This window comes from Macaca nemestrina, chromosome 11, assembly GCF_043159975.1.
Source record: "Macaca nemestrina isolate mMacNem1 chromosome 11, mMacNem.hap1, whole genome shotgun sequence".
NCBI classification, from domain to species: Eukaryota; Metazoa; Chordata; class Mammalia; order Primates; family Cercopithecidae; genus Macaca; species Macaca nemestrina.
The window spans coordinates 121,839,814-121,983,992 of NC_092135.1; the positions used below are offsets into that span (position 1 = coordinate 121,839,814).

The 144,179-nt window shown below is 42.9% G+C and overlaps 1 protein-coding gene, 1 long non-coding RNA gene and 1 pseudogene across 2 annotated transcripts; 2 read left to right on the forward strand and 1 right to left on the reverse strand.

Annotated features, from left to right (window-relative positions):
• Positions 1-1,791: 1,791 nt before the first annotated feature.
• Positions 1,792-5,005, forward strand: LOC105481314 (uncharacterized). The gene is made up of 3 exons (XR_986895.3): positions 1,792-1,841; positions 2,042-2,210; positions 3,070-5,005. It is a non-coding gene; the product is annotated as an uncharacterized lncRNA (long non-coding RNA).
• Positions 5,006-32,090: 27,085 nt separating this feature from the next.
• On the reverse strand, positions 32,091-113,098 carry LOC105481315 (adaptor related protein complex 1 subunit sigma 3). The gene is made up of 5 exons (XM_011740820.2): positions 112,947-113,098; positions 53,413-53,591; positions 51,666-51,774; positions 41,664-41,801; positions 32,091-35,225 (listed from the first exon to the last, which is right to left on the reverse strand). Exons 1-5 carry the CDS (start codon positions 112,947-112,949, stop codon positions 35,190-35,192), a joined length of 465 nt encoding a protein of 154 aa, XP_011739122.1. The 5' UTR covers positions 112,950-113,098; the 3' UTR covers positions 32,091-35,189.
• A 27,021-nt stretch (positions 113,099-140,119) lies between these two features.
• LOC105481340 (chromobox protein homolog 1 pseudogene) lies at positions 140,120-140,683 on the forward strand (annotated as a pseudogene).
• The last annotated feature ends 3,496 nt before the right edge of the window (positions 140,684-144,179 follow it).

Sequence of the window (144,179 nt, forward strand, 5' to 3'; positions counted from 1 at the left end):
ACACACATGAGGAGTTTAGGAGCAGAGGTTTAATAGGCAGAAGACAGAGAAAGGAGAACAGTTCTCTCTCTAGTGAGAGAGAAGTGCTGCCGAGAGGAAAGACTGGTTGGCAGCAGAGTTCACCGGATTTTATAGCAGGCTTGAGAAGGCAGTGTCTGATTTACATAGCGCTCACAGATTGGTTCAACCTGGTGTGACGTTTACACGGCATGTGGAGAAGTCTTGTCACCCCCCACCATCCTGCCTGTCTTATTATGCAAATGGGCTTTCAACTTGGCTGTGCTATCTTGCCATCTCCTTTGGCTGGCAAAGGGAAGGGAAGATGGAGCTGCCATTTTGAACATGCCTAGTCCCAGAGAGTTCTTTCCTACTGGGATTCACCCCTGCAAGCTTTCAGTTTGCTTGTCTGTGTCTGCAGCTTGATTTTACAGGCTGTTAGTTGTTAGAAAATGATTTGGGGCTGCTTTTCATTAAAAAGAAAAATCCTACCGAGGACGCCAGTACCCTCACTATCTGTCTAAGTAACTTCTTCTTAACTCCTGCATCAATAGGAGTCAAGAGTAAAATAAGAGAGACTAGACTGCTATCCACCCAGTGAGAAAGGAGCATGGTTTATTCTAAGGTATTGGCAGTGGAAATAGAAAGAAGGAAACAGAGAAAGAATTTGTCTTAATACCAAATTGCATCTCACGGGGGATGAAAAGAACAGAGGATTCAAGGATAACTCCTAGACTTTTTGGCTTAGATAACTGTAAACGGTAGTCCCTCCTAAGGGAGACAAGGGAGGAGCATGTTTGAGGTGAAAGTCATGAGTTTCAGTTCGAATGTGAAGTTTGAAATACCTATCGGACCTTCACATTAAAGCATAAAGCACAAAGTTACATATGTGAAGAAGGACTAGAGATAGAAATCTAAGAGTCATGGACGTCGATGGTATATAAAGCTGTGGAGATCACCTAAGAGAGAAAAAAGAGAAGGGGACTCAGGCTGCAGTTGCTAGACTTCTCTGGCTAATTCTCCATGCCTCTATGCATCTCAGATTCCCTGTCAGTTCACTGCAGGCAAAGCAATAAGGATACATCCTGTCTCAGGCTGGAAGGATGTAGGACTCATACTCTTCCTTTTGCTTCATTCTTGTTTCCCTGCATTTCTGGCAGGTAAGGAGATATTTTTATTCTTTTCCCTAATAGATTCTCAAAAGAGATCAAATGATTGCTGAGGGCTTCCTGGAGAAAGAGAAACAATCATTCTTAGCTCACAGTTCAACTTTCCTTCCATTGAATCCCACATGTCCCCCTACAGATAAACCTTATTCATTTTCCTTTCACAATGTTCATGATAGTAGGGCCAGCAATGTTACTAACCTCTTTATGTAAACCCAATAAATTTGATTTGACATTTGAGCAGAGAAGTAAACAGGCACAAAACCGTATCTACCAGCCACATAATCGTATCTGAAAATCCAGTTTCGACACCAAGATTTAAGAGAACCCAGCAGGTCTTTTTGTCAATGAATCCACAAGTATTTGCCGGGTGCCCTTGAGGTGCCTGGTACTGGATGCAGCTGCTTTTGTGAGCAAGCCAGCAGGTTCTCTGCCATGAAAATAGAAATTTAATCACTTGTCCATCCAAGCATTTCCCTTCAGCTTTCCCAGGATGCTTTTTGTGAATGACTAACAGAATAGCTTCTGCAAAGACAGCCTGCAAATCCCAGCCGGAGGCCCTGGGAGGAAAGATGACTCAGCCACGCCTGACGTCAAAGCCTCCTTTTCTTTCAGAGGAGTAGGAAGAGAATGGCAATGGCCTGGGTAGAATGACCTAAATGCCCTCCTGAGTCCTGTGTGGGTCCTGCTTCCTCTTCCCCCACCTGGCAATGATGATTTCAACCCAAAGAAAGTTTAAACTGTCAAACTTGAACTTCACTGTCAAGTTAACTAAAAAACTAGAAACAGAAGCCTTCCTTCCTGTCAAACAATGTCAAATCCTTATTATGAGTTCTTTTTCACCAGAAAATATTGAAAGCATTTCTTTTTTTCCACAGGGTGTTTTATATTGCTTTGCATCTTAGTCTGTTTGAGCTGCTATAATGAATACCATAAACTGGGTGGCTTCAACAACAAACATCTATTTCTCATCATTCTGCAGCCTGACAAGTCCGAGATCAAGTTGCTGACAGCTTTCGTGCCTGGTGAAAGCCCTCTTTCTGGTTGGTAAGTGGCTGTCTTTTTGTTGTACCCTCACTTGACAGAGGATGGGTTGGGAGGCAGGAGAGCACACTAATCTCTTTTTGTAAAAAACACGAATTCCATCCTGGGGGCTCCACCCTCATGATCTCATCTAAACTCAACTACCCGCCAGTGGCCCCACCTCCAAGTACCATCACAGTGGAGGTTAGGGTTTCAATATATGAATTTGGGGTTGCATTCCATAACAATATGCTTATAACATCTCAACAGCAGCTGAGCGTGGTGGCTCGTGCCTGCAGTCCCAGCACTTTGGGAGGCCAAGGCGGGAGGATTACTTGAGCCCAGGAGTTTGAGACTGGCTTGGGCAACATAGTGACACTCTGCCTCAAAAAAGAAAAGTACGAAGAAAGAGAGAGAGAGGGTGGAGAGAGAAAGAAAGAGAGAGAAGGAGGAGGAGGGAAGGGGAAGGGAGGGCAGGGAAGGAGAAGAGAGGGGAAGGCAGGGGAGGGAAGGGGAAGGGAGGAGAAGAGAGGGGAGGGAAGGGGAGGGAAAATCTCAAAAATGACCTTTTCCAGTCTGCCTTTCACATCAGGATTTCCAAGGACTTTCCGAGATTATGCATAGGGCCATTTCACTGTTCACTGTGTTCGTTTTTCAAACAGAGCTTCGGGTATGTCAGGGCATTCACAGGGTACCATCCAACAAAACTCTGACATCCCTGTGCAAATAGTCAAATTTCAAATTTGTCCTTGGGAACTTTTTGGTTATCACACAATTCAGCCCCCAGGTATTTGTCCTGGGGTCTCCCACGTAAGCTATTCTCTAATTTAGTAACTCCCTGAGCGGTGTCATTGAATTCATTCTAAATCTTTCTCTTTTCAAGGAGCCTGCACAGCTAACTCACCAGTGAAACCCAAATTGTTTATGAACATCACGAATGGGCTATTTACCTCTGACGTCCTGATGGAAGTCATATGTCTGGCTATTCCAGCACCTACTAATCACTCAGTTCTTTGAAATTTTTATGGCATAAGAGTCCTTATGCCTCCTTTGGGCATTTTTGGATATATTAACTTTTCATTGCATCTTACAATTGTTTTGCAGCTATTGAGGGTGATAGATAAACTTACCTAATAGTCATCTTAATTTTTCCTTTTGTTTTTTAACTCCAAGTACCCATCGCAATGCCCTAAACTAAAGGTTCAACCAGTAAGAGTTTATTAGGTTGAATTGAACTTACCTTTTTGTAACTCTTGGAACTATAGTCTAATGGGATAAATTTAATGGTAGCATTTCAGATATTACAGCAGACGAGCAGCAAAGGTAATTTGGGATTAGAAGGGCTTTTGGAACGCCCGAACCTAGCCACATATATGCTATTGATGTGGAATGCTGGCCCTAATTACTCTGATGCTGGTCCTGCCCCAGTTCAGGTCTCCGTGTAATATTATCACCCAAACTCACTCAGGACTGTTCAGTAACAGGAAACCAATTACAAGGTACCAAATTAGAATGCGAGAAGGACTTGGCCTATGAACTCTTACACCAGCAGAGGGCACTTCCTTCTAGCATGCAAGTCTGCTAAGGAAAGCAAATTAGAATGAGAAGACGCCTGAAGACTGCTGGACACAATTACACAGAGATGTTTTCCAATCAGCTATGGAAAGCAAAAGAATGGCCCTTTCTGTCTCCAGATGGATAAAACTTTGCTCACTTGGAATTGGAATCCCAGTCCTTTGGGAAATGCTTAGAGTGAGCTGATAAACTCTTATTCTCTGACTCCCTTTCTAAAGTTTACGTAAACCTACATCTTCTGAATTCCATATTTTCATCTTATTTTAGATCTCCCTGTCTTTCCCCGTTGTCCTTAGGGGGATATCCCTGTACTGTTAGTATTATTAGTCTTACTGAGACTCTGCCTGTTTTTATCCTGGGGAAAATTTCAATCACATGTCTGATAACCTTTTAACTCTTTCTGATATTCAATCTGGAGTCTCCCAAATTTGGGTGTACACCAAGAAAGTGAGGGATTTCTAGGAGTTCATGCTAAACAGATTCAAACTCCAGGCATCTATTGGGGGAAAAAAAGGCGGTGTTATAAATAAGTGTTGTGGATCAGAAATAGGCAGATTGTTCTTGGTTATGATAATATAGAGGATTATAATTTAGGTGCAGAGAATCCCCAAATGAAGCATGGGGTAAGTGTTGGAGGCATGATGGCACTTCAGTTTTAGTTGTGTGGAACTCAACGTGTGATGGTAGCAATAATTATCCCAATTACAAAAAACCTGAGGTACAGAGGTTAAATAACTTGAGTAATATCACAGCTTATGATAAAGCTGAGATTTGGACTAAGTTCAGTCTGGCTGAGAAGTTTCTCTGCACTTCCTGCTGTTATCTTGGGCCCAAGTGTTGCTGCCTCTCAACTCCAGGAATCAGCAAATGTATTTCCACGGACTAGCTGTTTGTTTTCAGTAAGTTTTTCATCGGTCAACAGTGGTTTCAAAGTAGAACAAGAAAAGTGAGAGTTATCTGCATGAAATATATCTTCAATTTTCTTGAATGTCTTCGTCTCTTGTATATTTACTTCCTTATCCCATTCCTGAAATAAATCAAGTCAAATAAACTTTGCAACATGGTGTGTATAAACTGATCTTTCTACCACCTTGAATGAATTTTCATTTTTGGCCCCACCATGTGTCCAGCATACTTCCCACTGTGCTTTATCTCATTCTTCTTTTCTCAGAGGTCTGAACGGCAACTCTTTAGGGCCCTTCTCTTAGTCCTGAAACTCCTCAGAGGCTCAGACCACCCCTGGAAGGTTCCTGCTCCAAGTTTCTAGTTTCCAATAATCCCAACATCTTGCCTTTGTGTCCTAAAAGTGACAACTGCTTTATGCTGTCAATACCTCTGTGATACATCAGGATTCCCTTTTAGCTATTTAAGTTCTCTATCCTGGGCCAGCCATGGTGGCTCATGCCTGTAGTTCCAGCAATTTGGAAGGTGAGGCAAGAGGATTGCTTGAGGCTAGGAGTTCAAGACCAGCCTGGTCAATATCGTAAGACCTCATCTTTGCAAAAACAAAAAAAAAAATTTTTTTTTTGGTCTTTTTGAGACAGAGTCTCCAGCTCAGGCTTGAGCACAGTGGCACCATCTTGGCTCACTGCAACCTCAGTCTCCCGGGTTCAAGCAATTCTCCTGCCTCAGCCTCCTGAGTAGCTGGGATTATAGGCGCCCACCACCACGCCTGGTTGATTTTTGTATTTTTGGTAGAGACAGGGTTTCACCATGTTGGCCAGGTTGGTCTCGAACTCCTCTGACCTCAGGTGATCCGCCCACCTCTGCCAAAAAAATTTTTAAATCTTCTATTCTGTTTAACCAATTGTTTATATTAAATTCTGTCTGTTTAAGTAACTAACATCTGTTTTTATGACAGGATCCTAACTGATACAGTAATGGTTATTAGGAATTGGAATTATCTGCCCTCCTATGGCTCACATATGTCTTCCTAAGGCATCTGAAGTATGCGATTTTCCCTGTTCATCTAAATCCAATCAGCACAATGACATCAATGCTGTGGACTAGTGTGCTATTCTTTGGAATGTCAAAATAATCAAAATCTCTGCAGACACAATATGGCAGATGGTAAGGGAGTTGACATGGCCCTGCGCATTCACTAAGAAAGTATACTCTGCCCTGCCAGGAAAAAGCAAACTCCTTCTGGCAGTCTTTGCAAGTTGGTGTGGAAGAAATAGCATTTGCTGGGTCAATCACTTCATACCCAATATCCAGGGACTGCAAGGTTTATATTAGCAAAGGTACTATATTTGGAACAGATGCTACAACTGGATTCACTGTCTTAGTAAGTTTATGAAAATCCGCAGGCATTTTCTAACATCTTGCTTTCTTTTGCACAAGCCAAATAGGCAAAATAAATGTGAATATGACAAATGTCACCACCCCTGCATCTTACAAGTCTTCTAAAAGGACCTTGAGGTCCTTTTGGAAAAAGGCTTAGAGGAAGACTTAGAGCATATACTTGTAACTGTGTGATGTGTGTGTGTGTTTAAATCAAACACTAATTCTATCTTATGAGCATCTACAATATATGGGGCATTGAGTAAAAAATGAAAAGATCATGAGACAAGGAAGTTGCCCTCAAGGAGTGATTTTTTGCTGGGAGTGACTGACAAGTAGAAGTAAATATATACGGATAAATTGCAACACAATCATTAAGTGGCATAATAGAGTACAAAATTAAGTAACAAGGAGTATTTTATATAGGCGTGGCACAGGCCAGGCATGGTGGCTTAGGCCTGTAATCCCAGCACTATGGGAGGCCGAGGCGGGCGGATCACCTGAGGTCAGGAGTTCAAGACTAGCTGGACCAACATGGAGAAACCCCCGTCTCTACTAAAAAACAAAAAATTAGCTGAGCGTGGTGGCGCACACCTGTAATCCCAGCTACTCGGGAGGCTGAGGCTGGAGAATCACTTGAACCCGGGAGGTGGAGGTTGTGGTGAGCTGAGATCGTACCATTGCACTCCCGCCTGGGGCACAAGAGCGAAACTCTGTCTCAAAAAAATTAAAAAAAAAAAATGTTTTAAAAAAGAGTGGCACAGATTGCATCTTAACACCATGAGTTTGGGCCTTTTGCCAGAACTGGATAAACACTTTAAACTCCTCAAAGGCAGCCCAGTCTTGGTTTTACTACTTTGCCCTTTGGAATAGGGACTGACTTCAGCACCAACCTCAGACAAGAAGCTCACTGTCTGGTGATCTCATTACTGTCACAGATGCTGTTTCCACTCTTCTAATGAGGCTTCAGTCTCCCATTTAAACAAGAAGAAAGAGAAGGAAGAGAGGAAGAGGAAAGAAAAGAAAAAGAAAGAAAATAAAGAGAAGGCTGAAAACAACAACAAAAAAACCTGCTTTAAATGTGCTCTGCACTGGAAGTCGCAAGTGAGGGTGTTTTTTAACCTTAGGTAAAGATATCTTTAATAGCAGGTTCCTTGTTCCTGGTTCACCCAGATAAAAGCAGATCAAAAAAGCCAGTACATGAGGGACAGGCTGAAATGAAAGCTTGATAGAAAATACGACATAAATTTTTGGCCACATCTTCTATAAATTGCCTGGGGCTCTCGACACTATATTTAGCCTCCTGAATTCAAGTCTATGCCCCAAATATAGTAACTAAGAGGAGAAGCCTGATGTAACTGACATACAGGCGGCTGAGTATCTCTGAAGGGTGTAATTCACACACATCAATACCAGTCATTCCCATTTTTCTGCGTCACTCACTCTCCAGGGACAATTTTAAATCATCTGTGGGTAGATAGTTCAGCCAACGAAAATTTAAAATGCTCATAAAATAACTCCTGTACAAATAAAACCAATGCCCATAAGGACATCTTATTATCCTTTTTGTACCTCTTTCTCTCTATTTGCTTCCTCCTTTAGCACATAGTAATAGTCATTCATCCCAAAATGGGCTCACCAGATCCTGATTAGGTACTCATACCTTCAGAAAATGTTTAGTGACCATTGCCATGCACCAGGGCTTTTTGCTAAGCTCTAGGGATACAATGATGATCAACATAGAGCTCCTGATCTCAAGAAAATCATAGTCTAGAGGAGAATACAGATAAATAAACAGTCAATATTAAAGAGCTGAGATAGGAAAGCACTAGAATAGTAGGGAAGCACCTAACCATTAAGTGCTGGTAGGAGGTGTATTAGTCTGTTCTCATGCTGCTAATTAAGGCATATCAAAGACTGGATAATTTATAAGGGAAAGAGGTTTAAGGGACTCACAGTTCCCCATGGCTGGGGAGGCCTCACAATCATGGCAGAAGGCAAATGAGGAGCAAAATCACATCCTCAATCACGTCACGGCGGCAGAACAAGAGAGCCTGTGCAGGGGAACTGCCCTTTATAAAATCATCAGATCTCATGAGACTTATTCACTATCATGAGAACAGCACAGGAAAGACCCGCCCCCATGATTCAATTACCTCCCACCGGGTCCCTCCCATGACATGTGGAGATCAGGGGAGCTACAATTCAAGATGAGACTTGGATGGGGACACAGTCAAGCCATATCAGCAGGAATCAGGGAAGGCCTCCTGAAGCTGAAAAGAATTTAATGTCAGGCTTTTATTCAACAAATATTTCCTGAGTACCTACTCTGCGTAAGCACTGTGACAGACCTTAAGGAGACAGTAATAAATAACACAAAATCCCCGACCTAGGAGAGCTTATTGAAAGAGATTGACAAAAAAGGAACAATAATTATATGATATAGCTTTAGGTAGTAATAACTGCTAAAAGCAACTAAAGCAAAGCAAAGAAAGTAAAAAAAGATAAAGAACATAAAATAAAATACAGTGCATTTTATTTAAAAGTTTAAAACTAAAGAAATAGAAAATGATGAAACAGGAACAGTCACTTTCAGTGGGAGGCATTCAAGCATCAAATGGAGTCAGATAAGGAAGTCAACCATTGGCTCTTTTTATTTTAATTTTTAGAAATAGGATCTTGCTATGTTGCCCAGCCTGGTCTCAAACTCCTGGGCTCAAGCAATCTGTCCATCTCAGCCTCCCAAAGTGCTAGGATTATAGGCGCGAACCACTGTGCCTGGCCAATTATTAGCTCTTTATTGCCAAATGGTGTTTGTAACAAACCATCGGGAAGCCTCTGTGAGGTACAACACTGAGCTTGTACTGCCCACACGTTTAGGGATCTTGGCTGGGTAGCTTTGCTGATCTTGGCTGGGCTCACTCACAAATTAGTGATGGAAACCAATGCAACCAGAGCAAAACAGACACAGGGGAGAACAACTTGAGGCTAGAGATGTTGGCAGGAGCTAGATTAACATAGGGAATGGTAAAGAATTGGAATGTGAGTTAAGGTATGATGGGAAGCCTTTGGAGATTTTTGAGAAAGGAAGAGGCATGATGTGATTATTGTTTGAAAAAGATCACTTTTTAACTAGAGGATAGGTCACAGTGAGTCAAGAGTGGAAGTGATGAGCTAATTTTATTTATTGTTATAAAGGCAATATCTTGGCAATAAATGTTGGTGGCTTAGATTAGAGTAGTGAAGGCAGAGGTGATGGACATAGTCAGATTTTCTTTTTTTTTCTTTTTCTTTTTTTTGAGATGCAGTCTTGCTCTGTCACTCAGGCAAGAGTGCAATGCATGATCTTGGCTCACTGCAACCTCTGCCTCCCGGGTTCAAGCAACTCTCCTGTCTCAGCATCCCGAGTAGCTGGGACTACAGGTGCCCACCACTATGTCTGGCTAATTTTTATATTTTTACTAGAGGAAGAGTTTTGCCAAATCGGTCAGGCTGGTCTCGAACTCCTGACCTCAGATGATCCACCTGCTTCAGTTTCCCAAAGTGCTGGGATTATAGGCTTGAGCCACTGGGCCCTGCCAGAAATAGTCAGATTTTTAAAAAACATTTTGAAGATACATCCAGCAGATCTTAGAGGTGGACTGCAGGTGGGTCAGTAAGGGAGAGGATAATCCAGCCCTAGAAGTGGATTCTGTAGGCTGGACTTGTCAGGCACCCCTGCAACAACATACAGTAGATTTCCTTGGTTGCCCCAGAGAGTTGCCCAGAGAAGTGACATTGCCCTGTTCTGCCACACTGACAGCTGTCACCAGCAGATTCAATATAAGAGGCCTATTCTTCACCCCTGGCTGCCAGTGGGACCCAAAAAAGACGTGAGCAGGCTCAAGGGTTGGCAGTCTCGGACTTGAATCCAGTCCCTGCAAGCTACCAGCAGTGTGGGCTTTGCAAAGCTTCGCCTCACTGAGTCCCAACCTCCTCTTAAAGTAGGGGTAATACAATCTACAATACAGTAAAGTAGGGGTAATACAATCTACTTTTCAGGTCCATTGTGAGGACCAAGTTGGAAAACTCTATAGACAAGCACCTACCAGGATGCCTATACTCTCCCACATTGGATACCACCATTAAGCGAATGAAGGCAGCCATCTCCAGGAATCAGTGGTTCTGTGAGTTGTTTAATAAGTACTTGCTGGAAAATTATTTCTGGCACTCAAATACAATTATGAAATACCAAGTTCAAAGGTCTCTTTACAATAGGAGTTTCCAGAACCTGCAATGGGCTAAAGATGTGATGTGATTCTCCATGAGAAAGAAGAGAGTATGCAAATATTCTAAATGCTTCTCAACTATTTTCATAGGACCCTTATTTTCTTAAATATCTCCTGAGATGACTTGGACATTTCACATCTGGGGAAATAGTGGTATAAAAGCTTTGTGGGCTTTTTTTTTTTTTTTTTTTTTTTTTTTTTTTTTTTTTTGAGACAGGGTCTCACTTTGTCACCCAGGCTGGAGTGCGGTAGCATGATCCCGGCTCACTGCAATCTCCACCTCCTGGGTTCAAGTGATTCTCCTGCCTCAGCCTCCCAAATAGGTGTGATTACAGGCACCCATCACCACGTTCAGCTAATTTTTTGTAATTTTAGTAGAGGCCGGGTTTCACCATGTTGGCCAAGCTAGTCTTGAACTCTTGACCTCAAGTGATGCGCCTGCCTCAGCCTCCCACAGTGCTAGGATTATAGGTGTCAGCCACCATGCCCAGCCAGTACAAAAGCTGTGTATTTCAAGCCCCAAGTGTTTAGCAGAAATAGCCAGTAGCCCACTTGCCCTCTCTGAAGAGAAGTGAATGTAACAGGATCTAGTCCCAGGCTTCAGAGCTGCCAGGAGTGGCAGTTCAGAAAAGTGGAATCTAAGGCCAAGTCTAAGAGGTCCAATTTCAGGCAAAAATGCTTGAGCAACATGGAACTGAGAAAAGAAGGCAAGCAGGGAATCTGGCATTAGAGGTCCGAGAGCAGAGGTGAAAAACCAGAATCCCAAAGGTAGAAACAGGACAACAAAAGAGAAGAGGGAGAATGGAGAGGATAGTTGAATAGAGGCCAATAAAAAAGGAAAGAAGTTCAATCTTAGTTCAAAGCAAATATTGTGACTGTGGGAACGTGGCCCTCTTCTTCCTATCCTTGGCGTGTTCTATCTGGGCTATGGGCAGGACCTAAAGAGGCAAGTTGTGATTAGATAATTGGGATGTTCGCATGGACTTGCTAACTGGACAGAAATGGGTTGGTGCCAGGGGTATCTCTTTTGGAGCACCAAACATGTAGAGGCCCCAAGGAGAGGTTAGGGGAGGTGGGATCCAAGCAGGAATGCTCAGAGGAGGCCATTGAAGGACCCCAAAGATTAATAACTTGTTTCTCACTGTTGCGTGAGGTTAGCCCCATTTGGCCCAAAGCTCTAACCTTTTACTGTAGCTCACGTGTTCATAAAGGAGCCCTGTGCGGGACCCTCCATACCTCTAAGGACACCCAGGACTTTGAAGTTCCCAAAAGACACACCCACATCTCTGTCTTGACCTCCTCCTCATGTTCAAACTTCCATTCCTCCATTTTGAGCATATTCTTGGCCAATCTAAGAATATACAAAAATCAATTTTTAAAAACATCATGAGCCAGGAATTTGGCCTTTACTCAGCTGTTTCTTTGGCAAAGTTCCTCAACGCATCTGTCATCAACCAACTCACCACTCTCCCGAACCAGTTTTTTCTCTGACTGCAGTGTGTATGCTTCAGAAGACTGTCTGCTATCACTGCATCAGCTCAATTCCACTCAGTCAAGTCCTCATCACTGGATTTGGCTGACATGTGTTGAGCAGGCCTTGTCAGGCATTGAACTAAGCTCTGACATGCTTTACTTAATTTATTTAATTCCCACATCCCCACAACAAACTTAAAAGGGAAGGAGATAATTTTCTTTTCCAGTTTCACTGATGAGAAAACTGTGAAGTTGGGCAAAACCCAAGTTCCCACAGAAAGTAAGTGCCTGAGCTGGGATTCTAACCCAGATCCGAGTGCACAACCTTACACAGGATGTTAAATAAGAAATCGTAGTCCAATTCCAATGCTGAACTGGGAATCTGGAGGTGTGGGTTCCAGTTCCAACTCTACAATTTGCTTTCCAGTTGCAAAGTCACTCACTGGGCCCCTTTCTCCCTTAAAACAGAGGCATGTGATTATGACATACATACTGAAAGCCCTTTCAGTGACAGACTAGTCTGTATCTGTAGATCATAACAGTCGTTGGTCCCTGTGCTTATTTTTCTAAATTTAATGCACCCACCCCAATCTCATCTTGAATTGTAGCTCCCATAATTCCCATGTGTTGTGGGAGTGACCCGGTGGGAGGTGATTGAATCATGGGGGCAGTTTCTCCCATACTGTTCTCATAGTAGTGAGTAAGTCTCATGAGATTTGATGGTTTTATAAGAGGTTTCCCCTTTCACTTGGCTCTCATTCTGTCTTGTCTGCCACCAGGTGAGATGTGCCCTTCACCTTCTACCATGATTGTGAGGACTCCCAGCCACATGGAACTGTGAGTCCATTAAACCTCTTTTTCTGTGTAAATTACCCAGTCTTGGGTACATCTTTATCAGCAGCATGAAAATGGACTAATGCATAAAGGTTTAGGATTTTTTCCTTCTATTCAGTTTTTTGAAGCAGTCTGGGGCATTTCCCTGGATTCTCTTCATTCTGTGTTTTCATTCCCAGGATCCATCTCCCTTCCCCAAAACACTTTCATTTCTTTGAGGGTGACTCCTACTCTGCCCTCTGAGGTGTGGGGCAGGCTCTTGGCAGTGGGGTACTTCTGGGCGCCTGCCTCCTTCCACAGACATGGAAGGGTGCCTTCATCTACCCTGAACAGCCAGGACTGGGCATGACACCATTCCAGAGTCATTCCGATTTAAGCTCACTGACCTCAGGACACTAGACACCACGGATGATCTCAGATCAAATCTTGTGATGCTTTGGGAGCTACAGTTCAGGGGTAGCAGAAGCTACGTTACGTGGTATGGCATCTGTGCTGGCTGCAGCTTCCTAGCCATACTGCTTCTGTAGAGTGACTTTGGCTGCTGTCCTGCAGCTGAGCTCCTTAGAGCTGCCCTGGGCCCTGCGCTTTTCCCAGTCTGGTTTTCTTGACTCCTCATCAATGTGATGTGCTTGCTAGTGTCTTTTCAGTTCTTCTTCCCTCCCTTTCTCTTTCTCCCTTCTTTTCTCTCTTTCTTTCCTGTTTATATTAGAGCCATTGCTTGCTATCAAGAACCCTGGGTAATACTACTATTTAGGTTTGAGTTTACATGCCAAGTATATTCTGGTGTTTGAGATACTTTTTCCACCGATTCTTCTGAAACTAATCTTTTAAAATTGCCTTCAGGCCGGGCGCCGTGGCTCACACTTGTAATCCCAGCACTTTGGGAGCCCGAGGTGGGCGGATCATGAGGTCAGGAGATCGAGACCATCCAGGCTAACACGGTGAAACCCCGTCTCTACTAAAAATACAAAAAATTAGCCGGCTGTGGTGGCGGGCGCCTGTAGTACCAGCTACTTGGGAGGCTGAGGCAGGAGAATGGCGTGAACTCGGGAGGCGGAGCTTGCAGTGAGCCGAGATCACGCCACTGCACTCCAGCCGGAGCAACAGAGCAAGACTCCATCTCAAAAAAAAAAAAAAAAAAAATTACCTTCAAATTCACTTTATAAATCATACACACAAAGCTGGTCTCATTAAACTGACATGCCTTATTTTTACCTAAAAGGTTTTCACCTAAGCCAATCATCCACCATATTCTCCAGGTGTCACTTTAAGAGATTTCCAAATACCAAGGTGCCGACCAGTGATTTGGCTGCTTCAGCAGCTGGCAGGCAAGTGAGAAAACACTGCTGTGGTGCTCGTTTCCTAGGGCCAGTTTTGGCTTGAAATTGAGACCCCTGCGGACCTCTCCCATCCCAAGGTTGCTGCTCTGTTACAAACTCATTCATTTCTGCCATTAGCATAATTCACCCAAGTCCTTTTTGTACTTAAGGTATTACTAAATAAGGGATGTATGAACAGAAAAATGGATGAAGGAGTGAATAAAAGAACAATTTTTCCAGCTTTCCTGGATCTTAAATTCAAATATTTGAACAATGTCAACCATGATCCAGCCTTGGTTTAATTAACTCTTATTTCTTCGTGTATGAGGTGTCTGGCCTAAATACAATGTCATCCACTGGAATTGTGAAAGGGATCCTTGGAAGCTGTTTCAAGAACTCCATTTTGCTGTGGCCCTGTAAATATCTCTAACATGAGGGAAAGAAGTGGACACAGTGGTATAATGGCTAGAAGTATGAGGCCCCCACATGATTTCTAGATTTTTTAATTTTTTTATATTTTTTCCAAGACAGAGTCTTGCTCTGTTGCCCAGGCTGGAGTGCAGTGGCATGATCTCAGCTCATTGCAACCTCTACCTCCTGGGTTCAAGCAATTCTCCTGCCTCAGCCTCCTAGTAGCTCGGATTACAGGTGCATGCCACCAGGTCTGGCTAATTTTTGTATTTTTAGTAGAGACGGGGTTCCACCCTGTTGACTAGGCTGGTCTTGAACTCCTGACCTTGTGATCCACCCATCTCGGCCTCCCAAAGTGCTGAGATTACAGGCGTGAGCCACCACGCCCAGCCAATTTCTAAATATTTTTGTCTACCAAATTGAGAAAAAGAGAGAAAGGGGAGAAAAAGAAAAACCAAATATAAACCAAGCTAGCCTTCTCCATAAAGTGACATATTTTTTAACTTCAGAAAAAAATTATATTAGGATAATAGATATAGCTATAGAAATATACTTAATAGGTTTTTTTTGTTTTTGAGAAAAAAGAATCTAGAAATTGTAGAGTCAATTCAACTCAACATATTAATACAACAAGTATTAATTGGAAAACTACTATGGATTTATTCATTTGTTCTTTCATGCAATAAAAATCTGCCCCTAGGACATACCCTACTGTGAGCTGTGGGTACCGAGAGACCAGTTCCTGCCTTCTGGGGTGCCTCAGAGTTTAGTGGGGGATTTGATACATATGCTGACACAACAGCTACTTAAGAACTAAGTTAGCAGAACAAAAAAGAAGAAGCACCCTGCTTTACCTGGGAAGGTTGAGAAAGTGATGCTGGGTACTAAAGATGAGAAGATATCCTCAGGCAGGTAGAAAAGGGGCCTGTATTAGTCCATTTTCATGCTACTGATAAAGACATGCCTAAGAGTGGAAAGAAAAAAAGGTTTAATTGGACTTATAGTTCCACATGGCTGGAGAGGCCTCAGAATCATGGCGGGAGGTGAAAGGCACTTCTTACATGGTGGCGGCAAGAGAAAAATGAGGAAGAAGCAAAAGCAGAAACCTCTGATAAACCCATCAGATCTCATGAGACTTATTCACTATCATGAGAATAGCACAGGAAAGACCAGCCCCGTGATTCAATTACCTCCCCCTGGACCCTCCCACAACATGTGGGAATTCTGGGAGATACAATTTAAGTTGAAATTTGGGTGGGGACACAGCCAAACCATATCAGGACCTTTTGGGACCCTACTGCATGGCAGGCTCTTTACTAAGCAGCATTCTAGCTACTGCAAATATGGAATTTCTGCCCTCAAAAAGTACACATTATAGTGAGGGAGAAGACGGAGAAGACAGATGCAATAAATGCATGAATACATGAACAAATAGGTAAGCAACCAAACCAACCAATAGAATAATTTCAAATAAAGTAAGTGTTATAAAGAAAATAAAACAGGGTTATGGGCAAGACAGTGACAGTGGGGAGACAGTTTGCTACTGAACTGGGGTGATCAAGGAACAGCTCTCTGAGGAGGTGATGTACAAGCTCAAACGTACAAAAATGCAGAAGGAAGAAAACACATCATATGTTAGGAACACAGCTGGATGTGGGGTACTGGGATCAGGAAGGAAGGAGAAAACATGAAAAGAACTGGTTCTTAATGAGAACACATGGACACAGGCAGGAGAACAACACCCACTGGGGCCTGTGGGTGGCGACGGGGGTGGGGAGGGAGAACATCAGGATAGATAGCTAATGATGTGGGGCTTAATACCTAGGTGATGGGTTGACAGGTGCAGTAAACCACCGTGGCACATGTTTACCTATGTAACAAACCTGTGTGTCTTGCACATGTATTCTGGGATATATATATATATATATATATATAAAACCAGATATATATACCTGGTTCCACAGCAAGGAATGTGGACATTTTCCCATGGGTAACAGGACCATTGTGGGGTTTACAGCAATAGAGGGGATAGATCTGATTTGTATATTAGCTGTACTGTGCTTCATCCCAAAGAAATCGCTAGGCCTTGGGCCTGGGTTTGGAAATTCCTCTCAAGTTCTTCTACATTGGAAACACTAAAACAATAAGCAGTGGGCAAACAATGAAAGCTATGTCTGATGCTTTTCAATGCAACATAATATATCCCTGATTATATTCCTGCCCAAGACTCTGAAGCCAGACTTATACAGAAATAACCACAAAAGTCGCATGCGATGAGATCTATGGAACATCCTGAAACGAGAGTTCCCCTTATCACCCTCAGAGGATGTTTGACAGGGGTGTAGCTCGCTCCTTTAGCCACCCTGCTGCTAAAACCCTTAGAGGGAGCATGCAGATGGGCAGGTACAGAGGCCATGGGGAGCACTTTTGGGCTCTGGCTCCACAGCAGTGTCTAGGAGTGGGTGTCTTGAACTCCCAAAGCCCAAGTAGGTGTGTGTTACAGTGTGCTCTTTCAGCTTTGCTGTCTGCAAACAGCTTGTGTTAATCAGCTCAATTAGACATTATCAAGAGGGCAGACGGCCAGTGTGACAGCTTTCTGTATCCCAAGTTCTTGCCCAGTGTACTGGAAAAATCAGATCACATGTGGGCTTGAAGGATGAGTGCAAGGTTTTATTCAGTGGTGGAGGTGGCTCTCAGTGAGATGGGTGGGGAGTGGGAAGTGGAGATGGAGTGGGAAGGTGGTCTTCCTCTGAAGTCAGGCCGCCCAGCAGCTGTACTTCCCGCTGACTGCCCTGGCCCACTCCCCTTCTCTGTTTCTCTGCCACGTGTTCCTACATTGCTGGTCTGCTGGTGTCTGCTGGTGTGTTCCTCTGCTCCTCTGAACATTCAACCACTTGTGTATGTGCCCACTAAGTTTGCAAGTTTATATGGACACAGGAATGGGGCATGGCAGGCCAGCGTGGTCTTGGAAAATGCAACATTTGGGCACAAACACGGGAGTGCCTGTTCTCACTTAGGTCCACGGTCACAGGCCTGAGGGTGGAGCCCTCGCCAGGAACCCCGCCCTTTTCTACCCAGCACTTCCCTGACCCCCCCTCCCACCGTATCAATACCTTATAGTATTTGGTTTCAGAAAGACATACAAATAAATTAAAGAGCATAATAATGCCTCCTATCCACACCACACTCTGCAGAATGTGGAAGAAGGGGTGCTGCAGGCTTCCAGGAAGTGGAGAAGCTTCCTCAAGAGGGGAGAAAATAGTGCCCTGGGCTAGACAGTGTGACCCTGGTGTCACTTCCCTGCTATAAGTGTCCTAAAAGCAAGAGCACAGGTATCAGGAGATTTAAGGGCCTGTTCCTTTAAGAGATGTTCTTTCCATTTAAGGCAGAATATCAACAAGTTTCAAATGTGCAGTTGATTCAACATCTGCATTGAGCACACAGGAGTTTCTCTTACTCTTCTCCCTCCCTCCTCCTCTTCCTTCTCCTCTCTTTCCTCTTTTAATAACCTTCTGAAAATGTAAAGAACATTCCTACCTTCCTGGCTGACCACACAAAAATAGTCCACAGGTTGGATTTGGCCCAAGGACCATAATTTGCAGATCCCTGAGTTACGGTCTCATAATTCCTGGTGGAACAGATATGATCATTATAACACTTTTCACACACATAAATTCTTCCACGATATATGCTGTTTACCTGTGTCATCCCATATTGGATATTATGTTTACTTTTCATTTTTTCTGAATACCATTTGAATTTTTGTAAAAAACAAAGAAATTTTACTAGGGATTTTTATTTATTTCTTTAAACATTCCAATACTGCTCAATCTTTTAAGAGTTTGAAAATGGAGTCCATGGCCCCAGAGAAGTAAAATATCATATTATGCCTTATTTACTGTCTTGTGGAGGGACAGGCTGGCTGTATCATATAAGGTAGCCAGGTCAGATCAGACTCTCAGAACACTCGGACTCCTGTGTTTCAGGGATCACAGTTGGTCTATGGCCTTCTGAACCTGGGCAAAAATGAGGCTTATTTTGGGGTTATTCTGAATATGTCAAAAGAAGAGATTGTCTTAAGCCTAAGAATTTGTCTATGATTAAGTTCCCATTTTGTGAGATTTGTCCATTTGGCATCAGGGATGATATTAGCCTTATACTTGCTTTGTTTGGTGAAGCAAGAATTTGTCCTTCCCAGTTGTAAGCAGTGGAAAGAAGTCAAGAGAGAGCCTACGGGGAAGTGGGGGAGGAAGACCACCGGGGGGACACACCTCAACTTATTCACAGAAAGAAACCCTCTCTTTTGAATATACTATGTAATAAATGGTATTGACATGCAATTTCTTTATTTTTTTATTTTTATTTTTTGTGAGACAGTCTCACTCTGTCTCCCAGGCTGGAGTGCAGTGGTGAGATCTGTGCTCACTGCAACCTCTGCCTCCTGGTTTCAAGCGATTCTCATGCCTCAGCCTCCTGAGCAACTGGGATTACAGACACGCACCAACCTCTCTATCCCCCTATCCTCCCCACGGTCTCCATTATCCCCATCCCCCACCCCGGCTAAATACGTATTTTTAGTAGAGACAGGGTTTCACCACGTTGACCAGGCTGGCCTTGAACTCCTGGCCTCAAATGATCAGTCTGTCATGGCCTCTCAAAGTGCTGAGATTACAGGCATGAACCACCGTGGCTGGCCTTGAAGTGCAATTTCTATAACCAGCTTACAAAATGCTGCCCCAGTTCTGGGCCTTTTTCTTCAATGAAGCTATTTTAGGCAACATAAAACTTCTTCCCTACAATAGGGTTAGGATAGCGCTTTTGCTGCTTATCAGAGAGCTGCAGAAGAGAAACCAAGAACAGCAGCTAGCATTTCTGGAGCACTTACCAGGTGCCAGACCCTGTCCTGAGCACTGATGAGGAAACCGAGGCAGGGAGTAGTTACCTGCCAGAAGCCACACAGCTGGCAGGGGACAGAGTCAAGTCATGAACCCCAGCACTTCAGGTCCAAAACCCACCTTATCGATTAACTCAGGAATTCTAGGTGCTAATTTTGAGATGTTGTTAAATGGCTTCTGTAAAGCAATTCCCGCGGCCTCGAAAGGCTAAGCAGCCAACAAGGCTGGGCAAGCCTGCCTCTCACCAGTCCCATGCAGGTCTACGGTCCCTGCTCCCTGCAGGGCAGTCCTAGCAAGGCTGATGGGCAAGCTGCCTTTAGAACCTTCGAATCGGCAAAATTGCCAGTCATACATACTTACCCTTTGCTTACTGTCCCCTTCCCCTGAGAACATGGAGATACGTTTTGAGTCAGAAGAAACAAAGCCTGAAGTGTACTAATTTCAAATATTGGCTGAGAGCTTTTACTCAGCCGTGTCAATTCTGGCTCTCACCACATAATCCCAGGAAATTGAGAAGCCCTGACCTTCTCACAGACCCCACTGCATTCTGCCCCCAAAACACCTTCCCAGACTTTCCCTCCAACTGTCCCCTTCCTGGTGCCCACAATTGTTTTCTTTTCTTTTTTTCTTTTTCTTTCCTTTTTTTTTTTTTTTAATTGATCAAGATGGAGTTTCGCTCTTGTCGCCCAGGCTGGAGTGCAATGACACAATCTCCGCTCACTGCAACCTCCGCCTCCCAGGTTCAAGCAATTCTCCTGCCTCAGCCTCCCGAGTTAGCTGGGATTACAGGTGTGCACCACCACACCTGGTTAATTTTTTGTATTTTTAGTGGAGACGGGGTTTCACCATGTTGGCCAGACTGGTCTCCAACTCCTGACCTCAGGTGATCTGCCCACCTCGGCCTCCCAAAGTGCTGAGATAACAGGCGTGAGCCACCGCAGCCAGCCTCTATGACTGTTTTCGCATACCAAACTACTGAACAATAGCATCTGAACTGTGTTGTGTCGGGGGTCCCCAGTACCACCTGAGGCTCGATGATTCCCTAGAAGGACTTACAGGATTCTGAAGCTGTTTTAATCACAGTTACAGTTTATTGCAGTGAAAGCATATAAATTAGAATGAGGAAAAGGGAAAAGGCACATGGGGGGGAAGTCCAGGAGAAGCCAGGCATAAGCTTCTAGCTTCCCTTCAGTGGTGTCACAGGAGGATGCATTTAATTCTCCCAGCAACACGTGGCAACCTATGCAAAGTTCTGCCAACCAGGGAAGCTCACCAAGCCTCCGTGTCTTTTGGTTTTACCTAGACACCAGTTACCTAGGCATGCAGCACCCATGTGACTGACCTCAGCCACCCAGACTCCAGCCCCCTCACCCGGAGCAAAAACAGTGTTTGGTATAAATCACAAAACTAAGATCAACCTATCTGGTCACACTGATACAGCATGGCCCAAGGCTGGGGTATGCAGAACATTCTTATCAGGCAAAACATTCCAGGGGCTCAGACGTTATATCTCAAGAGCCAGCCAGTTCTGGAGGCAGGTTTTTAAATGTGCAGAGCTTGAGCAACCTAGACACGCAGAGTTAACCGTTTCCAGTACAGGTTGTCAGCAAAGAAAAGCAAATCTCCTCAAATGGCTCCATCAACAATATCAAGGAAGGCTGGGCATAGTGGCTCACACCTGTAATCCCAGCACTTTGGGAGGCCTAGGCGAGCAGATCACTTGAGGTCAGGAGTTTGAGACCAGCCTGGTCAACACGGTGAAACCCTGTCTCTACTAAAAATATAAAAAATTAGCTGGAAGTGGTGGTGCATCCCTGTAATCCCAGCTACTCAGGAAGCTAAGGCAGGAGAATCGCTTGAACCCGGGAGGCGGAGGTTGCAGTGAGCTGAGATGGCGCCACTGCGCTCTAGCCTGGGCTACAGAGCAAGACTCCATCTCAAAAAAAAAAAAAAAAAAAAAAAAAAAAAAAAAAAAAAAAAAAAAAAAAAACAATATCAAGGACCAAAAAGAAACAGCAGGACCCTGACCCCTGACTCTACAGCTAAGTGTGTCCAGGAGGATGTGGGGATGTGGTGGGTAGGAAACCCATGGCTATGGTTTGAATGCACTTCCTTCCATGTGAATTTGAAAGTGTGCCATAGGCATTGATGTAATAAACATTAAGTAATCCATCTGGATAGCAATATAAGCTCACAGCCCGTGCCTTGCAGAAGCTCAGTTTTGAGGGAGAAATGGCCTGTTGTCCATGTAGGTTTACATCTATAGGAGTCACAGTGTTCTCTGCTCCTGTGGTACCCAATAAAATCCATTCATGCTGGGGAAGGGAGTCATGGGGATAGTTTCACTGGAGCTGACAATGACCTGAGCCCTGGATGGTGACCAAAAGTTACCAGGTCAACAGTGAGTGGGGCATTCCCAAGGCAGGAGACCAAAAGGTAGGATATTCCAGGTGGAGGGCTCAGCCCATGCACAATAGCTTAGTGCATTTCGACTGTCATATTAATCCGATTACCTCTCTAAATCTTCTCTATAGGGTCAAATTTGTAAGGCTAGTTGTTATAAAGTAGTTTGTGGCACAGCATCCCAACCTTTTTGTGTCATGCTACTCATAGAAAATAATCCTCTTTTTGGTATATTTCCTTTGGTAAAGAAAAAAGGCTCCTCTGGGGCCAAAGGATCAATACTTTCAGGTCACCTGTACGGCATTTATGTCACCCCCACAGAGCATAGCAAATGGGTTGGGAAGCCCTGGTATACGGCAGACTGCCCACAGGTAGCAGTCCTGATTTGAATATTCTGTTTTCTCTAAGGATGAGGAGGAGAGAGAAAGAGAAAGTAAGAGAGAGAGAGAGAGAGACACCAGTATCATTTCCCAATCAATTTTCTGTTGAGTTTTGTTTTTCTAAATATTAATATTTGCAATTTTTACTAAATATACAATCAATTTTCTGTTTAGTGTGATTTCTCAATCAATTTTCTGTTGAGTTTTATTTTTCTACGTGTTAGTTTTTGCAGTGTGATTTTTATTGGGAGCAAGTGAAGGAGCCACTCCCATTGTATACACTTCCAAAGGAAACACTTGGTTATAACATGGACCCTTTATCACTAAGCCTAATTTTCTACAGCCTATAATTTGCCTTTGTCACTAAAAGGCAATTATTAAGAACAACTGATGGCTGGGTGCAGTGGCTCACACCTGTAATCCCAGCACTTTGGGAGGCCGAGGCAGGCAGATCACTTGAGGTCAGGAGTGTGAGACCAGCCTGGCCCACAGGGTGAAACCTCGTCTCTACTAACTAAAAATACAAAAATTAGTCGGGTGTGGTTGTGCATGCCTATAGTCTCAGCGACTCAATAGGCTGAGGCAAGAGAATCACTTGAACCCCGGAGGCAGAGGGTGCAGTGAGCCGAGATCATGCCACTGTACTCCACACTCCAATCTGAGCAACAGAGCAAGACTCCATCTCAAAAGAAAAATAAAGAAGAGTTGAGAGAAGTCAATACTGTATAAAGGGCCTTAACTTGGCTCTTAGCCCTTTTTTACAATTGTTCACTCTAAATTCTTGTTTCATTACATCTCCATATATAAACAAGAGCGCACAATGTGTGAATCAAACATATGGGGAATCTTTACATTTATCAACATGAAATACAACTGTCTTTTACTATTATCTGTTCTTCCTCACTTGCTCATCTGTTCTAAATAGGAAGGAAGGAAGGAAGGAAGGAAGGAAGGAAGGAAGGAAGGAAGGAAGGAAGGAAGGAAGGAAGGAAGGAAGGGAGGGAGGGAGGGAGGGAGGGAGGGAGGGAGGGAGGGAGGGAGGGAGAGAAAGAAGGAAGGAAGGGAAAAAGGAAGGAGGGATGGAAGGAAGGGAGGAAGGGAGGAAGGGAGAGAGGGAAGAAGGAAGGGAGAGAGGGAAGAAGGAAGGAAGGGAGGGAAGAAGGAAGGAAGGGAGGGAAGAAGGAAGGGAGGAAGGAAGGAAGGAAGGAAGGAAGGAAGGAAATAAGGAAAAGGGAGGAAGGAAGGAAGGAAAAGGAAGGGAGGGAGGAAAGGAGGGAAACTGCTTTTCCTGTCCCTTATGAATAATGTATTAGCTGGGTCTAGTATACAATGTGCTTGGTAGTCAGTCATTCTCCTGGTAACTATCACTTTCAGCTACAGCTAAGCTTCTTCAAAGGTGTTTTTCCATTTTTCTTTACAGATATGCCTTCCTAGGCCTTATCTTCACATCACTTGCATTTGCATAGATCTCACATGGTGAGATTTCACATAAAGAGAAAGTCAATACATTCTGTAGTAAAGGGCAAAAGGAAGACTAAAGAGACAGAGAGCAATCAGCGTGCCACTGCTTTCTACTTCATGACTTGGAAATAATAATAATCCAAAAGTTGATCATCTTAAAAAGGGATCCCCTATCATCATCTTGCACTAAAATCATAATCCACATGACACATTTAAAAATACAAAAAGTGCACATATTTGGGTATACTTGAGTCATATTTTTGAAAAGTCGATTCCTCCTTGTACAATCACATCAACAAGCTATCGGGTTCTTTTTCATCGTGCTGGCAAGACTTGGCAATGGGCTCCCCACCCAGATGAATAGCTTCAACATAAAAGCTTGGTGTGTCACGCACGTAAACGGTATTGAATGAAGGCTGGCTTGGAAATGTGGCAGTTTAACTTAGTTTAACTTCTGCTTCCAAACCTCTTATTTTTATTTCACAAGGAAGAAAACATATCCTCATGGTGCCACTGCTAAGTGCTCAGTTTTAATTTTGATCATTTTATCACAAGAACAGCAGCAACCAAGTAATCACCATGTTCATCAACTTTCAGCAGTCACTGATATCTTACTGCGTGCCAGGCACTGGTATGGGTGGTAGGGACCCAGTAGTAGACAGAACAGAAAAGGTCTTGGACAGTAGAGTGTCACCTGTCACCTAAAGTTTTGGAATCCTATCATGCTTCGGAAGTACAATATTTTAATGTCATTTCTGGATTCAAGACAACATAAAAGACAGTACAAACTCTCTTGATCAAAAACAAACTATTTGATGATATACTGTAGAAATGATCATACAACTTGCTGGATTCAAGAACTTCTTGTGATTATTCAAAAATCTTTGGCAGTATTAAGAGAAATATACCTTTTGGCTGGGCATGGTGACTCATGCCTGTAATCCCAGCACTTTGGGAGGCTGACGTGGGAGGACGACTTGAGTTCAGGAGTTCGAGACCAGTCTTGGCAACATGAAAAAATAAACCTTTTTTTTTTTTTTTTTTTTTGAGATAGAGTTTTGCTCTTTTTGCCCAGGCTGTGCAATGGTGAGATCTCCGATCACTCCAACCTCCAACTCCTGGGTTCGAGCGATTCTCCTGCCTCAGCCTCCCAAGTAGCTAGGATTACAGGCCTCTGCCACTATGCCTAACTTTTTTGTATTTTTAGTAAAGACCACGCACCACATTGGCGAGGCTGCTCTCAAACTCCTGACCTCAGGTGATCCACCCACCTCGGCCTCCCAAAGTGCTGGGATTATAGGCGTGAACCACTGCGCCCAGCTGGAAAACAAACAAACAAAAAAAAAACAAACCCTTCCTTACAAAAAATACAAAAATTAGCTGGGCCTGGTGGCATGCACTTGTAGTCCCAGCTCCAGAGGCAAAGGTGGGAGGATCACTTGAGCCTGGGAGGCAGAGGTTGCAGTGAGCCAAGATCATACCACTGCCCCCTTGATGACAGAGTGAGACCCTGTCTCAAAAAGGATAAAAAAGAAAAATACAGCTTTTTAAAGGAGAGGTTTTAGATTCTAATCTAGTAGCTATGAGAAATTGTGTCAATGTATGTAAGATATCAATAGACCATTAGGAGACTCAGAAAAAGTTATTTCTCCCTCTCTCTAACACACACATACACACACACACACACACAGACACACACACACACAGCCCTCCCACTCATCCTGGACTTTTTATGTCCAGGTAATTTATATTTAAATATCTGCAATATAACATTAAAAGTGATAAATTAAGTACCTTGTGAGGCATAGATTTAATTCAAAGGGATTTCAGAGAAGGGAGAAAGAATGGAATGAGAGAGGATTCAGGAAGACAGCAGTACTTGAGTTGGGTGTTAAAGAATCTGGATATAGGGAGATGGAGTGAACAACATTTAGGTAAAAGGAATGAACAGAACAAGCAACAACCAAGAAGAAATCCCATCTCTACTAAAAATACAAAAAGTAGCCGAGAGCGGTGGCACGTACCTGTAATCCCAGCTACTTGGGAGGCTGAGACACAAGAAACATTTGAACCTGGGAGGCAGAGATTGCAGTGAGCCAAGATGACGCCACTGCACTCCAGCCTGGGCAACAGAGTAAGATTCGGTCAAAAACAGAAGGAAGGAAGGAAGGAAGGAAGGAAGGAAGGAAGGAAGGAAGGAAGGAAGGAAGGAAGGAAGGAAGGAAGGAAGGAAGGAAGGAAGGAGAGAGAGAGAGAGAGACAGAGAGAGAGACAGAGAGAGAGAGACAGAGACAGAGAGAGAGAAAAAGAAAAGAAAAGAAAAAATGCCCAGAACTAAGCTAGTATAGAAATCAGAGAAGTGGGTAGGTGCAGTGGTGGGGGCTGTGGGAAACAGCAGTGCAAGCCTCCAGCTCCAGCTGATTCTTGCCACAAAGAAGTGCAGGCTAAATATGGCTAGCTCTTACAATTTTCCAAGAAAAACAAAAGACTATTTGTGTGTGAAATAACATGATTGATTCAATTTTTTATACAGTGACAGGCAAACGAAATTTGTATGCAGGTGCAGGGTAACCTGTGGGACCCAATTTGTGCCTCTACAAAACTGACACGATGTGTGAATGGCAGCATCACAATCTTTCTACTTCTACATTTTGGTGTCTATTTTTTAGAAGCCTGCTTTCCCAATCATGCTTATTATCTACCTTTTTCCAGGTAGTCGCTTGTGTTGGCTCTAAAGGGTGCTTTATTTGTGTACTTCCTGTAAATAAACCTGATTTCACATATCCTGATCCTGCTGATGGTAGCGCACAGTTTTTTTGTGCATTGGGGCAGGCTCAATGCTGTAACACCCCCAGTGCAGGGGATAACATAATAAAGGTTGACTTCTGTGCATATATTAGTTCAGTTTGGCTGTCCTAGTTGGTTGTCTTTCCTGACAGCCTTTTGACAGATTCCTCCCATCTCATGGCTCTGCCTTCTCTGGGTCCTGGAGTCTTTTTGTTTAGCTGTAAACAAAGAATGGAGGTCTCATAGGGGAGATTTTTATAAGCCAGACCTGCAGTGGGTATGGGTTACTTCAACCCACATTCCACTGGCCATAATTCCAGCATGAATAAACCAATCTTCAAGAGAGGCTGCAAATTCAATGCCAGTAAAAAATGTATTCTTCCTCTGTTCTCTCCTTTCCTTCTGAAACATATGAGAAATCCCTCCTCCAAAATTTGACAATGCAAACTTTTTATTTATTTACTTTTATTTATTTATTTATTTATTTTTGAGATGGAGTCTCACTCTGTCACCCAGGCTGGTGTGCAGTGGCACCATCTTGGCTCACTGCAACCTCCACCTCTCCAGTTCAAGCAATTCTCCTGCCTCAGCCTCCCAAGTGGCTGGGACTACAGGTGTGAGCCACCACACTTGGCTAGTAGAGATGGGGTTTTGGCCAGGCTGGTCTCAAACTCCTGACCTTTGTGATTTCCGCCCACCTCAGCCTCCCAAAGTGCTGGGATTACAGGCATGAACCACCACTCCCAACCAATACAAACTTGCAATTCCCCTTTTATTCCAGGAGTGGTTCTTTCTACTCTTACAATGACATCTTTCATTTAGAGAGCACTCAATATTCTTCACTTGTATCATTTAAAAGGCTGAAAAGCATGATTGAATGTCATTAGGACTGTATTTCGTACCAGACTCATCAAATATTCTCATGGGGTAACACCTTTGACGAAGACAAAGTTTAATGAAACGAATGACTAGCACTGGGACTTGATCAAAACATAAATGTTCACAGCAATGATTATTCTTCCCTCTTCTATCTATTGAGTGAATTAGACCACTCTATGATCTCATCTGATTGTAACATTCCATCCATTCCAAAGAGCAAGTCCAAGAGCCTCGCCAGTGGCACAGCCAGGACCGGCATGAAGGTCCTCAGTTCCTGCTCCACTTTCACTCTCTAAACACAAATACGATACTCGGTCAGATGGTTCAGAACATCACAACCGGTGCACTATGGCCCACTTGTTTGCTCTGAGAGACTGATAGTTGAAAATTATGTACAGAGATAAAAAAATCAAATCATTATTTTTATTGATCCAAAAGTTCACCGGAGTTGAAATAATATTTAAATAGTATTTGGATGGCTGTCTCAGAAAAATTCCTAAATTCAGTAATTATGTATTTTGGCTCAAAATATTTTGAATATAAAAGGCTTTAATAGCTGGGCAAGGTGGCTCATGCCTGTAATCCCAGAACTTTTTGGGAGGCTGAGACAGGAGGCTCACTTAAGCCCAGAAGTTTGAGACCAGCCTGGGCAACATAGTGAGACCCTTTCTCTGCAATCGTTTTTTGTAAATTAGCTGAGTGTGGTGGCACACGCCTGCAGCCCCAGCTACTCAGGAAGCTGAGGTGAGAGGATTGCCTGAGCCCAGGAGGTCCAGGTTGCACTGCACTGCTATCGTGCTGCTGCACTCCAGCCTGAGTAACACAGTGAGACCCCATTTCAAAAAAATTTTTTTTAAAAAGCAAGCACTGGCAGAGAGCAGAGAGGACTTGAATAAAATTCTCTGCACGTGAAGCACTTTCTAAAATTATCAGCTGGTTTAATTTTATTAATACATGATTTATTATTCTTGAGGGTATTTGTATGTAAAAGATTTAAATTTTCTTCCAAATTAATTTGCTCTGTGCTCTTATATTTTTAATAAATGTTCAACTAATAAAGTATGTACAAATTGTTTTATTATTGCTATTATCATGAGATTAGGTGTTTCAAGTGGAACCCGTAATTGATTTTATTCATTTTTTTTCTATTAATGTGCCTTGTTTTATTCATTTATTTACCCACCGTTTTGGTTTTGGCTTTGAATATTATAATTAGTCATAGTCTAATGCTTAATAAAATCTCATTAAAAAGTTGTTTCCAGAAATAAAAAGATGCTCATTTCTAAAAACAGAAAAACATAATTAAATCAATTCATTATAGAGGACAGATTATCTGAAATATATTTAATCCTACATAAGTGAAGATACTTATATTTTCATACTTTTTTTGAAGTTTATTTTATTAAATGATAATAAATATTTCAATGTTTTCAATTTTAACTGCCTTCATTTTCGAAATTATATTTTTATTGCACTTTAATTTTTCCATTTATTTTGCATACTAAAAAATGCAAATGACCTAAATTATTTTTTGAACTTAATTTCTGACTACAAACGTGTGTAACTCCCTTAGTTCTTTATTCTTAGCATTTCTATAGTCCTAAGTTATACAGATATGTTTGGCCGGGTGCGGTGGCTCAAGCCTGTAATCCCAGCACTTTGGGAGGCCGAGACAGGCGGATCACAAGGTCAGGAGATCGAGACTATCCTGGCGAACACAGTGAAACCCTGTCTCTACTAAAAAAATACAAAAAACTAGCCGGGCAAGGTGGCAGGTGCCTGTAGTCCCGGCTAGTTGGGAGGCTGAGGCAGGAGAATGGCGTAAACCCGGGAGGCGAAGCTTGCAGTGAGCTGAGATCCAGCCACAGCACTCCAGCCTGGGCGACAGAGCAAGACTCCGTCTCAACAAAAAAATAAATAAATAATAAATAAATAAATAAATAAATTTTATTAAAACCGGAGGCTTCCCAAATTCAACAAATCTCCCCACTAAAAAAATAATAGTTTAAAAAAGTTTAAGTCACTACTGATGCAGTATGAGGACTATCTCACATGTGGAACCAAGTTCTTCGTAATTCTCCTTTTTATTTATTTATTTATTTATTTATTTATTTATTTATTTATTTATTGAGATGGAGTTTTGCTCTTGTTGCCCCAGGCTGGAGTACAATGGCGTGATCTTGGCTCACTGCAACCTCTGCCTCCAGGCTCAAGCGATTCTCCTGCCTCCGCCTCCCAAGTAGCTGGGATTACAGGTGCCCACCACCACATCTGGCTAATTTTTGTGGTTGGTTTTTTTTTTTATAGTAGAGACAGGGTTTCACCACGTTGGCCAGGCTGGTCTCGAACTCCTGACCTTGTGATCCACCTGCCTCAGCCTCCCAAAGTGTTGGGATTACAGGCGTGAGCCACCACGCCCGGCCCATAATTATTCCTTTTCTTCAGCCTAAATGTCTTCTTCTCTTCAAAATGTTATCAAGTAAAGTAATAGTATCAAGTAAATTATACTGGCATCTTTCTACTAAGCAATCATTTTACACACAAGATTAAATAAAAGTTTAAACAAGGGCAAGTATAATATAAGAAACAAAGTTTCCTAGAAGTCATAGCAGGCTGGGTATGGTGACTGACACCTGTATCCCAGCACTTTGGGAGGCTCAGGTAGGAGGATTACTTGAGCCCAGGAGTTCAAGACCAGCCTGGGCAACATAATAATAACTCATCTCTATTTTTTAATCTTTTAAAAAATGTTATAACAATATCAAGTATACCTCATAAAAATGGTTATGAAGTCAGCTAACCATAGCAAAAGCCCATGTAACTCACACAATTGCAGAACTGCTCATTTTACCAATCTGTGTGGAAGTTCTCAACATTTTCCAAAGGAAAGAGAAAAAGTGCCACTTTTGAATAATATTATCACTGGATAGAGAACATGCCAAAGACATTAAAATAATTCTACTCCAGAATGGCTAAGTTGTAAATAAATCATCTCAGGTTAATCGACCCTTTTTAGTTAATAACTGTGAAACCCTGAAGAGAAATGCTTAAAACATTATTTATTCTGTAAAGCTGCAAAACAAACTAGTAAGCAAAATAGTAAATGAACACTTTAAATAGGTTAAATGTAATGGAAACACTGCATAAATTATGTGATAGCACAGATGCAAGGAAAAGATGCTGAGATTCAGTTAATGTGTGAGCTTATTAATGAAGAACTTATCGAAAGTTCTTGTGTAGGACTGAATTCCACATTAAATGGTTCTATCAGAAGGTGAGTCTAATAAAGCCTGAGAAGGTCAGGTATGGTGGCTCATGCCTGTAATCCCAATACTTTGGCAGGCCAAGGCAGGAGGATCGCTTGAGCCCAGGAGTTCGAGATCAGCCTGGGAACTCAGAGAGAACATCCCCCACCCCCAGCTTCTCTAAAAAAAGTTTAAAAATTAGCCAGGCATGGCAGCGCATGCCTTTAGTCCCAGCTGTTTGGGAGACTGTGGTGAGAGGATCTCATAAACCCAGGAGTTCAAGGATGCAGTGAGCCATGATCATGCCACTGCTCGCCAGCCTGGTCAACAGAGCCAGACCCTGACTGAAAAAAAAAAAAAAAAAAAAAAAAAAGGCAGCCCTAGATGTTACAGACCTTTCTGTTTTTAGCAATATGTGACAAAATAGATTATTGCTGCTTAATACCAAAGTACACAGTCTACCGGTAAACTTTTGTCAAGAGTTAAAGTAAGAATTGAAAAAAAAATTGTCTTCCTTTGCAGATTATTGGAGAACATTTATTGGCTTGCTTTACTCATATTCCCCACCATCTGAATGAACTTAATCAAAAATTTTCAGGGACCATTGTGAATAAGTACATTATCAGGTAAAATTTACCAGTAAAATGTATTGACTATAACTTAGAAAGGTGAAATTAAACACAGTTCACCAATGATGAACTGTGTTTATCATTATAATATGAATTATAAATGTTATATGTAAATGTAAATATATTATAATATGTATTAAATATGAATTCTAAAGAAGACACTGGCTGGGTACAGTGGCTCATGCTTGTAATCCCAGCATTTTGGGAGGCTGATGTGGGCAGATCATTTGAGGCCAGGAGTTCAAGACCAGTATGGCCAACATGGTGAAACCCCATCTCTACTAAAAATACAAAAATTAGCCAGGCATGTGGCACACACCTGTAATCCCAGCTACTCGGCAGGCTGAGACACAAGAATCACTTGAACCCAGGGGTGGAGGTTGCAGTGAGCCGAGATCACGCCACTGTACCTCAGCCTGGGCAACAGAGTGAGGCTCTGTCTCAAAAAAGATTAGAACAATACATTTGACCAAAGCTTTATCATTATTTTAGGAGGTTTGATATGGAAAAAACAGTTTGAATCAAAAATCCATTTGCTTTATCACAAGAACTGTCAACTTTACATTTGTTAAGAAAAGGAGCTGTCACTAGATTTAAAAAATGATCCCATCAATTAATTACCTGTAAAGAAATTAGATTACCAAAGTGTAGGTGAATGATGAGAAAAGTCAGTAGGAGCAAAAGCAGGAAACACTCTTCTCCCATTTGTTACCACTTACTTTTGAAGTTGCTTCTTGTTGGTAGGTACCAAGAAAATAAAGGTCACATTAAAGAGACACCACCAGGAATTATGAGTAGCAATGTCAAACATAAATCTGACTTTAAAAAAGTATATTCATGAAAACACACCAAGTTCCTCAGTAAAAAATGTTAAAACATTTTATTTTGAAAGTTTTATAGAAATTTAACATTTATCGGCTTTCCTTTCCCTTGGGAGTTTCATGGTAATTATATAATATAGAGAAAACACAATGACTATTTTAGCCTTGGCCCATGTAAGATGTCCCTAAAATCCCTCAAATTTACCCCACTGCGCCATAGAAATATGTTTACTTTCTTTCGTTCTTTTTTCTTTTCTTTTTTTTTTTTTTTTTTTTTTGAGACAGTCTCACTCTGTCACCTGGGCTGGAGTACAGTGGCGCGATCTCAGCTCACTGCAACCTCTGCCTCCCGGGTTCAAGCAATTCTCCTGCCTCAGCCTCCTGAGTAGCTGGCACTACAAGCGTGCGTCACCACACTTGGCTAATTTTTGAATTTTTAGTAGAGACAGGATTTCACCTTGTTGGCCAGGCTGGTCACGAACTCCTGACCTCAGGTGATCTGCTGCCTTGACCTCCCAAAGTGCTGGGATTACAGGCATGAGCCACCTCGCCCGGACGAGACACATTTACTTTCTATGTGTGACACTGATATGAAGTCTGAGAAGCCCTGTCCATAGCTAGAGTGTCTAATATGGAATTATCTAGAACATGTGTGGTATATTTGAGTGAGGTTCAAGATATACCTTTATCCAAATATGGTGACAAATCTCAAAAGAACTGGAAAAACTGTGATAGATTTACATGAGGTCCATCTTTACAAAATTGTATTGAAAAATAAAGAATTCGGCCAGGGGCAGTGGCTCATGCCTGTAATCCCAGCACCTTGGAAGGCCAAGGCGGAGCGAATCACCTAAGGTCACGATTCAAGACCAGCCTGACCAGCATGGAGAAATCCCAACTCTACTAAAAATACAAAATTAGCTGGGCGTGGTGGTGCATGCCTATAATACCAGGTACTCGGGAGGCTGAGGCAGGAGAATCGTTTGAACCCAGGAGACGGAGGCTGCAGTGACCTGAGATCACACCATTGCACTCCGGCCTGGGCAACAAGAAGCGAAACTCTGTCTGAAAAAAAAGAAAAGAAAAGAAAGAATTCTACCACATTAAAAAGTTAAACCACAAAACTGAAGGTAAGCTAAAGTAAACAGAGTGATCAATCATGCATGATAAACTTCAAGCTGATGCCATAATTGTAATTACATGGTAACTTGAAGAAATATCGGATAGTAAAAGCCTAATGATTATATAACATGCTAATCTGAGTTATTCGCTTTGAATAATGGTTATATTGAGGAATTGGTGAATTTTTCCCTTTGTTCTCCTGCTTGCTTTGCTGTTTTCCCTAAATATGTCTGCTGAGATGAACTAAAGAGAATATTTTTCCATCAGGTTCTCTAAAAATCTACCAGATGGGATCTCCCAAAGAATCCAATAGGAAACATACTCTTCTAGGAAATCACTGGAGGTCCCAAACCACTCTAATATGAATGATACCAGACCTCAAAGCTAACATTGAAAATGTATAGGTAAAACATCAAATAGCAGGCAGCAAGACAGAATACTACAAGCTTTTACTTTTTCTTTTTTTTTCCTTTTTCCAGTCTTGCTCTGTTGCCCGCCCTGGAGTGCATTGGTGTGATCTTGGCTCACTGCAACCTCTGCCTCCTGGGTTCAAGCCATTCTCCTGCCTCAGCACCCCGAGTATCTGGGATTACAGGCACCTGCCACCACACCCAGCTAATTATTTTGTTTGTTTGTTTGAGACAAAGTCTTGCTCTGTCGCCTAGGCTAGAGTGCAGTGGCGCAATCTCAGCTCATTGCAACCTTTGCCTCCCAGGTTCAAGTGATTCTCCTGCCTCAGCCTCCCGAGTAGCTGGGACTACAGGCATGCACCATCACACCCGGCTAATTTTTATATTTTTACTAGAGATGGGGTTTCACCCTGTTGGCCAGGATGGTCTCGATCTCTTGATCTCGTGATCCTCCTACCTCTGCCTCCCAAAGTGCTGGGATTACAGGCGTGAGCCACCACGCCCGGCCTAATTCTTGTATTTTTAGTAGAGATGGGGTTTCATCATATTGGCCAGGCTGCTCTCGAACTCCTGACCTCAAGTGATCCACCTGTCTCGGCCTCCCAAAGTGCTGGGATTACAGGTGTGAGCCACTACACCCAGCATACAAGCTATTTCCCTATAATATGTTGGATCACTGTTAGTACCTGGTTATACAGAATTTTCATTCCAGGAAGCACAAATGTGATATATTTACAGTAATAATGGTCAGCAGCAAATCTTTTCCTTGGGGAGGAAAGGGTGAGAAAAGAAAAAAGGAGGAAAAGAATCTACCATATAGGCCATGATAATCTTAAATGCTCTAAGCAAGCCATGTAATAGGCCTTCAAATGCATTAGAGATACATTAAAACATATTTGAAATGACATTTCCAGCATCTAAGAGTGCTTGGAACATGAATTTTAAAAAATAGTAGCAATAATTATTATTGCTGTTGTTATTAATTCTTATACTATTTTAGAATAATAAAGGAAGTCAAAGACACTGTATCTCTAGGTCTCTATAAACCTTAATAAATATATAGTTTGTAGAAAACCTTATTGGAATGTCCCTTATATTCAGTTAAAAGATAAATTAAAACCTCAGTCAAGATAGCAGCTTCTAAGGCATCGAAAACACTTATTAAGTTCTATACTCTTTGGTTATTTTCTTAATCCCAATTCTGAAACAAAAAATGAATTCAGCACATTAAAGTCAGACACTTTGTATGTGAATTGCAGTTACAGTACTATTAAGTATATGAAAAATGTCTAGCATTACATATAAACTCTGTACTATTAACATAATTTTGATTATACAAGTTAAAAAACTAAACATTTAGAAAATGTATTAATGACATCATATATACTTCACATTCAAAATCATGGATTATTCCAATATCGTTGTTAACCTGTCAGTAGAAGATCAAATGCAAAACAAAAAATTGCATCTAATTTATCTAAACTAGCTTAAAAATATAACATGGAGTTAAAACATTACAAATATTGTCTGTTGGGTTAGGTGGTAGTTACTTGAAACATTTAGAGCTACAAGTACCCTATACAGTATAATACAGACACATACTTTTTTTTCTTTGTTTTTTTTTTAATAATACAGACACACAGTAATTATAAATATGTTAAACAACTTTAACTTTGTTAGTTAACAAAGAATCCCTTTAAATTATTTTTGGCATGGTGCCTGAGGCTCCATCAAAAAACCGGATGCGAGGCGTTGCTTATTTACAGCTTCATAACACGTAGTGCTGGAGTCTTCAAGTAGATTTCCAGTTAAAATGTAGGCTTATTCATGTATTCTTCCATTGTCTGAAAGCGAACAATAAATTAGAAAAATTTTCCCTTTAAGTCACATCCTTCCTTAGACTGTGAAATCTTCTGCATTCTTTTATTTATTTGCCATTGTCGAAAACAAGTTGTCAAAAGGATACATGGACATAAAATCTTTGCATTCTAATCAAAGTTTGAGTATAATTTGTATACACATCCATATGGAGCTGGAATTAAGTAACTTTCAACTGAGAAAAAGTTAAGCTTGATCATAAAGGGAATGTCTGATAAGAGAAATACTTGGCCAGTGCAGTGTTCATGCCTGTAATACCAGCACTTTGGGAGGCTGATGTGGGCAGATCACCTGAGGTCAGCCTGGCCAACATGACAAAACCCCATCTCTATGAAAAATATAAAAATTAGCCGAGTGTGGTGGCATGCACCTATATTCCCAGCTACTCGGGAAGCCAAGGCAGGCGAATTGCTTGAACCAGGAGGTGTAGGTTGAAGTGAGCCAAGATTGCTGGCCGCTGCACTCCAGCCTGGGTGACAATGAGACTCTGTCTCAAAAACAGAACAAAAAAAGAGAGAGAGAGAAATGCCAAAGCAAAGTTGCCAAGATATCACTGTTGACTTAAGATAAACATGCTTGCTAAAATTATCAGGAGGACCACATCCAGGTACCTGTATTAGAGAATTCTGAATTATATCTGTATAACATATGTATCATTACCAATATTGTGCAGAGCATCTTTATTATGCATATTGTCAAGACAAAAAAGATAAACAGACCAAAATTCATTTCTTTACTTCTCTACCAAGTTCACAGGAAAAAAATATATAATTTCTGCCATACGTTTTCAAAGGCTTCCTCCCAAAGTATACCAATTATGTTTCTTTTTAACTTTTAAGTTTAGAGGTACATGTGCAGGTTTGTTATACAGGTAAATGTGTGTCATGGGGATTTGCTATACAGATGATTTCGTCATCCAGGTATTAAGCGTAGTACCCATTAGTTATTTTTCTGATCCTCTCCTTCCTCCCAGCCTCCACCCTCTGAAAGGCTCCAGTGTGTGTTGTTCCCTTCTATGTGTCCATGTGTTCTCATCATTTAGCTCCCACTTTTAAGTGAGAACATGAAGCATTTGTTTTTCTGTCCCTGCACTAGTTTGCTCAGAATAATGGCCTTCAGCTCCCTCCACGTCCCTGCAAAGGATGTGATCTCATTCTTTTCATACTGCCCATCAGTTACTAAGTTTGCTAACATACCCCAAAGCCATAATTTTTTTTTCAGCATTTAAAAAAAAATGTTTGAACAGACTCACAATTACAGGTAGAGTTCAAAGTTAACAGTGGTGTTGCCGGTCCTATACCATGCCAGACAGATGGGCTTTCTCTTGCACGCTCTCCTACTTCAAACATATATATTTGTGTCACACCAGGGCCCCAGGTGGAATCAATAGGAAAGCTCAAGAGGACAAAAAGTCAATCTGCCTCTTTCGTTTGAGTCACCATCTGCTCATTTAGCAATCCAAGTTCAAATCACTCTTAAGTTTAAACCCCAGGGTATATGAATCATATGAACCTGCCGGGAAATACGCGGACTGACATGGGCTGAAGAGACCAAGGCTACTGGCTGAGCAATATTGCTCAGGAGATACCAGGGCTAGAAATCTGCCCTTACCTTCAAAGGAGGTTTTCTAACTGGTTTTCACCAGCTCTATCTAGAATCCCAGAGTTCCTCTGCCGAAAAATACTTGTGTTCAGTCATCCACATTTGCTCAACAAAGCTCTCACCTCCTAAGTGGGCATTGGCCGAGACAGTCCCGTACCCCTCTACAGCTGCTGCCCATGGGATCTTTTAACTTAGCAGAGGGATCGTACGGGCCATTGGGCCATGCTGGTTTTGTGGAATCCAGAGTTTACACCATTTACATGGGAATATAAAGTTACAAGTACAAAATGAGGTACAAAGTGTACTTAGAATGAGAAAAGAAATGAGCACAGATTATGAATTTTGAAGATGACAAATACCACCAAATAAAAAACAGTTGCATGCTATTTTCATTAATTAATTGTTTGACACTCCTTTATCATATATTATATTGTATGGCTATGTACTTTTTGCAGTTAAAATATCTTACTTTTGCAAAGTTGACAAAAACCCATGACCAGATGGGGGCATTGCTAGGCCCTGCCTGCAGCCTTGAGAGGGGCCTGGAGAGGACACTTTCCTGTCTTTGTGGTTCAGTGGCCTCTAGTCATTGGCACTACTCACATCACCAGATGACTCAGTCTGCTAAACACCACGCTGGCTGCCCTGTCTGAGCCAAGCCAGGCTGTTACTCAAGCTATGTAAACGAATAAGGTAAAAGTTGGTATTTTCTTGAGCTTGCCACTTTAAAGGTTTGGGGCAGACTTTTAGAGCTGGGAGAACCTTAGTTGCCCTTACCTTTGCAAGACAGGAGCTGGAGTCTGTATCTTGGGGCCTCTTCTGGATACATCTAGCTCTGTGGTGTTTCTTATGCGTATAGTACACTGCATGTTACAACTTCCTACTGCACTGTGGTTTGGCTTAGCTGTTAACATGGTTTACGCTTTTAAGGGTGACAGTGTTGGGGTGCACCTACCAGTTTCGCGTGCATCCACACGAGGGCACACGGTATCCTATTGCTCATGAGATACAATCTGGCCCTTCCCTTCTTTTTTCCAAGACTCACCCAGGCTGGAGTGCAGTGGTGTGATTACTGCTCACTGCAGCCTCGACCTTTCAGGCTCAAATGATCCTTTCACCTTAGCCTTCCAAGTAGCTGGAATTACAGATGCACACCACTACACCTGGCTAATTTTATTACTTTTTGTAGAGACAAGGTTCTCACTATGTTGCCTGGGCTGGTCTCAAAACTCCTGGGCTCAAGCGGTCCTTCTACGTCAGCCTTCTGAGTAGCTGGAATTACAGGTGCACACCACCATACCTGGCTAATTTTATCATTTTTTTTGTAGAAACAAGGTTCTCACTATGTTGCCTAGGCTGATCTCAAACTCTTGATTTAAGCAATCTTCCTGCCTGGGACTCCCAAGGTGCTGGGAATACAGGCATGAGCCATTGCACCTGGCCTTGAGCCCCTCTTCTTGACAGGCTGTTAGTCGGGGTAAAACATCTACTGTTTGTTGCTCCCACATATTGCAAGTCCTGTGGTTAATGACCACTATCACCTTTGAGAGTTTCATTTTCTTTTTTTTTCTTTTTTTTTAAGACAGAGTCTCACTCTGTTGCCCAGTCTGGAGTGCAGTAGCATGATCTCGGCTCACTGCAACCTCTGCCCCCCGGGTTCAAGCGATTCTCCTGCCTCAGCCTCCTGAGTAGATGGGATTACAGGCGCCCAGCACCATGTCCTGCTAATTTTTGTATTTTTAGTATTTTTAGTAGAGACAGGGTTTCACCATCTTGGCCAGGTTGGTCTTGAACGCCTGATCTCGTGATCCCCCCGCCTCGGCCCAAAGTGCTGCGATTACAGGCATGAGCCACTGTGCCCAGCATTTTTTCTTTTTCTTTTTTTTTTTTTTTTGAAATGGAGTCTTGCTCTGTCACCCACGCTGGAGTGCAGTGGCAGAATCTTGGCTCACTGCAACCTCTGCCTTCTGGGTTCAAGTGATTCTCCTGCCTCAGCCTCCCAAGTAGCTGGAGTTACAGATGTGCAGCATCACGACCGGCTAATTTTTGTATTTTTAGTAGGGACAGGGTTTTGCCATGTTCACTAAGCTGGTCTCGAACCCCTGACCTCAAGTGATCTGCCCACCTAGGCCTCCCAAAGTGCTGGGCTTACAGACATGAGCCACCACACCCGGCCAGAGGGTTTAATTTTCCTTCTAATAACTTTGTGCCATTATCCACATTGTTGTTACCCCCAAATAAGTATTCACAACCAAGTAAACAGTTCCTCTCTTTTCCTCTTATCAACATCTAGCCACCACACACTCAGAATAAGCTTTGAGCATTTGGAGATTTGAGACTATGTGTCGTCTTACTAAATATGCAGGCAGGTGTAGCTTTTTAAAAGTTATTATTATTCTAAGAAACTGTTATTAAGTAGGAGTTAGAAAAAAGTCTTAGGGGCTACTGAAGATAGACAGCTGTTCTCACAGCTAAAGCAATGTCACAAAGGTCTCCCTTAACCTTCAGTTACTACAAATATATGATTGGGTCCAAAACACAGGGGAAAAAAAAAAAAAAGCAGTAATTGTTTTCCTTTATGCAAGTATATTACTGGCTCCTATCCAGTTTAAACTTCTTAAGCAGGCAAGATATACAAAGTCAATTTTTCAACAAGTTCCCCAAAATATTCATTGACTTCACTGAATACCAGAGCCCAAGAGAAGGCTAATAACACGCTCTGTATTTGGCAAGTTTTGTTAATGCAACAGAAGAGACTGAGAGGGCGGCCATGACATTGCCTGCTCACAATAGGGACACCAGGGCTAAATGCAAGGTCCCCTGAGACCTACGCATCAAGCCCCTCCACTCAATCACCAGGAACATGAACTACCAATTAGCATTTAATTGTAAATGAGCTCGTTCTTGGAATACCTAACTCCTAGACTTAAATGGAACTAGCAACACCGAATTTATGACAACCTGTTTCCTAATTTGAGAGGATTTCCAATTAACCCAGGTGTGCCTTGGCCCCCAATTCAGTTTTAATTACTGAAGTGCCACAGACCCCGTTAAAAAGTCTGTTTCTCCTGTGAGGAGATTCCACAGTCAGGACCCTGAGGTCCTGAAGTTAAAAAACCTCCGCCCCCTCCACCTGCCACCAACTCCCAGTATATTTTATGAAACACGGTTTTGTGAAATTTCCAAACCACCGATTTCTCAAATACCTTGTAAAGTTTTCCTCCCTGTGGCATTTGGAGACGGCCAAATCAACATCAGAGTTTAAATGCATTTTTTGAGGTGAGACACCTCTGGTAATGAATGCATTGGCCTTCTAATAGGCACACGCAGCTGCTTACGGCACCCACTCAAATAGATGTTTCCCTCCACATCCATTCACCAGAGGACTGATCCTCTGGCTGGGCGGGAGCAAGTAATCAGCCTAAAGATGCACCAAAACAGTTGCTGGGAGTTCACACCTAATGGTGTTTTGTTAATTTAATCACCCTATTCCAAATAGCAGAAAAAAAGTAGCTTTAATGCCAGTTTTGCTTACTTATTTATTTATTTAGATGGAGTCTCGCTCTGTCACCCAGGTGGTGCAGTGGCGCTATCTCAGCTCACTGCAACCTCTGCCTCCCGGGTTCAAGTGGTTCTACGGCCTCGGCCTCCCGAGTAGCTGGGATTACAGGCGCCCATCACCATGCCCGGCTAATTTTTGTGTTGTTAGTAGAGATGGGGTTTCACCATGTTGACCAGGCTGGTCTCGAACTCCTAGCTTCAAGTGATCTGCCTGCCTCGGCCTCCCAAAGTGCTGGGATTACAGGAGTGAGCCACTGCGTCCAGCCAAATGCCAATTTTAAAAAGGTACTTTACAATGCTGTGGATCCTCTTGACCTACTTATTTGAAAATAGGAAGATGAGAAGACCCACTGAGGCTGTGGGAAGAAGAATCTAGAGGTGGCCGGGCTGGGATGGAAACCAGGCCCTCAGAGCATCTCATCTGGGACGGCAGAGGTCAGTGAAGTGCTCTTTCTCACAGTGTCCTGGGAGGAATGAAGGGGCTAATGTAGGTAAGTTCCTTGAGGAATTATGATGTAAATCTGTGCTGCTTCTAAAAGAACATTCCCACTTTATTTTATATAGAAATCCCAGAGTCCAGGGCAGTACCAAATGGATGCTTCTGGGCCCATTTACACCTTGGCAAGCAAGCCTTGGTGTTCCCAATTTCTTTATGCAAACAGGAGCACACACACAGCCTTCCCAAAAGGTGTAAGAAATTTTAATTAAAATGATAAATGCCATGTTCAATAATAAAGCTTTAATATCCCTGGCAAACAAAATAACAACGTACTGCTATTCTCCTTTCCCAGGGCAGCACAGGTATTTTAATGAAAGTCTTTTTATACATCTCATAAAATTATTCTTGAAAAGAATAGCACTAAGTATTTGATACCTTTTTGGCAGTGAAGGACTCTTGCACTCCAAAGCTCAGCCAAATGTGAAGAGCAAAGACTCTAAAGCCCAATTACCTGGGTTCAAATCTCTATTCCACACTTCCTAGCTGTGTGAAATTGAGCAGGTCATTCAACCTCTTGGGGTCTCGGTTTACTCATCTGTAAAGTGGGAGTAATACCACCACCTACCTTTTCGAGTTGTTGTGAGAATTAAATAAGCTAATACATATAAATAGTTCAGAAACTGTACCCAGCACAGAGTAAGTACTCAATAAGTCTTGGTTAATATTATAATTATTAACACCATCATCATCATCATCATCATCATCATCATCTTTCTCTCATGGTTTGGGAAACTGTACTGACCTCCTGTAACATATCAGAGTCTTCAATGGCTTTGACAGCAATTTTCTTGGATGTTTCCTGAATTTCTCCACCTATTATAAACTCGTCCAGGATGAAATAAGCCTTTTCAAAATTAAAGATAATATCCAGCTCGCAGACCTGGTAGAACAAAAACAAATGTTTTGATAAACTTGCAGTTGTATCAGGGGAAACATCTGCCCGAATCTCGAGCTGTTTCGGTTTGTACTCATGTGGCATACCAAAAATTAAAATATCAGATGGCATTTTAAGGACAGAAAAAAAGAACAGGGAATGCCAGGCCTTTAATAAATGGAATGCCACATTCTATTAAAGCAAAGCATGTCCTTAGATAATTATGTTTTGTGTTGCAACAGGAAATTTGAGGCTCAGTAAGGGAATGAGGCCACTCGGCTCCTCTTTCTATCTGCACCAAGAAAACTGAGCCACAGCTGCATTCCAGGCAGGAGGGCACAGCTTCATTGCTCCTGCTCTCTGCTCTATAAATCTTGGCTTCTAGCTTTAGAACTCTCTCAGAAACTAACTCTTCAGAGGAAAATTAACTCAACTGTGCTAATTTTTCTCAAAATTATGTCACAGCGCCAGTGGTTCTCAAACTTATTCCAAAGGCTCATTGAAACACACGGTGCTGCGGCCCACCCTCAGAGTTTATGACTCAGGAGGTCTAGATAAGAACTGAGAATCTGCACTTTTAACAGGTTCCCAGGTGATGCTGAGGCCGCTGGACTGTGGGATTTCACAGCAAGAACCCCTGACACACAGCAAAGCAGAGTCTGATAGATTTTGGTGTTTATTTCAGTGTAGCAAGTATGGCAAGATCGCTCCCATCATCCAAATAAGGGTCATTTCCCGTGTTCACACACTATCCTTGCTGTCTTACTCCCTACTTATTCCTCTACTCACTGACACCTTCTCTTTCCATACCATACCCCACCCACCCAACTGAAGCTGTTCTCTTGAAACTCTGCTCAGTGAGTTTCCAGACTGCATAAATGTCTTCTTTTGAGAAGTGTCTGTTCATATCCTTCACCCACTTTTTGATGGGGTTGTTCTTTTTTCTGTATGTTTGTTTAAGTTCTTTGTAGATTCTGGATATTAGCCCTTTGTCAGATGGACAGATTGCAAGTTTTCTCCCATTCTATAGGTTGCCTGTTCACTCTGATGATAGTTTCTTTTGCTGTGCAGAAGCTCTTTAGTTTAATTAGATCCCAATTGTCTATTCTAGCTGTTGTCACTAGTCATTAGAAAAATACAAATCAAAACTACAATGAGATACCATCTCACGCCAGTTAGAATGGCGATCATTAAAAAGTTAGGAAACAACAGGTGCTGGAGAGGATGTGGAGAAATAGGAACAATTTTATACTGTTGGTGGGAGTGTAAATTAGTCCAGCCATTGTGGAAGACAGTGTAGCGATTCCTCAAGGATCTAGAACCAGAAATACCATTTGACCCAGCAATCCCATTACTGGGTATATACCCAAAGGATTATAAATCATTCTGCTATAAAGACACATGCACATGTATGTTTATTGCAGCACTATTCACAGTAGCAAAGACTTGAAACCAACCCAAATGCCCATCAATGACAGACTGGATTAAAAAAATGTGGCACATATACACCATAGAATATTATGCAGCCATAACAAAGGATGAGTTTCTGTCCTTTGCAGGGACATGAAGCTGGAAACCATCATTCTCAGCAAACTAACACAAGAACAGAAAACCAAACACTGCATGTTCTCACTCATAAGTGGGAGGTGAACGATGAGAACACAGGGACACAGGGAGGGGAACATCACACACCAGAGCCTGTCATGGGGTGGGAGGCCAGGGGAGAGATAGCATTAGGAGAAATACCTAATGTAGATGACAGGCTGATGGGTACAGCAAACCACCATGGCACATATATACCTATGTAACAAACCTGCATGTTCTGCACATGTATCCCAGAACTTAAAGTATAATTTTTAAAAAAGGGGAGGAGAAAAAAAAAAAGAAGAAAGTCTCCAGACCTCCGCAACGTTTACCTCTCACCTGCATGTGGTCCTCTTCACCAATCTCTGTTCCTTGAAAATCTCTTCTCCTTTGCTCTCCTAATTTTAGCAATACTGCTTAATGCCTGTTTTTCTCGTCTATCTCTGATAATTCCTTCTCAGATTCCTTGGATAATTTATCTCCCTCCTACCCTGCATTTGCTTAAGAAGTATTTAAGGTGTGCCTAGCACATATCAATCAACAGAATAGACAAACATCTCTGCTTCATGTTACGTATATTCTAGCCACCCATCTTCTCCTTGAATATTCATGTTCCTCAAGGGAGCCTCTTCTCTTTGCAAAATGCATTCTCCTGGATCATCTTGCTGGCTCTCTACAGCTATGTCTAGCATGCGGGGAGCTCAACAAACCTAGATGACTAGCCCTGATCTCCCTCTGGGCCACTAGTCCAATATTTTCACCCACTAACTAGACATATTTACTTGCCTATTCCTCAATCCATGTCCCCATGTTCCAAACTGACATCAAGATTATTCTTTTTCCTTTAATCCCTATTTTGCTTAGGAGTTGCAACCTCTTTCTAACTGCGCCATCTAATTCATTCTAGAGTTCAACCAACATACTTCCCCTTCCCCACTCACTCCTCTCCCTCCCTTGATCTCATCCCTCTGGATTTGGTCATCAGTTCCTACTGATTCTATTGTCTAAATAAGTCCCTACCCTTCCTCCCTTCTCTGCTTTCACAGCTGCTGCTCAGGCCTGCAACACTTCTCAATCAGGCCACTGCAATGACCTTCCAGGTGGCGGCTGTGCCTGCTCAAGACCACTGACCACTAATGCTTTGCTAAAATGCTGATCTTGTGCCTCTCTTGTGTAAGGTCTTCAGGACAAAGGCATATAGGAATCTTTACCAGCCTAGGCCCTGCTGTCTGGTTTCCTGTGCCAGTGCTCATCCGTGCATCTGACACACATGCCACAAACTCAAAATGTCACGGTGCTTTTTTGTGCCTTTGCCCTCTGCACATTCCAAGAATTCTTGGATCGTGTCCTCAAATGTCCTTTTCTTTATTCTCCTGCTGGCAAAACAAGCTCATTTTTTCAAGGCCAAATTCAAAAGTCAGGCACATGGCGATTCCCCAAATCCCCTTTTCCCCATTCAAATTTCATATCACTTCCTGTGGGTTCTCACCTACATCTTCTGTGCACTAGTTTATGCTTATTGATTACTAATCACTCCCCTCATACTGTGAGTTCAGGACAGAAACTTTGTCTTCATCATCTTTATATCCCTGGTTTCTGGCACATTGTAAGACACAAAAAAATGCTTGTAAGATAAATGAAGGAGCAAGTTTAAATAGAGGTCTTGTCCAGGCACGGTGGCTCATGCCTGTAATCCCAGCACTTTGGGAGGCTGAGGCAGGTGGATCACTTGAGGTCAAGAGTTCAAGACCAGCCTGGCCAACAAGGTAAAACCCCGTCTCTACTAAAAATATAAAAATTAGCCAGGCATGGTGGTGCACGACTGTAATTCCAGCTACTCAGGAGGCTGAGGCAGAAGAATCACTTGAACCCGGGAGGCAGAGGTTGTAGTGAGCCAAGATCATGCCACTGCACTCCAGCCTGGGTGACAGAGCAAGACTCCTTCTCAAAAAATTAAAATAAATAGATATAGGCCTTGTTTCTAATATGCTAGAGATTAATGGCATCCCAGATACAATTCTATGGTTGTACTGAATGCTATAACTTTGCATGAAATAGATGTCAATATTTTAGCAAATTCCTCCATAATTTACAAGTTAGGTCAATAAACTAGCAAACTCCACAAGGAACATGGTTTAAGTTGACAGATCCAAATGAATCCAACTTCTGCACAGAATTACCATGGCATACTGGGGGTATACCATTGTTCATTTAAGCAGTTCCTTTATGGATATGGGCAGACTTTGGGCTGTTTCCACTTTTTATTCTAAATGATGCTGCCATAATTTTTGTTGTGTATTGTACACTAATTTGAGTATAGCGTAGGAATAAATTCCTCGGGGAATTGTTGGGTCAAAGGATTTATATCTTTAAAACTGATAAATACTAAAATGTGGTCCTCCAAAGTAGTCTATAAAACTTAAAAGTTTCACTAACAGTAGGAGTGATTACCTGTTTACGCCATCTCCAGCAGTGGATAGTCTCTAAATTTTCAGATGAACATTAATTCAATTCGTACTTCCCTGCTTATTAGTGAGACTGTACATCTTATTAGATGTGCACTGGCCTTTTCCATTTCTTGCCTTGTCTACAAATTGCTTCTTAAAGACTTTGTTTTTTTCTATTGTAATATTTATCTTAGAAATTTGAATGATTCTTTCGGTATCACAGATACTGTCTCCTTTCCCTGCTGTTGTATATGTTGCAAGCATTTTCTATGTAGAAGCTGAAAAGAATGAGGTAGATTTACATGCACAAATATGGCAAGAGCTCTAAGATAGACTAGTAAGGGGGAAAAAAAGAAAGTTGCAGAATAATATGCAGAATGAAATCCCATTTTTAAAAACTATGTGTTTAGAGGGGTATGTAAAAATATGCATCATTTTTGCAGTTTTAAACAATAGAAAGAAACAAAGAGAAATCACAATAGATCAGACATCCATGTACATGAAAGAAGGTACGAGAAGTAAGCAGTTACCAGAGGTCAGAAAAGGCAGAAGTCAGGAGTTACAGTAGCAAGCTGAGGAACCTCAGAGTTCATGGCAGGCGTAGACCAGGAATCCAAGACAGACAGGAGCCTCATTAGGAGAAACAAACAATTAAAATCCTGCAAAGTGAACCTGACAGATACTAATGAAAATTCTCTAGGAACTTCTTATACCCCACTTTGACGTATCTCCAGGTCTGGGTCCTCCAGCAGCCATGGGGCAATTAATTTACTGTACTAGTTTCAAGGGATAAGGGTAAGGTAAGGTGGTATGCAGAGTTAGAGACACGATACACACACACACACACACACACACACACACACACACACACACCCCTTGATATACAGTTACTATCTTTAGATCTGAAGAGAAATGAATATGCAAGTTCCATAGGCATTATAAAGAATGTTACAACTGAGCAACTATTTCACATACAGCAACTGGAAAGTGCTACCCTATGGTTATTCTTTGAGTCTGCTGCCATCTGAGAATGAGAGAAAACATCCAGGAAGACCCTTAGACCAGTTCATATTCAATTTTTTTTCTTTTTCTTTTTTTTTTTTTTCTTTTTTTTTTTTGAGACAGTCTTACTCCATCACCCAGGCTGGAGTACAGTGGAGTCATCTCGGCTCACTGCAACCTCCACCTCTTGGGTTCAAACAATTCTTCTGCCTCGGCCTCCTGAGTAGCTGGGATTACAGGCATATGCCGCCAGGCCTGGCTAATTTTTTTATTTTTATTTTTAGTAGAGACAGGGTTTCACCATGTCGGCCAGGCTGGTCTTGAACTCCTGACCTTAAGTGATCCCCCCCACCTTGGCCTCCCAAAGTCCTGGGATTACAGGCATGAGCCTCCGTTCCCAGTCCCAATTCACGTTTCTGAAGTACTGCTTAATTACTCACACCTGTAATCCCAGCACTTTTCAGGGACGGAGGCAGGCTGATCACTTGAGGTCAAAAGCTCAAGACCAGACTGGGCAACATGGGCAAAGATAGAAACTATCATTTAACTTTATCTTCAATGTCCTAGCCTTGTGCTCTACTGTACTTTGGCTTCAGGTTCTTTTCTTACAGCAGAATTCATGATGCAGTGAGATTATTTCTGGCATTTCACCAACTGAATCCTTTTGGACAGAATCTAAGAAGCACATGTCCTTATTAAATTATGCTCTAAAGTAAATACAAAATGTTTCAAGTTACATGCAGCAAATGCTTCAAATAACAGTAAACTATGTAAGTACCATAAAGCTATATATAAAATAAGAACAGGCCAGGCACAGTGGCTCACACCTGTAATCCCAACACTTTGGGAGGCCGAGGTGGGTGTATCACCTGAGGCCAGGAGTTCCAGACCAGCCTGGCCAACCTAACGAAACCCCATCTCTACTAAAAATACAAAAGTTAGCCAGGCGTGGTAGTGCACGCCTGTAATCCCAGTTACTAGGGAGGCTGAGGCAGGAGAATTGCTTGAACCCAGGCGGCAGAAGTTGCAGTGAGCCGAGATCGCGCCATTGCACTCCAGCCTGGGCGACAACAGCGAGACTCCATCTCAAAAAAAAATAAAATAAAATAAAACAAGAATAATTATAATGCAATGTACAACTATATAGCAATGAAGAGTTTGTTGAGTATTGCTATCACGCCATCTCTTTGCCCCTCCCAGCAGCCCTACAAGGTTAGCAAAGTAAACACTTCTCTTAACCTTTTTGAGGGCCATTTTTCTCATCTGTAAAACAGAGATACATGATAGGCCCCAAATCCTTGAACTGGTGAGTCAGTGAGCCTACACCGGCATCTGGGGTACTCATAGCACTCTTCCCCAACAGCAAAAAACAAACACACAAAAAACTCCCTACATCAAGTTCAAAAGCTCTCTGGGACATCAACACCCTCACACATGGAGGCACCAGTAAAAATGCACACTATAGTCTGTAATGCAGAAATATGGCAGGTATCTAAATCCTCAGACTCTTATCTGGCATGAGACTTTGAGGCATTTCCCCTGAGCCTCTATAATTTGGGGTTAATGCTACTTACTGAAGATTGGAAGATTAACTAGTTAATCCTTGTAAATCTCCTTGGAATTGAAAAGTGCTAAAAAAAATTATATATTTTAAATTAGTAGCCAGAGATTTTCATCCATCTGTCTTCAGCAGATAATATTTTCCAGTGTTATAAGAGAAGCTCAGTACCAAGTTTTCCCCTAGATAACATTATATAAGGGCAGAATTCAAGGAAAGCTTTAGTATTAATATGGGAGGAAAAGAAAACCAAAGAGAAATATTTTATTGCTGAGATTATGTCAATGAGAATCAGTACTGGAAGTCTTTGCTCATTACTGTTAATTAATAAGAACTGAACTTCTACTGGGCACACAGCCTTGAATTGCTCTTAGCTGCTCTTAGCTTAATGAAAGATTCATTGAATTTTTTAATAAATTAAATTTTGGTACATGACAAAGACAGAGCTTCCAAAGGTATACCAAAATAGAATGGAAAATTAATGTTAGAGAAATGGGAATTCATTCTGACTCTCTTTGTACTTTAACTGGGTTTAGCATGGGCGAAGGTCACTCAAGTTCTCTTGAGAAGCAGAATGCCCTGAGATGTCTGGTTGAAATTTGATCAGATAGATTGAGATCAAAATTCAGCCACAATTCACATTATCACAGTTGGTTTAATCTATGAAAATGCGACAGGTCAGGCCAAAGTTCAGAAAGGAGAAAGAGAAGGCAGGTTATGGGAATGCTCAGACCTCAGGGAAACTTCTTCAGGCTCTTGCAAAAGGCAAAGTCTGTAGTTTATTTCAAAGAAAAGTACAAAAATGTGAGAATTCATTTGAATAGTAGAAAGTATTAAATTAAATAATATGTTTGAAAACGTGCTATTATACATTTGCAAATTTTTCCTTTAAAAAAATGAAAATAAACTTAGTACACCAAGAGGAGAAAGAAAAGATGGTCTAGTTGTCTTATTGCTGTTATATACTGACCAACAACCTGAAATCCCTGAAGCAACATTTTAGGTCTTACAATATCATTTGCAAGGGGGAAGAAAAGGGAGGGAGGAAAAATTGTTTTAGAAATCTATCCAGTGTTCATCCTTATGAAAAGTGTTGCAACAAATTTGATAAAATTTGTTCAATATTGCAAATACTGCTCATTCTGTTAACGAGAATAACCAAAAAAAACTCTTCTGGAAGCAGATTATCATAACACTTAACAAAAATCTTCAGTGAGTAAGGGAAGAGGGTATTAAGAGAAGAAAATGCTTTCTAAATCCAGTGATTTATTTCTTGAGACTGTTAACTGGATTAAATGTTTTGGAACATTTGCTATCAGATCTGGCCCACAGCTGTTACAAGTTAAGCGGTGGGGGTATAAAGTGAGTCACAAAGCATGGTCTCAACAGAATTGCAATTTGGTGGTCGAGCAAATTGGGTGCCAATGAGGGACACTCCAAGGTCATTCCTTGTTGCTGGAGAACTCTCAGGTATATAAAAAGGGAAATGTCGCCTGGAGGCGGTGGCTCACGCCTGACGTTGGGAGGCCAAGGCAGGCGGATCACCCGAGGTCAAGAGTTCAAGACTAGCCTGGCCAACATGGTGAAACTCCATCTCTAATAAAAATATAAAAATGAGCGAGGCATGGTGGCGGAGGACTGTAATCCCAGCTACTCTGGAGGCTGAGGCAGGAGAATCACTTGAACTCGGGAGGCAGAGGTTGCAGTGAGCAGAGATCATGCCATTGTACTCCAGCCTGGGCAACAAGAGCAAAACTCTGTCTCAATAAATAAATCAATCAATAAAAAAGGGAAGTGCAATAAGGCTGGAGGAGTGGTCAGGGATCCATGCTTTGAAAGGTTAAACGACAGGCTAAGGAGATTGACTTTATTTATTGTACATGATGGAAAGTGGCTGTGAAGGAATGCCACACCTATATCTGGGTTTTTTAAGGAAGATGGTAACTCATAAGGCAAGAGGGCGAACAGAGAAAAGCTCAGAGGCATAAAAAGCCAGGTAGGATGTTTAAGAGAAAAGCAAAATTGAAATTCCAAGTGAACCTATACCAGTGAGAGTGGAAAGAAGGAAATGAATGTCAGCCCAATTTGAATAGATAGAGGCAGATTCCGGTAAAGTGTAGAAAAAGACAAAAGAAACAGCATCCTTTTGCACGGAAGGATCCTGGAACATAACAAATTCCAATCACAAGACAGAACAGATTTTCAGTAGATGAGTTTGGTTCTGGACCATGAGAAGCCCAGTGAAGACTGTCACCAACCAGGGGAAGAAGAGTCACATAGTAAGGGATTTCCAGGGCAGAGAGTCAGTACACACAGAGTTAGGAAGAAATGAGGGCATTTAGGGATGGCTGAGTAGAAGAAACCAAGGAGGGGCCTTCAGAAATAACAGGACAAGAGTCAGCAGAAATCAATGTCATGGCAAAATCAAGAATTTAAAGAAAGCGTCATGGTGAACAAGGGTACGGTGCTGCAGCAAGAAGCAGGTGAAGGCAGGTGAAGACTCAAGAGGAATCGCTGGTGTCAACCCACAGGAGGGTTCAGTGGTAACTTGCTGATTTCCTTGGAGAGTCAAGATGGACCCATGCTGTAAGCACGGCCAAGTGAATGAGTTCTGAGGACAGGAGCACCTAGTATAGCATATCGCTTGGCAGAAAGTGCAAAAAGATTATTGAATAACAATGTGAAAGAAAAGGATCTGGTTTTGTTGTTTGTTGCTATTTTTCTTATGCATAAATAACTAAGAATACTTATAGCTTAGAAAAAAAGCCAGAGAAAGGATAAAAAGTCAAAACAGAAAAGAGATGACAATGTCAATGAAGTATAAAGAACAGAATATCAAGAAATCCTTCAGAGTTAAATTCTGGTTCACTGAAATAAGGTCTCTGGTGCATTTGTAGTTTGAAGATAAAGATATATCCACCTCTCGAAAGCTTTGGGTGGCCGGGCGTGGTAGCTCATGCCTATAATCCTAGCTCTTTGGGAAGCTGAGGTGGGAGAATTGCTTGAGGCCAAGAGTTCAAGACCAACCTGGGCAACATAGCAGGACCCTGTCTCTATTTAAAAAGGAAAAAGGAAAGCTTTGGGTCTTTCATTTACTGAGAATTACAGGTAGGGAGAAAAGTCTTGTATTCTAATCTTAGGGGACTAAGGTGATCTTTGGTTCAAGTTCAATTCATATTTTAGATGTGAGAGAGAAAAGGGATGCGATGAGAGACAGAACTGAAGTAAGAGCTGAGATGGGGACTGTAGCTAATCCTAACCGACAAGGACAACACTTACATTTCCAAAATATTTGTCCAGCAGCTCCACGTAACGATGCACAATCTCTAGCGTCAAGAGCTCATTGTCCTGATTTTCTATTGCACAGCAAAAATATAAACTAGCATACCTTGAAATGAAAAATAACAAAAGGAAAATATGACGATACATTAAGCAACCTGGAGACAGTTTTTCCCGTGAATATGTAAAGTCACCTCCTCCCCCCCGAGCCTCTCCTCATCCAAGAATGAAATCATTATTCATCACCCCCAATAGCCTCCTGAAATATAAATCAGAAAATATGAAAACGCTGTGGGGGTTGGATTACTTCCGTTAATTATGCATGAAAGGCTCTCAACAAAATTGTACCTTGAAGAGCTATTATCAGGAGGACAGTATCCTTTCACCCCTGGTAATCAGGGTGTCGTCACACCCCTCTCCAGCTTGTCAATTGTGTTTTGTAAAATAGAAAGCCCTGACCAGGGCTGTCAGGAGCCCACGCTCCCCACTCTCCCGCTTCACAATGGACTTCAGTCATTCTGTGTGGGCCTCCCTCCTCAACTTGTCAGACTCCAACCTTGGGCCCAGCAGATGGAGCTTTGCAGGCACTTGCTGGTAATTTAGTCCATTGAATATCAGTCTGTGAAGGTTACCTCTGTTTTTCCCAATGAGTTTTATAGACACCCTTTGCAAGAGCATATCTAAGGAGCATAACTCCTTCCAGGAGTTGCAGTGGGGTGTTGCATACAAGGTCAAGTTAGCTGTGTTCTGTTCCTGGCTTAGGCATCAATTACCTGGGTCTCCAAGGGCAAAATCATGTTACCTCTCAGGCTTAGTTCTCTCACCTATGGTGGGTCCTTTCTAGTAATGGTCTTGCCGTGGCAAGCAGGTATGGTAAAAAGAATACACAGGCTTTAAAGCCAAAAAGATCTGGATTTGAAGCCTGGCTCTAGCAATTAACACTCAATTACTGTGACTGGGAACTGACTACTAAAACTCTGTGTCCTCAATGTACTCATTACAAATTCAAGTAATAGGCATAATAAGAGCTGTCCCACCGAACACAACCCCATTTCTGAAAATATTTTATTTGGTTACTTAACAAATATGTATACTACATGACAGCAGGAATGTCATCTGTCTTGTTCACTGATGTATTTACAGCCATTAGAACAATGCCAGGAATGGCCGGGCATGATAGCTAACACTTGTAATCCCAGTGCTTTGGGAGGCCGAGGCAGGTGGATCACCTGAGCACAGGAGTTCCAGACCAGCCTGGCCAACATGGTGAAACCCCATCTCTCTTAAAATACAAAAATTAGTCAGGCATAGTGGCAGATGCCTGCAATCCCAGCTACTTGGGAGGCTGAGGCAAGAGAATCGCTTGAACCCAGGAGGTAGAAGTTGCAGTGAGCCGAGATCATGCCATTGCACTCCAGCCCGGGTGACAGAGTGAGATTCCATCTCCAAAAAATTCAAAAAGAACAATGCCGGGAATGTAACAGGTTTTCATACCACTTTTCTTAAATGCATGCATGCACTATCAAGGTGTAGTTTATTTACCTAGAATCCTGAATCCTGGCACCTAGAATTTCTTTCAATAAAATGAGAGTTATTTTCTAGTTAGTCTATTGGTACAAATATCTGGGCTCCAGCCTTCAAAGATTTCAGTAAGTGATGGAATTGCTATATAGCAATCTAAAATGTTCAGGATTAGAACAAACCAAAGCAAGACTGAGAAACTGAGCTCTCAAAAAGTTACTCACACCTTTTATAAACAAGTTTTAGTTCCTTCCAGTCAACAAAACTGCTTGTCCTGTGACCACGGGAGAGAATAATCTGAACAATTTCCCGGGTGATCTTCTTCCTCTCTTTGTCAGGCAGAGTGATGTACCATTTCTGTAGCCGTAATTTCCCTTGTCGACTGAAGAGCAATATGAAATGTATCTAGAACAAACAAAGCACACAAAAAACAGAACCTGATCAACCAAGTCATTCTGCCGTTCTGCAAAGACACTGAAATTCAGTGATGGATTTACATAGAAAGATAATTCTGAACAGACGAAAAAACACTTATCAGCATGGAAGCTATCTCATCTGGCAAATTATATTTAACCCACCAGAGAAAAAAGAAATGTGTATATCACAGACGTAGCTTACTTTTATTAAAGGAGAAAACTAAATTTTTTAATTCTTTTTTTTTTTCTTTTTTAAGATGGAGATAGAGTCTCGCTCTGCTGCCCAGGCTGGAGTGCAGTGGCGCAATCTCGGCTCACTGCAACCTCCACCTCCTGGGTTCAAGCAATGCTCCTGCAAAGCCTCCTGAGTAGCTGGAATTACAGGCGCCCCCACCTCCATGCCCAGCTAATTTTTGTATTTTTAGTAGAGACGGGGTTTCACCATGTTGGCCAGGCTGGTCTCGAACTCCTGACCTCAGGTGATCACCCTGCCTCAGCCTCCCAAAATGCTGGGATTACAGGCATGAGCCACCGCACCTGGCCTTATTTTAATTCTTTTTAAGTGTTATAAACACATATAGGGAAAAATACATCAAGAAAGTAGTAGTACTTCTGTTTTTAAAACATTAATTTCTTCCTTTACAAGACGAAAAAAAATGTTAAGGCAATAGAAGGGTTTACTTTACAAATTACATTCCAGCACCATATTTAACTATGGAAACATAATGATAACATAGAAATAAAGGGGAGAAGAAAAGGAAGTGAGGCTGAAGCAAGGGGCAAGAGAAAGTGAGACGCTGTCTTAAATGTAAGCTTTTTTTTTTTTTTTTTTTGAGACAGAGTCTTGCTTTGTCACTCAGGCTGGAGTGCAGTGGCATGATCTCGACTCACTGCAATTTCCACCTCCCAGGTTCAAACGATTTTCATGCCTCAGTCTCCCAAGTAACTGAGACTACATGTGCATACCACCATGCTCAGCTAAATTTTTTGTGTTTTTAGTAAAGTCGGGGTTTCACCATGTTGGACAGGCTGGTCTCGAACTTCTGGTGTCAGGTGATCCACCCATCTCAGCCTCCCAAAATGCTGGAATCGCAGGCATGAGCCACTGCATCCAGCCTTAAATGTAAGCTCTTTTCTCCACTTTGCATGTTACTTGGCTGAGAGCTTCAGAATCAACCATCTCAAGTTGCAATTGTCTTTGGCATCACCATAGACTCCTAACAATTTAGACAGTGTATTGGCTACACCAGGAAACAACCTGATTTTATTTTCAAATAAGTTTCAAAATGTGTATTTGAAATGATGGTGATGAATTTTAAAAGGTTTAAATAAGCAGAAGACATTAGAACATCTGGAAATTTACTTCAAAACCTTGGAAGGTACAGCACTTGGTGGCTCACACCTGTAATCCCAGCACTTTGGGAGGCCAAGGCGGGATAATCACTTGAGCCCAAGAGTTTGCGACAAGCCTGAGCAACACAGTGAGACACCATCACTAAATTTTTTAAGGCTCTGGTAGAATGTTTTCTTAAAAAGAAATTTTAAAAAACCCTTGCAGGTATGGTATATTTAATTTTTGGAAATTGTCAGATGGCCTAATCTTTATTTTATGAAAATTAAGCATTCTCAATCCACGGTATCAGAAGATCAGGTTTAGAATCATAATTTATTTTGTTCAGTTGTTTTGTTTTTAAAAAATAAAGTGCATTGTTTCAGTTAATTATATAATGAAGGAAATTATATATACTGGGAACAAAAAATTATTAGATTTTAAGAAAACATTTTACAGATAAAAGCTTAAACTTCAGGCTGGGTGCGGTGGCTCACGACTATAATCCCAGCACTTTGGGAGGCCGAGGTGGGTGGATCACCTGAGGTCAGGAGTTCGAGACCAGCCTGACCAACATGGAGAAACCCCGTCTCTACTAAAAATACAAAATTAGCTGGATGTGGTGGCACATGCCTGTAGTCCCAGCTACTCGGAGGCTGAGGCAGGAGAATTGCTTGAATCTGGGAGGTAGAGGTTACAATGAGCTAAGATCACACTACTGCACTCCAGCCTAGGCAACAAGAGCGAAACTCTGTCTCGAAAAAAAAAAAAAAAAAAGATTCAACTCTATTGAAAAGGCTGAGGCCTAAATGTTGTGACATAAACCATTACAATTCACTAGGTGGTGATATCTGAGGGTCAAATGAAACCATGCTTTTTACTCAGATCTTCCCCTAACTGCCCCCACTCCCTCAGTGTACAGAATTTGAGGTCTTCTTCTTTTGAAGTATAGTGGCATGAGCATAGCTCACTGCAGCCTCAACCTCCCAGGCTCAGGCGATTCTCCCACCTCAGCCTCCCCAGTAGCTGGGACCACAGGCATGCACCACCATGCCTGGCTAATACACACACACACACACACATCATACACACACACACATACATACACACACATACACACACACACACACACACACACATATATATATATATATATATATATTTTTTTTTTTTTTTGTAGAGACGAGGTCTCCCTATGTTGTCCAGACTGGTCTCAAACTCAAGCCTACAGAATATGAGATCTTCTTTTGGAGTGCAGTGGCATGATCATAGCTCACTGCAGCCTCAGCCTCCCAAGTTCAAGTGATTCCCCCTACCTTGGCCTGCCAAAGTTCTGGAATTACAGGCATGTGCCACCATGCCCAGCTAATACTTTTTAAATTTTGTTGTAGAAACGAGGTCTCCCTATGTTGCCCAGACTGGTCTCAAACTCCTAGGCTCAAGCAATCCCCCCGCCTCCGTCTCCCAGAGTGTTGTGATTACAGGCATGAACCACCATGCCCAGCTTGAGGTTCTTAATAATTCATCTCTTTTTTTTTCTGGTAACTACAAATTAATTTTTAAATAATTTCAATTTCTGTGTTAGATTCAGGGAGTACATGTGTGCATTTGTTATATGGGTATATTGTGTGATGCTGAAGTTTCGGGTACAACTGAACCTGTCAACCAGGCACTGAGTATAGTCCTTAAGTTAGTTTCTTAGCCCTTGCCCCGCCCGCTTTCTTCCCCCTCTAGTAGTCCCCAGTGTGTATTGCTGCCATCTTTAGGTTCATAAGTATCCAGTGTTTAGCTCCTGCTTGTGATAACATGCAATATTTGATTTTCTGTTCCTGTGTTAATTCCCTTAAGATAACGGCCTCCAGCTACATCCATGTTGCTGCAAAGGACAGTGATTTTGTTCTTTTTTAGACTGTGTAGTATTCCATGATATATATGTATATTACCATGTTTTCTTTATCCATTCCACCATTGATGGGCATGGAAGTGAGTACATATCTTTCTATTCACTTTCTATTGTGAATAGTGAATAGGTAATCTTCTTAGAAAAGAAACATCCATCATAATAATGATATGAGGCCCAAGACATCACAGGTTATGAGAAACCAATTTAAAAACCCTCCTCATCAGCGGCTTTAAGAAAAATCACCTTCAGTCTGGAATTTTAACACAGCATTTTTTTTTTTTTTTTTTTTTTTTTTTTTTTTTTTTTTTTTTTAGTATCTGTTTCACTACAACACAGGTATAAACAATTCAACAATCTTGGCCAGGTGTGGTGCCTCACACCTGTAATCCTGGCACTTTGGAAGGCTGAGGAAGGAGGATTGCTTGAGCCCAGGAGTTTGAGAGTAGCCTGGGAAACATAGTAAGACTCCATATCTATCTAAAATAATAATAATAATCAAATTCAATAATCAAACACTACCTTCTGAGAATTGTATTGAGAAGGGTATTTTTGCTTCCAAGAAGAGATCATAAAAGTGACTGACATTCTAAGGGCATAAAATAGAATGGTTATATGATCACAAGAGAATAAGGCTCAGCATTGCATCATCACGGTGAGTAAGATTATTCAATCCAATGCCTAGTGAACAGTTCCATTTTTACTGGGAAAATGAAGTCCACACATTTGCCTGGTGTTCTCTTGCATTTCCTGCTAGAAATTTTTCTTCTGCCATCTAACCTAAATTTCTTGTTATAATTTAAACCAGTTTTCCCTGACTTTATCCATAGATTATATAAAAGGAGAATGTATCAAGTATCTTTGGAAGAATAACTAACTTCACGGATTTAAGTCTTTTTTTTTTTGAGACAGAGTCTTACTCTGTCACCCAGGCTGGAGGGCAGTGGCACAATCTTGGATCACTGCAACCTCCTCTTCCTAGGTTCAAGTGATCCTCTTGCCTAGCCCCCCGGAGTGGCTGGGATTACAGGCATCCATCACCATGTTCAGCTAATTTTTGAATTTTTAGTAGAGACGGGGTTTCACCATGTTGGCCAGGCTGGTCTTGAACTCCTGACCTCATGTGATTGGTCCGCCTCAGCCTCCCAAAGTGCTGGAATTACAGGCGTGAGCCACTGCGCCCAGCCGCCTTTAAGTCTTCTTTTAGCCTTTTCCTTCCAGACAAAATAAACCAGGTTTTATGTCTTCTCTTTATTGGTTCTATTTTCAGATCTCATAATCATCATCGTTGAGCATCCTCTGGGAATTCTCCATAGGCTAAATGTTACTTTTAATCCAGGGCACCTAGATCAACGTTGGAAGTTCTGTTGAGAGGTGTGACTGTTGCTGGGTTTAATAATGGATGCTTTTCTAGTTGGTCTGTAGTGCAAACTTATCTCAGGATCAGATGCCTGCCTTCTTAAACAAGAATCAACAATGTAGAACAACAAACAAAGAGCAATGTTTCATTCTAACAACAAATTCAAGGAGAAAGGATGATCAGGAAAATAATACATCCATTAAGCCCATATAAAATGCAAATATGCATTCCAAACTCAAAAACAGCAATAGATTCAAACTTATCCAATAATTGCATTGCCTGAGGCAGTGTTCGGAGATTTAGCCCTCTCAAGTTCTGCTCTGCTTGAGAACTGGGCTTGTGTTGTCGCGTCTGTCACCTCTCCAGATTTAATGAGGTAGCTTGAACAAACTGGAAGAATGAATTGTAATGATTCACAAGAGTTCATCACCTCCAGCAATTAATTTTATCCAATTTATCAGTTTAGTCATTCAGGGCGCATTTGAATAATACTCTTCAAAAGGTTAATTTAAAAAAATACCATTTTTGATTGGTATTCGCTTGAGAGTAGAAAAAAAGGCGTGGGAAGACTTTTTCAGTGTTTGCCAAGAGCCAACTTAAATGCAAGTAGATGTCATAAACAAGTGCATCTGACTTCGGAAAACAACACTCCAGCATTCCCTTTCAATAATATTGTTGGGACAAAAGGAACAATGGAGGGACTCTCCCAAGAGACACCAACTTCAGCAACAGCTGTAACATCCAATGAGGCGTGCTGACTTCTTACACTTGACTCACATGCTTGGCACCAAGTGGGCAGCTGGTCCCACCAAGACCTCCATCCCCACCTCCAAAGGGGCAACTTCTGTCAGCCGCCATCTTGAGAGGTCTCACTTGTTAACAGATTATCCTTCAAACCCAAAGACATCAGGTGATTCCAGCTTTCTTTGTCCTCAGAGTGTCTACTAGAGCAATCCTTGACCTAATTGGGCACAGCCCCAAATTCTCATTTAGACTCAGAACGCAAACTTCTCTGGGCGTTTTCTAATCTCTTTCTGAAGCATGTTCTGGGGGACACTGGTAGTCCTCTGAGGGAAGCATGGAGAGGAGCAGCACCAGTCTGCTGAGTCCGCGCTCTGGCCGGTGTCGGCATTTTCCTTCTAGGCGAAGAGGAACCCTGAAGGCTTCCAGTAGCAGCTTTGGTTCACAACTCCCTGCTCTTGACCTGGATCCATGAAATGGACCCACAGCCAGCTTCTAAGAAGAGAAACCTTGCCCTGTCCCCAGCATTGTCACACTCCAAACACCAGCCTTTCAGGACTAGCTCCTATCTCAGGACCTGAGCTGCTCAGACAAATACTCAGGCTGTGATTGGCCCATGGTTCTGAAGGCCGTTACACTACATATAGGGGCTATTACCACCTTATTTACAGCAATCTGTGTTCTAACACAGGTTCCATCAACCTGAGAGGCCGTCGTCCGGTGGCCCAGATAATGACACATCACTTAACGCCACTGCTCTGATCTTCACTTCCTCAGTCCTTTTTCCTGCATCTACAACCACTCTGCAAATTCCCAAACCCAATCAGCCCATCCACCCTCACCTTTACTTCTACATGGAGGTCACTAGACACCCCTGAGAAAAACCAAACAGGGCTTTGCAAATTGGTGCCACTGTTAAGGTCTGATGACCAAGCTCGGCTGAATCTCCTGTGGTACTCGGAGACCCTCCACGTACCTCTCAATGCAAAGGACTTCCAAGCATCTTCCCCTTTGATCCCCCACGTGGGTCATTTCATATCACCACCATGCCCCCATATTCCCAGTCTCCATCCTCACTCCCTGACTCTGAGAGGATAAAAGTCATTCTGGGGACTCCTTTGGCTCCTCCCACACTTGTATCACTGTGTGCAGACTTGTCACACCCACTCCCCAACACGATGTATTTTCTTCCTGCATCAGAGAGCAAAACGCTTCTCACATCCTGGCTTTCAACCCTCACCTACCTCTTGGAGAGCACGGCATCGTCACTCCCCCACTGCCAGGCTGTGCCCCTCACCTGCAAATGCTGAATAACTCAAGTCTCTCTCATCTTTAAAAAACAATCACTCCCCGCCCAGACCTCCAACTCTCCTGAAAAGTGACTCAGCAGTAAGTGTCAAGAGAAGTGCCCGTATCTTCGGTCTCAGTCATTCTGCTTTTAAAATCTGTCTTTGGCCAGGTGTGGTGGCTCATGCTTGTAATCCCAACACTTTGGGAGGCCAAGGCGGGAAGATCACTTGGGCCCAGGAGTTCAAGACCAGCTTGGGCAACATACGGAGACTGTATCTCTACCAAAATAATAATAATAATAATAATAATAATAATAATTAATTAATTAATTAATAAAATATTTCTTAAGAATGTGCCCTAAAATGCAGACAAATATTGAGGCATTAGATGTTTACTACACTTCTTTATATTAGCATACAAAAACAGACTAAAAAATGCCTAAATATCCAATAATAGAGTTTAAATGATATTTACTAAATAATTTCAACAAAGTAAGAATGCTTATGATACAACGTTGTTTTAAAAAGATGGCGAGGCGCGATCGCTCATACCTGTAATGCCAGCACTTTGGGAGGCCGAGGTGGGCGGATCACTTGAGGTCAGGAGTTCGAGACCAGCCTGGCCAACATGACGAAACTCTATCTCTACTAAAAATACAAAAAATTAGCCAGGTGTGGTGGCGGGTGCCTGTAATCCCAGCTACTCAGGAGGCTGAGGCAGGAGAATTGCTTGAACCCGGGAGGCAGAGGCTGCAGTGAGATGAGATCACGCCACTGCACTCCAGGCTGGGCAATAAGACCAAAACTCCATCTCAAAAAAATAAAAATAAAAAAGATTATATTGTGTGTGTAGTAGAGTAAAAATGTAAAAATATTCTTGCAAAAAAAATTACATGAAAGAAATACACTAAATTGTTACAGTGGTTATCTTACAACAGTGAAATTGTAAATGTTATTTTCTTCTTTGTACTTGTCTGTTTTTTCCAAAATTCATATGTATGATTCTGTAGTTAGAAAAAAAGTGCTTAATAAAAAGAATATCCATGAGTTCAATAAAAATCAGTCAACATTCTATCTGAAGGTCTAATACTAAGTAAATGCCAAAGTTCTTTCAACAAATAAAACTTTAGCTCAAAGAGATAGTACACTACTCAGGTGACCCTGTAGTAATGGCAAAAAGAATTGCAGACTGTGTGGCTGCCAGTGGTTGTGGCAGTGTGTCGGGGAGGGATGAACAGGTGGAGGACAGAGGATTTTACGGGAGTGCAAATACTCAGTATGATACTATAATGGAGGATCCATGTCATTATAAATTTGTCCAAACTGATAGAATGTCCAACACCAACAATGAACTCTACATGTAACAAGCTCACACTGTACTCCCTGAATCTAAAATAAAAGTTGAAATTACAAAACAAAAAATAAATTAACTACAGAGAGGAGTCGGTATAGGCTCATCAGTTGCAACAGGTGTACCACTCCGGTGGGGGACGTTGATAACGGGAGAGACTCCACATGTGTTGGGGCAGGAGCTATATGAGATATCTAGTACCTTCCACTCAATTTTGTCGTGAACTTAATACTGCTCTAAAAAAATTAAGTCTTAAGAAATGTATGTACTGTGTAACCAAAGTATCTCCTAGCTACACAACTAAGATGACAATTACATATGCATAGGGAAAACAGTAATAGGTAAGGATCATTTAAAAATGATCATTGTTGCCTTGTTAAGATGGAGGAGCCCTAATAACTGTTTTTCTCTAATTTCAAAGCAATGTCATTTAATTCTGGCAATAAACTAAAGAAAGTGAAAGGGCAGGAAAGTGTGAACCTGCAGTTTAGGTTTCATTCACATAAACTAGAGCATTGTTTTTACAACAGGTGCAATCCAGTGGGTTACAAAACAAATTTAGTAGATTGTAATCAACATAATAAAACAATCCCTGGATTGTTTTATGGTGGTTCCTGCATGTAACCCCAGCACTTTGGGAAGCTGAGACAGGAAGATTGCTTGAGGTCAGGAGTTCAAGACTAGCCTGGGCAACATAGTAAGACTCTGTGTCACTACAAAAAAAAAGTTTTAAATTTAAAAAAAAAAGAAGAAGAAGAAGGCCAGGTGTGGTGGCTCATGCCTATAATTCTAGCACTTTGGAAGGCCAAGGTGAGCAGATCATTTGAGTTCAAGAGTTCAAAACCAGCCTGGGCAACATGGTGAAACCCTATAATCTCTACCAAAGATACAAAAATTAGCCAGGCATAGTGGTGCCGTTGTAGTCCCAACTACTTGAGGGACTACGGCAGGAGGATCACTTGAACCCTGGGGGTGGAGGCTGCAGTGAGCTGAGATCATGCCACTGCCCTCCAGCCTGGGTGACAAAGTGAGACCCTGTCTCAAAAAAAAAAAAAAGTGTTATGGTTTGGATCTGTGTCCCCACTAAACTCATGTCGAATTGCAATCCCCAGTGTTGGAGACGGGGCCTAGTGGGAGGTGACTGGATCATGAGGATCTAGAGTTCTCATGAATGGGTTAGCACCATCTCCTTGATGCTGTTCTCATGAGAGTCAGTGAGTGAGTTATTGTGAGATCTGGTTGTTTAAAAGTGTGTGGCAACTCCCCCCTCTCCTTCCTGCTCCAGCCATGTGAGGTGCTGCTGCCCCTTTGCCTTCAACCATGATTGTAAGTTTCCTCAGGCCTCCCCAGAAGCAGAAGCTACTATGCTTCCTATACAGCCTTCAGAACCGTGGGCCAATTAAACCTGTTTTCTTTATAAATTACCCAGTCTCGGGTATTTCTTTACAGCAATGCAAGGATGGATGAATACAAGAAGAAATATTTGTAGACATCTGTAACACTCCTGGGTCTTAACCCTTCAGAGTGTGCAAAGGCATATGTCTTCATTTAAGGGAGAAAGGTGTTCCTGAGCTAAGAAGGTTGACAGAAATCTTCAATCAAACTTTGGAAGATAGAGACAGAAATGAGATGACAGAGTTGGCAAAATAGGGGAAGTTGTCACTGAAAGGGTGAATTCCCAAGACAAACCAGATATGTCTCCCCAGAGAATGCCTGCGAGCAACACTTGGGGGTACCATGTCCCTAGAATACAAGGGATAAGGCAGAGTTCTGAAAGAAGGGAGAATGGCTGAAAGTCTCCCTGTCGAGTAACTGACATGTGCCACATGCAGATTTCTAGGGACTACAGCTAAGTGAAAATGCACATGCATATGCAACACACACACACACACACACACACACACACACACACACAAACTATACCACACAATAAGTTTCCAATTGCTTTATCCAAGGGTACGGAAATTTAGGAACTCCATGCAGTTGGAGAACCTCTTAGCACAGCTTGCTCCGGCCCCCAGAGTCAGTAGCCTCCCAAGCAGGGCTGCTGACACTGTTCACACAAAGCAGGGCATTACCTAATCTGAGAAGCTCCAATGTAAATGCCACAGTTCTTTTTTTCGAGATGGAGTCTCACTCTGTCGCCCAGGCTGGAGCACAGTGGTGTGTTCTTGGCTCGCTGCAACCTCCACCTCCCAGGTTCAAGTGATCCTCGTGCCGTGCCTCAGCCTCCCGAGTAGCTGGGATTATAGATATGTGCCACCATGCCTGGCTCATTTTTGTATTTTTAGTAGAGATAGGGTTTCACCACATTGGCCAGGCTGGTCTCGAACTCCTGACCTCAAGTGATCCACCCACCTGGGCCTCTCAAAGTGCTGGGATTACAGGCATGAGCCACTGCACCAGGCTGGATTGCCACAGTTCTTATATACTTAAGGCTTACATCCCCACTCAAAGGACTTACATCATCTTCGTCCTTAAGAAGAGATACTTGGCTGGGTGCAATGGTTCACACCTATAACCCCAGCACTTTGGGAGACCGAGGCAGGCAGATCCCCTGAGGTAAGGAATTCAAGACCAGTCTGGCCAACATGGTGACACCTCAACTCTACTAAAAATAAAAAAAATTAGCTGGGCATGGTGGCACATGCCTGTAATCCCAGCTACTTGGGAGGCTGAGGCAGAAGAATTGCTTGAACCTGGAAGGCAGAGGTTGCAGTGAGCCAAGGTTGCACCACTGCACTCCAGCCTGGGTGACAGAGCAAGACTCTGTCTCAAAAAAAAAAAGAGAGAGAGAGAGAGAGATTTACAGATGTCTGCAATCCTCCAGGATCCTAAACCTGAAGCTATATATGTAAGGTTTCTGAACCTCCATCTCTAGCTTTGTTGTACAGAAAAATCCATCTCTTAATTCAAGAGACTGAATGATTCTTCCCTGAAGCCACTAAATGGCAGAGAAAAGACCTTAGGTTCTAACAATGAAGACTCCAGTCAACCTGTCTACGCCCTCAGAACTGCCTGTCAGCATTTAAGCACTCTGCTTCTAAATATGAGTAGATGACAAGAGTCCCAGGCATTTGAAAACAGCCTGTGACAAGAAAGAGACAGAAAGAACAAATAGAAAAAAAAAACCCACCAGATACAGTAACAAATCACAGAGCTGAACAAATTGCTATATACAAACACACACACACACACAATATACTCAGAGATGGTTAAAAGATGATGTTCCTATGTTAATAAAACAGAGTTTCTTTTTTAAAAAAGAGATAAGAAAAAGTTCTTAAAAGTCAAAAACTATGATAACCAAAATAAAGTCAAAGGTATCTCCAATAAACTGGACCCCCTCAAACAATAGATGTAAGCTGGGCGCAGTGGAATGCCTGTAGTCCCAGCTACTCCAGAGGCTGAAGCAGGAGGATCACTTGAGCCCAGGAATTCAAGGCCAGGCTGGAAAATATAGTGAGATCCCATCCTTCAAAAATAATTTTTAATAGATGGGAAATTAATGGAATATATAAAACTATAGAGGGGTTGCTGAGTGTGGTGACTCATGCCTACAATCCTGGCACTTTGAGAGGCCGAGGTGGGTGGATCACTTGAGACCAGGAGTTCAAGGCCAGCCTGGGTCAACATGACAAAATCTGTCTCAAAAAAAAAAAAAAAAGCCAGGCATGGTGGCACATGCCTATGGTCCCAGCTACTCAGGTTGAGGTAGGAGGATTGCTTAAGCCCGGGAGGCAGCGGTTGCAGTGAGCCGCGATCATGCCACTCCACTTCAGCCTAGGTGATAGTGCAAGACTCTATCTTAAAAATAATAATAATAAAATAAAAAATAAATAAAAAAACTATAGGCAATCGAACAAGAAATTGTAATGATATCTAGAAAGATGGCGCAGAGATGATGGAGAGGAAGACAATACCAAAGACAGAATTCAAAATTTTTTCCAGAACTAAGTAGATGAGACTTCCGATTTTAAAAAGCTCATCAAGTGTGCAGCACAATGAATTTCAGAAACACATCAACATGAAACTTCAGAACAACCATGACAAAGAGAGTAGCCTGAGATTCCAGGAAGACAGTTTACATGCAATGGATCAGAAACCAGAACCTGCAATAGTAGATGCTGAAAGATGAGAAGTCTACATCCAGCCAAATTATCAATCAAGAGACATGACATTTTGACACATGCAAAGACTAAAAATACAAAGAAAAGAAATTGCCTTCAGTCTTTTTTTTTTTTTTTTTTTTTTTTTTTTTTTTTTTTGAGACAGAGTCTTGCTCTGTTGCCCAGGCTGGAGTGCAGTGGCATGATCTCAGCTCACTGCAACCTCCACTTCCGGGTTCAAGCAATTCTCGTACCTCAGCCTCCTGAGTAGCTGGGATTACAGGCACCTGCCACCATGCCTGGCTAATTTTTTTTGTATTTTCAGTAGAGATGAGGTTTTGCCATGTTGGCCAGGCTGGTCTCAAACTCCTGACCTCAAGTGATTCACCTGGCTTGGTCTCCCAAAGTGCTGAGATTACAGGCATGACCACCGCGCCCAGCAATCGTTTGATTTTTACCTAATACAGTTTTTTTTCAGCCTGTACAGGTTCATAGAATAAGGATGTCATGAGTCTACTGGCCTGTAGGTGGAGTAATACACTTTAATATATGTCCTGAAAAATAGTATATATTTATGGTATAAAATGTGATTTTTATACATATACATTATAAAGTGATTACCACAATCAAGCTAATTAGCATATCCATCACCTCACATAGTTAAAATCTGTGTGTGTGTGTTGTGACAACATTTAAGATCTACTTTCAAGATTCAGTTAATCACAATCAGAAATGATAAGAGGGATATTATCACTGACCCCACAGAAATACAACTAACCATCATAGAACACAAAAACACCTCTATACACATAAACTAGAAAATCTGGAAGAGATGGATAAATTCCTGGACACATACACCCTCCCAAGACTGAACAAGAAAGAAATTTGATCCCTGAATAGATCAATAGACCAATAACTTGTTCTGAAGTTGAGACAGTAACAAATAGCATACCAACCAAGAAAAGCCCAGGATCAGATGAATTCACAGCTGAATTCTACCAGAGGTACAAAGAACTGGGACCATTCCTACTGAAAATATTCCAGAACACTAAAAAGGAGGGACTTCTCCTAACTCATTCATGAGGCCAACATCATCCTGAAACCAAAATCTGGCAGAGATACAACAACAACAACAACAAAAAAAAAAAAAAAAACACTTCAGGCCAATATCCTTGATGAACATCAATGCAAAAATCCTCAACAAAATACTGGCAAACCAAATCCAGCAGCACATCCAAAAGCTTATCCACCATGATCAAGTTGGCTTCATTCCCAGGATGCAAGGTTCATTCAGTATACACAGATCAATAAATGTGATTCATCACATAAACAGATATGAAGACAAAAATCACATGATTATCTCAATAGATGCAGAAAAGCCCTTTGATAAAATTCAACATCCCTCCATGTTAAAAACTCTCAATAAACTAGATACTGAAGGAACATACCTCAAAATAATAAGAGCCATTTGTGACAAAAGCCAATATCATACTGAATGGGCAAAAGCTGGAAACATTCTTCTTGAAAACCAGCACAAGATAAGGATGCCCTCTCTCACTACTCTTATTCCACATAGTATTGGAAGTTCTGGTCAGGGCAATCAAGCAAGAGAAAGAAATAAAGCATATTCAGATAGGAAGAGAGGAAGTCAAACTATCTTTATTTGCAGATGACATGATCCTATGTTCAGAAAATCTTATCATCTCAGCCTGAAAGCATCTTAAGCTAATAAGCAACTTTAGCGAAGTCTCAGGATACAAAAATGAATGTGCAAAAATCACTAGCATTCCTATACACCAACAATAGGCAAGCCAAGGGCCAACTCATGAATGGATTCCCATTCACAATTGCCACAAAAGGAATAAAATACCTAAGAATATAGCTAACAAAAACCACTGCTCAAAGAAATCAGAGATGACACAAACAAATGGAAAAACATTCCATGCTCATGGACAGAAAGAATCAATATCCTGAAAATGACCATATTGCACAAAGCAATATACAGATTCAATGCTATTCCCATTAAACTACCATTGACATTATTCACAGAATCAGAAAAAAATATTTTGAAATTCATATGGAACCAGAAAAGAGCACAAATAGCCAAGACAATCCTAAGTAAAAAGAACAAAGCTGGAGGCATTACGCTACCCAAACTATACTACAAGGCTACTACTTTGAGGCTACTATACTACTTCAAACTATGTTACAATTCTACAGTAACCAAAACAGCATGGTACTGGTACAAGAACAGACACATTGACCGTGGAACAGAATAGAAAACTCAGAAGTAAGACCTCACACTTACAACCATCTGATCTTCGACAAACCTGACAAAAATAAGCAATGAGGAAAGGACTTCCTATTTAATAAATGGTGCTGGGAGAACTGACTAGCCATAGGCAGAAGATTGAAACTGTGCTCCTTCCTTATACCATATAAAAAAATCAACTCAAGATGGATTAAATACTTAAATGTAAAACCAAAACTACAGAAACCATAGAAGAAAAGCTAGGCAATACCATTCAGGACATAGTCACGAGCAGATTTCATGACGAAAATGCCAAAAGCAATTGCAACAAAAGCAAAAATTGACAAGTGGGATCTACTTAAAGAGTTTCTGCACAGCAAAAGAAACTGTCATCAGAGTAGACAGACATCCTATAGAATGGGAGAAAATTTCTACAATCTATTCATCTGACAAAGGTCTAATATCCAGCATCTACAAGGAACTTAAACAAATTTACAAGAAAAAAAAAACCACTAAAAAGTGGGCAAAGGACATGAACAGACATTTGTCAAAAGAAGACATACATGCAGCCAACAAACATGAAAAAAAAAAAAAGCTCAACATCACTAATCATTCGAGAAAAGCAAATCAAAATCACGAGATACCACCTCACACCAGTCAGAATGGTCATTACTAAAAAGTCAAAAACCAACAGATGCTGATGAGGTTGTGAAGAAAAAGGAACACTTTTACACTGTTGGTGGGGGTGTAAATTAGTTCAAACATTATGGAAGACAGTGTTGCAATCCCTGAAAGTCCTATAGGCAGAAATACCATTTGATTGAGCAACTCCATTACTGGGTATATACCCAAAGGAATATAAATCATTATATTATAAAGATACATGCCTGTGTACATTCATTGCAGCACCATTCACGATAGCAAAGACATGGAGTCAACCTAAATGCCCATCCATGACAGACTGGACTAAGAAAATGTGGTACATACAAGGCATGGAATACTATGCAGCCATAAAAAGGAATGAGATTATGTCCTTTGCAGGGACATAGTGGAGCTGGAAGCCATTATCCTCAGCAAACGAATGCAGAAACAAAAAACCAAGTACTGCATGTTCTCACTTAGAAGTGGGACCTAAATGATGAGAACACATGGACACATGGGGGGAACAATGGGGAGTGGGGTGGGAGGAGGGAGAGCATCCAGAAGAATAGCTAATGGATGCTGGGCTTAATACCTAGGTGATGGGATGATCTGTACAGCATGCTCAAGTATATAATACATTATTATTAACTACAGTCACCAAGATGTACATTAAATCCCCAGAACCTATTCAACCTAACTAAAACTTTGTACCCTTTGACCAACATCTCCCCTTTTCCCACCACTACCTAATACATTTTTTTGTTTTGTTTTGTTTTTAAGATGGTGTTTCACCATGTTGGCCAGACTCGTCTCGACTCCTGACCTCAGGTGATCCTTCCGCCTTGGCCTCCCAAAGTGCTGGGATTACAGACGTGAGCCACTGTGTTCAGTCTATAAGTTTTAAGTAGAAAGGATTGATAGTTTTTACTGATTCTGTGTTTATCCTTTGTGTTTTAGTAAGTTACTACATATGATCCTCAGCTATCACCTTTGGATTAAAGAGGTTTCATCTCTTGAGCTTTTTTTCCTACCATAGGTTTCTTAATTCCCTTATCATTTTGCATTTTTCTTCCTGAATCATGCCTAACTCCATTTCTTGTTCGGAATGAGGACTCACATATTGGTGGAACTCTTAAATTTTGAGAAATAGCAACTAGCCCTCTATTAATATTCTGGGTGGAGAAGTACTTTGGCTTTTCTATAAGGGTTAGAGAACACTAACCCCTATAACTAAACCCTATAACACTAAGACTATCGCACCACTGCACTCCAGTCTGTGCGACACAGAGGGACTCCGTCTCAAAAAAATAAAACCAAATAAAATATAAAATAAAATAAATTATCCAGGAGTCAGTCCCTCCTATGGTTTTCTCGAGAAAGCCCTCCTTTAAAAAGCTCAGGGTTTTATTGGGTATCAGAAACTTACAACTTGAATTACTTTTCTCCAGATGCGATAAACTCAATTAGCACTTGTATTTGCCACATCTTCTGGCAGCTTTATCCTGACAGGTTTAACAGTTCTCTGGCCAGAAGCGCCTAATAGCATCTGCAAACCAAGAGACCCAGTTGCCCTCTTCTTTCTGCTAGATCAATTATAAAAATGTTACACACGACTCATCTGAACACTCATTCCTCCAGGGCTCCACGGTTTACCTTTGCATGTCGGGATGAGTCTTTAAAACAATTATCCTGATGTTCTTCCTCTAAGCGCACTCTGAAAGCCACAAGACTATCTTTCCAAGGCTACTCCCTCTCAACCCTCTCCCTTGCGTCTGAACCCCCATCAGAGGGGCTTTCTGAAGGTGGAAAGGAGGGATGTTCACTGTTTCTTCAGCAGCATGGCATATTCACCTTCTCAAAGGGCTCCAGCCAAATCCAGTTCCCTCTTCCACAAGCCAAGCTGCCTTCTCCCTAGAAAGGCCATCTGCAAGCAGGGCGCGGTGGCTCACACCGGTAATCCCACCACTTCCAAGGTGGGCGGATCACCTGAGGTCAGGAGTTTGAGAACAGCCTGACCAACATGTGGAAACCCCATCTATACTAAAAATATAAAATTAGCCGGGCGTGATGGCTCATGCCTGTAATCCCAGCTACTCAGGCTGAGGCAGGATAATCGCTTGAACCTGGGAGGCAGAGGTTGCGAAGAGCCAAGATTGCAGCAATGCACTCCAGCCTGGGCAACAAGAGTGAGACTCTGTCTCAAAAATTTAAAAAAAAAAAAAATTAATTTAAAAAGGCCATCTGCTGAAGTCTTTCGTGATGTACCCTTAGTATAGATTTTACCAGCATGCTCTGGGTAGAAATAAGATTTGCCAGATGGAAGTTTCCCAGATACCTTTTACACATGTTCTTAGGATGAAGATTCACTGACATCTGCCGGTCTTCTATTTTAGTGACCTTTTGAAACAAATTTGTTACATTCCACAAATTTAAATGTTAGCTTTTTCAAGCTTGTTGCATGCCATCCGGCCAAAATGGTATAGCTCAATCACTGCTTTCGGATTTTGTCCAGGGCCCACTGGGCATTTATCACTAGGCCAGGCAGAGGGTGCTGGGAGGCAGTGGAGTAGCTTGGTTAAGTGGGAAAACTTTGGTAATCAGTAGCTTGAGAGCTTGTATTTAAATCCTGCCTCTGTCATTTATGAGCTAAGTCGATGCGAAAGAGTTACCTGATCTTTCCAGTCTCCTCATCAACAAAATAGGAAAAACAACGGTAAGGACCTCAGTGATGATGGGAGAACGAAACGATATTACACATGTCAACCTCTATAGTGTAGAGTCTGGCAAAGAATGAGTATTCAGTAAATGTCTGTAATCGTTAATAAATTACCCAGGCGGGTCACGGTGGCTCATGCCTGTAATCCCAGCACTTTGGGTGGCTGAGGCAGGCAGATCACCTGAGGTCAGGAGTTCGAGACCAACCTGGCCAATATGGCAAAAGCCCGTCTCTACCAAAAATACAAAAATTAGCTGGACGTGGTGGCAGGCGTCTGTAATCCCAGCTACTTGGGAGGCTGAGGCAGGAGAATCACTTGAACCCGGGAGGTGGAGGATGCAGTGAGCCAAGATCGCACCATTGCACTCCAGCCTGGGCAACACAGAGAGACTCCGTCTCAAAAAAAAAATTTTTTTTAATTAATAAAAAATAAATTATCCAGGGGTCAGCACCTCACATTTATACTCCCATTTATCTTCATCAAGGCAGGCAAAAACAACCTATGCTTCCCCTTTCAGAATCATCCCATTACTACCCCATTATTTATTTCTCTAACAGTTTCCACATTCTGATGGAAAGAGCCTCTGACAGCCATTTCACAGGCACCCAGAAGGACATTCTTGGGAAACAACAAACTATTTGCTGTCTAGCTGACTTACTTGCCTTGTCTCCTTAATCGCCTGGTCTCATCAATCACCTTTCCATTATTATTATTTAAATAATAAGTTTATCCCAGAAACAGCAGGGATATACTTAGAGGCGAGTAATCTGGAGTTCCTTTCTTTCGCTTGAACGCTGACCAATGGTCTTCTGATTATGTATTTATTCAAGTTCCCTATAAGGTGTTTACTTCACGGTTCCCCATTTTTTCACTTATGGATGTGTATTCTTCTAGCATCCTTTTTTTTTTTTTTTTTTTTTTTTCTTGAGATGGGGTTTCATTCTTGTCACCTAGGCTGGAGTGCAGTGGTGCAATCTCAGCTCACTGCATCCTCCAATGTCCCGGGTTCAAGCGATTCTCCTGCCTCAGCCCCCCGAGTAGCTGGGATTACAGGTGCCCGCCACTGCGCCCAGCTAATTTTTGTAGTTTTAGTAGAGACTGGGCTTCACCACATTGGCCAGGCTGATCTCGAACTCCTGACCTCAGGTGATCCACCCACCTTGGCCTCCCAAAGTCCTGGGATTACAGGCATGAGCCACGGCGCCTGGTCCTCTAACTTCTTTTTCTATAATTGAGTGGCAGCAGCAGAATTTTGGATTTTGAGTTTTCACCTTCCCTGCTGATTCCTTACTTGTACTGCATCACTCCTCTAAGGTGAATCACTTCCACTCTTTTCCCACCGGTTTCTAGGTGCATACATAGCACCAGTTAGGGTGGATCAGAAGGCAGGTGTGGCCTGAACCAACTCCCCTCGTCTCTCTCTCCAGACCTCATGTCTTCATCCAAGAAATAGGAGAGCCAGGTCACATACCCAGATGCCTTTCACGGACTGGGCAGAGGCAGGTAACATATTAAATAAGGGTAAAGGTTCAGCATCATACAATAGGGGGTGGAGGAGAGAGCAGCAACTATGAATCACAAGCTCCAACGAAAGACACAGCCGCAACTCTGCCATAGTCAAGTGTGGCCAAGAAAAACATGTCCATCACTGTTGCTGAGTCTTCACAATCTTTTCCCAAAAGCCTGAAATCTGGATGATTAGGTGAAATATTGGGGTTGTCTTAACGTTGTCAATTAGTAATAATAAAACCTTGTTCAGGCTGGACATGGCTCTTGCCTGTAATCCCAGCACTTTAGGAGGCTGAGGCAGGTGGATCACCTGAGGTCAAGAGTTCGAGACCAGCCTGGCCAACATGGCGAAACCTCGTCTCTACTAAAAATACAAAAACTATCCAGCTATGGTTATAGGCAGGTGCCTATAATCCCAACTACTCGGGAGGCTGAGGCAGAAGAATCACGTGAACCCAGGGGGCGGAGGTTGCAGTGAGCCGAGATCGCACCACTACACTCCAGCCTGGGCAAAAGAGCGAAACTCTGTCTCAAAAAAATAAATAAATAAAAAATAAAATAAAACCTTGTTCAAGCTAAACAAAGCACACTGTGTGTGGATATGGTCTGCAAGCTCCCTTTGGCTGCAGGCCGCATTTGAGGCCGCTGAATCAGATGATGGCTGGAGTCCCTCATCACACTAACACTCTACAGCTTTGCTTGGCTCAAGAGATTTCTCCTTTCTGTGGCTTCTGAGACTACCTATTGAGGAAGTGGTCCTCTGACCCAAGAACCTTGCTTCTGTATCTCAGCCTAATATTATTGTCAAATCTGTTCTGAGATCAAAGTCTCTCATTTATATATATACATCAAATGTTACAGGTTTCTTTTTCCCTCAAGATTGCCGGCTCTGGCCGGGCGCGGTGGCTCAAGCCTGTAATCCCAGCACTTTGGGAGGCCGAGACGGGTGGATCACGAGGTCAGGAGATCGAGACCATCCTGGTGAACACAGTGAAACCCCGTCTCTACTAAAACTACAAAAAACTAGCCAGGCGAGGTGGCGGGCGCCTGTAGTCCCAGCTACTCGGGAGGCTGAGGCAGGAGAATGGCGTGAACCCGGGAGGCGGAGCTTGCAGTGAGCTGAGATCAGGCCACTGCACTCCAGCCTGGGCGACAGAGCGAGACTCCGTCTCAAAAAAAAAAAAAAAGATTGCCGGCTCAGGTTTCTGTGATAAATGAGAGGAAAATTTAAATAAAAAATTATATCTACACAATCTCAGAATGTCATTTGGGGCCTGCTGTCAATCTCAGAATCTCAGGTAGGCCTGTCATTTCAGCCTTTTTCCTGAAATCAAATGTTGAAAAGACTTTGACCAACATATTTCAATTGTTTTCCTAATCCTTGCACACCATCTGGTGGCAGAACTAGCTACTGTGAAATGTTCAGGGAAAGGCAAATTAAGTGGATCTGAGGGGATAGAACAGAGCTAGGAAGAACAAGATAAGAGGAACAATAAGGGGAAAAAATGGAAAGACATAGAAACAAGACACAGAAACAAACTGTTGACATGTATGAAGTCAATGCCAGCTACAAGTAACCTGCAGAATCAAAGGTTAACCGCTATGAACTATTAAGTAGCCGCTTAGGTTACTTAATGTGAACATTCTCTCTATAAAGACAATTCCTCATAACATTGTCTGTCTGTTGTCCATCCACCCATATGGCACAGTAACATTTAATGGAAGAAAAGAAAGTATAGACAGGTAGTTACACTGAAAGGACAGAATAATCCACCCACTATGAATTGAATTGTGTCCCCCAAATTCATATGTTACAGTCCTAACCCCCCAGTACTTCAGAAGTCAACCTTATTTGGACATAGATGTTGCAGCTGGGTGCAGGGGCTCATGCCTGTAATCCCAGCACTTTGGGAGGCTGAGGTGGGCAGATCACCTGAGGTCAGGAGTTCGAGACCAGCCTGGCCAACATGGTGAAGCCCCATCTCTACTAAAAACACAAAAATTAGCTGGGTGTGGTGGCGAGCACCTGTAATCTCAGCTATTTGGGAGGCTGAGATAGGAGAATCACTTGAACCCAGGAGGCAGAGGTTGCATGGAGCAAGATTGCGCCACTGCACTCCAGCCTGGGCAACAAGAGTGAAACTCCATTTCAAAAAAAGAGAGAGAGAGAGAAGAAATAGACATTGCAGATGTAGCTAGTTAAGATGAGGTCATACTAGCGTAGGGTGGGCCCCTAGTTCATTGTCACTGGTGGACTCATAAAAAGGAAATTTGGGCCTAGACATACACACACACATACACACACACCACCATGTGAAGGTGAAGGCAGAGACTGGGGCAATGCAACTGAAGCAAAGGTGCACCAAAGACTGCCCTTAAACTACCGGAAGCCAGAAGAAAGTCAAGCAATGCATTCTCCCTCAGAGTTCCTAGAAGAAATCATTCTTGCCGGGCTTCTACCCTCCAGAACTATGAGATGATAAATGTCAGTTGTTTAGGCCACCCAGCTCATGGTACTTCGTTATGGCAGCTTAGCAAACTAATCCATCGTATATCTCTGGCTTTGAATTTTATGCCTTTTTATTTTTAATCTCAAAAATCATCACTATTGTTTTCTATCTTGTTACAGTTCAATATTATAAAACCAGATCATCTACATTCCAAAGATAAAGTCAGCAGATTCCATTCAACTTAGCAACTATTTATTTAGTATCTACCACAGTGAGGTATTTAAAATGAAATAATAACTCATTCCTAGACTCACAAAATTCTAGCATTAGAAAGGACAATAAAGCTGATTTGGTACAAAACTTCTTATCCTAAAACTGAAGAAATCTTCTCATGAACGTAGGTGAAAAAAAATCTTCAACAAAATATTAGCAATTCCAATCCAATCATATATAAATAGAATTGCACACTACAACCAAGTGGGCTTCATTCCAGGATGCAAAGTTAGATCAGCAATCAAAAATCAATTAATGTATGGCCAGGTGTGGTGGTTTACACCTGTAATCCCAGCACTTCCCAAAGTGGGGCAAGGAGGGCGGATTACTTGAGGTGAGGAGTTGAGACCAGCCTGACCAACATGGTGAAACCCCATCTCTACTATAAATACAAAAATTAGCCAGGCATGGTGGCACATGCCTCCAATCCCAGCTACTCGGGATGCTGAGGCAGATGGACTGCTTGAACCCAGGAGGCAGAAGTTGCAGTGAGCTGAGATTGCACCACTGCACTCCAGCCTGGGCAACGGAGTGAGATTCTGTCTTAAAAATAAAAAATGAAATTAATGTAGTCCAAGTATGGTGGCTCATATCTGTAATCCCAGAGCTTCAGGAGGCTGAGGCAAGAGGATCACTTGAGGTCAGGAGTTTGAGACCAGCCTGAGCAACATATCGATTCTCCCTCCCTACAGAAAATAAATAGCCAGGCATGGTGAAACACACTTGTAATACTAGACACTCAGGAGGCTGAGGTGGGAGGATCACTTAAGCCTGAGTTCAAGGCTGCAGTGAGCTATGATCATGCCACTGCACTTCAGTCTGGTGACAGAGCAAGACCCTGTCTCTTAAAAAAAAAATCAATTAATATAATTTATCACACCAACAGTCTAAAAAAGAAAAATCACACGATTATATCAATAGATACAGAAAAAGCATTTGAGAAAACTGAACATCGATTCATGATAAAACTTCTTAGCAAACAAGGAATAGAGGAGAATGCCTCCAACTTGGTAAAGAACATTTACAAAAAACTACAATTAACATTATACTTAATGGCGATATACTAGAAGCTTTCCCTTTCAGATCAGGGACAAGGCAGGGATGAACTCTCGCATTACTGCTTTTCAATATCATACAAGAAATCCTAACTAATGCAATAAGACAAGAAAGGGAAATAAAAGTATACAAATAGGGAAGAAAGAAAACTGAAGAAATCAAGGCCCAGAGACCTGGTGATTATACCTTCAGTGGTACAGTTTGAGGCAGAATTAAGATGATCTCCACATTCCCAGCCCAGGGCTATTTGCACTTAGCATCTGACACTTTTTCTCATCCACCAAAGCTAAAACCCCTACTGTTCATTTTTTCCAGTCATGCAAATAATTATAACCAGAGAAGTCTTTTGCTAATACCAGAGACCTATTTATAATAGTTGATGGTTGACATGTGTAGAGCATGTGTCAGACACCATGGAAGAAGCACATTACATGCAGTACCTAATTTAATCGTCCTCATAACCATGAGAAGTAGATACTATTATTATTCCCACTTGATAAGGACTCTAGGGCTTAAAAAAGTTAAGTACCCTGTTCCACATCAATGAGCTAGAAGGTTTCAGAGCTGGGCTTTGATTCCAGAGCCCATTCTCTAAACGGTAATGCAACATTGCCTCCTTGAGTAGAAAGCAAAGAGATACACACTGGCACCAATTAGACTGGCCTTGCCCACTTTTAAAGTCGCTATGATATTGAACCATCCATATAATGAGAAGGTAACTCTTTTTTTTCTTTTTTTTGAGGCAGAGCCTCACTCTGTTGTCCAGGCTGGAGTGCAGAGGCACTGCAATCTCCACCTCCTGGGATCAAGCAATTCTTGTGCCTCAGCCTCCCGTGTAGCTGGGATTACAAGCACCCACCACCAAGCCTGGCTAATTTTTGTACTTTTAGTAGATATGGGGTTTCACCACGTTGGCCAGGCTGGTCTCGAACTGCTGACCCCAAGTGATCTGCCCACCTTGGCCTCCCAAAGTGCTGGGATTACAGGCGTGAGCCGCCACACCCGGCCCATGAGAGGGTAACACTTAAAGCTCCCTCGGCCCCATCTAATACTAACAGTTTCTGTGCCAATCATAAAAACAAGCAGAGAAGCCAAGAGGCCTAGGCTTACAGAGGTTAAGATGGAAGAAATAAAAATTCAACTGAAGACAATAATGACATTAGTACTGAGTCATTCTGCGTCACTAGTATTACATTTATCAAAGAAGTGACAATAAAATAGGTAGAAAAAGCTCTAAGCAAAGTTTTTGAACTGCCAACATTTTGCAAAAATCTGAGGCCATCTAACTAGTTTAGCTTGATCAAAACAGTTTGGCTTGGGCCCTTATCTCTTCCTAGAGAGTAATGAGGAACTTAACTTAGAAAAGATTGCTTGGATATCTTTACTGAGGGTCTGGAACGTTATTGAGAGGAGGAGTCATTACTTCCTTTGAGATTTTAAGATAACTAAACAAACCTTGTATTGGCAGGCAAACCCCTGTTTCTAAGAGAAATCAGATGGGAGGATGGTAAGGAAGGAGGGGAGGAAGCTACAGTCACTATCTGCTGGGCTTTCTTCCTTACTGAGAAAGCATCCAGTTTTACTTTCTTTTTAATTTTTAAATTTTCATTTATTTATTTTGGAGACAGAGTCTCACTGTATTGCCCAGGTTGGAGTCCAGTGGTGCGATCTTGGCTTACTGCAACGTCTGCCTCCCTGGTTCAAGCAATTCTCCTGCCTCAGCCTCCCGAGTAGCTGGGATTACAGGCACCTGCTAGCACGCCTGGCTATTTTTTTTGTATTTTTAGTAGAGGCGGGGTTTCACCATGTTGGCCAGGCTGGCCTCAAACTCCTGACCTCAGGTGATCCTCCCACCTTGGCCTCCCAAAGTGCTGTGATTACAGGTGTGAGCCACCATGCCTGGCCAACAGCTCTTAAACAACTTTAACAAATCACCACACAAATCCCAAATGCACCAAAGCCAAACTGTTTTATTTTATCTTATTTTATTTTTCTTTAATTTTATTTATTTATTTATGTATTTATTTATTTATTTATTTATTTATTGAGACAGACTCTTGCTCTGTCACCCAGGCTGGAGTGCAGTGGTGCGATCTCAGCTCACTGCAAGCTCCACCTCCCAAGTTCACGCCATTCTCCTGGCTCAGCCTTCCGAGTAGCTGGGACTACAGGTGCCCGCCACCACGCTTGGCTTATTTTTTTATATTTTTAGTAGAGATGGGGTTTCACCGTGTTAGCCGGGATGGTCTTGATCTCCTGACCTCATGATCCGCCCGCCTCGGCCCCCCAAAGTGCTGGGATTACAGGTGTGAGCCACTGCACCTGGCCAAAGCCAAACTGTTTTAATAGCCTACTTGGCTTTCATTTACTCTGAAACATATTGGATCACAGTGTGAAATAAATTGTTACCAGTTTCATCAGTGGTTTCAGGAAGGGGCATTTTCTCTGGAGTTTTGATTCTACCCCATGGTTCATTCACAGTTCTCAAAAAAATGTAACTTTCTGGAAACCAAATAATCTGGGAATATTTTTTGAACAACCAACCATTTTTCGTAGTGAAACTGCAATAAATCTATATCCTGTGCTACCTAAATCAATATATGGTAGAACCAAAGTAAGATGGTTTTTCCATTACTACAATTAACTTAATTGTGTTAAAATCTGAACATTTCTAGCAATGAAAATTTCAGTATGGTTTATAGTACAGACCAACCTTTTCCTATGACTGCTTGAACCCTGTTGAAAGCAATTTTAAATTTTTATGATGTTATCAAATGTAAACAAACAAATATATCTACCAACAACCGAGTAAGAAGTGTTATTTTTCTTCTTGTAAATTACTGCCACTTAATGAAGGCAATCCACCCCAGCTTCAAGATCTTCCGTATCCAAGCAGGTCATAAATTTACTTATAAATTCACTCTTTCAGAAAGTTAAAGCTTTATTCAAACTCAAATACAGCAAATTAATTTTTTAACATATATGCAAGATGAGTCAAGAAGGGCTAACATGGTATGCAAAATGCTATCAGTAAGGATTTTAATGTCCCAGTTTCATGGCGCAATTTTAGTGTTACTAAATGTTACTGCTCAAAATTCCGTATGTAATTGCTTTTTGCTTCATGCAACAACTCAGTAGTTTTTTCCTAACAGCATGGCACTTAGGACAGTGGTAAAGGCAACGTACTCAATGAAAATTGTTCTTGTAAGTCCCAGGATGACTGGCCACGTAATGCCTTTGTGATGAAAATTGTATGCCTGAGTTTAGAAAATAATGTAGGAAATTTGAAGTCACTAAAACAAGAGAGAGGAACTATAAAGATGGAAGTATCTTGGGAAGCCAAGGCGGGTGGATCACGATGTCAGGAGATCTAGACCATCCTGGCTAACATGGTGAAACCCCGTCTCTACTAAAAAATAGAAAAAATTAGCCAGGTGTGGTGGTGGGCACCTGTAGTCCCAGCTACTCAGGAGGCTGAGGTAGGAGAATGGCATGAACCCGGGAGGCAGAGCTTGCAGTGAGCCGAGATCATGCCACTGCACTGCAGCCTGGGCAACAGAGCAAGACTCCGTCTCAAAAAAAAAAAGATGGAAGTATCAATTCCAAAAGATACTTAAAAATGAATGCAATTTTCCTGACCTTTGAAAGGTGAAGTGGACAGCACAAATGTAAAGTGCAAGGATGTCTTTATTCAAACTTAGGTGGAATGTTGAATTACACAATCCACCCTACCCTGCATCTCTGATTTCACAGGCTGAACAATGCACCTTTTCCAAAGAAAAAAATGAGTGTGATGAGAGTCAGGTAAAGCTAGACATGTGAACCTCCCAATTGATGGCTAGTTTCATGCTCTTAAATTTAGGTCCTACCCCTGGCTCCAGCGAGACAGAAGCCACCAGCCAAGTAGTGGCTGAACAAAGATCCCACACCTCCAAAGTGGCAGCTACAGATCTTTGCTGCCAACCTGGGAGTGTACCCACTAATTGACTTCACAATGCACTCTCAAGTTAGCACACTTGCTTTGCCAATGCCAGAATTTCCTTTCTTCTAGTTTTCAAGGTCATTGATTCTAATGACAGGAGAATAGAAAAGATGAGGATCAGCCCAGTGTGGTGGCTCATGCCTGTACTCCCAGCACCTTGGGAAGCTGAGGTGGGAGGATCACTTGAACCCAGGAGTTCAAGACCAACCTTGGCAATATAGTGAGACTCTATATCCACAAAAAAACTTTTTAAAATAAATTAGGCCAGGCATGGTGACACATGCCTGTAGTCTCAGCTACTCAGGAGTCTAAGGTGGAAGGATGGCTTGATTTTAGGAGGCAGAGGTTATGGTGGTGTGGAGGTTGCAGTGAGCCATGTTCATGCCACTGCACTCCAGCCTGATTGACAGAGACTGTTTCCAAAAAAAACGAAATAAAATAAAGACGTTTCTAGAAATTACTAGACTCTTCTAGATCAAATGAAAGGAAGGAGAGTGTTTTTAGAAAGGATATTAATGCAAAATCTGCGAATTATGTTTGGGCATCCAGCTCAAATATCTACCTTTAGGAAAAGACTGAATTTTGCAGCAGTGTTACAGGGAATTGGCAGATCTGGTTAGTTGAAAAATATCTTAAACTAACAATAGAAATGGTTTAGGCTTAAAACTTACACACATACAACCATGAGTCAAAAGAAAACAACCTGTAAGAAAATATTTATAGAGAAACAACAGCAGAAATGAAGTTGCCTCAGAATGGCACAGCAAAGAAAAAGAGAGCATTAGGCAGAAGCCTTGAAAACTCATCAGCGGGCTTAGGAAGAATGAAATAGTGACCACTGCAGCTTTAACATATTGTGGACCACGTGCTGTGGCTCACGCCTCTAATACCAGCACTTTGAGGGGCTGAGGTGGGTGGATCACCTGACGTCAGGAGTTTGAGACCAGCCTGGCCAATGTGATAAAACCCCGTCTCTACTGAAAAAAGAAACAAAAATTAGCTGGGCATGGTGGCCGGCGCCTGTAATCCTGGCTACTTGGGACGCAGAGACAGGAGAATCGCTTGAGCCTGGGAGGCAGGGGTTGCAGTGAGCCAAGATCGCACCATTACACTCCAGCCTGGGGACAGGAAGAAAACTCCATCTCAAAAAAAAAAAAAAAGTGTTATGTACAATTTCCCAAAATACTTCTGAAGATTATGTTTCCTGCCTTTCAATATAACATACAATGCTACACGTCTGATGTCAAGATAAAATTTAGTCTCAAAATTTATTCTACTAAGTCATCCAGCGGTACTTGATATATCTATTCAACACCATTCTAATTTACTTTAACAAATATATGCTAAAGCCTTATTATAGTTCAGAACTATGTCTAACTTCTTATAAATCTTAAACAATGTGTTTTGAAATAGCTGGCATTTCTTGAAGGCTGATCCTCAAACTGCTTTGCTTTGAAGTTTCAGTGAGTTCGGTTATTTTTTTCCTTTTGCTTTATTCTTTTTTACCCATGTATTATATATAATTATAACTTTCTCAGAACTTTTACAAATAATTATTATTCTGAGGTTAAATTTGAATATGTTCTGTGCCTTCACTAGGCTGAGTATACCAGAAACCTCCATTCCTAACACTAATCAGCCAAGTGCAGAAGCAAAAATGTCACCAGAGTTGGCACTCTACTAAGAAAACATTTTACCAAATTACAAAGGGAAAGAGAACTTAAAAGAACATCAGACTCTCAACTTCTAGAAAAATAAATAAAAAGCCAAACTTGGGTCAAACACTAGGAAAACTGCATACCTCTCTGGCAGGCCACCTTGTCAAGTCAAAAAGAAACAAGACAAATTCCAGTGCAGTAGATGACCATGTTTTCACTGTTGAAAGCACCACACCCAAATAACACCTCCTGGTAATCACGTCAGGAAATGCAAAATGCATGCCGTGTGAAAGTAATGGTGGCATTTCACTTTTTTATATAAACAAAGGATTCTTTTTATGTCATTTTAACTGTATATGATATAAATTCGATTGTCCTTTTACTTTTCTTCCAGTCAGAAGTTACCTTTATACTTTCAATATTTAGAATATGTGTACATTCTTTACATTCTTATAGATATAAACATATGTGTGTGTGTGTGTGTGTGTGTGTGTGTGTGTGTGTGTGTGTGTGTGAAACTGAGATCACAAACTTTCTTTTTGGGGTCCTAATTATTTCAGCTTTGTTCATATTTATTTTTATAACATCTTAAGAAGAAAATTAATAGAATAAACAACATTGCAATGGCTCTCCCAGAGCATAATTTCAGATGGCTTTTTTCTACATTTCTGTTTTTTTCCTAAAGTTTCTACAATAATTACACATTACTGTCATAATTTTTAAAAATTTAAGTAAAGATTGCTAGAGAAATACAAAATAGGCTGGGCACAGTGGCTCACCTCTGTAATCCCACCCTTTGGGAGGCCAAGGCAGGAGGATTGCTTGAGCCCAGGAGTTTGAGATCAGCCTGGACGACATGGCGAAACCCCATCTCTACTGAAAATACAAAAATTTAGACAGGCGTAGTAGTGCACACCTGTAGTTCCAGCTACTCAGGAGGTTGAGGCAGGAAGATCACTTGAGCTTGGGAGATAGAGGCTGCAGTGAGCCATGATCATGCCACTGCACTCCAGCCTGGGTGACAGAGCAAGGCCCTGTCTAAAAAAAGAGAGACAGAGAGAAAAATACAAAATATAGTAGCTACTCCAATACAGGAAGGGAAGAACTGGGCTTTCTGGAATTCTGGACAGTTAGAAATAGGTATTACTCAGGGACACCACCTCAACACACCCTACTCAATAAAATATGGCTTTGTCGATATTGGGTTTGGGTCAAGAAAGAGCCCAGTATTTGTAAGCATTCTTTTAATCAGAGTGATAAGGTTTGGATCTGTGTCCCCACCCAAATCTCATGTTCAACTGAAATTCCATGTTAGAGGTGGCCTGGTAGGAGGTGATTGAATCATGGGGGCTGAGTTCTCATACATGAGTTAGCATCATCCTCCTGGTGCTGTTCTTGTGATAGTGAGTGAGGGAGTTATCATGAGATCTGGTTGTTTTAAAAAGTGTGTGGAACCTCCCCGCTCTCTCTCTCTTGTTCCTGCTCCCCCATATAAGATATCTGGCTCTCCATTCTCCTTATCATGATTTTAAGTTTCCTGAGACCTCCCTAGAAGTCGAGCATGCTTCCTGTACAGCCTGCGGAATCATGAGTCAATTAAACCTTTTTTTTTTTTTTTATTACCTAGTCTCAGGCATTTTTTTTTTTTTTTTTGAGACAAGGTCTCACTCTGTCACCCAGGCAGTGACAGAGGTGTGGTCATGCAGTGGTGCGATCTTGGCTCACTGCAACCTCCACCTCCCAAATTCAAGTGATCCTCCCACCTCAGCCTCCTCAGTAGCTGGGACTCCAGGCACAGACCACCATACCCAGCTAATTTTTGTATTTTTTGTAGAGACAAGGTTTCACCGTGTTGTCCAGGCTGTTAGGTATTTCTTTATAGCAGTACAAAAATGGATTTATACAAACAGTGAACAGAGCTGATATAAGTTCTTCCTAAACGGTGAAGTAAGGCCCCAGAGCAGAAGGAGGTGACATGGTCAGCACTGAGCATCAAGGTTCAAGGAGAACCCCATCTTGCTCAACATCATTGGCAGACATGAGGCAACATTAACCTGGCAGGCCCAGGGAAGCTGGGCTGCAGAGAGCTGCCCCGCTCCTCTGGGAGGGCCCCTCCCTTCTGACAAGCTTAGAACTCTAGGCTAAGTAATGGGGATTGAATCCAATGCTACATGTTTGGTGGGGATGCTGGTTTTTTGGTCAATCCATAAAGTACCTGAAGCACTGCAGAAGAAAGGACTCTTTCCAATCACTTTTATGTTAGAAAGTTGCAGAATGTATATTTCCTAATTTTAAATGACCCATCTTTTCATTAGGCAGACCTAAACATACCCCTCATTTTTGATACTCTGTAGCATATTGACTAGAACATACTAGATTAATGCACTAGAAAACAATCTAACAACTAAATTTCCTTATAAATACTTATTTCCTTATAAATACTCAGTTTCCTTCAGAGTACTCCACACTTTGTTTTTCAATAAAATTTAACAGGCTTGGCTGGGCACAGTAGCTCACACCTGTAATTCCAGCACTCTGAGAGGCCGAGGCAGGCGGATCGCTTGAGCCCAGGAGTTCAAGACCAGCCTGGGCAACATGGTGAAACCACATCACTACAGAATTAGCTGGGCGTGGAGGAACATGCCTGTGGTCCCAGCTACTGGGGAGGCTGAGGCAGGAGGATCACTTGAACCCAGGAGGTTGAGACTGCAGTGAGCTGTGTTTGTGCCACTCCACTACAGCCAGGATGACACAGGGAGACCCCGTCCAAAAAACATAAATAAAAATGGACTGACTGGGGAAGTTTGAGGAGATCGCATTAAGAACATTATAACACTTATTTCAACCATTGCTCCCTTACAATCTGTTATTAATATAACAGCCAGATTTGTCTTTGGTCAGGGCAGGTAACTCCCCTGCTGAAACCCTCTCTCCAGGAAAGAGCCAGATCCTCACCATGGCCTGCAAGGCCATACTCAACATGCCCCCTCGCGACCTCTGAAGTCCTCTACTCTTCCCTTCGTTCACCAGACCACAGGGCCTTTGCACCAGCTATGCCTTCTGCTCAGAACACTTCCCCCAGGTATCTCATGGGTCCCTCCCTTACCCCCATTGAATCTGTTCAAAACCCCGCTTCTGGCTGGGCATGGTGGCTCACGTCTGTAATCCCAGCACTTTGGGAGGCCAAGGCGCACAGATCACTTGAGGTCGGGAGTTTACGACCAGCCTGACCAATATGGTGAAACCCCGTGTCTACTAAAAATACAAAAATTAGCCAGGCATGGTGGCAGGTGCCTGTAATCCCAGCTACTCGGGAGACTGAGGCAGAGAATTGCTTGAGCCCAGGAGGTGGAAGTTGTAGTGAGTCCAGATCGCGCCACTGCACTCCAGCCTGGGGGACAGAAAGAGACTCTGTCTCAAAAAAAAAAAGAAGAAAAGAAAAGAAAAAAAAAACCTTCTTACTTAGTAAGGCCTACCTTGACCACTCTATATAAAATGCACTATCACCACTACTGTTTCACTTTTTTTTTTGTTTGAAACAGAGTCTTGCTCTGTTGCCCAGGCTAGAATGCAGTGGTGCGATCTCAGCTCACTGCAACCTCCGCCTCCCAGGTTCAAGTGATTCTCCTGCCTCAGCCTCCCAAGCAGCTGGGAATACAGACACACGCCACCGTGCCCAGCTAATTTTTGTATTTTTAGCAGAGACAGAGTTTCACCATATTGGTCAGGCTGGTCTCGAACTCCTAACCTCGTGGTCCACCCACCTCGGCCTCCCAAAGTGCTGGGATTATAGGTGTGAGCCACCTTGCCCGGCCTATTTACTTTTTATGTATTGCCATTATTCTACTCTATAATAGAGCTCCATGGAGCAATGATTTTTGTCCCTCACAGTTCTGGGGAGAAGCCTCTACTCAAAGTTATGTGGCTTATTAAACTGTTGAGGACAAGAATCTGGGGATCCTGACCTCAAACACAGTTGTCTTTTGACAAAAGCAAAACACGGCTGAGGCAGTGAAAATTTAGACTAAATGGCTTAATATATGACAGGGGAAAATAAAGACACCTGACCCCATGCCCATCAGTCTCTCTTTTGTAATTTTCTTTTTCTTTTTCTTTTTTTTTTTTTTTTTTTTTTTTTTTTTTTTTTTGAGACAGGGTCTCCGTCTATCACCCAGCCTGGAATGCAGTGGCACAATTACCACTCAGTGTAGCCTCAACCTCCTGGGCTCGAACAATCCTCCCACCTCAGCCTCCCAAGTAGCTGGGACTACAGGCATGCGCCACCACACCAGACTAATGTTTGTAGTTTTTGTAGAGACAGGGTTTTGCCATGTTGCTCAGGCTGGTCTCAAACTCCTGAACTCAAGCAATCCACCCATCCTGACCTCCCAAAGTGCTGGGATTACAGGCGTGAGCCTCAGTGCCCAGCCTTGTAATCTAATTTTCTAAATATATTACTCTTCAGTTTGCACCTGGCCCAGGGAAGCAGTACTACTTCCTTTCTAGAAACAACACACAAAGGTCTACATACCTAAATGCAAAGATGTGCTGTCCCACTTAAAAAAACAACATACTATGCAGAAAATGTTCAACAAATACTGTATGATGAGTAGAAAACTCCTAATAAAGTAGGTAGCTATTATTTATATTATAATAAATCATTATGGTATTAAAAGATTCCTCTCTTACAGACTCATTTAGTGTAACATTCTTTTAAGAAGTGCAACATCTTTTTATTATGGTTTAAATTTTAGCTCCATTATTTTAATTTTCAAATTATAAAAAAATTTTTGTGATAAAATATACATAACATGAAATTTCCCATCTTTTTTTTATTTCAATAGCTTTTGAATTACAAGTGGTTTGGGTTACATGAATGAACTGTAAAGTGGTGAAGTCTGAGAAATTTATCATCTTAACCTTTTTTTTTTTTTTTTTTTTTTTGAGACAGAGTCTTGCTCTGTTGCCCAGGCTGGAGTGCAGTGGCATTATCTCGGCTCACTGCAACCTTTGTCCCTCAGGTTCACGCCATTCTCCTGCCTCAGCCTCTCGAGTAGCTGGGATTACAGGCACCCACCACCACGCCCGGCTAATTTTTTTGTATTTTTAGTGAAATATTTGGCTGGGCATGGTGGCTCATGCCTGTAATCCCAACACTTTTGGAGGCCGAGGTGGGTGGATCACCTGAGGTTGGGAGTTCGAAACCAGCCTGGCCAACATGGCAAAACCCCTGTCTCTACTAAAAATACAAAAAAATTATCTGGGCGTGGTGGTGGGCACCTGTAATCCCAGCTATTCAGGAGGCTGAAGGTTTTAGGTGTCCTATAATTGTCTTAAGGCCTGCTTATTCTCTGCCTATTTACTATTGAGCTGATAAAATAATGGCCATAGGAAACAATCTGGCACAGTGGCATAAACTGTGGTCAGAAGCCCAGATTTTGCCAAGAACCAGTTCTACATGTAAGTTGACCAGCATCTCCAGGGAGATGAACGTGAGATGATTTCCAAGGTTCGATTTTAACTATCTGACACTAGACCTTTATCCACAAGCCAATGATAACTATATATTCTTCAAAATATTGGAATCCGGAGAGCGATTCTCAGGTCAGTAGTCACAAAGCATTTGTTTTACATACTTCTCGGAAGCCAAATATTATAAAATAACACAAATATCACATTTATTGACCCAAGTCTTCTTCCATTTACACATGCAGGCATGTAAGCCTTTTTTTTTTCTTTTCGAGACAGAGTCTTACTCCATCACCCAAGCTGGAGTGCAGTGGCGCGATCTCAGCTCACTGCAACCTCCACCTCCTGGGTTCAAGTGATTCTCCTGTCTCAGCCTCCCGAGTAGCTGGGATTATAGGCACGCACCACCACGCCTGGCTAATTTTTGTATTTTTAGTAGAGATGGGGTTTCACCATGTTGGCCAGTACTATTTCCTTTCTAGAAACAACACACAAAGGTCTACATACCTAAATGCAAAGATGTGCTGTCCCACTTAAAAAAACAAAAAATACTATGCAGAAAATGTTCAACAAATACTGTATGATGAATAGAAAACTCCTAATAAAGTAGGTAGTTATTATTTATATTATAATAAATCATTATGGTATTAAAAGATTCCTCTCTTACAGACTCATTTAGGGTAACATTCTTTTAAGAAGTGCAGGCCAGGCTGGTCTCGAACTCCTGACCTCAGATGATCAGCCCCCTCGGCCTCCCAAAGTGCTGGGATTACAGGTGTGAGCCACCACTCCCAGCCAGCATGTGAGCCTTTATAAAACACCAGAGCAGTAAATTTTGGTTCCCTTTCCAATTCCTTGCTCTTAGAGAAGTGGCTTTTACATTTTAAGGATTTTTTTCTAAACATGGAAACTCTAGTTCTAAAAAATAAAACTTAATTATGAAGAATAAAATGTAAAATTAGAGCTACTCTGGTTTAAGAGAGTTTGGAAGGTATTCGGGGATTATAAAGCCTGGCCTGAAAAACCACTGCCTTTGAGTGCCACATCTTCCTGTTCAGTAGTAGAAAGAGAGAGAAGGAGTAAATCAGGAATGTGCAGTAAAGTTACAAAAATGAGTAAGGCACTCAAAATTGTCAATAAAAACAATCAAAAATCACTTTTCTTCTATTACTGTTCATGTATGCCATTTTGTGTGGGGTTTTTTGTTTTTTTTTTAAATTTGAGATAGAGTCCTGTTCTGTCACCCAGGCTGGACTGAGGTGGCATGATCTCAGCTCACTGTAGCCTCCATCTCCCAGACTCAAGTGATTCTCCTGCCTCAGCCTCCCAAGTAGCTAGGATTACAGGCGTGTGCCACCACGCCCAGGTTTTGTATTTTACAATAAAAATTTTTGTATTTTCAGTAGAGAAGAGTTTTTGTCATGTTGGCCAGGCTGGTCTCGAATTCCTGACCTCAAGTGATCTACCCCACTCAGCCTCCCAAAGTGCTGGGATTACAGGAGTGAGCCCCCATGCCCGGCCCACATATGCCATTTTGAAACCTTAGTGAGCAATTTTCCTATGAATTTCAAAGTGTGCCTTTGAAAGTTTACGCCTGGAGATGATGTTCAGCTTCTCCGTGCCAAATAATATTAATTTACTACTGTTGTACATTATTTGGAATATCATTTACTACATGTCACATCTTGTGCTAAGTATTTTACCTCACTTAATCCCCACAACAAATACATGAGGATAACAATTATTTTCCATCTTTTAAAATGTGGTAACTGAGGATTAGAGAGATTAAGTAATTTGTCCAAGGTCACACAGCTATAAGCGGTACAACTGCGCTTAGAAACCAGGCAGGCTGGCAGCAGATCCCCAACTCTGAATATTTTTACCAACTATAGCCCAGTTTGGAGAACACAGCTAAGCTAAATACACTCTGACACAGCCCCTCTATCCCTTCATAAGACATTTGCTAAAAGGTGAACACCAATGTATGGGATAGCAAAGACAAACAAATCATCCTCAGAATAGAAGGTAGTTCCTTGAGTGAAAGGGGTAAGAAGGGAGGGGCAGCCCTCACATCCACAAAGGGTCCCACACTTGGAATCATGGCCTTATTTAGGCTGTCACAGAGAAACCCCAATGAGGCCAAAAGACAGACATCCTTTATACATCAATAAGCGCATGTCCGCCTCCCAGCCCAAGCTCCTGGCATGCACAGAGAGTGGGCCCATGCATCTTTATAAATCCTTAAAACATTCTGCAGAAGGCAGAAGGAAATGTATTTTATAAATGACACATTCATTACCTCGTTAAGCGCAAGCCTTTAAAATGTGCCACCACAAACACAGTCTCTTCACTGTGCCGGTTCTGTGGATTACGGTTGGGGGCTGTTGTGGCTAGATGCTTAGCCTAGAGCCTGATCCTCATCCCTGTCAGAGATCCTCTCTAAGACTGCTCTATATGTCTGAGGTTTTGGCAAACTAACCAAGATGAATTCATAGTTGTTTGTATTAGGTTGGTGCAAAAGTAATTGCAGTCTTTGCCATTAAAAGTAATTGCAAAAATAGCAATTACTTTTGTAGCAATCTAATAACTAAGACCTCTGACTGATAAACTCTACCTCATAGGGCTGTTGTGAGACTCAAATAAGATGCTGTAGAACATCAACTAATGTAGGTGGTATTATAAACTTTTAAGCTTGCATTCATAAGAAAGGATAATATAATATTTTATGGTATTAAGCACAGCTTACTCAATAACTCATTCCACTTTTACTAAATGGCCTCTTTGAACACCACTTCATATAATTTATAGCCATTTGGGAATACTGAACAGTAGCTAAACATATATTACATTACTGATTTTACCATGAATCCTAACCTAAAAAACACTTAAAACTCTTCAATAAAGAAAATTTCTAATCAAAAAAAAAAACAAAAAAAAAATAAAATAAAATAAAATAAAATAAAATGTGCCACCAGCTAGCATCAGATGTGCCCCAATATTTATTTTTTATTTATTTATTTTTTTTTTTTTTTTTTTTTTGAGACGGAGTCTCGCTCTGTCGCCCAGACTGGAGCACAGTGGCCGGATCTCAGCTCACTGCAAGCTCCGCCTCCCGGGTTTACGCCATTCTCCTGCCTCAACCTCCCTAGTAGCTGGGACTACAGGCGCCGGCCACCTCGCCCGGCTATTTTTTTGTATTTTTTAGTAGAGACGGGGTTTCACCGTGTTAGCCGGGATCGTCTCTCGATCTCCTGACCCCGTGATCCGCCCGTCTCGGCCTCCCAAAGTGCTGGGATTACAGGCTTGAGCCACCGCGCCCGGCCGTGCCCCAATATTTATAACCTTGTTTCCACACTACCCTCATTTTTTCACATACCAGTGGCTTCGGAAAATGGAAGTGGCAGGAGCTTTCCAACCCTGAGAGGTCCTGACGTTCTGTGACTCTGGGAAAAAGACTTCGTGAAGCAAGCAAGAGAAAAAAACAGTGGGGAGAGCCTCAGTGGATACGGCTGGCATCACTGGATATCTCGCACTCTGTTCTTTGTTTTCTGTGTTAACAGTGGGACATGGCTGTTCTCTGCCTTTCACGTTCTGTTCTGCCCCATCTAGTTCATAGCCGGCAGCCTCAGCAGAGACCATGTCCACTGTAAGAAGTTTAATAAAGCGGCAAAAATGGCAAGGGGTTGGCCTTTCTGCTCCTCAGGCATCACCTAATTCTGAAATCAAATGTACTTGAATGTACATTTAGACCATTCCTGGCCCTCCAGGACAAAGTAATCAGGGACTTGAACATGGGGTTAGTTTTCCAAAGACCCTAACAAACTTCACAAACGAAATTCTCACTGGTCACATGAACCTCCACTATTTGCAAAACATTCTCATTTCAAATATAGAACTCTTAGTTACACTTCAATCAAAATGAGGTTTGTACATTAAACTAAAAAATATGACAGGTGTTCTCAAACTACACAGGAGATTTCAGGCTAACAATAAGAACTAAGACTCAATTTTTATTTACTTTTTTTTTAAATTTGATACAGGGTCTTACTCTGTCACCCAGGCTGCTGTACAGTGGCACGATCACAGCTCACTGCAGCCTGAACCTCCTGGGCTCAGGAGATCCTCCTGCCTTAGCCTCCCAAGTAGCTGTGACCACAGGTACACACTACCACTCCGGGCTAATTCTTTTATCTGTAGAGAGGGGTGTCCCACTATGTTGCCAGGCTAGTCTTGAACTCCAGGGCTCAAGCGATTTTCCTGCCTTGGCCTCTCAGTGTTGGGATTATAGGCATGAGCCAGTGCACCTGGCCCCAATCTTTATTTTAAATAAATGTGATTTAGTATTTCACTTAGACTTTCCATTCATTTTACCAATGGGGTGACAGAGTTAGCAAAACAGTATCACTGATTCTGAAAATAAATGTCAATGTGCCATAAACCATGTTGGAAAATCTTTGAGTACTTTTTGGTATCAAACTAAGAACATAGTCATCAGTTCTCCTTGCTTGGTAAATTTTAGTCATGGGCTACAGTCTATAACACATCTTTGAGATGCAGAGTATGAAGGAGCTAATGCTGGCAGAAACCAACCAGGGTTGATTTTGGATGCAATCCAAGGAAAGCAGAAAGATCCGGTTAATTAATTCCAGTCAGCCCTAAGTAATGATTCTTTAGGGTCTGACCCAAGTCTCAAAACAAAAATCACTTTCCCTCCCAAGTTTACAAGCCACCTTCAAATTCCTGAGGACTGTGGTACTAACCAATGTAAAATGAATGCATGCATAGATTTGTAAAGCCAACCAAACTTGTGAACCCTGAAAAACTAAGGTAATCGGTCCTAGTTTCCTAATAAATACAAAAGCGTTTTAATTCTACAGCAAATAATCCGAGCATATAAACTGTTCTTATGCATACAGTACTCTGTATTCCACAGAATATAATACAGTTTTTAAGTCCTCACTTAACTTCAGCAATAGGTTCTTGAAAACTGAAACTTTAAGCAAAACAACATACTATGTAACAAAACTAGTTTTACCACAGGCTAACTGACAGAAACAAGAGTCAGGGACAGGCAGTGGCACAGGCCTCTGATACTAGCACTATGGGAGACCAAGGCAGGAAGTCAGCTGGAGCCCAGGAGTTCGAGACCAGCCTGGGCAACACAGTGAAACCGCATCTGTACAAAAATTACAAAAATTAGCTGGGTATGGTGGCATATGCTTGTGGTCCCAGCTACTCAGGAGGCTGAAGTGGGAGGATCACTTGAGCCTGGGAGGCTGAGGCTGCAGTGAGCCGTGATCATGCCACTGCACTCCAGCCTGGGCAATAAAGGAAGACCTCTTTAAAAAAGAGAATCAAGTTACTTTTTTTCAAGTTCCTATGGCATACAGCATATCATTTTGCTTAAAGACACAGTTTCTAAGAACCTATCAACAGCGTTAAGTGAAGACTTACTGTACTACTTTATCACCAGTTGGGTTGATTGTTTAAATGAGGAATGCAATGTAATTTATTTGATGATAAACCTCTCTGACAGATAGTGGGCAATTATTCCTTCCTTCCTTCTCCATGCTTCTGAAAAAACTACTTCAACTGGCCACTTGTCAAAAACAAATGAAGAGATCAAATGGTCTTTTTAAGCAAAGCCAGGTTTCCAAGCCATGAACACGTAGCTTTGCTAAGAGAAGCATGAAATGTGAGTAGCCACAAACCATAACAATCACGAGAACCAACAGCAAGGAACAGAAAGTATTCACAGGAGACCATGGATAGGGTCCCATAATACCTATGTCAATGACTGAGCTCAAAGGCTAGTAAGTGGCAGAGAGAGAGATTCTAATGAGATCAGTCTGACACCGAAGCCTGAGGTCTTCCCGGCATCCACGCCTCAACCCTCCCTGCAATCAATGCCGTTTTCACATATGTGCAGTGTCAGTGGGACTGCTGTTTACCAATATGAGGCTTTTGAGTCTATGTTAAATAGATCCATGACACCAGAGTCAACATATTACAGACTGCTCATAAAAGATGACAGACAATCCCCCATAACTTGGCAATTAAAATAAAATAGCCCAGTCTAGGTGCAGTGGCTCACGCCTGTAGTCCCAGCACTTTGGGAGGCCAAGGCGGGTGGATCATTTGAGGTCAGGAGTTCAACACCAGCCTAGCTACCACGTTGAAACCCTGTCTTTACTAAAAATACAAACATTAGCTGGGCGTGGTGGCGCACGCCTGTAATCCCAGCTATGCGAGAGGCTGAGGCAGGAGAATCGCTTGAACCTGGGAGACGGAGGTTGCAGTGAGCTGAGCTCTGTCACTGCAACTCCAGCCTCAACAACAGAGTGAGACAACTCCATCTCAATAAAATAAAATAAAATAAAATAGCCTGTAGGCAATAAAATTAGCCCTCTGTATGAGAGGTGGTCCACTCAACATGACCACAGCATAATGTTAGTAAGACATGGCTGGATGACAACCAAAAGTCAACCTGGCTCCAGGGTCTGCCTGAAGAAAGATGTGTTAACAGCAATGGTCTGCTTAGAGTCCCGGAAAAAGAAAACAATTTGGGGATCAGGCATGGTGGTTCACGCCTGTAATCCCAGCACTTTGGGAGGCTGAGGCAGGCGGATCACCTGAGGTCGGGAGTTCGAGACAAGCCTGACCAACATAGAGAAATCCCGTCTCTACTAAAATTACAAAATTAGCCAGGCATGGTGGTGCATGCCTGTAATCCCAACTACGCGGGAGGCTGAGGCAGGAGAATTGCTTGAACCCGGGAGGTGGAGGTTGCAGTGAGCAGAGATTGCGCCATTTCACTCCAACCTAGGTGACAGAGCAAGACTCTGTCTCAAAAAAAAAAAAAAAAAAACAATTTGGAAGAGTTTGGGACCATATCTCTGGGAAAAGATGCCCTGTCTGGCTTCTCTGTGTATCCACTGTTGATTTATTGAACTGGAATGGAGATAGATACAACAGCTATGAGTTGAAGAACATCAGAGACTATTTGGCCCACTAACTCTTACTACTCTGATTCTAAGCTCTCCCAAGAAATTTTCTGATCATCATCTAACTTCCCAGGAGACCTTTTTCCAAAAAGAGACAAATATGCTGACCAAATAACAAGAACATGGTATTCTACATGACAATTACATTCATCAGTACAAATGACCCACTGCATGGCAGGCATGATGCTGGGCACTTTTATGTACATTATATTGTTTAATCCCCAAATCTAGGCAATGCGTCATATTGAAGACAAAAAAGATTAAGTTGTTGACAGTTGAAAGACTTTCCCAGAATTGTCAAAATATAAGTGGCAGGGTAGGTATCAAATGCAGCTTGGATTCTATACCTCTATAAAAAATGTCCAGCTAAGCGCAATTCATTCAGTCCTGTAATCCCAGCACTTTTGGAAGCCAAAGTAGGTGGATCCCTTGAGCTTATGAGTTTGAGACCAGCCTGGGCAACATAGCAAAATCCAGTCTCTACCAAAAAATACAAAAATAAGCTGGGCATCATGGTGTGCACCTGTAGTCCCAGCTGCTTGGGAGGCTGAGGCAGGAGAATCGCTTTAATCCAGGAGGCAGAGGTTGCAGTGAGCCGAGATCGAGCCACTGAACTCCAGCCTGGGCAACAGAGCGAGAATGAGACTCCATCTCAAAACAAAAAACAAAAAACAAAAAAAAAAGTCCTAGGTTCCAAGATAATCTGGAAGGAAAAGGAGTGTCTGTAGGCATCCTAGAAGCATATGAAAAATTTTGGAATTATAAGCAGTGCTCTTGGGAAAAGACCCAGAAACGTTAGCAAATTTTTTCTTTTTTTTTTTTTTTTTTTTTTTTTTGAGATGGTATCTTGCTCTGTCACCCAGGCAGGAGTGCAGTGGTGCAATCTCAACTCACTGCTACCCCCACCTCCTGGGGTTCAAGTTATTCCCCTGCCTCAGCCTCCTGACTAGCTGGGATTACAGGCATGCGCCACCCCACCCAAATAATTTTTGTGTTTTTAGTAGAGATGGGGTCTCACTGTGTTGGCCAGTCTGGTCTCAAACTCCTGACCTCAAGTGATCTGCCCGCCTTGGCCTCCCAAAGTGCTGGGATTACAGGCATGAGCCACTGCAGCAGGCCAAATTTTCAAAGTTGTTCTTATACCAGAAATCCTTAAGGACCACTGGCTGCTTTAAAGATGACATCACTTAATGATTATAGATTTAAGCTTCAGGCATGGGGAAATAATTTAATACTATTTTAATTGCCATTAAAGTAACTGCAGGGCTAATTACCTGATAGTGAACCAGGCTTCATGCTCAAATCCCACTACGTACTTTTTCAGGGCCTTTTTCTACACTCATCATGTGATGTGACTGAGGGTGAGTAGTGAAATGAATATGGCATTTCTCCTCTACTTGGTGGCTTCCATCTCCCTACATGAAAGTAGTAAGTAGTACAGTGAATGCCAGAACCACACCCAGCCCTGGACTGTTTTGGTGTCATAGCGATCAGTTACATGCAGAGAGATTTAACATCTTCAATTTTAAACACTGGCTTTTTGTTTATTTTTAATCTACCTGCCAAGTAGCTGAATTGCATAAAGCTTTTTGGAGGGAGAATGCAACAGATATTTTCAGGTCTCTTTCGCTGGAAATAATTTTTCTTTACATCACTCATCAGAGAAAAAGCACACGGTTTGCTCACTTCTTCCACTTGCCAAATATTTTAATTTGTTCTTTTAAAATGCAGAAATCTAACCCGATTTTAGCAATGTGTAGCTACAGAAATAAACTATAAAGTCATTGGCATCCATAAATAACTGGCAGTTGGCAATAAAACTGACATTTAATTATATATCTTTCAAGGGTGTTAAAAAAATACTGCTTCAAGATGCTTTGTGTAAAAAAAAAAAAAAAAATTAAAGTCCTACTATCTTTGTGATTATCTAATTTCACAGTTAACCAAAAAAAGAATTTTGCATCATTTTTGGCCATTTTTGCTCAAGGTCCTAAATTCTTAGTTTCCATAGTCAAGACTCTAGTACAGAATATAATTCTAAATTAGTAGTATATTATAGAAGCACTCATGTTACAAACATTTGCTATAAACACAGTGATTATTGCTAAGTTAGTTACCTTAAATTTTCTGCTTTTTGAACTTTTACTGATAAAATACTATTATATTCACTGGTTATAAAAAATGAGTTCAGGAAAAATGGGATTTAAAAGATAGTTATGTTAAAAAAAATCTTAATGTAACACTTGCTAGAAAGATTTAGTGTGGCCTTTAAAATATCAGTGTTTTGACCCTGAAACTGATTTATGTGTAAAAGAGATTGCAACAATGCAAATTTTATTGGCATAATGTTTCCTAAACTAATAGCTCCAGAATTTGTTTCTATCATGATTTAAAGGCACTTTGATGTCAATTTTGCTAATAAATCAGACAAGTCTATTATTTCAAGGAAGCTCACTTTTAAAAGGTTTTTTTCTCAGACTGAAAGACATTTAGTTTGCAACCAATGTAAGAAAAAGGTCTTTTTCCCAGTGATTCACACAAGGGACCAGAGTTGAAGTTTTCGCATTTAGGTCCATTACATTTTTAAATGTTTTATTCTTAAATATACTTAATGGTTTGGAACTTAATATGCATCGACTGACATATAGCTGTTCAATAAATATTTATTGCCTGAATATATTTTTTTCAAAATGTCCAAGGCAAAGATGAGTTCAAGTTTTTCTGAGATACGGGGTGTGCTTGTTTAACTCATCTTATATATCAGAAAATGAACATAAAACTTTAAACTTCACTTTAATACTTTAAATCAGTAACATCTATAGGGGTACATCCTATCCCTATCATCCAAAAAAAGTCACAGAAAGGCAAGAATTTCAGTCTAAGTGTTTGTCCCAACAGCACCGATTACTTTACTTGTATTCTATATCCCCAGGAAATGATGATTCAGTGATTCCAAACTAGGGGGAAAAAAAAAAAAAAAAAAAAAAGCCATACCTTCCTGGACTGCCCTCCAGACAAATGACAAGGAGAAAATTTCCTTTGCAAATCAACATCCTCCACCAAATGATTCCACTTTTTCTCCAGGACTAGACGACTGACGTTTTGGGGGTATGTGTGTGTTTCCCAAACTCATTCCCATGCGCAGCCAAACCAATCTGCTTTGCAAACCCGAAACACACCTTGCTGGAACCAGTCTCACTGCCCCAGCTCCTCCTTCCCCATCGTGCCTGAAATACGCTTCTCACTAACCCAAGTCTCTAACATACTTTCAGGGCCCTCTCAAAGCACATAGTTCCCCACGCACCATGAGCCTCCCGACCATACCTTCACCTTCCATGCTCTTGAGAGAAACCCTCTATTTAGAACGACATCCAAGCTGCTCTAGGTATGCATGCCTTCCCTCCCTGGAGCAGAAGCATAATCAGTTTTGTTAACGTTGTTTATTTATTTATTTATCTATCTATTTATTTATTTATTTGAGGCAGAATCTCTCACTGCCACCCAGGCTGGAGTGTGCAGTGGCACCATCTCAGCTCACTACAACCTCCACCTCCCGGATTCAAGCGATTTTCTTGCCTTAGCCTTCCGAATAGCTGGGATTACAGGCGCCCGCCACCACACCCAGCTAATGTTTTATATTTTTAGTAGAGACAGGGTTTCACTATGTTGACCAGGCTGGTCTTGAACTCCTGACTTCATGATCCACCTGCCTCGGCCTCCCAAAGCGCTGGGATTACAGGCGTGAGCCACTACAGCGAGCCAGTTTTGTTAACTTTTTATGTCTTAATAATGTCCCAATTCTGGTAGGTATTCAATAAATACATGCCTAAAGCAAAATAGTAGTGCTGTGCTGCTTCTCACTTGATCTGATTGAAGGCAAAACTGCGCTTACCATAGCAGCTACACACACAGAGATTCACGAGCAAGGCAAGACTCGTGAGCAATGCAGCCACGTGCCTCCTATGTGCGTGGCTGTTGGCCCCTCCAGCCAGCTGTGGACATGAAAACCCCCATCTTCCAGCCACACTTGGATGAGCCTGGCTCCTGGGCAACAGCAACACAAGGACATATGCTTAACAACTGAGCGTTAGGCCAGCCTTGCTTTGGATTCTGACATACTCGGAAAATAATGTACATTATGTTCATAGAGGCATATTAATATTTTCTTGTAGCTGAAAACAGACTGAGAGCCAGAAAGGGTTTTTAAGATTGTATCTCAGGCCCAAGTTCTCATTTGACAACCGAGGACAGGCCCCAGAGAAGCTAGACATTGCGGGGAGGTTGCAGTTATCGGCACAGCTGAGTACAGAAACGAAGCCCCTCATCGTCCAGTCCAGCAATCCTTCCAAGCAATATGCAATTCTGCCTTTCTAATGGTGTTTGTCTTAAGCTGCTATCAAAATCAACTCCTGGCCAGGCACAGTGGCTCATGCCTGTAATCCCAGCACTTTAGGAGGCCGAGATTGGAGGACTGCTTGAGTCTAGGCGTTCGAGACCAGCCTGGGCAATATAGTGAGACCTTGTCGCCACAAAAAATAGAAAAAATGAGCTTGGCATGGTATCACGACCCGTAGTCCCAGCTACTCGGGAGACTGAGGCAAGAGGATCGCTGAGCCCAGGGTGTGGTGAGCCATGATCACTCCACTGCACTTCAGTCTGAGTGACATAACAAGATCCTGTCTTTAAAAAAATAAAAATAGGCCGGGCGCAGTGGCTAATGTCTATAATCCCAGCACTTTGGGAGGCCGAGGCAGGTGGATCACCTGAGGTCAGGAGTTAGAGGCCAACCTGACCAACATGGAGAAACCTGTCTTCACTAAAAATAGAAAATTAGCCAGGCATGGTGGTGCATGCCTGTAATCCCAGCTACTCGGGAGGCTGAGGCAGGAGAATCACTTGAACCTGGGAGGCAGAGGTTGCAGTGAGCCGAGATCGTGCCATTGCAGTCTAGCCTGGGCAATAAGAGCGAAACTCCGTCTCAAAAATAAATGAATACATACATATATACATACACACATACATACATAAATATAAAAGTAAAATAAAATAAACTCCTCTATTACATCAAACTAAAAAGCTTCTGCACAGCAGAGAAAACAACCAACAGAGTGAAGACACAACCTATGGAATGGGAGAAAATATTTGCAATCCATAAATCCAGTAAGGGGTTAATGTCCAAAATACATAAGGAACTCAAACAACTGCATAGCAAAAAAAAAAAAAAAAAAAACCCAACTGAAAAAAAAAAAAAGGGCAAAGAACCTACATAGACAGTTCTTGAAAAAAAGATATACAGATGGCCAACCAGTATATGGGAAAAAAAATGCTCAGCATCACTAATCATCTGGAAATGCAAATTAAGAGCCACAGTGAAAAGCCACCTCACACCTGTTAGAAAAGCTACTATCAAAAGATGAAAGATAATAAGTGTTAGCAAGGTTGGAGAGAAGAGACCTTGGTACACTGTTGGTGGGAATGTAAATTAGTACAGCTATTATAGAAAACAGTATCAAGGCCCCCCCAAAAATTAAAAATAGAACTCACATATGATCTAGCAATCGCACTACTGAGTATATACCCAAGGGATACGAAATCAGCATTTGGAAGAGATATCTGCAATCCCAGGTTCATTGCCTCACTCTTCACAATGGCCCAAGATGTAGAATCAACCTAAATGTCCATCAATGGATGGATAAAGAAATTGTGGTATATATTCACAATGGAATAGTATTTGGCCTTTAGAAAGAAGGCCAGGGTTCTCACAAACCCTGTCATTTGTGAGAACATGGATGATCCTGGAGGACATTATGTTAAGTGAGATAAGCCAAGCACAGAAAAAGTACCATACGATCACACTTAAATGTGAAATCAATGAAAGATGAAGTCATAGAAGCAGAGAGTAGAATGGTGGTTACCTGGGGCTGGGGGGACAGAGGAAATTGGGGAGATATTGGTTGAAGGATACAAACTTTCAGTTAGACAACAGGAGTAAATTCAAGAGGTCTATAGTACAACACGGTGACTATAGTTAATAACAATGTATTGTATACTTGAAAATGACTAAGAGTATATTTTCTGTGTTCTCATCACACACACACAATTATAAATAGGTGAAGTCATACATATGCTAATTAGCTTGATTTAACCGTTTTGCAATGTGTATGCATATCAAAACAGCCTGTTGTACAGTGTAAATGTATTCAATTTTTGTCCATTTTTAAAAACAGATTTAAAAAATAAGCTTCCCTTCTCAAAGTACACATTAAAGTGGCAGAGGAAGAGAGCCTGGGAGCAGACACATAGGCGCGTAGAGGGAGATGGTAGATGGTTTATCGTTGTTTTTGTGTGTTTGTTTTTTGAAATGGGATCTTGCACTAGAGTGCAGTGGTGTGATCATGGCTCACTGCAGCCTCAATTTTCAGGGCTCAATTGATCTTCCCACCTCAGCCTCCTGAGTAGTTGGGACTACAGGCATGCACCACCACACCCAGACACCCAGCTAACTTTTGTATGATTTCAGTAAAGATGGGGTTTTGCCATATTGCCCAGGCTGGTCCCAAACTTTTGGGCTCATGCAATCAGCCTGCCTCAAACTCCCAAAGTGCAGGGATTACAGATGTGAGCCACCGGGCCCAGCTATAGATGGTTTTTTAAAGATACACAAAAATATCCAAAAAAGATACATGAGATAATCCACTCAGAGACAAAAGATATACATAGAGACTCCTAAATAGACCTGCAGTTTCAACAGCATCACACCTTGTGCGGAAGGTAAGGTAAGGTCATCCCCTAAGCCATGCAGTTGAGTGGCTGAGGCACCTCCTGACTTTGGATAAGCCACAAGCTACTTTTGATTCATTTCCCCAAATTCAAATGGCAGGTGGGTTTTTGTTGTTGTTGTTGTTGTTGTTGTTGTTGTTGTTGTTGTTGTTGTTGTTTTAGAATCTTGCTCTGTCACCCAGGCTGAAGTGCAGTGGCGTGATCTCGGCTCACTGTAACCTCCTCCTCCCAGGTCCAAGTGATTCTCCTGCCTCAGCCTCCCGAGTGGCTGGGATTACAGGTGCTTGCCACATGCGCGGCTAATTTCTATATTTTCAGTAGAGACAGGGTTTCACCATTTGGCCAGGCTGGTCTCGACTCGACCTCAAATCATCCACCTGTCTCGGCCTCCCAAAGTGCTGCGATTGCAGGCATAAGCCACCGCAACTGACCTAAAAGGAAGTTATTAATAATTTTTTAACTCTAATTTTTTTTTAGGTTTGTTTTTTAGTTATGTGAAAAATTTACACGTGGGAAATGTCACTCCAATAATACTGGATAAATAAGTCATTAGTGGGGTTAACTGGAGGGGAAGAGTTGGGGAGAAAGGGTGGAGATGGGAGTGTCAAGGGAGGGGGGAGGGGGGAGGGATTGCATTGGGAGTTATACCTGATGTAAATGACGAGTTGATGGGTGCTGACGAGTTGATGGGTGCAGCACGCCAACATAGCACAAGTATACATATGTAACAAACCTGCACGTTATGCACATGTACCCTAGAACTTAAAGTATAATAATAATAATTAAAAAAAAAAAGAAAACAGTTGCTCATGGGCGACCTTCACCCAGTTCTCCTCCAGCATTTCTATTTCCTTAATAATTATTCCCTTTCTTTATTCTGCTCACTGATCCCTTCCCTCTCACACATATATCCAGACACTCATACACACACTGTTTTCTGAAAACTGAAGGCGGGGTCATCCCGCCCTTCCAGGCTCAGCCCCAGGCCTGTCTCCCATCTCCTCCCCACTGAATTCCTGCAGTAATTATATAATTTAACGACATACTTCAGAGCTTAATTTTCCACTCTAGATTTGCTATGCATGTAAAAAATTTTTCCCAACAACACGACAAGTATCTTGTAATCAAGAAATAGATCTTATACTTGTGGGGTTTTTTCCTATTAGTAATAACCACTGCAGTTAAGAACACAAAGATTGCTGGCCACGGTGGCTCAGGCCTGTCATCCCAGCACTTTGGGAGGCCGAGGCAGGTGGATCACCTGAGGTCAGGAGTTTGAGACCAGCCTGGCCAACATGGTGAAACCCCATTTCTACTCAAAATACAAAAATTAGCCAGGCGTGGTGGCGGGCACCTGTAATCCCAGCTACTAGGGAGGCTGAGGTGGAAGAATAATTTGAACCCAGGACCAGAGGTTGCAGTGAGCCGAGATTGTGCCACTGCACTCCAGCTTGGATGTCAGAGTGAGACTCCATCTCGTAAAAAAAAAAAAAAAAGAACACACAGATGAACAGGTGGGAAATACCCTGAAACAGTATTATTTTTCCATTCATCATTTTTCCCTGACAGAGTAATCAACTTTGAATATATCCACAACACCTGTCAGTTGTTTAATTTTTTCCTATAGTAAATATGCTGATTGAATTTCTCCTGGAGTCCTTTGAGAAGCAGACTAGTCCTGTGTTGTGTTTCAAGTCATCCAAGGAGAAAAAAGAGACTGGAAATAGGGGGCAGAAATTCCAGGAAATTTTCAGTACAACTCTGAAGTTGAATAAGACATTAATAACTTGGGGCCAGGCATGGTGGCTTATGCCTGTAATCCCAACACTTTGGGAGGCCAAGCGGGGGTGTATCACTTGAGGTCAGGAGTTCGAGACCAGCCTGGCCAACATGGTGAAACCCCGTCTCTACTAAAAAGACAAAAAGTAGCCGAGGATAGTGGTGTGCGCCCATAATTCCAGCTAACTGAGAAGCTGAGGCATGAGAATCGCTTGAACCTGGGAGGCAGCGGTTGCAGTGAGCAGAGATTGCAGCACTGCACTTCAGCCTGGGTGACAGAGAGAGAGACTCCGTCTCAAAACAAAACAAAACAAAATTAATAACTTAGGACTCTATTCATATTTCAAAGAGTTTTTTGTTTTTGTTTTGTTTTAAGACAGGGTCTCACTCTGTTGCCCAGGCTGGAGTGCAGGGGCACAATCTCGGCTCACTGCAATCTCTGCCTTCTGGATTCGAGCAATCTTCTCACCTCAGCCTCCCAAGTAGCTGGGAATACAGGCAAGCACCACCACGCCCAGCTAATTTTGAGATGCTTTTTTTGAACGTTGTTCAAGAGGCTATGCTTACTAAGGTAAACTCAACACCCTGCATGGTAATGACCACTTAATGGTTATTAAGAACTTTCATTTTCTTCCTACTCAACACTCATTAAAAATCCATCCCCAGGGCCTTTTATACCTTGACAAAGATGACTTCTGTTACAAGCAAAATTTTGTAAGAGGCGAGCAACGGTATATCCATCATACCCTTTCAAAGTTGACCACTAACAAACTTCAAGCATCCGTCTGAGACAAACCTGCCTTATTGTATATTCAAGTCTTGCCCTCTCCCCATAGTTTTTGCAAAAATGGTTGATGTAGACTAGATTATCAGAGACAGAATGGCCTTTGAAAGGCAGGACTCTCTTATGTAGTGGGCTTAGCATTGAAGACATGACTTCTTAGTAATGAAACTGAAGGTAAGTACTTGTTTACACAACAAAAGAAAAAAGTTCTACACAGACTTCTGAATCATGTTTTTAAAAAAAAATGTGATATTACTGTAACCCTTATCTTCCCCCACCTCCCCAGTATCTGCAGTCCATAATTTTGTTTTGTTTTGAGACAGAGTCTCACTTTGTCACCCAGGCTGGAGGGCAGTGGCATGATCATCTCACTGCAACCTCTACCTCCTAGGTTCAAACTATTCTCCTGCCTCAGCCTGTAACTGAGATTGCAGGTGTTTGCCACTACACCCAGCTACATTTTTTTATTTTTAGTAGAGACAGGGCTTCACCATCTTGGCAAAGCTGATCTTGAACTCCTGACCTGGTGATCCACCCACCTTGGCCTCCCAAAGTGCTGGGATTACAGGCATGAGCCACCACGTCCAGCCAGGACCCTGCATTTTCATTTTGCTCTGGGCACCGCAAATTACGTAGCCAGTCCTGCCTGTCATGGGGCAGGCATCCAAATTATTTGTCCAATATACCCATGAATGAATTAGTGGAAGCTGCCTTAGAAAACAGGTCAATAAGCCATGACTTACAGACCAAATCTGGCCTTCCGCATGTTGTTGTAAATAAAGTTTTATTAAAACACAGCTCCAGCCAAGCACAGTGGCTCATGTCTGTAATCCCAACACTTTGGGAGGCCAAGGCGGGAGGATCACCTGAGGTCAGGAGTTCAAGACCAGCCTGGCCAACATGGCAAAACCCTGTCTCTACTAAAACTACAAAAATTAGCTTGGAAGGCCAAGGCGGGAGGATCACCTGAGGTCGGGAGTTCAAGACCAGCCTGACCAACATGGAGAAACCTCGTCTCTACTAAAAATACAAAATTAGCCTGGCGTGGTGGTGCATTCCTGTAATCCCAGCTACTCGGGAAGCTGAGGCAGGAGAATCGCTTGAACCCAGGAGGCGGAGGTTGTAATGAGCCGAGATCATGCCATTGCACTCCAGCCTGGGCAACAAAAGCAAAACTCTGTCTCAAAAAAAAATTTAAGAATTAGCCGGGTGAGGTGGTGGGCACCTGTAATCCCAGCTACTTGGGAGACTGAGGCAGGAGTATCACTTGAACCTAGGAGGCAGAGGTTGCAGTGAGCTGAGATCACACCACTGTACTCCAGCCTGGGTGACAGAGTGAGACTCCATCTCAAAAAAAAAAAACAAAAAAACAAAAAAACAAAACAAAACAAAAAAAACACAGCTCCATCCATTTGTGTCTTGTCTGTGGCACTTACCCTTTACAACAGAAGAGTTGAGGAATACTGAAAGACTGTAGGGTCCACAAAGTCTAAAATATTTACCATCTGGCCTTTTACAGAGAAAGTTCACTGTCCCCTGCTTTAGTAAATTTTCTCTCCAAATTTTCTATCCAAATAACTATAACAGCAGGAAAGGCAGGTGGCCTCATGAGACGAGGAGGGTAGCCTAAGCCGCAAGCCATAAACAATATATGTCTTAGGGTTTGTGTGTGTGAATTTTGCATCTGGGAGCCAAATATATTAATATATTAATAGAAAAATATTTTCTTGACTGGGCACTGTGGATCATACCTATAATCACAGCACTTTGGGAGGCCAAGGCAGGCAGATCACTTGAGGTCAGGAGTTCGAGACCAGCATGGCCAACATGGTGAAGCCCTGTCTCTACCAAAAATACAAAAATTAGCCGGGCGTGTAGGCATGCACCTGTAGTCCCAGCTACTCAGGAGACTGAGGCAGGAGAATCGCTTGAACCCGGGAGGCGGAGGTTGCAGTGAGCCGAGATTACGCCACTGCACTCCAGCCTGGGTGACAGAGTGGGACTCCCTCTCAAAAAAAAAAAAAAAAAAAAAATTCTCATTCTGAACTATGCTCCAGGGATGAGTCGTGTTTACCCCTTGACAACCCCTGTCTACAAGGATGAGTACACAGAAGGTATGGGTATCCCAGTTTGCAAACCATGCCTTCATTCGTCATCTTTGATATACCTAGTGTAGAAGGAAGTCTCCCGCAGCATTTCAGTGTCGACCCACACCAATCATTTCTTACCAGCCCAGAAAATCCTGTTAGGGAAGATCCAACAAGGACATTAAATACAGAATCTCTTGTGCACTTATTCTTAACTGAATGTACTAGGTTCATGCCCCATCACACTGAAAGACTAATGAGGGATCATATTCTTCCCCAGGCAGTTTCAGAAGCTACTGAGAGGCAGGATTTTCAGAGCCCAGTGATGCCTGTAGGAAAGTTTTTAGAAGTGGGTGTTGGCAGAGGCCAGTTTCCTCATGATGGTCAATAGCATTTTATTTCTAACTTGAATGATTTTCAGTATCCCTTTTTCACTGTTAAAATTTTTAACTTGCCTTATTACTAGCAGTGATACAAGAAATACATCTTTTTTTTTCGCTTTAATAGAGACAGAGTCTCACTGGTCTCAAACTCCTGGGCTCAAGCAATCCTCCCTCCTCGGTCTCCCAAAGTGCTGGCATGAGCCTCTAACCCTGGGATCTCACTCTGTCACCCAGGCTGGAGTACAGTGGCACAATCACGGCTCCCTGGGACTACATGGGTGCACTACCACGCCCAGCTAATACTTTTTGTATTTTTCATAGGGATGGAGTTTTGCCATGCTGCCCGGGCTGGTCTCAAACTTCCAGAGTCAAGCAATCCACACACCTTGGCCTCCCAAAATGTTAAGATGACAGGCGTGAGCCACCGTGCCCAATACATTTCCTTAGTTAGGGTGCTGGCTGGATAGTTTCATATGCCACTGAGAGAATTTAGGGGCATTTGCCTCTGACATTTGTGTACATTCTTTCGTATCACAGGTTATGGGGGAGCTTTCGTATCATAGGTTTAAAGGGAGTTTTCCTGGACACTAAAGGTTAAACAGGGAAAGTATCGGGGAAAACAAGGTATACCAGAAAGGGAGACTGAGAGAGACAAAGGCAGGCCCCAGGGAAGAAATGAACCACAGAACCACAGTGAAGTTTCAGGTCTTTGGGAGAACCACTCGCTATTGTAACAACAAAACAATATCAAAAGAACAATTCATGAAGACATCAAGAACTTATTCTGTCAGCCGGGCACGGTGGCTCATGCCTGTAATTCCAGTACTTTGGGAGGCCGAGGCGGGTGGATCACCATGTCAGGAGATCGAGACCATCCTCGCTAACACGGTGAAACCCTGTCTCTATTAAAAATACAAAAAAATTAGCCGGGCGTGCGGTGGCGGGAGCCTGTAGTCCCAGCTACTCAGAAGGCTAAGGCAGAAGAATGGTGTGAACCTGGGAGGCGGAGCTTGCAGTGAGCAGAGATGGCACCGCTGCACTCCAGCCTGGGCAACAGAGTGAGCAGAGTGAAACTCTGTCTCAAGAAAAAAAAAAAAGGGTACTTGTTCTGGGGATTATTTAAGGAGTTTTGTGCGTGTGTGTGTCTGTGCACGTATGTGTGTGCGCGTGTGTGTGTGTGTGTTGGAAAGGGTTTTATCATTATGTCTTAAAATGAAATAATTCACGGGACCCAAAAGGACAGAGATATTGGCAACACAGTTCAGCAAATACACAGCGTGCTGCTTCCTTACAGCTGTTGTTGGCAAAATGCCACACAAAAGTTATCAGCAGTTGACAATACTCACCACAAAAAAAAAAAAAAAAAAAAAAAAAAAAAAAAAAAAAACGAGTGATAGAAACTCAGAAGTAACAATCCTGGTAAGGTAAGGAGTAAATACAAGTCTCACTGATGTTTTTAGGAGACCTGTGGGAAGGGCCAGTGGAGGTGAGCCCTCTTGGGACAACTGAACACCACAAAGGTCATTTCTCCCCGGATCCCAAAGCCCTCGACCTTACACTAACTACTGGCCAGCAGCTTAGATCAAATTTCCAAGGAGGAAAGCACTCATTAGTGTAACAGATCACTTCACCCTCAAACTGGAACTTAAACTGCCAAAATCATTACATGCTTATTACAATTCATTGAAGCCTCAGACAATAAAATTGATATAGAAGGGGAAGGGGGTGTGGCAGGACCTACAGGTTCATAGTTGGGAGTCAGCAAAAGTCACCCTCACCCTCCACAGCTCCATGAGACTACAATGAACAGGGAATTTTTTTTTTTTTTTTTTTTTTGCGGGGGGAGAAGGGTGTACTCCTACTATTTCAAACTTAAATATATTCCGAATAAAAAATGGCTTTCCAGTTCTGTTTGGTAAGTTCTCTCAAGTCAGATTTTAAATCGTGCACCCAAAAAAAAAACCTTGATTTTTTTTTAGCATAAGTCTATCCTACTTTACATAAATAACACACATTATGAGAACAGAATTTGCAGCACAAAAAGATGGTTATTCATGTTCCCAAAGCGATCACCATTTGAGTTTCTTTCAATGGGTGGCTCTACTGTTTTGTTCACAGTATGGTTTTGAATCACCTCAACTTTTCAGAAGCACATGGACTACATACATCAAAGTCCACTTGTGGTTTTGTTAAAAGTACCCCAAAGCATTTCAAGTGTTACCCTATACACCCCTATTTTGTTAAAGGCAAAATAAATACATAAATACATACATAAACAACATAATCCTCCTTCATCTGTTAACATTGCCAACCATTCAACACACATTCCGCCTCATAAGCCTTTTTAAGCACCCTGGGCTCAGCCCGTGGGATTCCTGAAACATGGTAGCCCTAACACTGTTTTCCAAGGTAGAGATTTCTAAAAGGTGAGATGGAGAAATAAACAATTGCTTCAAACAGTGTGATCCAGATACAAATACAGTCCCAAAATACACCAGATATGAAATCTCTCTGCCAGAAACCAGGGTCACTGGCACCGTGGAATCAAGAACCATTTTCTGTGTGTAAAGTACTAGGTGCCTAGATCTGCCAGTAAGCATCTACCAGTTTCCTAGCATAAGAGTCAGCAAAAGTCAGGAATGAAGCACCAGGAAAGACAGTTACACAGTGAGCCTCAACGAAGATCTCAGAGCTGCTGGGCGAGGGCTGCCAATTCTTTCTTATGACTTGAAGGTAATAACAGAGAAGAGGTGATGGTTACTGAGCACTTACAACGGCAAAGCTGCTTGAAGCACCTTCACACCCATTCACTCATGGTACCTGTTAAACTTTGGGACAGTGATTATGAAACTTTTTGGATGCCTTTACACTCCTTTTTTTTTCTTTTCTTTCTTTTTTTTTTTTTTTTTTTTTGAGAGTTTTGCTCTTGTTGCCCAGGCTGGAGTGTGATGGTGCAATCTTGGCTTACTGCAACCTCCACCTCCCAGGTTCAGGCGATTCTCCTGCCTCAGCCTCCCAAGTAGCTGGGATTACAGGCATGAGCCACCACACCCAGCTAATTTTGTATTTTTAGTAGAGACAGGGTTTCTCCATGTTGGTCAGGCTGGTCTCAAACTCCCAACCTCAGGTGATCCGCCTGCCAATCCCAAAGACCTTTTTGTTTATGTAGGTTATATCCACTGATATTTATTGTATTTGAAATTAAAATAAAAAAATAGATATTAATATATTTTTAAACAATACAGCTTGGGCAACATAGGTAGGCTCCATTCTCTGTAAAAAGTAAAAAATTCCACTGGACCCAATTGTTCATGCCTATAATCTCAGCACTTTGGGAGGACAAGATGGGAAGATTGCATGAGTTCAGGAGTTCAAGACCAGCCCGGGCAACAAAGTAAGATCTAATTTATATAAAAATCAAAAAACTACCTGGGTGTGATGGCACACACCTGTGGTCCCAGTTACATGGAAGGCTGAGGTAGGAGGATGCCTTGAGACCAGTGGGTTGAGGCTGCAGTGAGCCATGTTCATGCCACTACACCCTACTCTGTGTGACAGAACAAGCCTTGTCTCAAAAATAAAAAATTAGCTGGGCATGGTGGCATGTGCCTATAGTCCCAGCTACTCAGGAAGCTGAGGTAGGAGGGTTGCTGGAGCCCAGGAAGTTGGGGCTGCTGTGAGCCGTGATCATACCACTGCACTCAGCTTGGGTGACACAAAGACCCTGTCTCAAAAACAAATAAATAAAAATAAAAAAAGAGAGTAAACCTATTATACATTAAACATAAATAACATATTTATGACCAATAACAATATTTTCCACAACAAAAAAAAAAATAGTGAAAAGCATGGCATTGTTTTACAATTTTGCAAATCTCCTTAATATCTGGGCTTATCAAAGACAGTTGGACTTTCCTATCTGCATCTGTGTTCAATCTGTTATACTATCTCAGCTTATGTAGCTGCAAGAAACTTTCACTGTAGTCTTCTGAGGATGAGAATGAAATGGGAAAATGAATATCTTAGTATTGTTATGAAAATAGTTTTGACCTTGCAGACCTCCAGTAAAAGTCTTGGGGACTCCTGGGGGTACCCAGGCCATACTTTCAGAACCTCTGCCTTATGAGTTAGGAGATATTATCTCCATTTTTCAAATGGGCAAACTGAGACCGAGAGGTCAAGGAATTGTCCAAAGCCATACTGCTAGAATAGCTCAGAGCAGATAAAATGCAACGAGCATAACAGACTTAACCTTGTTTGTTTGTTGCAAGGATTGAATGAGATCATGAATATAAAGACCAGGACATCCTGCTTGGCTTATCACAAATGCCCAATAATATTAATGTTTCCCCACCAGGTGTGGTGGCTCACGCCTGTAATGCCAGCACTTTGGGAGGCCGACGCAGGTGGATCACGAGGTCAGGAGTTTGAGACCAGCCTGGTCAACATGGCAAAACCCCGTCTCTACTAAAAATACAAAAATTAGCCAGGCATGGTGGCAGGTGCCTGTAATACCAGCTACTTAGGAGGCAGAGGCAGGAGAAATGCTTGAATTTGGGAGATGGAGGTTGCAGGGAGCCAAGATCACGCCACTGCACTCCAGCCTGGGTGACAGACCAAGACTCCATCTCGAAGAAAACAATAATAACAATAATGCTTCCCATTCGGCAAAATCTTGTAGAAAAGCTGAAGAAACTTCCCACATTTCTGATCAACTCATCATACATATGACACCAGCAAGAAAAAATAAAACTCCACCATAGGTATTTTCCAGAGGAGGAGCTTTTCCTCAGAGACAAGACCTTGGCCCATTCCTCAGCACAAAAGCAGCCTTTGATGACTCAGAAAGGCAGGGCCTTATTCCAGCCTCCGTTAGGCAAATGACCCTGGTGGACTGGGCATCTGTCACCTTGTTCCTTGGGAAACTTGAGCAAGCCAAGAAAGCTGCTCCATTATTTACAGCATTGTTTTTGCATCACGCTGTATTTACAAGGAACCCTCAACAGACAAAAATGACGCCGCCAGTGTGTGCAGCCAAACCTTTAGCAGGAGCCAGCATCTGTGGTCTTGCTGGCCAGGTGCTCAGCTCTCCTTGTTAATCAACTTTCTTAGCCCACGTGGCCCACCCACTCCTGCCTCCCGTGGGCCCACAGGGTGCAAGTCACTTCCCTTCTGTGGATTTGGGAAGTGATCACACACTTGGGGAAGTGGGACTAGTGACTTTCAGACCACCACACTCTCAAAAGGCTGTCCCTAAACAGCAGGCAAGAGAGCAAGAGGAGCCTGAGCTATCGCTTCCATCCAAGTGCAGTTCACCAGATCGCTCACCAGCAGGGCTGCAGCCGGCCTCAGCTTCCATCCTGACCCCCTATCCCCTTACACACCCCAGTCCATTCTCCAACCACAGCCAAAGGGATCTCTTAAAAGTGCACACAAGGCCGGGTGCAGTGGCTCACGCCTGTAATCCTAGCACTTTGGGAGGCCGAGGCAGGCGGATCACCTGAGGTCAGGAGTTTGAGACCAGCCTGGCCAACATGGTGAAACCCCTGTCTCTACTAAAAATACAAAAATTAGCCGGGTGTGGTGGTGCGCACCTGTAATCCCAGTTACTCGGGAGGCTGAGGCAGGAGAATCACTTGAACCCAGGAGGCAGAGGTTGCAGTTAGCCGAGATCACACCACTGCACTTCAGCCTGGGTGACAGAGCGAGATCCGTCTCAAAAAAAAAAAAAAAGTGCACAACGGGTAAGGTCAGTTTTCTTGCTAACACGTTCCCAAGGTTTCCCCTACTCAGTTGGAACCAAAACCAAACTCCTTATTTTGGCCTATAAGAACCCGCTTCACCTGGCACATGCCCACCTCTCCTGCCACAAACAAGGCCTTCTCTTCCCCGACCCCCCGCTTTGCTCTCTCTAATCCACCTGTAGCGCCCCTCCAGGACCTCCAGCAGCTAGAATGTCATGTCCTTGAAGAGGCTTTGCCAAATCAAAAGTTGCCACTCCACCCGGTTGTATTTGAGACTTCAGAGCGCTTCTTACTATAGAAGTTCTCTTCATTTTACTTGTATAGTACATGCTTCCCTCCCTCCGCATACCCCTCCTAGAAGGTAAGCTTCCTGGAGAGCAGGGGCTCCGCCTAGTCCCCCGCGACATCCCCGCGCCCAGCTCCGAGCCCGGCACAGACTAAGTACTCGGCCAACCGGGATCGAATGAATGAATGGAGCCGCCGCGCCGCGTTGCCTCAGGAATCCCGGGCAAGCGATCCTGGCGCGCCCGCACCGTCCCGGGCGGCGGGTCCACCCGGGCGCACGGTTCGGGGGACCGGGCAGGACTCGGCCCGCACCCCCACCCGGCCGCGCGTCCGGCCCGGCCGCTCCAGGTGCCTCCCCGGAGCGCGAGCGCCCCCATCGCCTACCCGGGCCGGCAGTTTCCCCGCACTCACCATGGTGGCTGGGCGGCCGCCGCCCCCGCCTTGCGAGCAAGGAGCGCTGGAGAAGAGAAGGCGAGAGGCGAGCGCAAGAGCCGGTGCGGCTGACAGGTGAGGCGCCCGGCTTAGACCATGGCTGCTTCCCACAATGCCCTCGCGCTGAAAGTTTTCAGACTCCTCCCAGCGCGGCTGCCTCCTCCCCGCGCGCTCCTCCCCGCTGCCTCCTCCCTGCGCACACCTCCCCGCTCCCCCCCTTCTCCCTTCTCCTCATCTTCTTTCTTCCCTTCTCCTTCCTCCTCCCTTCTCCTCCTCCTCCTTCCTCCTTTCTGCCTCTCCTCTGTACCCCCTCCCCGCCCCCGCCTTGGCCGCAGTTGCTCCCGCCCAGCGCGGCCGCACCTGGGGAGAATGCACCTGCGCGCGCGCGCGCCTCTACCCCGACAGCCCGCAGCTCGGAGCAGGTGGGCAGGCGAGAGCTCGTGGCCCGCTAGGAACTCCCTGCGCGGAGAACTCTGGGGACCTTTCGCGATTCTGCCGCACGATTGTGTCCTGTATTCCTTCTACAAACGTTCATCAGACCTGACAAAGATACTTCCGATATACTCGCAGAAAAGTGCCGGAGGCTGTCTTATACCCGAGCCTCCTAGGGAGGGAGCAGTTGGCAGAGAAGGAACTAGAAGCGATTTCTTATCCCCTTCTGCCCCCATTTCACTTTTTAAAAAGTAAACTCTGAAGTTTAAGGGCAAAGATCATTTTAAGCAGGACTTTATTTATTTATTTGTTTGTTTATTTAGAGACGGAGTCTCGCTCTGTCGCCCACTCTAGAGTGCAGTGGGGCAATCTCGGCTCCCTGCCACCTCCGCCTCCTGCATTCAGGGTGATCCACCCACCTCGGCCTCCCAAACTGCTGGGATGACAGGCGTGAGCCACTGCTCCCGGCAGCACGCCCTCCTTTTAAGAAGTCTCTCCTAAGACGTTGTGGTGTAGAGAGTAGGTTCTCCAATTTCTCTCCTCCCCTTGACTTTTCTTAAGTCTAGAGATTTTACCTGGGGCGTTGAGAGTCTCTAAACCCCCAACCTGTAAGCAGAGTTTTTTCTTTTTTCTTTTAATTATATTTACCAGATAGACAGACTAGATGTAAACAAAGTTTTGAATGCATATTTCTGTTTTTTTGAGAAAGGGAGTCCACTGGTTTTATCAAATAGCTAAAGAGATCCTACACCCTGCAAAAGTTAAGAATCATTTCCTGGGCCAGGCCTGGTAGCTCACGCCTGTAATCCCAACACTTTGGGAGGCCGAGGTGTGCGGATCGCTTGAAACCAGAAGTTCGAGACAAGCCTAGCCAACATGGTGAAATCGCATCACTACTAAAAATACAAAAATTAGCTAGGCGTGGTGGCACACGTCTGTAGTCCCAGCTACTAGGGAGGCTGAGGCAGGAGAGAATCGCTTGAACAGGGAGGCAGAGGTTGCAGTGAGCTGAGATCATCCAGCCTAGGTAACAAAGTGAGACTCAGTCTGGGAAAAAAAAACAAAACAAAACACCATTTCCTGGGTGATCCCTGGAACCCCAAATCAGTGAAAGTCCTTCCCAGGATCTGTTGTGTACCTTCCTATGGATGTAGGCCCACCCAGGTGACTGAAAGTAAGGGGAACTCCATCCACCCCTGCATTCACACTCAAATATTCATCACTAGGCCAGGCCCTGCAACAGGAGCCTGGGGGACCCAGCTGGGAACAAACAGGTGGTCTGTCTCCTGGAGCTTACAGTCTCTTGTGGGACAACACATAATAAACAAGTAAATAAAATATAAAATATAAGAAATTCAAATGAGTGCTAAGAAGGAGATATTTGAGCTCCTGGGATGGGCACAGGGAAGCTACATTGATTTAGCTGAGTGGTCAAGTAAGTGCCCTCTGGGGAGGTGACAGGAGACTTGGATGTGAGAAGCCAGTGCTCTGAAGAAGAAGAAGAAAAAAAAGTCCTTCTGGAAAGACTTCAAAAAAAGGCCTCTATGTGAGTTAAGTGCCAGGAGGCCCAGAGGTGGGCAGGGGCCAGAGGCAATGAGTGTTCTCTACATTAGGGCATCACTGCAAGCCCCCAGGAGAGCCAGAGCCTCCAGCCTCAAAGCTCTGAAACCTGGACTTGTGACATTCTGCCGGGGGCATTGGAAGAGGACTGTCTGACAACAGTTAAACCCCAGGCAGTGGGGTGATTTCACTTCCTGAAAGAAAAGTGAATCTAGGAGAGCTACTTTTTAACTCCTGTGTTCTCCCCGCAGGGCCTGTTCCTTCCCTAACTCAGGACATCATGCTTTATCTAACTAGATAGAATCTAATGTTTGTGCTTCTCCTCCTTTCTAGGTAACTTCAGGACAGGGCCCATCTCTGTGTCACCATCCAGAGCCTTCTGTTATAAGGGTTTCTTTGCTAGTGGGAAAGAAGCAGAATTACTAAAGGTGAATTTCAAAGCTAAAGAAATCTCAGGCCAGGCACCATGGCTCATGCCTGTAATCTCAAGACTTTGGGAGACAGAGGTGGGTGGATCACCTGACATCAGGAGTTCAAGACCAGCCTGGCCAACATGGTGAAACCCCTAATACAAAAATTAGCCGGGTGTGGTGGCGGGTGCCTGTAATCCCAGCTACTCAGGAGACTGAGGCAGGAGAATCGCTTGAACCCCGAAGGCGGAGTTTGCAGTGAGCCGAGATCCCCACTGCACTCCAGCCTGGGCAACACTATGAGATTATCTCAAAAAAATAAAAAATTTTAAAAAAGCTGAAGAAATCTTCTCAGTGCTCTTGCCATGACAGTTAAGTCAAATATTAAAACAGGAGAGGCCAGGAGTGATGGCTCACGCCTGTAATCCCGGCACTTTGGGAGGCTGAGGTGGGTGGATCGCCTGAGGTCAGGAGTTTGAGACCAGCCTGACTAACATGGTGAAACCCTGTCTCTACTAAACACAAAAAAATTAGCCAGGCGTGGTGGCACGTGCCTGTAGTCCCAGCTACTTGGGAGTCTGAGACAAGAGAATGGCTTGAACCTGGGAGATGGAGGTTGCAGTGAGCCTAGATTGTGCCACTGCACTCCAGCCTGGCCAACAAGAGCTAAACTCCATCTCAAAAAATTAAAATTAAAAAAATAAAGCAGGAGAAGTTTCCCTTACCGTGTGGCTCATGGTCGGAGAGGGTGTAATTAAAGACGTGGAGGTTGAGGGGGGCAGGTAACTTAAAAAGTATTAGTGTCCTTTGCCTTTCCTCCTGGCCTGGCTGAGATGGGCAGTGGATGCTCTCTGGGGCCTCTGCCACCCAGTGTGTTTCCCTCCAGATTCTCACACCATACCCCAAATCACCAAAGAGGGAAGCCTGCAGTGAGCCTCACACTTCACAGGGTTATCTTAGCTGCCCCTAAAATAATGTGTAAGAAAGGGAGCACCGTGGACATGGTACAGGTGAGAGCCTGAGGCTCAGAGGCTCAAAAGGAATAATAAGAGGCATGCTGGGCACAGTGGCTCAGGCTTGTAATCCCAGCGCTTTGGGAGGCCGAGGCAGGAGGATTGCTTAAGGTCAGGAGTTTGAGATCAGTCTGGACAACATGGGAAGACCCCATCTCTATTTTAAAGATAATAATAGGCCGGGCGCGGTGGCTCAAGCCTGTAATCCCAGCACTTTGGGAGGCCGAGACGGGCGGATCACGAGGTCAGGAGATCGAGACCATCCTGGCTAACACGGTGAAACCCCGTCTCTACTAAAAAAATACAAAAAACTAGCCGGGCGAGGTGGCAGGCACCTGTAGTCCCAGCTACTCGGGAGGCTGAGGCAGGAGAATGGCGTAAACCCAGGAGGCGGAGCTTGCAATGAGCTGAGATCCGGCCACTGCACTCCAGCCTGGGCGACAAAGCGAGACTCCGTCTCGGAAAAAAAAAAAAAAAAAAAGATAATAATAACAAAAATAAGTATAAAAAGAAGCTAATAAGAGGCAGGGATAAGCCTAGAATCAAGGCACTAAGATTCAAGTTGGTTCCCCCTAAAGCCCTACTCCTGACAGACCTACTCAGAACACAACAGTGCGAGTTAAGCAGCATTTATGTCGTCACTCATTTGTCTCAGAAGAATAACATGCATTTTTAAGCTTTGACTTCTCCTTTAAAAAAAAAAAAAATCTATAGAGCTAGGATCTTACTATGTTGCCCAGGTTGATCTTGAGAATCCCTGGCCTCAACGGCTCCTCCTGTCTTGGCCTCCCAAAGTGCTGGGATTATAAGCATGGGCCACCACAACCAGCCTTAGTCTCGACTTCTGTATCCCATCATGCTCCTGTTCAAACTCCTGACTCCACATCAGGCCCACCAATAGCAAAACCCCAGGGAGGACCCAGAGGCCCTATCACTCAAGATGTACCACTCTAAAGAGGAGTTCCCTGGTCAGATCCTGAAGAGGCTTTTAGATTCAAAATCTAATGTCATAGAAGACCAGGACAGTGTATGACGTGGTTCCGGTTAGGTTGTTTATGAGCTGGTGCATGTGACTCTGTGTGTGTATATTTACTCATAAAACAATGCCCTGGCATTTGGTCAACTTGATTTAGGAGTTTCACTTCTCAGATCATTCTATATTTAAATATTAGCAGAAGATGCAGAGAGAGTGCAGTAAAAGCCACCATCAAGTCCACAGCAAGGGAGAAGAGCAAGTTAGGGACAAGATAATAAAGTAAAATAATGATAATCTACCAAAATACTAACTTCAGAGAAACTGTGAAAGATCAAGCTGTGAGTTTAAGAAACTGAAAGAAGCAAAGGAGAGGCCAACTTCAAAGTCAGCTTACGCAGTGCCTTCACAGGCATTAATTGAAGCCTGGTCCTGCTGTTCTTTACTGCCCTCTTATTAATGTCTTAAGTAATCAACATCGCCAGTAATCCCTTCTGCAGCGTTCAGGAATTCATCTTGTCAGGGTGAAACTTTTAGTATGAGGCCTTTTGCTCTTTAGAAACACCCTTTACTTTTCAAAAGAGGGCCTATTATTCCAAATGGAAAAACTCTACTTAATATATTTCTAAAGAGTATTTTCAGAAAATTTTTAATTATAAAATAATATAGGTTCATTGCAGATTTGGAAAACATCGGAAGGTGTTATTTCAAAACCTCACTCTAGGCTGGGTGCAATGGCTCACCTCTCTAATCCCAGCACTTTGGGAGGCTGAGGCTGGTGGATCACCTGAGGTTCGGAGTTCGAGATTAGCCTGGTCAACATAGTGAAACTCCGTCTCTACTAAAAATACAAAAATTAGCTGGGCATGATGGCAGATGCCTGTAATCACAGATACTTGGGAGGCTGAGGCAAGAGAATCTCTTGAACCCCGGAAGCGGGGGTTGCAGTGAGCCGAGACCACGTCGTTGCACTCCAGCCTGGGCAACAGGAACAAAGCTCCATCTCAAAAAATAAAAAATAAACATAAAATAAAAACCTCCCTCTAATTCTACCAACAAGAGGCCAGGTGAGCTGGCTCCCACCTGTAATCCCAGCACTTTGGGAGGCTGAGGCGGGTGGATTGCCTGAGGTCAGGAGTTCGAGACCAGCCTGGTCAATACGGTGAAACCCTGTCTCTACTAAAAATACAAAAATTAGCTGGGTGTGGTGGCACATGCACGTAATCCTAGCTACTTAGGAGGCTGAAGCAAGAGAATTGCTTGAACCCAGGAGGCGGAGGTTGCAGTGAGCCGAGACTGCATCACTACACTCCAGCCTGGGTGACACAGCAAGACTCTGTCTCAAAAATAATAATAATAATTCTACCAACAAGAAATAACCATTGTTATATTTGGCATATTTCCTTGCATATTTGTATTCTACAGAGATAGAAAAGGATAGAAAGATTTTTTTATTTTATTTTATTTTTTGGACAGGGTCTCACTTTGTTGCCCAGGCTGGAGTGCAATAGCATGATCTCACCTCACTGCAGCCTCGACTTCCTTGGTTCAAGTGATCCTCCTGCCTCAGCCCCCCATGTAGCTGGGACTACAGGCATGCACCACCACACTCGGCTAATTTTTGTATTTTTCTTAGAAACAGGGTTTTGCCATGTTGCCCAGGTTGGTGCCGAACTCCTAAGCTCAAGTAATCCACCTGCCTCAGCCTCCCAAAGTGCTGGGATTATAGGCGTGAGCCACTGTGCCCAGCTGAAATGTTTTTAAAACCAAAATTGAAATTCTACTGCCGTGGTTTGAATGAGAGTCCCCTCTAAACTTCATGTTGAAACTTAATCCCCACTGTGGTAGTTTTAAGAGGTGGGGCCTTTGGAGAAGTGATGATTAGTGGATTAATGGATTAGTACCTTACCAAAGGGCTGGAGGAAACTAGCTTAGTCCCTTTTTAGCCTTCCATCCCTTCCACCACATGAAGACTCAACTTTCGCCCCCCTGGAGGATGCAGCAACAAGGCACCATCTTAGAATAGAGACTGAGCCCTCACCAGACATTGAACCTGCTGATGCCTTGATCTTGGACTTCCAGCCTCCTCCAGAACTGTGAGAAATTATTATTATTATTATTATTATTTTTTTTTTTTTTTTTTTTGAGCAAGAGACTCGCTCTGTCACCAGGCTGGTGAGCAGTGGTGCAATCTTGGCTAACTGCAACCTCTGCCTCCCGGGTTCAAGCGATTCCCCTGCCTCAGCCTCTCAAGTAGCTGGGATTACAAATGAGTGCCACCATGCCCTAATTTTTGTATTTTTTTTTAGTAGAGACGGGGTTTCACCACATTGGCCAGGATGGTCTCAATCTCCTGACCGCGTGATCTGCCAGCCTCAGCCTCCCAAAGTGCTAAGATTACAGGCATGAGCCACCATGCCCAGTGATAAATCAATTTCTATTCCTTATAAATTATCCAGACTCAGGCATTTTGTTATAGCAGCACGAACGAACTGAGACACCTATTGTATGTACTCTTTTGCATCCTACTGGGTTTCTTGTAGTAGCACAGTTATGGAACAAATATTGTTTGAACATCTACTCTCGTGATAAGAACTATGCTTGGCACTGGGCATAGAACAGTGAAGAGAGGAGTCATGGTCCCTCTCAGGGTGAATGTACAGTGTTATGGGGGAAGACAAATATGAAATAAATAATAGCATACATAAATGTTTAATTATCATGAATGCTCTGAAAGGAAAGGATAAGATGTTAGCAAACATGCAACAAAGAATTTGCTGGTGGACATTTCCTGTTTGCCTCCCCAGGTCCATTCCCCTGCTTCCTGTAATTTTCAGTTTGGGCTTGGGGACCCAACCCACACATAAACTCTTAACTTTAGGAGTTGCACATGATGCTCTCCTGGCCAATCAGAATATTGCTTTCCCACAGCAATAATGATTGGTTCTAAAATAAGCATTTCCCAGAGTCAAATAATTCAAGCCAATAAGACTAAATTCTGGGCTGGGCGCGGTGGCTCATGTCTATCATCCCAGCACTTTGGGAGGCCGAGGTAGATGGATTACCTGAGGTCAGGAGTTTAAGAACAGCTTGACCAATATGGCAAAACCCCATCTCTACTAAAAATACAAAAATTAGCTGGGCGTGGTGGTGCGCACCTGTAATCCCAACTACTCATGAGGCTGAGGCAGGAGAATCACTTGAACCTTGGAGACAGAGGTTGCAGTGAGCCGAGATTGCGCCATTGCACTTCAGCCTAAGTGACAGAGTGAGACTCTGTCTCAGAAAAAAAAAAAAAAAAAAAAAAAACAGAGTACATTCTGGGACATTTTGTGGAACCCTCTTAGAGTGCATCCACTCTTCCTGTTAGGCTTGAATGCGAAGGAAGAAGCTGGAGCTGCTGCAGCCAGTTTAGCACCATGAAGGCTGAGCTTCTCTATGGAGCCCACATCAAGGATTGGACTAAGAGGAGGAGAGATACACAGATCCTAGTGACACTTTTTGAGGCCTGCATCAAACCTGATGCTAACCCTGGACTTTGCAGTTAACTGAACCAATTTGGGTTGTCACTTGTGGCCAAGTTGATTCAGGACATAAAAGAGTCAGGGAACAGAAGTATAAACTTAGGCTTGAAGAATGAGCGAGAGTTAAGCTGGTCTGGAGCAGAAATGAAACACAAAGAGCAATTGAAGCAGAGGAGACAGCCTGTGTCATGAGCAAGAGACCTGGAGTGGAAGTGGCCACAGAATATTGCAGCAAGAAAGCCAGAGTTCAGGAAGCGGTTGGATCATGCAGGTCCTTGGAGGTCTCATTAATGATTCAGAATGGGAGACCAAGAAATGGAGACCATTTAAGGCTTACACAAGCAGTGAAGTGGCAAGATCACGCTTTAGAGATGTTTATTAATAATTCCATAATCTGGCCGGATGCAGTGGCTCATGCCTATAATCCCAGCATTTTGGGAGGCCAAGGCGGGTGGATCACTTGAGGTCAGGAGTTCAAGACCAGCCTGGCCAACATGGTGAAACCCCATCTCTACTAAAAATATAAAAATTAGCCAGGCATGGTGGCGCATGCCTATAATCCCAGCTACTCAGGAGGCTGAGGCAGGATAATCGCTTGAACCCAGGAGGCAGAGGTTGCAGTGAGCTAAGATCATGCCATTGCACTCCAGCCTGGGAAACAGAGTGAGATTTTGTCTAAATAATAATAATAATAAATAATTCCATAATCCTATTTGCTACAGTGTCAAGAATAGAACCATGGCAGACGAGAGAGTATAAAAGACTTGTTAATAGGCATAACATTTCAAGTGAGAGATGATATGGTGGCTTCAACCAGGATAGTCATAGTGGACTTTTCACTTATTATACATGAGAATCTCCCAATATCAATTTCTAGCTTTTTTTTTTTTCTCCAGACAGTGTTGCACTCTGTCACCCACGCTGGAGTGCAGTGGCATGATCTTGGCTCTCTGAACCTCCGTCTCCCCAGGTTCAAGCGATTCTCCTGCCTCAGACTCTCGAGTCACTAGGATTACAGGCACGTGCCACCACGTCCAGCTAATTTTTTGTATTTTTAGTAGAGATGGGGGGGTTTTGCTATGTTGGCTAGGCTGGTCTCGAACTCCTGACCTGAAGTGATCCGCCCACCTCAGTTTCCTAATTTCCTAAAGTGCTGGGATTACAGGTGTGAGCCACCACACCGGCCAATTTCTAACTTAAAAAAGAAAAAAAAAATCCATGATACTTAAAGGACATTTAATAGACCATTTCGGGTTGTTCATTCTCTATTTCCTTATAATTGGATAAGTAATATAATTCCTGGAGTCTATGTTCTTAAAACGAAATACAGAGAATGTTTCCAGTTGTTATTTTACAAATACTACAACAGAAGTCCTGTGCATAAAATTTGTGTCCAAGCTTCTGGTTATATCAGGATAAATTCATAAAGGGTTTTGTGTGTGTGTTTTTGTTGTTGTTGTTTAGGGTTTTTGTTTTGTTTTGTTTTAACAGGGTCTTGCTTTGTTGCCCAGGATGAAGTGCAGTCGCACAATCAGGGCTTATTGCATCAGTATCTATCTATTCATCAAGAAAGATTGTACTGGGTTTCCACTGGTATATGAGAGTCTCCGTTTCACCAATTCCTATCAGTAATGACAACTCATGTGATTCTTGAGTTAGGAATAAATTCCTGCTGGGTGTGGTATGATCTCATCCCACATTCTTTCAATCCACTCTCATTAGGCTTCTGCCCTTGCACTCCACCAAGATACTTTTATAAGATTACCGATGAGATCACCATGAGCTTGCACTGTCTGATCCAATGGGCAACACTCAGACTTCATCTCATTTCACACATCAGCAGCCTTTGACCACACTGCTCCTGACCCTCTCCAGGAAGAAACACTGCTCTCTTGGCCTCTACAGCACCCCTCTCTGGGCTCTCCTTCTACTTCATTGGCCATGTCCCTTTGTTATTGAATCCCTCTCATCTTCCAAACTTCTACATGTTGTCATACCCAAGTTCAGTCTTTGGACAGCTCTCATCTTCACACTCACCCCCTAGTTTAGCTGGAACATGGAGAAAGTTAGGAAAGTGGGTATTTTAAACCTGCTAGTATAGGTTGAGACCCATACTTTGAAGACAACTTATGCCAGTCAAATAATTTAGACAAGGAAGATTTATCACAGGGTTTTGAGTCATGTCAATGAAAAGAGTCAAACTCTGTAAAATATTTTAAAAGATTTATTCTGAGCCAAATATGAGTGCATGGCCTGTGGACCCAGTCCTCAGGAGGTGTGCCCAAGGTGGTTGGGGTGGGTTGCTTTTATACATTTAGAGAGGCATGAGACATCAATCAAATACATTTAAGAAACACATTGGTTTGGTCCCAAAAGGCAGGACAACTCAAAGGCGGGCGGGGTAGGAGGGAACTTCCAACATTTTCTGGTTGACAATTGGTTGAGTTTGTCTAAAGACCTGGGATTGATAGAAAGGAAATGTTCAGGTTAAGATAAAAAATTGTGGAGGACAAGGTTCTTTTTGCAGTGGCTGCCCTTAGAGACAACCGATGACAAATGTTTCCTATTCAGATCTTTAAAAGGTGCTAGACTTTTAGTTAATATCTTTACCATTGTGGGGTGGGGGGTCGGGGGGACCTGGAAGAAACAGATCTAGCTATGTTAATGGAGATTCTTCGCAGATGCAAATCTTCTCCCACAAAGGACAACTTTGCAGGGCCTTTCAAGATATGGCAAAGAAATATGTTTTGGGGTAAAATATTTTTATTTTCTTCCTTATCTTGTAATGTTACGCCAGAGTCATGTTGGAAAGTAACTCATGATATATAGGGCTAAATAAAACCCATCTGATGAGAATTTATGGTTTGTAGGGCATGACTCTCCAGACCCCTTAGGAATTTGGGCAAGATAAAAAAAAATCAGAGCTTAGTTCTCAGTCAGGATGAGGATGATGGGGGCAGAGTACAGGGCAAGCGGTTACTGTGTGGCTGGAACAAGGCTGTGCCTGGGGGGAGATGAACTTGAGAAGGTATTAGGCTGCAGGGCATAGGGACATAATGCTGGAAGAAACTGTTTAAACAGCTGCGAGCCCAATTGGGTGAGACTTTAAATGCATTTTTTTTTTCCAGATCTGAGAAGAAGCTGGTCATCTGGCCATGAAATTAAAAGTCTGTGTATAACTTAATTCATAAACATGTGCACACGTACACACACACACATGCCCCCATAGAAGCAACTCTTTGAATTCCTCATTCAGTTCCTTTAGGTTGTGGCTCTTTTTGCCAATTGAAATTAATCACCAGGGAAGGCCCGTATACAAATTCTCGAGTTGTTTCCATTTCTACCTAAGCATGTTTACAACATGCTTTCCATGCAGTCAGGATTTATGAAAAGAGGGGTTCGAATCCAGAGCCAGAGCCATGGTGGGTGCCAGACAGATCCCTAAGGAAAGTGCAAAAGCCAGCAAGCCAGTTGCCACAGGTTTATAGTCACCAGGGATGTGCTCTGCAGTGGATGCCTTGAGTAGGTCCCTCCCTCTTCAGGAAAAGGCTTGGACTGCCAGGCTCCAGGTCCATCCATAAATTACTTTTGCCCATTATCTCTAAAGACCACGAATTCATTAAACAAAACATAGCTACATACATATCACCAAGGGTTGGTCTGCCTTGTTGTTTGTTCATGACATCCTTAGGATTTGTGTAGACGTAGCATAATGTGAAACTGTGAGAATGTAAAATTATTAAAGAATGAGGCAAATATACCTAGAGTCACTTTCATCTTCTGCACTAGGGGTTTAATGGCATCTTAATCCAGATGACCTATCATATTAGTCCATTTTCACATTGCCGATAAAGACATACCCGAGACTGGGCAATTTACAAAAGAAAGAGGTTTAATGGACTTACAGTTCCATGTAGCTGGGAAGGCCTCACGATCATGGTGGAAGGTGAAAGCCATGTTTCACATGGAGGCAGACAAGAGAAGAGAGCTTATCCAGGGAAACGCCCCTTTTAAAGCCATCAGATCTTGTGAGACTCATTCACTATCATGAGAACACCGCAGGAAAGACCTGCCCCTATAATTCAATCACCTCCCATTGGGTTCCTCCCACAGCATGTGGGAATTGTGGGAATTACAATTCAAGATGAGATTTGGGTGGGGACACAGCCAAACCATATCACCTATATCTACTAATTAATACTATTCAAATGTTATCACAGTATAAATATCATATGGTTTGCCTGTGTCCCCACCCAAATCTCATCCTGAACTGTAACTCCCATAATTCCCATGTGTCATAGAAAGGACCCAGTGGGAAATAATTGAATGGTGGGGGTGGTTTCCCCATACTGTTCTCCTTGTAGTGAGTAAGTCCATGAGATCTGATGTTTTCATAAGGGGTTTCCTCTTTCACTCGGCTCTCATTCTCCCTTGCCTGCTGCCATGCAAGACTTGACTTTGCTCCTCCTTTGCCTTCCACCGTGATTGTGAGGCCTCACCAGCCACGTGGAATTGTGAGTCAATTAAACCTCTTTCCTTATAAATTATGCAGTCTCAGATATGTCTTTATTAGCAATATGAGAACAAACTAATACAGTAAATTGGTACTGATAGAATGGGGCGCTGCTATAAAGATACCCAAAAATGTGGAAGCGACTTTGGAACTGGGTAACAGGCAGAGGTTGGAAGAGTTTGGAGGGCTCAGAAGAAAACAGGAAAATGTGGGAAAGTTTAGAACTCTCCAGAGAACTGTTGAATGGCTTTGACAAAAATGCTGAGAGTGATACGGACAATGAAGTCCAGGCTGAGGTGGTCTCAAATGGAGATGAGGAACTTGTTGGAAACTGGAGTAAAGGTGACTCTTGCTATGTTTCAGCAAAGAGACTGGTGGCATTTTGCCCCTGCCCTAGAGGTCTGTGGAACTTTGAACTTAAGGAAGATGATTTAGGGTACTGGCGGAAAAAAAATTTCTAAGCAGCAAAGCATTCAACAGGTGACTTAGGTGCTATTAAAAGCATTCAGTTTTAAAAGGGAAACAGCATAAAATTTTGGAACAATTGCAGCCTGATGATGCCATGTGATAGAAAAGAAAATCCAATTTTCCAAGGGGAAATTCAAGCCAGCTGCAGAAATTTGCATAAGTAACGAGGAGCTTAATGTTAATTGTCAAGATAATAGGGAAAATACCTCCAGAGCATATCATAGACCTTTGAGGCAGCCCCTCCCATCATAGGCCCTCAGGCCTAGAAGGAAAAAATGGTTTCCTGGCCATGCCCAGGGCCCCCGTGCTATGTGCAGCCTAGGGTCTTTGTGCCCTGTGTCCCAGCCACTTCAGCCATGGCTAAAAGGGGCCAAGATACAGCTTAGGCCACGGCTTCAGAGGGTGCAAGCCCCAAGCCTTGGCAGCTTCCACATGGTGTTGAACCTGTGGGTGCACAGAAATCAAGAATTGAGGTTTGGGAACGTCCACCTAGATTTCAGAGGATGCATGGAAATGTCTGGATGTCCAGGCAAAAGTTTGCTGCAGGGGTGGGGACCTCATGGAGAACCTCTGTTAGAGCAGTGAGGAGGAAAATATGGGGTAGAAGCCCCGACAAAAAGTCTCCACTGGGGCACTGCCTAGTGGAGCTGTGAGAAGAGGGCCACCAGCCTCCAGACCCCAGAATGAAAGATCCACTGACAACTTTCACCGTGTGCCTGGAAAAGCAACAGACACTCAATGCCAGCCCGTGAAAGCAGCTGTAAGGGAGGCTGTACCCTGCAAAGCCACAGGGGTGGAGCTGCCCAAGACCATGGGAACCCACCTCTTGCATCAGTGTGACCTGGATGTGAGACATGGAATCAAAGGAGATCATTTTGGAGCTTTAAGATTTGAGTGCCCTGCTGCATTTTGGATTTGCATGGGACCTTTAGCCTCTTCATTTTGGCCAATTTCTCCCATTTGGAATGGGTGTATTTACTCAATACCTGTACACCCATTATATCTAGGAGTAACTAACTTGCTTTTGATTTTACAGGCTCATAGGTGGAAGGAACTTCCCTTATCTCAGATGAGACTTTGGACTGTGGACTTTTGAGTTAATGCTGAAATGAATTAAGACTTTGGGGGACTATTGGGAAGGCATGATTGGTTTTGAAATGTAAAGACATGAGATTTGGCAGGGGCTGGGGTGGAATGATATGGTTTGGCTGTGTCCCCACCCAAATCTCATCTTGAATTGTGGCTCCCATAATAACCATGTGTTGTGGGAGGGACCCAGTGGGAGATAATTGAATCATGGGGGAGGTTCCCCCATACTGTTCACGTGATAGTGAATAACTCTCTCAAGATCTGTTGCTTTTATAAGGGGTCCCCCCTTTCAGTTGACTCTCATTCTCTCTTGCCTGCTGCCATACAAGATGTGACTTTGCTCCTCCTTTGCCTTCCGCTATGAATGTGAGGCCTCCCCAGCCATGTGGAGCTGTGAGTCAATTAAACCTCTTTCCTTTATAAAATACCCAGTCTTGTGTATGTGTTTATTAGCAGCATGAGAACAGACTAATATAAAATGCTAGATTGTCTTTACAAAAAAAAAAAAAAAAGTATATATTCAAAGGAAAAACAGGACTTTTTTGGGGGGTAGGGGGGTGGAATGGAGTCTGGCTCTGTTGCCCAGGCTGGAGTACAATGGTGCAGTCTCAGCTGACTGCAGCCTCTGCCTCTCAGGTTCAAGTGATTCTCATGCCTCAGCCTCCTAAGTAGCAGGGAACACACCACATGATTCACCACATCCTGCTAGTTTTTTTGTATTTTTAGTAGAGATGGGGTTTTACCACATTGCTCAGGCTGGTCTCAAACTCCTGACATCAGGTGATTCACCCACCTCGGCCTCCCAAATTGTTGAGATTACAGGTGTGAATCCCCATGCCCAGCAAAAGAGGACATTTTTGTCTACGTGATTATGCAAAGCCTGCCCTAATGGCTATTGAATTCTTTTCTTTTTTGAGACAGTGTCTTACTCTGTCATCCAGGCTGGGGTACGGTGATGCAATTTTGGTTCACTGCAGCCTCGACCTCCTGGGCTCAGGTAAACCTCTGACCTCAGCCTCCTGAGTAGCTGGTACTGCAGGCACCCACCACCATGCCTATAATTTTTTTTTTTTTTTTTTTTTTTTTGTAGAGATGGTGCTTCACCCATGTTGCTCAGGCTGGTCTCAATTCCTGAGCTCAAGTAATTTGTCCATCTTGGACTCCCAAAGTGCTGGGATTACCGGCATGAGCCACCACACCTAGCCTGAATTCTTAGAAATAATCTTTGAAATCTGCAAATAGACATGACTTACTTGGCATCATCAAACAAGATTTATGAGGTCTTTCTTTCAGAACAGAGCCCAATCATAATGACAATCTGATTAAAGGCTAACTCAACTAAAGATAAGTGCCCGTGGGAGGAGCAGCAACTGAGTTTCTCATTGGCTCAGAGAGGAGCAGCTCCTGAGTTTCTTATCTGGTAAGTTCTACTGAATATGAAGTACTTGAACAAAGCATGCTGATGGTTATCACGGCTATATCAAAAAGGAAAAAGTATGGCATCCAAATGCACCTTAGATATGGGCTGGCAGTTATAGTCACAGTCAAAAACACGGTATATGTTGGAGTAATGGATGCTAAGACTTAAAGCCATTAGAGCAACCAGAATGTGTTCCCATGTAAAGACCAGCTTTTGAGTTGATCCCACAGTCAATGTTGGTTGACTTGCCTTCCCCACTCAGGGTCTTGGTTTAAAAGAACGGGCGTCATTCCTGACTGCTGCATCCCACTCTTATCTGAGTTCTGCTACCATTTACTCACCATCCACATGCATCCTACTTTGGAAATCTGAATGCTCAAATAATTGCCACACTATAAAAAGTGCTTAGGCCAACCCCAGCAGCTCACACCTGAAATCCCAGCACTTTGGGAGGCCAAGGCAGGTGGATCACTTGAGGTCAGGAGTTTGAGACCAGCCTTCCCAGCCCAACAAGGTGAAACCCCGTCTCACAAACAAATACAAAATAGCCAGGAGTGTTGGCATGCACCTGTAGTTCCAGCTACTCAGGAGGCTGGGGCATGAGAATTGCTTGAACTCAGGAGATGGAAGTTGCAGTGAGCCGAGATCGTGCCACTGCGCTCTAGCCTCGGCGACAGAGTGAGATTCTATCTCAGAAAAAGAAAAGAAAAGGAAAGGAAAGGAAAGGAAAGAAAAAGAAAAAAGGTGCATATGGCTATTTGACATATCCACTGGCCTAGAACTCCAGGAGAAGGTGTAGGTAATTGCTCAGTACAACTAAGTGGTGTTTGGGGCCATGTTCAGAGCTGTGTAGGACAGAGCTTCATACATGAAAGGTCTTTGGTTTGGTCTGAAGCTTGATAGTATCACACATTGCCAACCCCCTATCCAACACACTGAACTCCATAGTTGGTGTTAAATTTCAACATCAGCCAGAGAATCGTTAGCCCTGGTGCTTCTGATGAGTAATCCTTGGTTTTGTTGCTTTTAGGTGAACTCCCTGTGTAATCCTATGACCATGTGTAGGTTCAGCATAAGTGCAGTCACTAGATAAATGTATATATTGGGCAAGGGACCAAACAAACCTCAAGGATGGTGATTCAAAATCCATAGCATGGTTGGGGCTTGGAGGGTTGGGGAGGATGGAGAACAATCAGTCACCTAGCCCTCAAGTGAATTGGAAAGCGAAATGTTTGAGAGCTAAGCCTTACCCAGGGTATTGTGGATTTGTAGTCCTGTGCTGAGCCCTGGATTGTCTTACAGCAGAAGAGAAGCATCTGCAGCTAGAAGCCTTGAGCACTGGTCCAGCTTCTTCTCCTACCAGCCAAATGACTTTGGGCAAGATACTTCACTTCATTGTGCCTCAGTTTCCTAATCTATAAAATGAATATAATAATTCCTATACCTCCTAAAGATGCTGGTAGGATTAGTCAGTACTCAATAAGTATAGCTATTATTACTACTAGTATCAGAGGTGTTTTTGTTGTTGTTGTTGTTGTTGTTTGTTTGTTTTTTAAGACAGAGTCTCACTCTGTTGCCCAGGCTGGAGTGCAGTGGCACAATCTTGGCTCACTGCAACCTCCACCTCCTGAGTTCAAGTGATTCTCCTGCCTCAGCCTCCCGAGTAGCTGGGATTACAGGCACGTGCCACCATGCTCTGCTAATTTTTGTACTTTTAGTAGAGACGGGGTTTCGCCATGTTGGCCAGTCTGGTCTTGAACTCCTGACCTCAGGTGATCCACCCGCCTCAGCCTCCCAAAATGCTGGGATTACAGGTGTGAGCCACCGTACCCATCCATCAGAGGTGTTTGAACCCAAGTGACTCCATCTTGAATAGGGGCTTGGAAAATAAGGCTGAGACCTCCTGGGTCACATTCCCAGAAGGTTAGACATTCTTAATCTCAGGATAAGATAGGAGGTCAGCATGCGACACAGGTCACAAAGACCCTGCCGATTAAACAGGATGCGGTAAGGAAGCTGGCCAAAACCAACCCAAACCAAGATGGTGATGAAAGTGACTTCTTGTCGTCCTTACTGCTCATTATATCACAACTACACTAATGTGCTAAAAGACACTCCCACCAGTGCCATGACAGTTTACAAGTACCATGGCATTTGTAAAGTTACCCTATATAGAAGTTATCCTAGACAGTCTAAAAGACTATAGTCGATATACTCTAAAAGACCCTATATAGAAGTTACCCTATATAGCCTGTTCCCTCAGTTCTGGGAAATCTCTGTCCTTTTCCCAGAAAACTCATGAATAATCTACCCCTTGTTTAGCACATAATCAAGAAATAATTATAACTAAGTTGAGCAGCCCATCCTGCTGCTCTGTCTATGAAGTAGCCATTCTTTTTTTTCTCTACTTCTCTAATTAACTTGCTTTCACTTTTACTCTACAGACTTGCCCTGAATTCTTTCCTACGTAAGGTTCAAGAATCCTCTCTTGGGGTCCGGATAGGGACCCCTTTCTGGTAACACTAGTGGAAAATATTAACTATTGTTAATTAAAATTATAAAATTCAGCATGGAAAACCTGCCTTGCACACTCACTGCTCAAAATACCTTTTTCCAAAGCATGTGAAGATGGTGAAGTCTTACAAGCATGTTTAAAAGCCATGGTGGGTTGAGGACGGTGGCTCATGCCTGTAATTCCAACACTTTGGGAGGCCGAGGTGGGCGGATCACTTGAGGCCAGGAGTTTGAGACCAGCCTAGCCAACATGGTGAAACCCTGTCTCTACTAAAAATACAAAAATAAATTAGCTGGGTGTGGTGGTAGGCACCTGTAATCCCAGTACTCAAGAGGCTGAGGCTTGAGTATCATTTGAATCCAGGAGGTAGAGGTTGCAATGAGCCAAGACTGCACCACTGCAGTCCAGCCTGGGTGAGAGAGCAAGACTCTGTCTCAAAAATAAATAAATAAATAAATAAAAGCAATGATGAGAGCTGAATGAGATGCCTTGGGATATCACCAGCAGTGCAAGCCCCACTCGAATTTCACATGAAACTCAACAAACAAGCAGAACAGTCATCACACACAGAAGCAGGGTTTGCTTGGTCACATGCATAGGATTCTGCAGGGTAAGGAATATAAAAGCATACTGGTATTTGGTGGATCTGTAAAGTGGAGATTGTTACGTGAAAAAATGTCAGTAGGCTGCCTCCCACATTCAGAAATTTTTGTGAGAAAATACTTTACCTTCTTCTATTTAAAACAATCAGGGCTACTGCAGTGGCTCATGCCTGTAATTCCAACACTTTGGGAGGCCAAGTCAGGAGGGTTGCTTGAGACCAGGAGTTCAAGAGCAGCCTGGTCAATATAGCAAGACCCCATCTCTGTTTAAAAAATAATAGTAAAAAAATAAGGCAATCAAGTACTTTACTTTCTAATTTCTGTCTTTATGATATTATGCCACCTTAAGAATGTAGTTTCATGTTGGCTTTTTCTGATGTGGGTCTAAAAACAGTGTTAAATTGGTAATAGGTCCTGGCTGTCCATCTTATCTTTAAGTCAAACATTCTGCCCCTTTGACCTAGAGATGTTAGGCATGGGTGAAGCAATCAATTTCCAGGAATTCACTCAGCATGGAGGTTTTCTCGGCAAACTCATCCTCCTTTTCTCTATTTTCTTAAACCACATTCTTTTCCTTGACACTTGTTTCCTCTTTCCTAACATATTTTAGAAAGCACTGAGATAGTTCCAGGTCTTCTCTGTAGGTTATTATCTCTCTTTTATCAGCAAGAACACAGACTCCGAATGATTAAGTAACTTGTTAAGATCATCTCACTAGCAAAGCACTGGCACTCTAATTTGGGTTATCTTGGCTCTCAAGCCCGTGGTCTTTCCACTGCCCTTATCCTTGCAGCCTCCAGTTTGTATCTGGACTTAGAGCTTTCCTCTATGCCTGTCCTTCATTCTCCACTCATTTAGCTATACTTATTCTACCCAAACCGTGGGTGTTTATGGGCAAAATTCTGAAGAGGGCCCCCTGTCCCGCACACCACATTCACATCTCTTCGTCCAGCCTGAGGTGTGGAGTTGCCACCCTGGATGTGGGCCAAGGTTCCAAGGATTCAAAGACAGAACTCACACACCCAGGGGCCAAGTTCTGCTGAGGCCTCAGGGAAGCCATGGAAACCCTTCCTCCAGAGAAGTGGCCCCAGGCTTGGTGTGCACAGAGTCACTGAGGCAACACACTAAAACCACAGCAAGCTTGAACTAATTACAGCACCTCTCCATGCTTCAGTTTCCTCATCGGTAAATGGAAATAATATTAGTACCCAACTTACAGTTTTCTTGTGAGAATTAACCACAATAATTACCTGAAAAGTGTTCAGCGTGATGCCTGGTACCTAGCAAGTGCTTGATAAAAGTTAACTGTTCTAGCCAGGCGCGGTGGCTCATGCCTGTAATCCCAGCCCTTTGGACAGCTGAGGTGGGTGGATAGCTTGAGCTCAAGAGTTCAAGACCAGCCTGCGCAACCTGGCGAAACCCCATCTCTACTAAAAATAAAACTTTAATAAAATTAGCTCGGCATGGTGGCACATGCCTGCAGTCCCAGCTACTCAGGAGGCTGAGGTGAGAGGATCACTTGAGCCCAGGAGGTTGAGGCTGCAGTGAGCCAAGATAAGGCCAGTGTGTTCCAGCCTGGGCAACAGAGTGAGTGAGACCCTGTCTCTCTCTCTCTCTTTTTTATTTTTGAGATGGAGTCTCACTCTGTCACCAGGCTGGAGTGCAGTGGCATGGTCTCGGCTCACTGCAATCTCTACCTCCTGGGTTCAAGCAATTCCCCTGCCTCAGCCTCCTGAGTAGCTGGGACTACAGGTGCCTGTCACAACGCCTGGCTAATTTTTCGTATTTTAGTAGAGATGGGATTTCACCATGTTAGCCAGGATGGTCTCGATCTCCTGATCTTGTGATCCACCTGTGTCGGCCTCCCAAGGTGCTGGGATGACAGGTGTGAGCCGCCACACCCAGCTGTGAGACCCTGTCTCAAAACAAAAATGTCGTTTTCATCTTGTTGTGTTCCTGAACTTTCAATCTCCTCTTTCCTCCTTCAGGGTGCATAGCCCATCTATTATAAATAAATAAATAGAAGTTAACTGTTCTCGTTGATACCAAAATCTGTGAACCACTGTCCTAGGCAAACGCAAAGAACTTACTTGGACCGCATCTACCCCATGACCAGGAGAGGCTTTAGAGTTCCGACTCTCTCTCTGCCTATGACACACGCGTTCCACAGGTTTCAGAGTGAATTCTTTTTCTGTTCGCTTCAGCCCACTTGTTTCATACCCAGTTCTCTCATCACAAGTGAAGCCCTGAAGGCTGATCTAGGTAAAGAATACCAGATTTAAGGCAGATAATATACCTCACTTTTGGACATAAATGACTGGGGAACTTGCATTAATTTTCTATTAATTTATTAATAATCGTTAAATGATTACAGGCTCCTAGTGCCACTTTCCTTATTCACAAGCACCTCATTCACCCACCATTAGTTATTTCCTTATTAAGCTCGATTCAGCCATTCTACATTAAGTACCTACTATGTGCCAGGTACACATTGTTAAAGCAAACTAAATATGGCCTGAGAAGGACTCCGTACTTCTATATTTAAATCCTTGTAGATAAACTGCAACCTGGCTTAATAGGCGGGCAAGATTGAAAACCTCATTTGGGAGCATGCACTGGTAACAACACCTGAGTCAATCCCAGTGGCCATACTTCAACCCACTCACAGACTGCTGAGTATTCAAACCGTGTTCAAATAAGGCAAATGCCAACCTGTAACCAATCCAGCTGTTTCTGTACCTCACTGCCCATGTCTGTTCATCGCTTCCTTTTTTTGTCTCTAAATTCGTTCTGACCATAAGGCAACCCTGGAGTCTCCGTGAATCGGCTGTGATTCTGGGGGCTGCCCGATTCACGAAGCATTCATTGCTCAATTAAACTCCTTTAAATTTAATTCAGCTGAAGTTTTCCTTTCAACAGGATGCACCAGTGAATGAAACAGATGGTACCCCTGCCCTAGGTGAGTTTATACAAAACTTAACCAGGCGTGGTGGCACACACCTGTAATCCCAACTATTCGGGAGCCTGAGGCAGGAGAATTGCTTGAACCCGGGAGGTAGAGGTTGCAGTGAGCCGAGATTGTGCCATTACATTCCAGGCTGGGCGACAACAGCAAGACTCTGTCTCAAAAAATAAAATAAAATAAAAATAATGAAAGTTCTTTGATGGATAAAACCAGGGGCCAGTGATAGAGAATAATGGGGAAATCTACTGAGATGGGGGGATTCTGGGAGAGATTCTTTGAGGAAGAAACATTTACCCTGAAGCCTGAAAGAAGACCAACCAGGTGAAGGGCATGGGAGAGACAAAGAGTGCCTGAGACTGAATAGAGGCAGCAGCAGGTGAGAGAAGATCCAGGTGAGGCAGGCCTGCTGGGCTCTGATACAGAGATGGAATTTTATTAGAAAACATCCTGTTTCTTTTAGCTTATTGAGCAGAATAGCACCCAAACCTCATCAGTCCTCATCGGTAAAGAACTCGTGAACACAGCCCTGTTCCTCCCTCTCTCTCTCTGTCTGTCTCTCTCTTTTGAGACAGGTTCTCTGTCACCCAGGCTGGAGTGAATGGTGCAATTATATATCTCACCACAGCCTCAACTTCCTGCACTGAAAGGGTCCTCCCAACTCAGCCCCCCAAGTAGCTGAAACCACAGGCGTACACCACAACGCCCAGCTAAGTTTTCTATTTTTTGTGAAGACAGAGCCTCACCATGTTGCCCAGGCTGGTCTCAAATTCCTGGGCTCAAGTGATCTTCCTGCCTCGGCCTCTCTAAGTGCCGGGATTACAGGCATGAGCCGCCACGCCCAGTCTCATTTTTTTCTCTTTGAATCCTTTTTCAAATGGTGTCCCCCTTCCCCCAGGCCATAGCAGTGGGGTGCTTGCTTACCTGAGCCTCCCTGTGCAACACAGGAAATCGTTTTCCTTGGGAGGTGACTGGGAATGTCTTACATTTTCCATCTCTCCCATTTAGTCATCACTGAACATTTGCCTAGATGGTTCTCTGGCATAAAACTTACACTTTCAGGCAAAATCAGAGCCTGAATGCTCAGAGTTGGATATCTGGTCAAAATGAATCTACCAGAGCAGCACATAATGTTTTCTTTTTCCGCCCCCCGCTTCCCCCACCGAGACAGAGTTTCACTCTTGTTGTCCAGGCTGGAGTGCAATGGCGCAATCTTGGCTCACTGCAACCTCCGCCTCCCGGGTTCAAGCAATTCTCCTGCCTCAGCCTCCCAAGTAGCTGGGATTACAGGCAAGCACCACCACGCTGATTTTCTATTTTTAGTAGAGACGGGGTTTCACCATGTTGGTCAGGCTGGTCTCAAACTCCTGACCTCACGTGATTCGCCCGCCTCAGCCTCCCAAAGTGCTGGGATTACAGGTGTGAGCCACTGCGCCCAGCCCACATAAACATTTTCTATTTTTGTTCTGAACCTTAAGGACTAAGTTAACAGTCTTATGAGAGGCAGATGCAGATGACTTCCAAGGAAAACTAAGATCATTTTAGGCCAAGGCATAGCAGTGGAGACCTCCTGTGTTCATTTTGAGTAATAGCTACCAGTAAGAGCTTTTCCCCATCTTCTGACCTAGAGAAAATTGAAGGCATTATGTGGGAAAATGGTCTTTATGCACCAGGGTTAGGAATGAAGTTCTTAGAAACTTCATTCATTAATTCTGTAAGTATATTTTGTTGATGTCTTTCCAAACATTTTTCTTTTTTTTTTTTTTTTGAGACAGAGTCTCACTCTGCCCCGCCTCTACTAAAAATACAAAATACCTGTAGTCCCAGCTACTCGGGAGGCTGAGGCAGGAAAATCGCTCAAACCTGGGAGGCAGAGGGTGAAGCGAGGCAAGATCACACCACTGTACTCCAGCCTGGGCGACAGAGTGAGACTCCATCTCAAAAAAAGAGAAAAAAAAAAAAGATCCCCCTGAGGAATGTTCGTGGGTTCCAGATACTCTTCCTTTCTGGACCTTGATTCTCAGCCCCGCAGCTCCATTGGAGGGTGTCCACCATGCTGAGGCATCCTGGCCACCCCTGGAGAGTGGGGCCTCACCCACACCTCCCACCCTGCTCATTCAGTCTTTATAGTTCCCTCTTCCAGGAAACTAGGGGTAACAAGTATTCTAAGGGCTGGGTCAGAGAACTGACTGGCACTGCCCAGTACTAGCCTTTTGGAAAAACACCTTACAGTCTTTTTTTCTTTTCTTTTTTGGGACAGGGTCTCACTTCATCACCCAGGCTGGAGTGCAGTGACATGATCTTGCTCACTGCAGTCTTAGTCTTAGTCTCCCAGGCTCAAGCGATCCTCCTGCCTCAGCTTCCTGAGAAGGTGGAGCTATAGGCATGCACCATCACACCGGGCTAATTTTTGTATTTTTTGTAGAGATGACATCTCATTGTGTTGCTCATGCTGGTCTCAAACTCCTGTACTCAAGCAACCCTCCCACCTCAGCTTCCCAAAGTTTGGGAGTACTGGTGTGAGCCACTGTGCCCAGCCTCACCCTACATTCTTTTTAGGCCGTGAACCAGGAACTCAGGATGCAACAACCAGTCTATAGACATGGCAACTCGCCACTGCAGGGTGAGCTTTGCCTTCCCGGTCACTTCCCACAAAGGCTCCTTCTCCTCCATCTCCTTCCACAAGGCAGCTTCAAGCTCCAGTTCATCTCCATCATCTCCAGTTGAAAGAAGGAAGCAGAAAGAAACCAATATTTATTATCCACCGAGGATACCGGGCTAGCTACTTTACATGTCTTAATCTTTGCATACATTATATTATTGCACACTGGTTTTGATTTTACAGAAAATAAAACCTGTGAATGTCCACAATGTTTGCATAACTTGCAAGTGTTAACATAGCCAGTGAGTAGCAGCACTGGAATTCAAACCAAGATAAGTCTGAGTCCAAAGTCCAAGCTCTTTCTACCCTAGGCTGGCATGAACGTGTTCCTTAGCCCCTCCTTTTGGCCACCTCTGGGAGCCCAGAATCCCTGGGCAGGCAATAAAAGGATGTGTTTGGGAAAGGGAAAAAGCAGAATTTGAGGACCATTTTTTCACCTATAAAATGGGAATAAAAATAAATTCCTACCTCAAGGAGTTATTTAAAGGATTACATAAAATAATCCAGGTAAAGAATTTAGTACTTTGATTGGAAAAGAATAACAATGCATACTGGGAATTCTTCTCCCCCTCCTTCACCTTTACCTTCTCTGCCCTCTCTGGACTCAGGTGCTCACACAATAAAAGCAGTAACGCCAGGCCATTTGGAAAAGGAGAGAGCAGCCTAGTTGTAAAGAAAGGTGACCAACTTTGCATCCATACAGGCTTGGCCTCAAAGGAACACAACCTAAAATCATAGGCTGACAGCAAATATATATATATACACACACACACAAACACTATATATACACACACACATATGTATATATAGAGTATATATGTATATAGTATATATACACATATATACGTATATATGTGTATATATAGCATACGTACACATATATACGTATATATGTGTATATATAGCATACGTATACATATATACGGAGTTTCACTCTTGTTGCCCAGGCTGGAGTGCCAATGGTGCAATCTTGGCTCACTGCAACCTCTGCCTCCCAGGTTCAAGAGATTCTCCTGCCTCAGTCTCCCGAGTAGCTGGGATTACAGGCACACGTCACTATGCCTGACTAATTTAGTATTTTTAGTAGAGACAGGGTTTCTCCATGTTGGCCAGGCTGGTCTCGAACTCCTGACCTCAGGTGATCCACCCTCCTCGGCCTCCCAAAGTGCTGGGATTACAGGCGTGAGCCACGGCGCCCGGCCACTATTAGTCCATTTTCATACTGTTATAAAGAACTGCCTGTAGCTGGTTCTCTCCACAAGGTGGCAGGAAGGAGAAACGTCAAGCAAAGGAGAAAAGGGCCCCTTATAAAGCCATCAGATCTCGTGAGAACTCACTCACTATCACAAAAACAGCATGGGGGAAACCACCTTCATGATCCAATTACCTCCCTCCACTTGGTCTCTTCCTCGATATGTGGGAATTACGGGGATTATAATTCAAGATGAGATTTGGGTGAGGACAAAATGCTTAACCATATCACAGACTAAAAACGTAATCATCTCCCAGGCATTCTTCCTTAAGAAGTTTATGGAGGCCAGGCGCTATGGCTCACGCCTGTAATCCCAGCACTTTGGGAGGCCAAGGCAGGCAGATCGCGAGGTTAAGAGATCAAGACCTGGCTCAAGCCTGTAATCTCAGCACTTTGGGAGGCCGAGACGGGCGGATCACGAGGTCAGGAGATCGAGACCATACTGGCTAACACGGTGAAACACCGTCTTTACTAAAAAATACAAAAAGTAGCCGGGCGACGTGGCGGGCGCCTGTAATCCCAGCTACTCGGGAGGCTGAGGCAGAAGAATGGCGGGAACTCGGGAGGCGGAGCTCGCAGTGAGCCGAGATCCGGCCTCTGCACTCCAGCCCGGGCGACAGAGCGAGACTCCGTCTCAAAAAAAAGAAAAAAGAAAAAAAAGAGATCAAGGCCATTCTGGGCAACATGGTGAAACCCCATCTCGACTAAAAATACAACAATAGCCAGGCGTGGTGGCAGACGCCTGTAGTCCCAGCTACTCGGGAGACTGAGGCAGGAGAATCTCTTGAACCCGGGAGGCAGAGGATGCAGTGAGCCGAGATTACACCATTGCACTCCAGGCTGGCAACAGAGTGAGACTCCATCTCAAAAAAAGGAGAAGTTTATCGGAGGTGTTCTACCAAAATGAGGACGTGAACAGAAAGGAAAGGAAAGGGGAGGGGAGGGGAGGAGGAGAGGAAGGGAAGAAAAGAAGAGGGAAGGAAAGGGAAGGGAAAGAGGAAAGGAAAGAAAGAGAAAGGAAAGAGGAAAGTAAGGAGAAAGAAAAGGAAAGAGAAAAGGAAACGGAAGGACCCAGGACACAGACAATGCAACCCAAGTGAGACCATAGCCAGCTGCTTTCACTGTCCCCTCCACCTAGGGCATCAGCCACTTCCTTTTCAATCACGTCTCTTTAGCCAAAAGGTCAATAGGATGAAGCAGGGAAAGGCTTCTCTTTTTCCCTCCAAACGTTTTATCCTCCTGTACTAACCATGTGGACCCTACCTCAGCAGTTGACTTGTTCCACCATTTTGCTTGGTTCCTGTTGAATACATCTTGGAATGACTGACACAACCCCCAGAGCCTCTTCACCCATCGATCTAACTGGTCTTTAACCAACTGGCAATCCCCACTCAACCTCAGTAAGGAGTCATCTCTAATTAACTGAAGTTTCCCAGGAAGATGGACTTTTCCTTCTTATGAAATCCTGTATATTCCTCAAAGACTTTGGAATTTTTATTAAGATTTAAACAGATTATCTGCCGGCGGTGGGCAGCGCAGCGTGCCAGGCTCTTTCGTTCGGCCAAGGGGTTGGCCGTTGCCCGGGCCTGCCGGGCTTCAGTGAGGGGCTCCACTGCGGCCACCCGGCTTGCTGCCTTCCTGGGCGCCACTCCCCCAGCCGACCCCACGCGACGCACCAGTAGCGCAGCACCGATTCCTCTCGGGCTCCTGGGCGCTGCTCTGAGCAGCGTCACCCTTTACACCAGAAAGCTGGCACTATGGGGAAAAAACAAAGCAAGAAGAAAGTGGAGGAGGTGCTAGAAGAGGAGGAAGAGGAATACGTGGTGGAAGAAGTTCTCGACCGTCGAGTGGTCAAGGGCAAAGTGGAATACCTCCTAAAGTGGTAGGGCTTCTCAGATGAGGACAACACATGGGAGCCAGAAGAGAACCTGGATTGCCCCGACCTCCTTGCTGAGTTTCTGCAGTTACAGAAAACAGCACATGAGATAGAGAAATCAGAGGGAGGCAAACGCAGAGCTGATTCTGATTCTGAAGATAAGGGAGAGGAGAGCAAACCAAAGAAGAAGAAAGAAGAGTCAGAAAAGCCACGACGCTTTGCTCGAGGAGCCGGAGGGGATTATTGGAGCTACAGACTCCAGTGGAGAGCTCATGTTCCTGATGAAATGGAAAAACTCTGATGAGGCTTCCTGGTCCCTGCCAAGGCAGCCAATGTCAAGTGCCCACAGGTTGTCACATCCTTCTATGAGGAAAGGCTGACGTGGCATTCCTACCCCTCGGAGGATGATGACAAAAAAGATGACAAGAATTAACACTCCTGAGTACCACCCCTGTCACCTCTGACTGTGGGTTTCAAGTGGGAAGGGAAGGGGTTCTACTTGTCTCGACACCATAGAGGTAGCTTGAGAAGATGTCCTTTGAAGAGCCAGTATAGTTTCTGTGCCCTGCAGCAGCCCAAGTGCTTTAAAGCCGTTTCAAGCTGTATAGTTGACACACCCATCCCAGTGGAGGGGAAAGGGGATAAGTGTTTCAAGGCAACCTTTTCTGCACTTTGCTGAGAAAAGCAAAGGGCCTTCTATGAAGGACAAAACTTGCAGAATTGGGGGTGTGGGAGAGCAAAAAAATACTGTAGATCTTCAAAGAGCATCTCCACAACCCACAGCCTTCTTCCCAATAGTGGTAACTCTGCATTTTTACAGCATAGCATCTGTGCAGTCTTTGGCTATTCCTGGTGTATTATTTGGGGGAGGGAGGGATGGGGAGGGGGGGGGATGGGTAGCATCATTTTGATTAACATTTGGGGCCTGACAGGGAAATGGTGAAGCAATGGAAAAGAACAGACAACTAATGATTTGCTTCTATGTCCAGAATATTTTACCTTAAAAAAAAAAATGTCATTGGCACCATAAATAAGGACTGTGAGAGACTGTTTAAAAGCTGTGAGTGTCTGAAACCTATAAGTCAAGGTGTTCCCTGCCTAAACTTATTGCTGTTCCTGCAAAGGACTAAGTCAGTTCATAAGTTAACAAAGTTGCCATTTTGGAGATGGAAATTGATGAGGAGGGAAGGTCTTTTATTGGAGAGTATACAATACAAGCAGATTATTCTGTCTCAGAGGTGCTAACTCCTGAAATTAGAAGACCCTTTCTTTTCCAGTAATGAAGTTATAAATATCAGCTTGTTCATCCAAGCCACTGGCTGAGGTGTTAGGAAAGAGGAAGAGGGTGGTAGAGGAGATAAGACAGTAGGGAAGACAAGGACCCATGCTCTTAGTGGGGAGAACTCTTGGAGTCATTCCCTTTTTTGAGCGTTGAACTCTGAAATCATTGTTGGCAGGGTTCAGTCACTGACAGCACAAGTTTCACTGAATTGATCCAAGAGTTTAGTGATTTCAAAAGCCTTGGTCTCAGAAGATTAAACTTTCATATTGGGCAGTGGTTCACTTTAAAACACACACACACACACGCGCACACACAATTTTTTAAAGAAATCCTAAGAAGTAACTGATACCCAAAATGCTCTGTCTTGAGTCCTGAGATCCATCAGTTTTGTTTTTTTGTTTTTTTTTTTTTTGTTTTGTTTTTTGTTTTTTTTTTGAGACGGACTCTTGCTCTGTCACCCAGGCTGGAGTGCAGTGGCCAGATCTCAGCTCACTGCAAGCTCCGCCTCCCAGGTTCACGCCATTCTTCTGCCTCAGCCTCCCGAGTAGCTGGGACTACAGGCGCCCACCACCTCGCCCGGCTAGTTTTTTTCTATTTTTTTAGAGACGGGGTTTCACCATGTTAGCCAGGATGGTCTCGATCTCCTGACCTCGTGATCCGCCCGTCTCGGCCTCCCAAAGTGCTGGGATTACAGGCTTGAGCCACCGCACCCGGCCAGATCCATCAGTTCTTGATATTATCTAGACTTGCATCTAGAGCTACATTGTAAAATCCTTTTAGGCATGTGTTAGATTTCTGTGTAAACTTTGTTTAAATGTAAACTTCATACTACACTGTCAGTTTTTGTCTTAATAAAACTATACATATATATATAAAAGATTTAAATAGATTATCAATTGTCACTTGACACCAGAATTTCAGCTACATTTCCGTTTCATTTCTTTATATTGCAATGTAATGTCCAGGAGGCAGGGATCCATCTGTATCTTCAATGCCCTATCTTTTAACCTGACTCTGTTAAAATCACCAATTGGCTTTGGGTAATAACCAATTTCCTTCGCTTCATCAGAGATGCATCGAAGAATATATTGAATCATGTTTTTTTGTTGTTTTGTTTTGTTTTGTTTGAGACAGAGTCTTGCTCTGTCACCCAGGCTGGAGTGCAGTGGTGCGATCTTGGCTCACTGCAACCTCCACCTCCTGGGTTTAAGTGATTCTCCTGCTTCAGCCTCTCGAGTAACTGGGACTACAGGTGCGTGCCACCACGCCTGGCTAATTTTTTATTTTTTTGTAGAGACGGGGTTTCATCATATTAGCCAGGATGGTCTCGATCTCCTGACCCCATGATCCGCCCACCTCAGCCTCCCAAAGTGCTGGGATTACAGGTGCGAGCCGAATCATGTTTTTTTGTTGTTCATTAAATTAACTCTAATAAGGCCCTTGATGGGGGGAAAAAAAGTTAAGTAGGCTTCAAGACTTACTCAAAGCACACCCACTTCCTTTTATGTTCTTTTCAGTATTTGGCTTCTAGACACTAGTGTAAACACTGGAATAAATCCTGTAACGGTGTTTTATTCTCTGAGATGTAACTGTTTTCCTGGATCCTGCTGTGACTTGGTTTTGAGACTTAGGCAATTGGTGTAAATAAATCCAGCACTATGCACTTAATTAGAAGCTTCCACTGGATTCATTAAGATGTAGACACACAGTTTAAACAGAGAGATTAAAGAGCAATTCAAATGATTATAAGAGCACAGAAACAACTTCACAAACCAGGGAGAATTTTTCTAAATGTGCAATTGCATTTTCAACACAATTAGGTGCCTAATTGTGCACTATCCTTAGTTAATACATTTTAACATATAAAACACTAGATTAAAAACAATTTTAGTTTTTTTTAAAAAGACAGATTTTTTTAAAAACTATCTTTGAAGATTTGAAATCTAAAAAAATATATAAAAGTTCCTTCTTCCTCTTCATCCATTACGTTACCAACGTTTTAAATGGTTCAAATTCACACAAGTATAATCTCAGTCTTTGTAAAACAATGTAAAATTTTTCTAAAAAATTTGTAAGGAGTCATGTGAATGATATATACCTTACATTCTCAGATACCAGGCACACATTTTACATCATTGCATAATTAGGACTTAGTTTTTTTTTTAATCATAATTAAAGAAGAAGGACCAAGCACAGTGGCACACTTTGGGAGGCCGAGACAGGTGGATTGCTTGAGCTCAGAAGTTCAAGACCAGCCTGGGCAACATGGCGAAACCCCGTCTCTACAAAAAATACAAAGAATTAGTTGGGTGTGGTGGCACATGCCTATAATCCTAGCTACTTGGGAGGCTGGGGCAGGAGGATCACTTGAGCCTGGGAGGTAGAGGTTGCAGTGAGCCAAGATCATGCCACTGCACTCCAGCTTGGGCTACAGAGCGAGACCCTGCCTCAAAAAAAAAAAAAAAAAAAAAAAAAAAAAAAAAAAAGATTTGAAATAACCCTATGTTAAAATGTACATTTCTTTTTTTTTCTTTTTCTTTTTTTGAGACAGAGTCTCACTCTGTCACCCAGGCTGGAGTGCAGTGGCACGATCTCTGCTCACTGGAACCTCCACCTTTTCTTTCACCATGTTGGCCAGGCTGGTCTCAAACTCCTGACC

Excerpts from the sequence above, each read along its gene's own strand:
- LOC105481315 (XM_011740820.2), bottom strand. Across the intron at positions 41,802-51,665 it reads TGGACAAATATTTTGGAAAT|GTCTGCGAGCTGGATATTAT; the intron begins GTAAGTGTTGTC and ends TTGTTCTACCAG. Across the intron at positions 35,226-41,663 it reads ACTCTGATATGTTACAGGAG|ACAATGGAAGAATACATGAA; the intron begins GTCAGTACAGTT and ends GTTCGCTTTCAG.